We start from the raw sequence: 136,720 nt of genomic DNA on the forward strand, positions 1-136,720 counted from the left end.
CACACTACAGTATTCACAACTCCTGTACCAGATGCACCCCAACACACACAGCACAGACACACCCCCTCCCACATGTCACACCTCCTACATTGCCTCCAATCATGACACTTGTTGACCTAAATAAAGGTCAGTTATTGTAGAGAATTCCCTGGCAGTCCAGTGGTTAGGACTCCTCGCTTTCACTGCCAAGGGCCCGGGTTCAATCCCTGGTTAGAGATCCCTCAAGGGGAGTGGCACAGCCAAAAAGACAAACAAAACCAAAGTCAGTTATTTTTACCAGCAAGAATAGATTTATTCAGGAATAGCAGAGAACAAGGAAGTTACACCAAAAGCCATAGGCAAGGCCAACAAACAGAGAAGGTTACTGTATAGGAAAAAAAGGGAAGGTATTGGGAGGGGTTGTTTTGAAGGAATGTCCACTGGAGAAAAGTAAGAGTTCAGGGTAATGATGGTTTCTCACTGTTCGAGTTGCTAGGGTAATGGTTTTTCTAGGAGATGAAATGTCCATCTTTTCCTCTTGGGACCTGTAACTGATGATTCTTCCCGGTCCATGGTTCTTCCATTAGGGTCTGTAACTGACAGTTCTTCCTGTAATTGATGATGAGTGTCTTCAACTGACAACGGTCCCTGTAATTGATGAAAGCATCCCCTTCAACTGCATTTTGGAGAAAGTGAAGTCGCTTAGTCGTGCCCAACTCTTTGCGACCCCGTGGACTGTAGCCCACCAGGCTCCTCTGTCCATGGGATTCTCCAGGCAAGAATACTGGAGTGGGTTGCCATTTCCTTCTCCAGGGGATCTTTCCGACCCAGGGATCAAACCTGGGTCTCCTGCATTGCAGGCAGACGCTTTACCCTTTGAGCCACGAGGGAAGCATTTTAGTGAGGGTTCCCTTTATTAATTTTCACACCCCTGACACCTCACACTATACATGCCACACCATATTTCACACAGAACGCCCACCCAGCATACAGCCAATACCACCTGTCTCTCACACACATAGGGTTCACGTGGCTTGTGCTTCACACACCCATCCAATACAGCATCTTGACATCCACCCACATCCTATCCCATCCCCCTCTTCTACCACACTGATATCCACTATACATACACCTCAAGTTAGCCCAACATCTGAAGTCCTCCAAATAGACTCAGCCAAAGTCAAGACTGAAGTCACACAGGCCCAGCAGGTGGGGCTGTTTCCCAAGGGACAAAGACTCTGGCTCTGGCAGTGTGGACTCCAAGGACTTCCCACTCCCAGGAAATCATCTTTTTGCAGCAAAGCTGGAAGAATAGAGACTGCACCAAAAGTCTTTCTGCCACCTTGGTCCCTACCTGAGCATGCTCAGCCTCTGTTGTGTCCAACTCTTTGCGACCCCATGGACTGTAGCCTGCCAGGCTCCTCCGTCCATGGGATTTTCCAGGCAAGAATACTGGAGCAAGTTGCCATTTTCTCCTCCAGAGGATCTTCCCAACCCAGGGACTGAACCCACGTCTCTTGTGTCTCCTGCATTGGCAGGCGGATTCTTTATTACTGTGTCACCTGGGAAGCCCCTCCCTACCTGAGAGGCTCCTGCAAACTAGGGGTAACTCTGAGGGCCTGAAATTTCCCTCAAGCCTGTCTCCCTAAATCCTGTTCACGAGATATAAGTGGTCCAGCACCTGCCAAAGAAACAGATGATGGGGTGGGAAGTTGGGAAACTCTGGAGCGTGGCTGTCTTCTGAGCAGGTCCCTACGCTGGAGGAAGTTCTGACCCAAATGTTCTGGGTGGCCTCTGGCTCTTGGGACACAGAGGCCCTTAATAAATGTCAAATAATTATAATAGCTAGGACTTCCCTGGTGATCCAGTCGTTAAGACCCCATGCTCCCTATGCAGGGGGCCGGGTTTCAACCCCTGGTCAGAGAACTAGACCCCCAAGTGCCCCAACTAAGATTCCTCATGGTGCAACAAAGATCAAAGATCCCGTGTGCCACAGCTAGGGCTCAGCACAGCCAAATTAGTAAATACATATTTTAAAAATAATAGTAAAAACAGCCAATATTCGAGTGACTACTATGCCACCGTCACATGCTTCATATTTCACTTAAGGCTCATTAATGTAGCTATCATTACGATGGGTATTTTACAGACCAGGAAGCTGCAGCACAGACAGCTTGAGTCACACAGTCAGAATAGAGTGGATCTGGGATCAAACCCAGGTAGTTTGATTCCAGAGCACTGGGCTGGAGTTGGCACACCTTGGCTCCTCTCTTCCCCCAAGCATTCCCCAGGTAACCGACTCACAAGACTCCTATTTTTGTCCCCCAAATCTCAGGACTTGCCAGAGTCCTTCACTCACTCCTCCTTTCCCACTCATTTCTTCATCTGTGCCATCCTCTGATTGGGTATCAGAGGCACAGAGAAGACCCAGACCTGAATTCACCCTCAAGGAGGAAGGATGTTTTCACCAGGAGTCACAAATTTACATGCTTCAGGCATAGACAGGAAACCTACATGAATGAAGCACGCTGGGTGAGAGGCAATAGAGAATGCTGGGGACTATGGCAATATGGAAAGTTTATATTAGTTGAAGGATAAGGTAGGGACAGGGTGAATCTTGAGCTAGATGTGGGAATTTTATTTTATTTGGACTGTGTCCAAGATGGAAGCCCAAGGAAATGCTGAAGGTTCATTTCCCAACCCCCACACTCCAAATATACACTATGCAAATGTAACAGGAAGTATCACTTTCTTTCTTTTCTTTCTCTTAGTACATACCTGAGCGCAAATGCAGGACAGAATTTTCCCAGTGCTAGAAATCAAGAAGGAAATCAAAGTCACAGCAGTGAAACAGAAGCCCATTGGAATGCTAGGGTCCCTAAGATTGGAGTTTTAATGACCACCTGGGGACAGAGGTCAAGTTTGCAGTTTCAGGAAGAGCAGCGAGCTGAAACTAAGCCCCCTGCACAAAGCTGGGAGCAGAGAAAAGACTGTATGTCGTGGGCACAGAAGACAGAGGGGGAAAAAAACCCATCCACAAACCTTGGGATACAGCTTGGAAAAAGTCATCAGAATTCCCGGAGCCATCGGATTATGGGTTTGGATTCAGACCAAACCTCTAGGGTAAAAGCTTGCTCTGAATAAAATGATAAGAAACCTGTGTAGCCTGTAAAACTGTGGCAGAAGCCAAATCAAGCTGGCCCCAGGAGATGTGAGTGGGGCCCAGGGAACTCAGAGGACTCCTGCAGGAGAAACAAAGAATGCTTCCATGGTGACATCGCCATGTACAGATGACAGTAATCACCTCCTCCCTAATCCTACTTTATAACTGGGAACACTGAGGGTCAGTGATTTTGAGTAAGTTACTTAAAGTCAGTTAGCAATTAAAGTATTTAATTTCTCTGTGCCTCAGTCTTCTCGGCTTTTAGGCAATAACTTTAGTTTACCTTCCTCATAGGATTGTCATAAAGATAAAACGAGATGCTACTTGTAAGGCATTTATTAATATTAGAACTATGCCTGATACATCATCCTATGAGGAAGGTATATTAAAATAGCTAAAATCAAAGTGTTAGTTGCTTAGTAGTGCCCGACATCACGACCGCATGGACTATAGCCTGCCAGGCTCCTCTGTCCATGGAATTCTCTAGGCAAGAATACTGGAGTGCGTTGCTATTTCCTACTCCAGGGGATCTTCCCAACTCAGGGATCAAACTTGGGTCTCCTGCATTGCAGGCAGATTCTTTTTTTTTTTTTTTTTTAAGATACAGTAGCTTTTATTTACAGTAAATTTATACATGTGCTGATTAGTCATGCTTATATTACATAAGAACACATACGAAACCAAAATTTAAAAGAGAGAAAAAGTCAATCCTATCAGCCATCCTGAAAATTCAAAAGAGTTCATAAATAGCAAGCTCTCACAAGGAGGTAGCTCAACACAATTGGTAATTTATATAATTTAACATGCTACAAATGAAGAAAATAAACAAGACATAGGGATGAGGACAGGAAAAGTCCTGTCAAGATTCTCTTCATTTTGATTTTATTGCTTTCTTGCCTTCAGGGGGGAAGATTTTGACTTCAAAAGTCACAAAATACTTGAGAAGGGAATTTACATCTTGCTGTTCTAGATGGTATTCTTCAGCTATTTTCTTAGCAGTCCATGTGTCTGGATAAAGTTTATGATTATTGAGAAGTGTCAATGCCTCTACAATGGAAATTTTGCCTTTGGGAATGTTCTTAACGTTCATCATGTCAAACTGATGGTCTTTCGCCACCCTGAACTCCTTAGGCTTCTGACGTGTTGCGGCATCCTTTCCCTGCAAAGAAGACACGGGATCTTGGGAATCAACATACACGTCTTTTAGTAATGACAGCAGTTTGTCATCTTTCCTATCAATTTCTCTCTTAATTTCTGGATGGCTGCTCATCTGCTCTCGCAGGAGGTTTTTGGTGGAGGGGTGCCTGGGAGCGGGGGAAGGCTTCATTCTGCTGATTTCCTGTTCCGCCCGATTCTCTAGGTTGAAATTCCTGACTGCGCGAGCCACCGCAGCCCCCATGTCTTCACAACATGATGCCCTAAGTTACACCACACGTGGTTAAACACCCGCGCGAGCGACCTCCGGGACACACCAGAGCATGCCTGCAGGCAGATTCTTAATGTCTGAGCCACAAAGTTTCAGAGACAAGAAAGAACAGTCTCAACAATAAATATAGGACATTATGAAGAACTGGAGTATTAATAAAAGGAATTCTAGGACTTCCCTTGTGGTTAAGGTGGTTGAGAATCCCCCTGAAAATGCAGGGGACATGGATTCGATCCCTGGTCCAGAAAGATTCCACATGCCACAGAGCAACTAAGCCCATGCACCCTAGAGCTCTGTGCTCTGCAACAAAAGAAGCCACTGCAATGAGAAGCCTACACACCCGCATGAAGAGTAGCCCCACTCACCGCTACTAGAGAAAGCCTGCTTGCAGCAACGAAGACCCAGTGCAACAAAAAATTAAAAAAAAAAAAAAGATGTATGGCTGAGTCCCTTTGCTGTCTACCTGAAACGATTACAACATTGTTAATCAGTTATACTCCAATACAAAACAAAAAGTTTAATTGAAAAAGAAAAGGAACTCTAGAAATAAAAATGTGGGTATTGAAAAAGTCTAGGCAGCCTTACAGAGAGCATGAGAGGGACTAGGATTCAGATACCAATTTTCAGAAGAGCACTGGAGCTGGGGCAGCCAGGCAGAAGATACCAAAACTGTCAATGACCGAGTCCATCTTTGCCTGAGACAGGAATCTGGGTGTGGTGGAGCTTGCTACATCGTAGTTTCAGAGCCTGGAGACTTTTAGCTCTGAAGTCTTTGTGTCTGTGGTTTACATCACAGGCAGTTTACCAGGTAATAGAACAGGAGCCAGGTTTCTGGATTCAGCTCTGTGACATGCTAGTCATGTGACCTGGCCTCTCTGACTCTCAGTTTGCCATCTACAGAACTGCACTTAGGAAGGGAGGGTGTCAAGAATGATATAGGTTCTGGAATTAGACTGCCAGAGTTCAAATCCTGACCCCAATCTTTATTAACTAGGCAAGCCTTGAGCACGTAATTTAGTGTCTCTGCCTCAGTTTCCTCATCTATGAAATAAGGTTGTTTGTGAAGGCAAAATGAGTTAATATACAGAAACATACATACACATGTAATAAATATAAAATACTTTAATACAGTCTTGGCACATAAGAGCTCAATAATCTTGTGAGGTGATTGGAAAGATTAAATGCATTCATTGATGTCAGACTATAGCAGACACTCAGTAACTAACAGTGATGGGACTTCCCTATGGCTAAGACTCTGTGCTCCCAAAGCAGGGGACCAGAGTTCGAGCCCTGGTCAGTGAACTAAGATCCTACATGCCATGGACAACTAAGCCCACATGCCACAACTAAAGAGAGCCATGTGCTGCAAAGACTGAACCCTTTAGAGCCCATGCTCTGCAACAGGAGAAGCCCATGCTCCACAGTGAAGAGCCTACATAGCAGAGGGGGAAAATGCCGAAGCTAAAGAGCCCACATGCCGCATCCAAGGTTGCAGATCCGGAGTGCTACAACTAAGACCTACCACAGCCAAATACATAAAATAATAAATGGTAGTGATGACTGCCAATTCCTGGATTGCTTCCTCTTCAGTTGGCGCCCCTCGTACAACTGTTGAATGAACCATGATTGAATGCCTGAATGGCGGGAACGGCAGGCAAGTAAAGGAGATGAGTGCAGGTCAAGTCATGGGGGGAAAGGCCCTGTGGTCCCCAAGACACAGTTCTCGCTGGATTCCAGAGGGGCTGGGAGCACAAGCGTTCGCATCTTCTCTTCCCCTCCCCCACAAGGGCACTATGTCCCAGGACTGGAAGAGCTCACTGAGTTTGGGCTTCCCAGGTGGCTCAGTGATAAAGAATCTGCCTGCCAATGCAGGAGACACAGGAGACATGGGTTTGATCCCTGGGTCGGGAAGATCCCCTGGAGGAGAAAAATGGCCACCCACTTCAATATTCTTGCCTGGGATATCCCATGAAAAGAGGAGCCTGGTGGGCTACAGTCCATGGGGTTGAAAAGAGTCAGGCATGACTGAGCACACAAACACACACAGTTTATTTGGGGAGTGCAAAGGGGGCTGAAGTTTCACTTGTACACACACACACACACACACACAGTTATGTGCATCCAAAGGTTGACATAACTTCGCTCCAGAGCTGACACTGTCTTCTTGGGGTCCCAGATTTCAAAGTAGGGTGAGGACCTCAGGGCCCTGAAGAGGCCCAGGCTATGCAGAAGAAAGGGTGATGGAAAATGGGTCCAGCAGAGAGCACCCCACTTCCATCCCTTTTCATCTCCCTCCTTTCGCATCCTTGGAGGGCAGTTCCCAGCTCACCTGAAGGGAGTCACCTTGTGCTCCACCCTATTCGAGCCCCTCCTCCCCATGCCGGTTCTGGTCCATCGGGATTATCCATGTTCTCATAAGAGTCTGCATCTGGTCAGAACCAGGAAGGAGTAAGATGGAAGTAGAGCCTGAAGTCAGCCAAGAGGGAGGAAGTCTCGGAGGACCACAGGAGGTGGCAGAAGATGCACCTACCTTCCTCATGATTGGCACCAGGCTGGGCTCGAACGAAGCGGAGCTGGGGAGCTGCATATAAGATCCCTCTCATATCCTCATAGGATTGGGACCCTGTGTGGGCAGGGCACAGAGAGTTGGAGGCCTAGGAGCCATCCTGGGAACTTGAGGAAGGAAAGTGCAGCCTAAGATATGGAGAGGGCTCTTAGAGACTTGAGCAATATTGTGCTAGGAAGGGTTAGCACCAGGTTCTGGGCCCTTGTTCACTGTAAGTTTTGGTCACATGTGGGTTAGATTACATTCATGGTCAGAGAAAAAGTCAAGAACAGAACTGGAAGGAGTCAGAGTCAGAGTTGTCAGGAGGTTGTAGAGAGAGTTTGGGTCAAAGCTGAGGTCTGCACTGGGGCTGGGGTGAGCTGGAGGTCAAAATCCAGGCTGGAAGTGCATTGAGACTGGGGCTGCTGTTGATAGGGATGGGGGTGGATACTGAGGGTCAGGATAGGCCATGGGGTCAATGCTGAAGTTAGGGTTAGGAGTCCAGTCTAAGGTCAGGATTGGGCCTGGGTTGGGGGTCAGTGCCAAGGTCAAGGTGGGGCCTGATTTCAGAGCCAGGGCCACATCAACCCAATCTGGGCAAGACAGGCAGGTCCCAAGCACTTCTCACCGAGGGAGGTTGCCTCCCTGCTGGGGTCCCAGGCTGATCCATGGGGGCTCAGCAAGTCTGGAGAAGGAAGAGGGAAGTCATTTCTGGCTTTTGGGTCACACACACATCCACCCACCCCACAGGAACGTGACCATCCTCACACACACCTGTTGTCCTGGTGACAGTCGGGGCCAGTTCTTCATCTTCATTCTCATAAGAATCAGCTCCTGCAGGAAAAAGAGAACTCCAGGGACCACTCCTTCCTGCAGGGGAATCCCAGCCCCGTGGGTTCTCCCGAGTCTCCGAGGCCCCACGACGTCTCCAGATTACCGTTAGAGAAGGAGTCTTCATCCTGAGGAGCCAAACTCCCGTCCTCAGGGTTCTCATAGCCGCTGCCATCTGGTGGGAAAGGAGAGGCATCCAACGACGGCCCACAGCCCACGGCCCCGAGGAGGTGAGGATGGGGGAGGGCAGTCTTACCTTGGGAGAGTTGGTCCTGCCCAAGGTTGGAGTCGTTCTCGTAAAACTCGGAGCCCTCTTCACTGTCCGGCTCCTCGTAGGCCTCCCCTTCCTCTTCTTCCGGGCCTGGGGTTCGGGGATGGAGGTGGGAACCGGGTCACGGGGCCCCCTCCTCTAGGCCCCAGTCTACTGTTCCTACCCCAGACCGTTCCGACACCTCTCATGTGAGTAATCACCACCCCCATCAATCACCAGTTCCTGGCGGGCTCCGGGACCCCGCGGCTCTGGCCTCCTGGACGTCGCTGCGCGGGTTTCCATAGGACGGCGCGGCGGCTCCGAGGCCCGCAGCCCACCGCAGGGCGCGTCCTGGCGGGTGAGAAGAGATGGAGGCGGTCAGGGCTACGGGCGGAGGATGCTTTCGGGCCCTGCTGAAGGACTCCGCGTCTTGGTACCCAGCCTTGAGCGAGGGCAGAGGCGGGACCTAAATATAGACGCGAGGTTCTGCTCTCGCAACCAGACTTAGGGTCTCGAGTCCTAGGGGCGGGGATATGAGTTCTGAGGGCGGGCCTTAGTCCTGGGGGCGGGCCTCAGGTGTGGGTGGTCTCAGCGTCGCGGGGGCGGGCTCTTCACTGAGGGCGACGCTCCGGGTTCGGGAAGACTTGGAGCTCAGGAGATTGGAGGAAAATGGGTGGGATGCCGCTCTGGGTCAGGTACCTACCCGTGCCAGAGTGGGGCATGGAGAGGGAAAGCATGTTTCCGTACTGGCTGTTGGCCCCGTTTCCCGGGGGAGGCGTCACTTTGAAGAACCTGGGGGAGGAAAAGGGAGTTGCACTTGAGGCCAGGCCTCAAGATTCAGGCTAGGCTTCCCTGGTGGCTCAGTGGTAAAGAATAAGCCTGCCAATGCAGGAGACACGGGTTTGATCCCTGATCCTGGAAGATCCCACGTGCCGCAACTGAGCCTGTGCGCCACAACTATGGAGTCTGTGCTCTAGAGCCCCCAAACCGCAACTACTGAGTCTTCGCGCTGCAACTGCTGAAGCTTGCTCACCCTAGAGCCAGTGCTCCACAACGAGAAGCCACCGCAATGAGAAGCCCGGGCACCACAGCTAGAGAGTAGCGCCCACTCTCCGCAGCTAGAGAAAAGCCCGCAGAGCAATGAAGACCCAGCACAGCCAAAAATAAATAAATATAACTATTTAAAAAAAAGATTCAGGCTAAACCCTTAGAGGTTAAAACGTGGTCACTTGTTGAAACTTCCCTGGTGGTCTGGTGGCTAAGACGTGCTCCCAGCGCAGGGGGGCAGGTTCCATCCCTGATTGGGGAACTAGATTCCACATGTTGTAACCAAGAGTATGCATGCCACAACTAAAGATTCCGCATGCAGCAGGGAAGATCAAGGATCCTGCATGCCTAAACTAAGACCCAGTGAAGCAAAAAAAATAAAATAAAATAAAGTGTGATCACTTGTTATTAGTTAGCACCTCTCTTCTGACATAGTGAAGCCACTTAGCAGCAGCAGCTTCTGACATAGCCTACAGAGGGATCTGTGATCATCCAAGGAGGACTTCACAGAGGAGGTAGATTTGGTGCTGGTCTTTGAAGGCTGGGCAGCATTTCAACCATAGAGATGGAGGAAAGACACCACGAGCAGAGGAAACTGAGAGCATAGCGCAAAGTGAAAGTGTAGGAGTGAGAGCCTGGAGGGCGCTGGAATAATTACCTTCTAGTGGGATCTGTCATTCGCTTTCTTTTCCTCCTCAGGATCAGGGCTGATGGGAGTTAAGGGCAATGATCAGAGGAGAAACTCAAGAGTGAAGATTTGGGAGATGCTGGGGAGATAACTTGGAGGAGAAAGGAGTTTAAATTTCAAAGGGCTCGGGTAGTTTGGGGAGGATAGGAAAGGATAGGATAGGATAGGAAAGCAGGACTCTGAGGTCTGTTGGGGAGGTGTGGGAGGGAAAATGGTTGTCAGAGTGGCCAGAGTGGGCTCTCCTGAGGAAGGAGGGGTAAGGCTTGGGAAGACAAACATGACTCACCTCTTCGAAGATAAAGAAAACCCACCAGGGAAGTCAGGCAGAAGATCAGATAAATTAAAGTCACAACAGGGACTTTCCAGGCACCAGTCTCCAGCAGCCAATGCCATACTGGTAGGGGGAAGGAGCTATGAGATGAAGACCCCAGGCTGGCATCTTGCTTTTCAGCCTCAGTTCCTCAAAGCGCCATAGGTCTGAGAAATCCTGGCCAGATATAGATCCTCAACACCCCAAGCTACACGGAGGGCTCTCCTCCCTCCCTCTGAGGACCTGGAACCTCGCACAGGGCCTGGAGCGGCATCTGTTAAGCAAACCATTGACAAACTATGACTATCGTCAGATGCTATGTTAGGATTTAGAGGAGCAAGATGATCAGCTTCCTGCTGCAGCTAAGAACAGCTATGGTCAGTGTGAAGGGCAGAGTGGGGTTCACAAGGTTAGAGGTGGGATGTGCCATGTGCTGAGGTTAAGTTAGCAGGGAAAATTCAGGTTGAGTGTGAGAGTTGTGGTTGCAGTAGCACAGTAGGATTGAATGAAGGCAGACAGAATGGGCAGAACATTATGACCAATTTGATGGATGGTTAAGAAAAAAGGAAGGATGCCCAGGTTCCTGGCTTGGGCCTGTGGGCAGGTGTCTTTCACTTACACAGGGTCACCCAGAAGACTATCGAGTTTGATTTTGTAAAAGTTGAGCTTGCACTGTCCATGGGATATCAAATGGCAATTCCAGGTGTTGGCTGGGTGTGGGGTGTGATGGAGCCTGAAACTGAGTCACAAGGCATGGTGGCCTAAAGAGGCATGGGAGTAAAGGAAGTCAAATAGGATGTGGGAGTGTAGACAGACATAAGAAGGGGGCTCAGGGCTTCAACAGTGAGGCGTGAGGGAGGGAGGAAAACTCCCCCAAAGTTTATGGGAAGAAATAACCAGTGGTAGGAGAAGACAGGGAAAAGTGGGTGTCTCGGAAGCAAGGGAGGAAAAGAGTTGGGGTCGGTGTTCAGTGTAGAGGTTGGAGTTTGGGATGATGAGGCTGGTACTAGGTCTCAGGTCAAGGGGCCAAGGTTGCCTAGCATCCATTTCTTCCCTCTCCTCAGCCAGCCCTCCCTGCCCCAGCCACTCAGATGAGCCACAGTTGGAAGAAACTCTACCTGACTGGGCAGTGACCTTCAGCTGCATCTGGGTGGTCTTGTTGCCGTGGTTACAACGATAGATGTCAGCATCTCGAGCTGTAGCTTCAGGCAGTAACAGAACCACCTTTCCCCCAAGGGTGCCCATGACCCACATCTCTCTGAGCTGGGCATATTCGCTCACATATAGGCTCAGCAATTTGACCTCAGGCTTCATGGGATGCTTGTGGATCCAGGAGACGGAGCCTCTGACCAGGGAGGTACGGGAGGCCCCACAGGATAGCAAGAGCGTGGAGCCCGGGGCCACAGTGAGGTCTGGGGCAGGGAGAGCCACGGCTAGGAAGGTGTAATCCTTGGGGTGGGGGGTCCTCCTCCCCTGCAGATCATCCAGTTCCCAGTCACCTTCCCCCCTCTTCCTGGCACCCCCATCACCTTACCACGGTTGTCACTCTGGTTCAATGTGCTGTTAGGTGGAGCACAGGCCCGGTCTGTGTGTGAGATCTCCTTAAAGTGGTCCTTGCCCCACACATGCAGCTGGGACTTTGTGGGGTGACCAGAAGTGGGCCTGGGGCCCTTCCCCAGGTCACAGCTCGGGTCATTGAGGTCTGAAGCATTCCACCGGAACAGTTTCCCTGGGAAGATACCCAGAACCAGAATACAGAGACATCCAGGAGAGGAGGAGAGAGACGGAGACCCAGAAAGGTAGACGCAAAGACCCAGAGAGAGACAGAGAAAGAGCGACTCAGAGAAAAGAGTGAAAAACACAGAGCCACACGGCGCTGACGTCATAAAGCCACAGGGGGTTTTAGAAGCCACCTAAAACTAGCTCCCAGCTTGTCTCTCGGCCCCTCTGGCCCCTCCCTCCGGATTCATTTCAGCTGCTGGACCTCCTCCATCTCTGGTGGGCCTCCCTCTTCTCACTCAGCCCTCCCTGCCCCAGCCCGGACCTCACCGCTGCCCTGCACGCTGACCGTCCAGCCGGGCTGCCAGCCCTGCTCAGAAGGCGGGTCTGGCTGGCACAGGTAGAAGCCCCCCATATGTTTGGAGACATTGAAGAGGAACAGCATGGTTCCCTGGGGCTCCTTCAGGGTGCCCAGAGGCCCCACATGGATGCCCAGGCCTGGTAACCCTAGGGTCAACACTAAGAAGGGTGTTGTTGATTGGGAGCCCCGAAACCAGGCCAGTTGTTCAGGGGGACCAGCCGAGGAAGCTTCGAGGCATGGCAGCACAGCGTTGCCTCCCTCTGTGGAGAGAGAGAGACAGGGTGGGGTGGCAGGGTGGAAGCGGGGAGAAAGGAACCCCCAGCCCCCTTCACTCCTCACTCTGGGTGAGGAGCCCCTAATCCCCACAGCAGGGAGTGGGTGAGTCCTCAGAGTCTTTCCAATCCTCCCCTGGATTTTACAGATAACAAAATGGAGGCCCAGAGAGGGTAAGTGACTCGGCCAAGGGCACCCAGCCGGAACCCAGATTTCCAACACTTCCATCCACCTCTGCCCTCCGGACATACCTTTAGCCTCCACTAGGCGTGGATCCTCGGGTCTGACTCCCACAGGGGCAAGGAAGAGGAGGAGGAAGAGGAGAGGAGGTGGCATGGTGGCCAGACTCCCTGGGGCGCCCGGCTTCGCCGCGCGGGGGATGCTGGGGCAGGCGGGGACCCGGTGGGCACTGAACCATGGGCGTCTGTGGGGGCGGGCGGGCAGTCCCCCCAGAGAGGAAGGGGTGGTCACGCCTCAGGCCCAGTCTCCATGCACCCCTCCAGAACCACAAAACTCGCCTCCTCCCTGCTACCCCGTTTTATTTTCATCTCAGCACTTACCACCATGTGAATGACCTTGTCTGTGTGTTTCCTTATTTGATCGCTTTCTGTCCCCCACCCCCCTCGAATGTAAGCCTCTTGTGACAAAGATTGTCCGGTTCAGACTGTACACATGGTGCCCCAGAACAGGGCTTGGCATGCTGTAGTTGCCCAAGGAATATTTGTTGAATGAGTGGGTTCAGACTCCTTTCTTCTCCCCCTCCTCCCTCATTCAACCTCAGGCTCTGAATTCATTTCCTTTCACACACACATACCAACCCCCTTCATTCATTCAACCAACATCTCTTGGGTCTTCTTGCACCTCCATACAATCAGCCTATCACAAATAAGGTGGGATCCGGCAGACCTGAGTGAATCCTCTGCCTCTGCCGCTTGGCTAAATGTCCTCATCTTTCCAAGCCTGAGCTTCATTCTCTTTATCAACTGGGGATAATAATAGTACTATCCAAATATTATTTGTGGAGATTAAACCGGATGACATACATACAGCAGTAGCCCAGCACAGCACATAGCAAGCCCTCTTTGTCCATGAGAGATGGGGTCCATTAAGAGCTAAGGGTTCAAGTCATTTTGCCACTGGGGCTCCTTTGCCGCAGTCCTGAGAAATGACTGATAGTTAATGCCCCTTTGTCTCCAGATCTCCCCCCATGAAGCCTTTTGCTTCAGTTATGGAAGGAACCCATTCAGAAATGGGAAGACTGAGGCCCCCCCAAAGGGCAGGGTGTGTCTAAGAGCACAAATTCCGCTGGTGGTATAATTAGACACCAGAAGGCAGGAGTCTTGACTCTTAAATCTTTTCTCTGTCTCACACAAACCCCCGTCTCTTCCCACCCTGCTTTTCGTCTCTCTCTCTCACCTCGCCCCACCCCTGCATGTGAAGCTCTGTGTCTATCACTGCTGCAGTCACGCAGGGAAAAGGGCCAGGGACCCAGGAGACCGGCTCTCTCAGTTGCTGGTTCCCAGGCCCGTCTCACTGGGCTGTGGCTTCCTGTTTGCCTGAGTTGAACCTCAGGGGACCCTCAAGATGCCAGGCCCCCTACTTCCCTTTGGTAGGGTTGGGGTAGCTGCAGGGGAAAGACTGGGGCATTGGGAGAATGGAGGGGGTGAGGGAGCAGGAGTCCGTGTGCCTTTCATTCAACAGAATCTCTCTAATCCCTTCACTGGCTACTCAGCTGCCTCACACGCCGAGTCTTCTTGCTAAAGCTTGTCAGCCCCCTGCTTAGAACATTCCAACGACGGTCATCTGCCTAAAGTCAACATTCCAAACCACGGCCTCCAAAGGTCTGAGTGAGGCTACCCATGACTACATTTGCTGTCTCAGCCCTCTGACAGTCTGCCCCCATTCAGGGCCTCTGCACTTGCTGCTCTTCTTCCTGGAACGACACTCGGCTCTGCGCTCCACTGGCTCCTTTCCATCACTCAAGTCTCTGTTCAAACCTTACTTCCTCCCAGAGACCTTCCCTGACACCCCAGGTACTTTTTTAAAAAATTATTTATTTGGCTGAGCTGGGTCTTAGATGCTGCTTGTGGGATCTTTTGTTTAGGCATGCCAACTCTTAGTTGCAGCATGTGGGATCTATTAATAGTTCCCTGTCCACGGATCAAACCCAAGGCCCCTGCATTGGGAGCATGGAATCTTAGCCATTGGACCACCAGGGAAGTCCCACCCCCGGGACTTTTAATTTCACACCTCTTTTATTTCCTTCCCAGCATTTATTTGCCCCAGTCCCAAAGTCTGCTTGTTTATTTTTCAAGTCTTCTCATTGGCCTCCTGCCCTAGATTATTCGCTCTGCTACAACAAGGGTCTTTACTTCACTGACATCCAGAAGGTGCTCATTAAGTGTTGGTTATATAAAGGAAGGAAGTTAGTTATGGTCACCAAAGGGGAAAGGGAGGGGGGGTTATACACTAGGAGTATGGGATTAACAGATACAGACTGCTATACAAAAAATAGATAAGAAATAAGGATTTACTGTATAACTCAGGAAACTCTATTCAAAATCTTGTAATAACCTATATTGGAAAATAATCTGAAAAAAATATGTGTATATAATTGAATCACTTTGCCATACACCTGAAACTAACACAATATTGTAAATCAATTATAAAAAATTTAAAAATGAAAAGGAAAGGAAGTTGGGAAGAGTGACAGAAAACTTTTCTCTTTCCCCCATGTACAAAGTCACCAAAGTTAGTCTATTTCTGATCCTTAATAACTCTAGTGTCAGTTTTCCCCTATTTTGGACTCTTCTCAACCAGAATAATTTCAACAGCTTCGTTTATTTGGCTGCATCAGGTCTTAATTGGAGCACACGGGATTTAGTCCCCTGACCAGGACTTGAATCCCAGCTCCCCACAAAAGGAGCTCAGAGTCTTAGCCATTGGACCACCAGGAAAGTCCCTCAACAGCTTCTCCTTTGGGCTCTCTATCCTCTACCTTTTAATTCCCATCCATATTGCTCACAGAGAGATATTCCTTGGGATCAGCCGTGTGCTTCCCCTGCTCAACAGCCTTCAATGACTCCCAGGGTTTCAGGTTAAAATCCAAACCTGATAGTTGACTTACTTACAGGCATCATTTCATGCCCTCATTTCATGCCTTTCACAAGAAACCCTGCCGCATATACAGGGAATCTGGACTTTATTCTGAGGGCAAGAGGCTCTTGGGGATTTGTAAGCTAGGAGTTGACCTGGTCATTTTCTAAAACTCTCCTTGCCGCAGTGGCAGAAGAGGGGGTTGGAGGGAGTCCAGAGAGATCAGAAAGGGACATGTTCATTCATTCATTCACCAAATATTTACTACTTTAACAGTCAGTGTTACGGTTTATTTATTATTACTATTTTGGCTGTGCTGACTTTCTCTAGTTGTGGATATCGGACTTCTCATTGTGGTCGCTTCTCTTGTTGTGGAGTATGGACCCTAGGGCGAGCAGGCTTCAGTAGTTGCACCACCTGGGCTTCAGCAATCGTGGCACGCGGGCTTAGCTGTGCCACAGCATGTGGAATCTTCCCAGACTAGGGATGGAATCCATGTCCCCTGAAAGGCAAGGCGGCTTCTTAACCACTAGACCGCCAGGGAAGTCCTGTTTACTACTGTTTATTTACCAGACACTGTGCTGCTGCTGCTGCTGCTAAGTCGCTTCAGTCGTGTCCGACTCTGTGTGACCCCAGAGACGGCAGCCCACCAGGCTCCCCCAGCCCTGGGATTCTCCAGGCAAGAACACTGGAGTGGGTTACCATTTCCTTTTCCAATGCATGAAAGTGAAAAGTGAAAGTGAAGTCGCTCAGTCGTGTCCTACTCTTAGCGACCCCATGGACTGTAGCCTACCACTACCAGGCTCCTCCATCCATGTGATTTCCCAGGCAAGAGTACTGGAGTGGGCTGCCATTGCCTTCTCCGAGACACTGTGCTAGGTGCTGGGAAATAACAGGGGACAAGAAAGACAAGATTCTTAATTTCATGGAGCTCTGATTCAAGTCCTGGGGCCACAGAAGGCTAAAGGGGGCCAGGTAATAAAGTGAATCAATAAACAACTGGTTTATTATTAACCAATAAACAAATGGTGAGACGTCTCTAACGTGATTTAATAGTGGACAGATTATTGAGCTGGTGACTTAAGACAGCGTGATCAGGGACGGCTTCACTGAAGAGGTGACTTTTAAAAACATTATTTATTCTTCCTTTTGATTGTATCGAGTCTTCGTTGCCATGTGGAGGCTTTCTCTAGTTGCAGTGTGTGGGCTTCTCATTAAGGTTGTGGAGCACAGGTTCTAGGCTGTTGGGCTTCAGCAGCTGCAGCATCTGGGCTCAGTAGTTGTGGCTCATGGGCATAGTTGCTCTGCTCTGTGGTATCCTCCAGGACCAGGAATCAAACCTGTGTCCCCTGCATTGGCAGGCGGACTCTTATCCACTGCACCACCGGGAGGTCTGAGGAGGTAACTTCTGAGCCAGGACCTGGGGTGGAGAAAGCTTGGTGTGTTCAAGCAAGGTCATGTTTAGTCTCTAAAAAAACTGTCATACCCTTCCAGAAAGTGGCTATATCATTTTACATTCCCATCAGGAATACTTGAGAAGCTGTTTCTCCATCTATTCACCAGCATTTGATATTACTACTCTTTTTAAATTTTAGCCATCCTGGTAGGTGTGCAAATAGGAAATTTGAACTTCTCTAACGATGGACGCGAGTCTGAGTGAACTCTGAGAGTTGGTGATGGACAGGAAGGCCTGGCATGCTGCAATTCATGGGGTCACAAAGAGTCAGACACGACTGAGCCACTGAACTGAACTGAACTGAATGGTTAATGAGGTTGGGTATCCTTTTTCATGCTCAACTTGCCACCTACATTAGTGAAACTCGTGTCCTTTGCCCATTTTCAAATTGGATTGAACTAGATTTTAAGCGGGGATGAGACATGATCTGTTTTACAAAGATCACTCTAACTGCTTTGAGAATTAACTAAGGGGCCCAAACGGTGACACAGGCGGAGCAGGAGGCAGTGTGGAAGTTCAGGAGACAGATGATGGGGACTGGGGCTGGGTGTCAGCGCTGAAGATGCAGAAATAGGGACCCATTCTGGAATATTCAGTCGTTTGGAGGTAGAGCTTGCAAGACTTGCAGGCTCCTGGAATATTACTTTACAGAAGGAGAAGCGTGTTTGGGAGAAGGGGAATCACGACTCTAGACTTAAGTCTGAGTTGCCTGTCACTGACTAGGGGAGATCTCAGGTCGGCTGTTGGAGCGAGAGGTCACAGATAATGAGGGCTTGACCTAGGGCAGTGGCCCACAGAGGAAAGGAGGGATTTGAGCGGCACTGGGAGGGGAAGATTAGCAGGAAGCGGTAACTGGCTGAATAGCAAACTGGGGTTGGGACATGGAAGTTTCTGACTTCCACGACTGACGACGCGGGGGCCCAGGCGCCCAGAAAAGTGAAGTCGACCCAGCAGCCCTGCTCCGAAGGACGCTCCACGAAAGCGGAGGTGCAGGGAGGCTCGACCACAATTCGCTGTAACCTGAGCCAAGCTCCGGCGGAAGGGCGGCCAGGGACCGATCAAAAGGGTCAGCTCCGGGGACTGGGCGAGACCGCGAGAACTTTGTCCTCCTTAGGCTGAAGCCGGCGGGAGTCCCGGAGGACGTGTAATTTGAGCAGAGCTTCCAAGGTCACGCGGAGACGCGCGAGGCCTTTGATGAAAGAGCTACTTCAGGGTTTGAAGGGTAGGCGTCCAACAGCGGAACTCAAGAAAGAACGCGGGGAGCGGCGGGACCCGGGGCCGCGGCGGGACCCGGGGCAGCGGCAGGGCGTCCACTCGGCAATCTTCGGCTGAGGTTCGGCCACCCCCGCCCCCCTAACTTCGGCCTCAGCCTCGAGCTCAGGGCCGATCCGGAAACAGCCGAGCGGATCCGGAAACAGCCGAGAAGACCCGGAAGCGGTGAGCGCCGTCACCAGGGAGTGCGGGAACCCGCCGTTTGCGCGGAGGCAATGGCGGCAGCTGCGCCGGCGGCCGCGGGCGAGGATGGCCGGCGGCGGCTGCCAGGGGCCGGTACGTGAGGGCTCGTCCGTGCACGCGAGGGGCGGTGAGGCCGGAGGCGGGGCCGAGTTCGGCGTCGCTGGATGGGGGGGGGGAGTGGGGGGAGCCTGGAGAAAGGGGCGGGACCACGCCGCCAGGAAAAAAAGGTGGAGGGGGCGTGGTCTAGCGATGCAAGGTGGAGGGCCAGTGGCAGGTTAGAGGTGGGGCCCAGTGTGGGAGGGGCGGGGCGGGGCCAGGTGGACAAGGGGCGGGGCCACTGAAAGGGAGGGGGCGTGTCAGAAAAGAGGGGATTGGGTGAACCGAGGGAGAAAGAGGCGGGGCTCTAGACAATACGAGGCAGAGCTAGGTGAGGAGGAGGCGGGGAAGGGGCGGGGCCAGGTAAGCAGGGCGGGGTTAGGTAAAGGTGCAGGGACCTTGGCTGTAGTTCTAAATTGCAGCATTTGAGGATTTGATACCTTGGGAATATTGGGAATCAGAGTGATGAGAAAAGAGGCTGATCCCTGTCCTCCACAGCGCTGGACATCCAGCCCCAGGAGGGGGCAAAAGTTGAGGCTGAGTCTGGGGAGCTCGAGCGGCTTCGGGCTGAGCTAGCAGGCGCCCTGGCAGAAATGGAAACCATGAAGGCTGTGGCCGAGGTGAGCGAGAGCACGAAGGCCGAGGCTGTGGCGGCGGTGCAGCGGCAATGCCAAGAGGAGGTGGCCTCGCTGCAAGCCATCCTGAAAGGTGAGGCAGGTGGTCCTCCCAGACCCCCTCGGCCCCATAAGGGGGAGTGCATGACAAGAAAGGGGTCATGACCTACACCCATGGGGTAGTTTAGCAGGACTGCCTAGCACAGGCAGGCTGGGGACTCAAGAGGAAGAAACAGAAGAAGCGTGCTTTTTTAATTTGCATAGAACCCCAGGCTGGGCTCCAGCAGCAGCTCTGTCAGTTCCAGCTAAGTTTAGCTCAGAAGGCTACCTCTTCCCTGGCCTCATGTCGTTTCTTGTCCCTCACTAATGACTGATCAACCCTGAAAGTGAGCAGTTTCTCAGTTCCCTGAGAACTCGTTTGAGTCTTTGGCCTTCAGACTCAGCCCTGGGCCTCATCTCTGTAAATCTCATTATCTGATTTCCTTGCTTCCCCAAGCACCCCTACATCCTCGCACAACCTCCGCCTCCCCCAACACGCACCAACTTCCGTCTTCCCTCACGGCCTCTGTACTTGGGATACATCAACTCCCCTCGTCCCAGATCACCCAGCATCTTTTCCTCTTTTCCTGCTCTCCCCTAGTCAGAGGCCAGATTCTCTGAAATAGCTTCCAGTCACGTCCCACCCCTGCTTCCATGGCTACTGCTGTAGCGGAGCTCTCTGTCTGATCCTGCATAATGTAGCCTCAGCCTTCTTAAAAGTCTCCCTCCATAGTCTGGCCTTGACCTTGGCTTCCAGATTAAACTTCTTACAGTTCCCATCCCACCATGTCATTCCCCTTTCTAACGACCACTCCTGGCTCCAGACTTCTCTGGGCCCATATTTCGTACATTTTAGGCATCCGTGTCCCATCTGTGCAATGTGGTTGTCTCCTTATATGACTTACCTTGTAATCTGCTTGATGCTTGTTCTTCAAATAGATCCACTTTTTAAAAACTTACACACATCTATTTTAAAGGGAACTTCCTATCCATCTAAGAAACTGTGTCCTAAATAATAACGATGACCAACATTTATTGAGTGCCAGTCTTCACTGGTGGCTCAGATGGTCGAGAGTCTGCCTGCAATGTGGGAGACCTGGGTTTGATTCCTGGGTTGGAAAGATCCCCTGGAGAATGGGATAGCAGTCCACTCCAGTATTCTTGGCTAGAGAATTCCATGGACAGAGAAGCCTGGTGGGGTAGAGTCTGTGGGTTCGCATAGTCGGCCACAACAGAGCGACTGACACTTTCACTGAACTAAATACTTGATGAGTATTTAATCTTCATCAGAATTTCTATGAGGTAGGAACTGTTATCCGTCTCCATTTTACAGAGGAAGCTCTGAGGCTCAGAGAGGTTAGATAACTTGCCTAAGGTTATATAGCTGGAAAGGAGAAGATTTGAACCCTGGCAGTCTGACGACAGAACCTTTACTTCTGATGTTAGTACATGTTAAAATAAGTAACTATGCAAATGAAAAATGACCATGTTCCACTCAACGTCACCTTTAACTCTCACTGACCTGATAAGATGAATTCTAAATCCCGGCATGGCATTCTGCATCTTCACTGCTGTTCTTCCAGTGTGTCCACTATGCCCCAGCCACACCATCCACTTTCCCACCCGTGAGCCTTTGCACCCATTACTTAATGTGTCCTTTCTTTCTTTCACCACTTGGTAGTGTCTCTCCTGGCCAGGCAGGCAGGGTCTGCCTTCTGGACCCGCTTCAGAGCGAGGGTCTCCTTCTTCTGGGACCCCCAAGGCCAGGAGCGGTCCTCTCACAAGATCTTCTCAGACTGCTTTGTAACTTTCCACGGCTATCTTTCTCATTGGACTGTGGGCTCCTGGTGTCAGGGTTTGTGTTTGATTAATTTCTCTATTTCCAGAGCCCAGTTCAGAGTCTGGTCCAGAATGAATATTTATGACTATTATTAGATATTGCTTGTTATTCTTATGTATTAATAGCAACAGATAGCCTATCTTTAGCATTTATTATGCACCAGGAAGAGGGTTAAAGCCCTTCCCGATATCATGTCATTGGATCGTATAACAAGCCAGCAGGGTTTTCATTAGCTGAGGACATTATGCAGAGAGGCAAATTGCCCAGGAGCTTGCTGTGCTGTGTTCAGTTGCTCAGTCATATCCAACTCTTTGTGACCCCATGGACTGTAGTCCGCCAGGCTCCTCTGTCCATGGGGATTTTTCAGGCATGAATACTGGAGTAGGTTGCCATCTCCTCAGTCCAACCGCAAAGCCTACTGTCATCACCGCTATGGTAAATTGCCTTGCAGAGAGCAGCAGTGATGGAGAGCTCCCTGTTCGCCCCCAGGTAGGGCTGACGCACTGACCCTCCCTCTCCTCTGCCCTTCCTGCCCTGCCAGACTCCATCAGCAGCTATGAAGCCCAGATCACGTCTCTGAAGCAGGAGCGGCAGCAGCAGCAGCAGGACTGTGAGGAGAAGGAGCGGGAGCTGGGGCGCCTGAAGCAGCTGCTGTCTCGGGCTCACCCCCTGGACTCCTTGGAGAAGCAGATGGAAAAGGTTGGGGTTGGGATAGTCTACCTGCCCCCTCCCCGGGGATTTGAGAAGATATTGAGGCAGCCAAAGGTGACCTTGGGGCACAGGGTTTGTTGATGTCCCACTGCCACGTCACTGGGAGCAGGGCACCCAGCGATAATTCTAGGTACTAACCCTGTACTCAGCACGGGAAAATTGGGATTTCTCTGGTGGTCCACTGGTTAAGACTCCTTGCTTTCACCTCAGGGGCCACAGATTCATTCCCTGCTTGGGAAACTAAGATCCAGCATGCTGTGTGGCATGACTCAGAAAAATTAAGAAAAGTTGTGTGGGGGCCCCTAACATTTAAGGATACCGCTTACATACTAGGTATTGTGGACAGACTCAATCTCTGCAGTCTTTCCCGTAAAAGACAGGTCCATTAGATCCATGTAACAGATGAGTAAGGTGAGGCTCAAAGAAGTTTAGTCATTCTTGCCAGGTTATGCGCATAAAAAGGAGCAGATCTGGGACTTTCCTGGTGGTCCAGAGGTTAAGAATCCTCCTCCTGCCAATGCAGGGGACACAGGTTTGATCCCTGGTCCCGGAAGATTCCATATGCTGAGGAGCAGCTAAGCGCATGTGCTACAGTTACTGAAACCCAAGAGCCCTAGAGCCCATGCTCCACAATGAGAGAACCCACCACAATGAGAAGCTCTTGCTTCTCACAACTAGAGAGTAGCCCCTGCTCGCTGCAACTGGAGAAAGCCCATGCTCAGCAAGGAAGACCCAGCACAGTAAAAAAAAAAAAAAAGGAGCAGATCTGGGATTTTAAAATCTAGGCAGCCTAGTTCTAAAGCTTTGTTCTTAATCTCTATGGTGCACCATCACTTTTATTCCTGCTGTCATAAACAATCATAGGAAACACATATTACCAAACTCTTCACCTTTCAGGGCTAGGTCACATCTTCCCTCATTTGAGCCTCAGAGCTGCCCTGTGAGGTGGGTACTTACTCACATTATACATGAGGAATGTGAGGCTCACCTTAATATGTGAAGCTCAGGGAGATGGAGTAAATCTGGTGAGAAGGACAAAGATCTAAACAGGAGCACAAGAAAGGAAGGCCTCCCACCCACAATTTGCCTGCAGGGACTGCCACTATACTTGCATTCTAAGTGTTCCTCAGGGAGTGGTTATGCAGGGTGGTGAAGGAGAAAGGCTCTGCTAAATTAAATCTGCCAGGTACGGTGGAAAGAAGCACAGACCCAGAGTCAGGAAGTTCCGGTCCTGGCCCTGCATCCAGCCGTCATTCATCCACTGTGTGGGCATCTGCAGAGCATGTACTTCAGGGCTTCAGATGGGATCAGAGGTGTTTTGTTTGGGCCATACAGGCTAACCCTACCTGTTGGCAGTGTTCACATAAGACATTTGGAGGTTTACACTGAACTTGTCTGAGATGGGTTTTTGAATTACCCAAGAGGCAGAACTTGTATGAATTGGAAGAGGATGGATGACTGGCCAATTTCTGCCTTGGACAGCTGAGTGGATAGCAGGGTCATTGTTGTTGACCTGGTGCTAACGAGAGGAGAAATGGCAGTGTGAGTTGGTTTAGACTGGCTGTACAAGGACAGAAGAGCCTGTCCAACCCGCAAGTTGAGGTGTCCAGAGGCTGTTGACTGTACAAGTTCAACAGAATCCCAAACCTGAAAAGAGAGCAAAAGAGAAGCAGCCAGCAATATGGCAGCGATGGGAGTGTGGGAAGACATAACAGGTAGGACAAAGTTTGAAAACCCAGATCAACAGGGGCTTAAATAAGGTAGAAATGTATTTTTCTTGGGTTTTCCTGATAGCTCAGTTGGTAAAGAATCCACCTGCAATACAGAGACCCTGGTTCGATTCCTATGCCTGGAAGATCTGCTGGAGAAGGGATAGGCTACCCACTCCAGTATTCTCGCCTAGAGAATTCCATGAACTATATAGTCCGTGGGGTTGCAAAGAGTCAGACACAACTTTCACTTTTATTTTTATTAGAGTTCAGAAGTAGACATTCTAGGACTGATGTGGCAGCTCAACAAGTCGTCAGGAACTCAGGCTCCTCCTATGTTGCTGGTATGCCATAGGTAGCGTACTGCCTCATGGTCCAGGATGACTGCTTGAGCACCAGCCATCACGTCTGCATTCTAGCCAGCCAGAAGGAGGAGGAGAAGGAGGAGTAAATACAGCCTTTCCCCCTGAGGCGTTGACCTGGAAGTTACACCCAGCACGTCTGCCTACATCTCATTAGCTGAAACTTAGTCATATGACCATGCTTAGTTACAGGGAAGCTGAGAAATGTAGATGGTATTCTAGGATTCAGGTCACAAGCCCAGCTGAAAATGTGAGACTCTATGATTTAAAAAAGGGACACATGATATTGGGGGAGAAAAGTATGTCACTCTACAAGTGGGCAACAGGAAGGCGGTTGTGACTTTAGCCACCTACCATGTGACCTGGGGTAAGCCTTGTAAGCGCTCCGAGCCTCTGTGTTTCCCTCTCTAAAATGGGGGTGATAGCACGTGCCTGGGAGGATTAGAACAACTGATGTGCTTGAAGGTAAAACTCTGACAGGCCTGAGGCTCCTGCAGTCGGGAGGACTGCCTGTCACTGCCCAATGCCCCTTCCCCTTCTCCAGGCCCATGAGGACTCGGAGAAGCTGCGGGAGATCGTGCTGCCCATGGAGCAGGAGATCGAGGAGCTGAAGGCGAAACTGCTGAGGGCGGAGGAGCTGATCCAAGAGATCCAGGTGAGGGGGTGGCCAGGGGGCGCTGAGGGAGGCAGGGGTGCTGCGGGACCCCAGCCCCTCAGCCTGTTCCCTGCCCCATCTCCCTAGAGACGGCCCCGGCATCCCCCTTCCCTGCACGGCTCCACGGAGTTGCTCCTGTCCCGGGACCCATCTCCCCCTCTGGAGCCTCTTGAGGAGCTGAGTGAGGACGGGGGCCCAGCGGCTGAGGCCTTCGCCCACAACTGTGATGACAGCGCCTCCATCTCTTCCTTCTCCCTTGGCGGGGGGCCCAGCGGCAGCGCCTCCCTGCCCCGCAGCCGCCAGGGCTTGAGCCCCGAGCAGGAGGAGACAGCCTCTCTGGTGTCCACGGGCACCCTGGTCCCTGAAGGCATCTACCTACCCCCTCCTGGTTACCAGCTGGTCCCAGACAACCAGTGGGAGCAGCTGCAGTTGGAGGTGAGTGGAGAGGGCAGGGCGGGCTGCCAACATGCACGCATCCATCCATCCATCCATCCATCCATCCATCCATCTATCTCTCCCTTCAAGTCCTTACTGAGCTAGAGCCGGGCATCCTGGAGTGAAGAAGAAAACTACCCTCTTGGAGCTTCCTCTAGTGAGGAAGCCAGGCCCAGACATGCACATGGGCCCATGAGGAAGACAGCATCACAGGGGGAGACTCCCACCACAAAACTCAACAGGGTTGTGGAGGGACCTCCATGGCTGTCCAGTGGTTAAGATATCACCTTCCAATGTAGGGGCCACAGGTTCGATCCCTGGTCAAGGAGCTAAGATTCCGTATGCCTTGCGGCTAAAAACCCAGAACACGGAAACCACAGAAGTAACACTACAAATTCAATAAGGACTTTTAAAAATGATCAACATACCAAAAAAAATCTTTTTAAAAATTAGGATTATGAGGTAGAGACTGGCAGGGCAGGAGATCTTCCTACCTAACAAGAGAGGTGCTTTCTGAAGATCAGAGACCAAAGGATCTGCAGGTTCCAAGGCCCAGAGGATAGACATACTGTGGTGTGTCTGAGGAGCTGGAAGGCTGCCAAGGAGGGGAAGAGCGATGAGGTCAGAAAGGCAGGCAGGGGCCACAGGAGGTCGGCCTCAGCTTCGGGGCCAGCCATGAAGTTTGCGTTTCACACCAGGAGCTGTGGGAAGCCTCTGTGGAGTTTAAGGCAGGGAGAGGCCTGCTCTGCTTTGAGCTCATCATGGGTCACTGGTCTCTCTAGGTGAGGATGGATTATAATCTGGGGAAGTGGTAACAGGAGAAGCAAGGTGGCTGGTTGGAAGGGTGACGCTTGATGTAGTTTAGAGGAAAGTGGTGACTGGGACCAGGAGGTGGCGGCCAAGATGGAGACAAGTGAGTGGATTTGGAATTCATTCTGGAGGCTGCCGGGCAGGGCCTGCTGGTGGTCCGGACCCGGGTAGTGGAGGACAAAGAAGAGTCAACGTCCGTTCCCGAGCTTTCAGCTGGAACGACTGGGCGGATGCTGGCGCTTCCCAAGGAGATGCAGGAGGCAAGGCGTGAGAGGCCTGGAGAGGAGGGAGGCCTCCCCTTGGCCGTTGAGGCTGAGGCCGGGATCTATGGCAGGGGCGGCAGCTGCAGAAGGACCTGGAGAGCGTCAGCCGGGAGCGCGACGAGCTGCAGGAGGGCCTGAGACGGAGCAATGAGGACTGCGCCAAGCAGGTGGGTTCAGCCTCAGCTCCAGCCCCACAGGGCCTCTACTCCCGGCTTCCTTCTGGCCCCGCCTCACCCTCGCCCCACCTCCACCCACAGATGCAAGTCCTCCTGGCTCAGGTCCAGAACTCAGAGCAGCTGCTGCGGACCCTGCAGGGAACCGTGAGCCAGGCACAGGAGCGTGTTCAGCTGCAGATGGTGAGGGCAGGGGGGCCAGGGGGGCCAGGAGAGGAGTGGGAGGGGACTTGGTTGAGGCCCACGTGGAAAGTCGAGACACCTGTCCTACGGCCTTCCCCCACCCCGATCTGCTCTGGCTTCACCCTGGAGTTGGTAAGGCTTCCTGATAAGAGGGCTTCCAGGGCACCCAGTACCGCATTTAGACAGAGCCCACCACACACTCAACTCAGTGATCTTTAAGCTAATCCCACAAGCCCAGAGCCGCAGCCTTGATGTGGTGAAATTGCAATAATGGGTCCTAGCTTGCAGAGTCATGAGGATGAAAAGCAGAGATTGCAAAATCGGATGCTTCTCGAGACAAGAGAGGCAAATGATTGAACAAGGTCTGGTGTATGGCCAGAAGGAGCAGCAGGCAAACAGAGACCCTGTAAAGGGGGCTTCATGCCCCTCGACTCTGCTGACCGCGGCACATGGGAATTCAGGCTTCATGCTGCCTGGTTTTCTCATTTGTCAAGAGAAGCCAGATCCAGATATTTGTTTGTAGTCTCCCAGGTTTTAAAGTTGTTGTTTAGACGTTCAGTCATGTCTGACTCTTTGCGACCCCATGGACTGCAGCATGCCAGGCTTCCCTGTCCTTCTTTGTCTCCTGGAGTTTGCTCAAACTCACATCCATCGAGTCGGTGATGCCATCCAACCATTTTGTCCTCTGTCATCCCCTTCTCCTCCTGCCTTCAATCTTTCCTAGCATCAGGGTCTTTTCTAATGAGTCAGCTCTTTGCATCAGGTGGCCAAAGTATTGAAGCTTCAGCTTCATCATCAGTCCTTGAATGAATATCCAGGGACCACATAAAACAACCGATGTGGCCTGTGGCTGCCACTGTGTGACCTCAAAATCATCGAGGAGGCTGTAGAAAGAGCTTGACATGCTTGGGCAACTAAGATCCCTCAAGCAAACAAGGGAAAAAAAATAAATAATGAGCTTGGGAGCCAAAGATGCTTACTGAAGGGTGTTTCTTCCTTTCTCAGCTGAGAAGGAGGGCGTGGGCTTCCTGGTTCTCCTTCCAGTGTCTGGGAGGAGGGCTCAGGGTCTGGCCTCACAGGAGACGCCAATCCCCTCATCGCCTCATCCTAAACTCTCCACCCCCAGGCAGAGCTGGCCAACTCCCACAAGTGCCTGAGCCACGAGGTAAAGCGCCTGACGGAGGAGAACCAAGGGCTCCGCGCTGAGCAGCCACCATCCTCAGCCCCCCGGGTCCTGGAGCAGGATGAGGGCTGGGAGGAGTCGCTGCCCAGCTCGCTGCCGGTAAGGGGGGTGTGCGCCCTTCCTCTCCACGTGCAGCGAAGCACTGGCCTGGGGCCACAGGACTCAGGGACAGGCCCAGGCTGCTGATTCAGCTGCATCACCGTGGTCAACTCATGCAGCTTTGCTAAGACTCAGTTTCCTCCTCTGCAAAATGGGGCCACAACCCTTCCCAGCATTGGCACGGAGAGAAAATGAGTTAACAGAGCGCTTGACATGAAGAGGGGCTTCTGTGGTGGCTCAGAAGGTAAAGAATCTGCCCATAATGCAGGCAGGCTACAGTCCATGGCGTCACAAAGGGTAGGACACGACTGAGTGACTAACACTTTCACTTTGACACAAAGGAAGCAGTCATTTGGCTTGTTATTTTTACTTTATCAATTCTTTTGGCCGCATAGAGCAAGCCTGTGTGCTGTCACTTCAGTCACGTCCAGCTCTTTAGGACCCTATGGGCTGTAACCCAGTAGGCCCCTCTGTCCACGGGATTCTGCAGGCAAGAATACTGGAATGGGTTGCCATGCTCTCCTCCAAGGGATCTTCATGTCTCAGGGATCAAACTGATGTCTCTTAGGTCTCCTGCACTGGCAGGAGAGTTCTTTACCACTAGTGCCACCTGGGAAGCCCAGCGCACAGCGTGCAGGATCTTAATTCCCCACCCAGAGATTGAACCTGCACCTCCTGCAGTGGAAGCACCACTTCTGAAGCCTTGGACCACCAGGGAAGTCCCTGACTTATTTTTAAGTGACAGGAGGTCCACCAAATTGAATTCATCAGAATCTTTGGTTTGTTGAAAGCTATCATCATTGATCCGTGCATGGCCTCCATCCGTCAATTGACTTTATTAAGAATATGAACATCACCTGGAACCCTTCCCACCCTGAGAACCATGACTGACATCTTACGTGCGACCCTGCCCTACATTCCTTGGCTCTGCTTCTGCCGTCCCCAGCTTTATCATTCCTTTGCCCTTCTTTGGTGTCATTTTTATTATTGGGTTGGCCTAAAGAGTCGTTCCGGTTTTTCCATAACAGCACCCAGAAAAACCCGAATGAATGTTTCGGCCAACCCAACACATACACACGTCTGCCTAAACTGTGGAGTGCTCATAACTTTAGTTTTTGAGCATTACAAGAGCTCCAAATCTTGCTCTGAGTAATCTGGGACTTGCACTCAACTTGCACTTGGGAGTGGTCCTGAGGGTCCTCCTCCCTGGGCTTGTGCTGCAGGAAGCAGCCATCCAAGGGTGTGTGTGTCCACCCTCCTCACCATCCCCCTTGAGTCCCTGGCCCCCAGGGCCTCTGCCCCTCCTCCCCTCCCCCCCACACACCACCCTGAAACCAGCCGGTGACTTGCTTCCTCCCAGGAGCTGCAGCAGCTGGTGCGCCGCACGAAGCAGGAGGCGCGGGCCCGCCAGCAGGCCCAGGAGCATGAGGCTGAGAGGCTGCGGATCGAGATCGTGACTCTGCGGGAGGCGCTGGACGAGGAGACAGCGGCGAGGGCCAGCCTGGAGGGGCAGCTGAGGGTGCAGCGGGAGGAGACAGGTGAGAGAGAGGGTGCCAGCCACCCCCACTCCCTCCCCAGGAGGCCAGCTCCCATGAGGACCCCCCCCCCGCAGCCCTGGGCTTTGGGAGGGGTGAGAGGGTGCAGGGCAAGAAGGATGAGCCTTGACCTGTCTTTCTTTCCTTCCCGCACAGAGGTGTTAGAGGGTGAGTATGGGCGGGAGCCTGTCCCCGCTGCCAGGCTGGGAGGGGAAGGAGCAAGGGTCTGGGCCTGACGTCTTGGCCCTGCCTGACTCCCCAGCCTCCCTGTGCAGCTTGAGGATGGAGATGGAGCGCGTCCAGGAGGAACAGAGCAAGGTGAGGCAGGACCTGGGCCAGGCCAGGGTGACGGGGGAGGCTGGCAGCGTGGACAAGACCCTCACCAGTCCTTGCTGCCCTTTCTGTCTCCCTCAGGCCAAGCGGCAGGAGGTCCTCAGGCCGTCACAGGGCTCGGGCCGCACAGAAGAGGTCAGGATCGGGGTTGTACTAAAGGGGTAACCCTGTCCAGACATCCCATGCAGGACCCGAGCTCTATGTCCTGTGCCCCCAGGCCCAGCTCACAGACCTGCTCTCGGAGCAGCGGGCAAAGATGCTGCGGCTGCAGGCGGAGCTGGAGACCAGTGAGCAGGTGCAGCGGGATTTTGTACGACTGTCCCAGGCCCTGCAGGTACGGCGTGTCCCTTCCCCACCCGGCTGGCATGACTCCCGGCGACTTGTCCTAGGTCTTGCAAGGACAGGCCCCCGGCAAGAGGAGTCTTCTTCATCCCCCTGGGGCTGGCATGGTCTTTTCCTCTGAGCTGTTGCTCAAAAAACACTGACGATCTCGTGTGTCCGTGTTTCTTAGTCACTCGAAGCCCATCGCCCAGGGCCTGGCTTGTGGGCATGCCGCATGCTCATCTCGTCAGTCCCGCCTGCCCCTGCCCGCCCCTCCTTGGCCTGCTGTCTGAGGACCTACTTCTTCCCTTGAAGCCAGTTTCACTGTGGGTTGGGGGAGGAGGAGTTCTGAGCCCTTGCTTCTTGTGGCTGGGGAACGGCTGGCCGGCGGGGTGGAGGCTGCATTTTCCCACCAAGGGCCCTCTGCCTCCCTTGCCGGCCCCCACAGGTGCGCCTGGAACGGATCCGCCAGGCAGGGAGCCTGGAGCAGGTGCGCAGCATCATAGACGAGGCGCCCCTTCGGGATGTCAGGGACATCAAGGACACCTGAGGGGCCGGCGCCCACCCACCCTGGAGGAGACCTCCCTTCACTCCTGAACTGTGAGGCCGAGGCTTGAGGCGGGTGGTCTCAGGATGGAGTCGTCACCCTCTCCAAGGCCGGGGTTGAGGTGATGGGGCCACTGCTGCCCTGTCCCCTGCAGCGCTCCTCCTAAGGGCGGCTGGGCCTTCTGCTTCCAAAGATGACACCCGTGCGAGGGTCCCAAGCCCCTCCGTGAGCCAGCTCGGCCCTGTGGCTTTCTGGCTGCCATGATGCCTCCTGGGTTCCAACCCTCCTGCGCTCGCTGCCACCCAGACTAACAGCCACACCTGTCACCTCACGTCCCCTTCCCCCAGGGACAGCTGCGAGTGGTGGCCGGGAGCCTTGGGGTGCGTCCCCAGGCCCCTCCACACCCGCGTCCTGGGCAGGTGGCTGCTTCCCAGACTGCGTTGACACTAAGATGCTTGTCCCCAGGGGCCCGAGCCAGGCCCCAAGATGTGTGCATGGAGACAAGGCCAGATTTTTCTGTCATTTATTTTCAATAAATAAGCAGCTCAGCTCAATCAGTCGCCTTGTCCCTGCGAGCCCCACAGGGTTGGGGAGGGGAAGTTTCACAAGGCAAAAGGGGGACAGGTTGCTGAGGGGGAAGGAGAAATGAAGGGGACATTGTGTTTATAAACAAGAATGTCGGGGCGGGAGGAATAGGGAACATTGTGGGGGGTGGGAGGCCTGTGCCACAGCTCTGGCCGAAGATGCGTCACTATGGGGTGGGGAGGGAGGGCAAAAGGCCTGGTTGCTTCCTTCTTTCATCTTCTGGATCTGGAAGGGGAAAGGGAAGGATGAGACTTTCTCATCTTAGTGGGGGTGGGGGTGGAGCAGGACCCGAGAACAGTCCCTCCCAGCTCCCTGCACACTCACCTGGAGGGCCCCCCCCACCGCAACCTCCCCAACTCACCTGTGTCCCCAGCCCCCCTCCTCCCAACCACTGCAGCCCCAGCGGCAGACAGCTCAGCGCCCAGCCAGCGCAACGCAGCGCAGCCCAGCAGACAGTGGTGCCAGACACCCGGCCCCACTAGGAAGCGCGGCGGTGGCGGTGGCGGCAGTGGCTCCAGGTGGAGCTGCGAGGATAAGTGACCTCGGCGCCACCTGAAGGGAGAGGGGCGGGCAAGGGGCACAGCAGCTGGGGCGAGGGCAGGAAGAGGGGTGATACCTGTGACACGGTTCAAAGAGATGGAGGAGGGGGAAACGGGTTATCCTATGGCCAGAGAGGACAGAGAGACACCGTTATCCAGGGAGGGAGGCAGGCACAGGGGCCAAGAGGGCTGGGGAGGTTGTGAGGGTGCCTAGGAGACCATGTCTGCATGGGGCTCAGAGGGGCGAGCCGCGGGAAAGGAGGGAAGGGGCCGGGTGGGCCGCTTGACGAAGGGCACGGGCTGGCGGACCCCGGGAACTCACCCACCTGAAAAGGAAGGAGAGGGGGGCAGGCGCCCTTGCAGCGCGGAGGGAGGGGGCTGTGCCGGGGCTTGGGGTGGGCAGATGGGGCTCTGAGGCGGGGAGCCTCTTACCCTCCAGGTAGTTCCGAGCAACGAACTTGAGGATTTCGTCGATCCCAATGACTGGTAACGAGATCTTGAGGACCATGAGCCAATGGTACAGGTCCAGGGCTTGGAGCTTGAAGATCATCTTGGGGGGAGGCGGGAAAGGCAGTGAGAAGGAGCCCGCAGAGCTGCCACTGCCCCAGCCTGACTATCCCTCCCTCTGCATCCCTGAAGAGGCCCCCGTGGGTGAGGGGGCAGGTGGCCCCTGGCCAGAAGAAGGCTCACCGGCAGAGGGTCCACGTAGAGGATGAGGAAGTGGAGGGACATGGAGAGGCAGATGGAGCCCACCAGCCAGATGTTCACCCAGGGTGGCATCCGCATGAGGGACTGATTCTCAGACAGGCTGCAAGCGGGCGGCGGGCAGAACCAGGGTGGGGGGCGCACGGGGGAGAGAAGTGATGAGCAGGAGGGCCGGAGGACAAAGGCGGTGGCCTCCAGACAGGCAGGGGGAGGGGGTGGGGGCCCACCTGTTGAGAGCGTTGCACATCTCGATGGTGACCAGCACAGACAAGGCCATTGTCATGGGCTCGGGGGCCTCGAAGACCTCACAGTCCACACCCTCGAAGTCAGGGTTGTGCTCCGAGCACTTCATGAAGTGAGTCTGCCGAGGGCGAGGGGAGAAGCTGGGATCCCCCAGAAGCCTCCACACCACCCTCCTTCACTGCCCCTCCTCCCGCCTCAGTCCTGCCCTACCAGCTGGCTGTAGGTGACGTGAGGCCCATCCTCAGCATACAGGAACCACCAGGCTGCTGCTCCCACGGTGGCTGCACCCACATAGCCTGTGGTGGAGAGATGGGAGTTGGGGGGTGGGGCGTCAGGGCTGGGAAGATAGGAGGGCTTGAGAGGGCCTGGTGGCCATGAACAGTGGTGCAGGCAGAGGGCCCACCAGCCAGGGTGGCTGCCGTGGGGAAGCTGAGGGTGGGCAAGAAGCTCGACATTCCGTCTTGCTCACCCCCAATTGCCATGTAGCGGAAGAAGAGCCAGCCACTGATGAGGGGCTCCTTGGGGGTCCGGGGGGGTCGGTCCATGATGTCCAGGTCTGGGGGGTTGAAGCCCAGGGCTGTGGCTGGGAGCCCATCAGTCACCAGGTTCACCCACAGCAGCTGCACAGGGATCAGGGCCTCAGGAAGCCCCAGGGCGGCTGTCAGGAAGATGCTGCCAGAAGCAGGCGGTCACAGGTCTGTCCTGCCTCCCAGGCCTGTGGTCGCCCCGTCTCCCACACCAGCCACAGGTTCCCTGCTGATAGCCCTTCCCGCTGCTCACCAGACCACCTCGCCCACGTTGGAGGAGATGAGGTAGCGGATAAACTGCTTCATGTTGTTGTAGATGGCGCGGCCCTCCTCCACGGCAGCCACAATGGTGGAGAAGTTGTCGTCGGCCAGCACCATCTCAGAGGCCGTCTTGGCCACAGCAGTGCCGGATCCCATGGCAATGCCGATCTCTGCCTTCTTCAGCGCAGGGGCGTCATTGACGCCATCACCTGTCTGCAGGGAGAGAGAGAAGGTGGGAGCCGGCCCCTTCCTTGTACTCTCCTGACACTTCCATCTGGGTCCGAATTCCTCCTCTCTGCACATCTCAGCAGGGGGCCCACTCAGCCATGTCCTCCCTGGGCCCCCAGCTTCCCAAGACCGACATCTCAACAGACACTGAGCAGACCCCACGTGCCCTGGTCCCCGCACCATCGCCGTGATCTCATCGTAGGACTGCAGATACTCCACGATCTTTGACTTGTGGGAGGGCTCCACACGAGCGAAGCAGCAGGCGCGTCGGCAGGCCTCCCGCTGCTCGGCCAGGGGCAGGTCATCGAACTCCCGGCCAGTGTAGGCCCGGTCGGCCACATCGTCGTTCTCCCCGAAGATGCCAATCCGTCGGCAGATGGCAATAGCCGTGCCCTTGTTGTCCCCAGTGATCATGATTACTCGGATTCCGGCGTCTCGGCATAGTTGGATGGAGCCCATGACCTCCTTGCGGGGTGGGTCCAGCATGCCCACTACGCCAACGAATGTCAAGTCCGTCTAGTGGGACAGAGCAGAGTGACGGGCTCAGGGGACGAGGCTTGGCGGGGGTGGGAGGGAGAGCTGTGTCTGCGCCTGGTGCTCAAACTTCAGCCAGGCCTCTAAGCTCAGGGGCAGGAAACATTCCTTGTTCCCATGAGGGGCTGTGGGCCTGGTGATGCCAGGCCCATCATAGGTGGCAGATCCTGTCTTTCATAGAACTCGACCTGGAAGTGAGGGAACTGCTTTCTGCTTTCAGCTGGGCCACTTGCTTGGTCTCCAGCTTTGAGTGTTACCTGCCAGGCCACACTGTTCTCTCTGTAAAATGGAGTGGACTTCTGTGCTACTCAGAGAAGGTCCACTACGAGATAAAGAGCCGGTGCCAGGATACAGGTCGATGCACCTCTTAAGGAAACCTCACTGTGGGACTTCCCTGGCACTCCAGTGGCTAAGACTTTGCCTTCCAATGCAAGGGGTGCGGGACCGAAAGCTCCCCTGGTCAGGGAGCTAAATCCCACATGCCTCGGGGCCCAAAAAATCCCAAAACATAAAACAGAAGTAATATCACAACAAATTCAATAAAGACCCAAAAAAAACCCCCACAAAACCTCACTGTGGAAACACGTCAGCTGAACCCAAGTGTGCTCAGTGACCCAGCTGGCTTCTGTTCTGGAACAAGTGCCTCATCCTCATATCAGATGAGTCCATGGACCACAGGCCAAGTGGCCTGGACTGGAAGACTCCTTTCAAACTCTGACGTCCTGTGACTCCAGGCCCCGTGACGAGGTAGGACATGACGGGTGGCAGAGGGTGAGGCAGGTGACTCACCTCGTACTCCATGAACTTGGTAGAGTCATCCAGGACCATCTCCTCTCGCTTGGGGGGGGTGTCCCGGGTGGCCAGGGCCAGGCAGCGCAGGGTGTCCCGGCCAGTACCCCACTCCTTGATCACCGACAAAATCTTCTCCTTCACCGGCCCTGTCATGGGCACCCGGGTGGTGCCAACTCGCACGTAGTTACAGCGATCGATGACCCCCTCGGGGGCACCCTAGTGGAGCAGAACAACACTCAGAGATGGCTGTTCTTTCCAGCACATGGTGAGTGGCACGGGCAAAGAGAAGAGCTCAGGATTAGGAAGAAGGGGGGCCAAGGCACACTCAGAAATTCCTGACCTTGACAAACATCTTATTGCCCACAGCAGCCCGGGATTTCGCTGGAGAGCAATAGACAGACATGGACTTTCGGTCCCGGGAGAACTCCAGGGTGAATTCCTTCTTCATTAGCTGGCGGATTACCTGGGAGAGAGGAGACAGGGAGGGAGAGGCCAGGCTTGAGACGGATGGGGAAAGAGCGATGATGCTGTGCTAGAAGGGTCCCAGACCCCTAAAAGCATAGCCAGAAAAGATCTGGAGGTCAGAGCAGACCGCAAGCTGAGTCTGAGATAAAGCTGAGTCTGCTACCTACAGCAGAAATGGAGAGAATTCCAAGGCTAGTGGTGCTACAGTCTTATTGTCCAACTGAAAGCACAATAGAAACAAGATGATGTAGTGCAGCACTGTCCGTAGAGCCTTCCAGAATGATGGGTATGTTTAATAATCGAGGTGGTTGAATGCAGCGCAACTGAACAGTGGCTACTGAGTCCAGGATATGTGGTTAGTGCAACTGAAGAACTGAGTTTTTACTTTATTTAATATTTTAAATGTAAGCAACCACATGTGTGGGTCTGTGTGTTGTTAGACAGTGGTGAGCTGGTGCCTGGCATGCAGTACTAAGCACCTCATAAAATGAATGTGCCAAATGCAGTCTGAAAGTTTCTCCACAAAACAATAATAGCAACAGTAAATAAGATTAAAAATATGTTGATGTTCATATTATCATTTGTAAATTTTTTTAATGATTGAAGCCACTTAGGTGGCTTTCAATATTTTTGTTATATTAAAACACCAATAAGCATCTTGCCTTTACCAAAAACAAAAAAAAAGAATGGGCAGTGTGGGAAATATAAGACAACCCTGAGGAAATCAATATAGACATTCAGTAAATATTAACAGTGGGAACTTAGAGTAATAATCTCAGATTTTGACTTGTGTATCAGGGAAGCAGAACATATGAGGTGGTCATATTTCTCAAATCCTAAGTCAGGTCTTGAACGTGTTAGTCACTCAGTTGTGTCTGACTCTTTGCGGCCCCATGGACTGTAGCCCGCCCCCATGACTGTAGCCCACCAGGCTCCTCTGTTCATGGAATTCTCCAGGGCAGAATACTGGAGTGGGTAGCCATTCCCTTCTCCAGGGGATCTTTATGACCCAGGAATTGAACCCGGGGTCTCCCACACTGCAGGCAGATTCTTTACCATCTGAGCCACAAGGAAGCTGCAAATCAAGTCTTGAGATCTGATTTAAAAAATGAGTGTGTTCCTAGAGGCAGTGGGTAGCAGTTGACATTGGGCTGTCCCAGGATGGGTCACTCATGGTTTCTGGGACCAGCTCAGTCCCTTTCCACTAGGAACATGATGGAGAAGGTGACTGTCAGTGCATCCAGGGATGTTCCAACTGGGCACCAGAAGAGCGGTGTAAGTGAGGGTCAGGAGGCCCCACCCCAAGTCAGCCTCGCCAAGGAAAGCTGCGGTCAGGCCGGCTGCTTGTTTGAGCCGGCTCCCAGCACAAGGCCCTGCGGGGCCCCATCTCCTGAGGTTCCTTCGGTCCTGGCCTGTACAGGGTGGAGACAACTGGGAGGGAGCGCCCAGACTCACCGAGTTGCAGGCGTTGGCCCTCTCTACCTTCGAGAGGTTTCTCACTTCAGTGTTGAATACATTCATCTTCTCCACCAGGGTGGTGAGGGCTGTCTCGGTGGCCTCTCCCACCTTCTCATAAACACCTTTGGCCTGAGAGGGCAGAGAAGGAAGAGGAAGTAGGTGCCCTGGGCTCCTGGTCCCTTGCTCCCACCTTCCACCTAGAACAGGAAGGGAGCAAACTACTCTCTTCCCCTTGCACCCAGGAGAGGCTTGGTACGAGGGACCCCGTCCCCCAGACCCCTTCTTTGCGGCCTGTCGGGGAGGCCTGGACGCAGCCAGCTCGAGGGGGAAGGAGGGGCCGCTTCAGGAGAGGAGAGGTTACCTCATTGAAGTCCAAGGAGGAGTCATTGCAGAGGGCACAGATGGTGGCCAGCTCCACCAGCCCGTCATACTGCCCTGAGCGGACTGGCTTATCATTCTTCAGGCTGGCGGCGGGGCAGGGAGGAAGGAAGGGGAAGAGACAGGTAGAGAAGACGGGGAATGAGATGCAGAGAGAGCATGGGGAAAGCAGTGAGGGACGGGGGAGGTGGCACCAACGTGGTGATGCGCGGTGGTGGGAGAGAGAACGAGGCCAGGGAAGAACAGGAGAGAAACAGGAAGACAAAACTAGAGGGAAGGCCCTGGGGGAGAGAGGAGGTGTGTGTGTGTCTGTGTGTTTGTGTGTGTGGTGGGGAAGGGGCACAGGGAAACAGAAGACGACCTTTGGGGGGACTTACACCTCTCCTTCAGGAGCGTAAGTGGAGCCAGTGATAGAGAACTCGTTCAGCAGGCAGAGGTCCCCATCTACCCTGTCGATGATGAACATCTGCAGAGAAGCGGGTGCGCACACATGGCTAACTCTCCTTGTGTCCAAAGGCAGTCTGCACTGAGGCGAGGGCCGGGCCACGAGCATCCCTGTCCGGCCAGCTGCACACACTTACCCAACTTCCCCTCACCATCCCCCCACTCATTCTTCCTTTTTCCTTCCTGCATCCTCCCCTTTCCCACCACTCCCTTGCAAATCATTTTTCTTATTCTGTGTCCATGGCCTTATAAGTTACGGGACTTCCCTGGTGGTCCAGTGGTTAGGACTCCACACTCGCAATGCAGGGGCCTGGACTGGCTCCCTGGTCAGGGAACTAGATCCCACGTGCTGCCACTGACAGCCCACATGCTGCAGTGAAGATCAAAGGTCCCAGGTGCCATGACTAAGACCCCACACAGACAAATAAATAAAAATGAATATATATATATATTTTAAATTATTGCACGGCTTTCCTGGTGGCTCAGTGGTAAAGAAGCCGCCTGCTAATGCAGGAGACACAGGTTCGATCCCTGATCCAGGAAGATCCCACATGCTACGGAGCAACCAAGCCCGTGTGCCACTACTGTCGAGCTGTGTTCTAGAGCCTGGGAGCCACAGCTGCTGAGCCCACATGCCATGGAGCCCAAGCTCAGCAACAAGAGAAGCCACCACAAGGAGAAGCCTGCACACTGCAACGAGTGAGTAGACCCTGCTCACCACAACAAGGGAAAAGTTCGCACAACTAGAGACCCAGCACAGCCAATAAATAAATAAAATTATTATTTTTTTAAGGTTATTGCCGGTCACACTGAAGGTCCCTCCAGATCAATTGGTAAAATAAGAGGTGCATCACAAGATGTTCTGGGGACTGCAGCCACCGGTCCACGTGTCAGCACGTGACCCATCTACAGCTCCAGCCTCTTGCAGCGAGATCTTCCAGTTTTGCAGGAAGAACTAGAAACTCAGGTTATTTTTCTATGAAATCTCTTAACTTTTCAAATGGGGGCAATGAGTTCATTTTTATGAAACATGACAGGAGCCCAGTGGCCTGGCTTTGATGCCTGTGCTTTGGAGGGAATGTAGGTCACGCAGCACAGAGGCGAGAAGCCCACCCTGAACCAGAGCAAGTGTGGAAGGGATGGGGCTTAAGACACGTTCCAAGATAAAGTGGTTCTGCGGCCAGCAAAGTCTGGGAAAATCTGGGTTAAATAGAGGGAAATCCACCCTCTCTATGGTCAGCCTTCTCCGAGGCTTTCAAATGCCAGCAGGCCTATAGTACAGCCTTTCTGTGCCTGGTCTGAGAGGCCTTGATTCTTAGGACAGTAATTTCTATTTCACAGACATGCTAGTCTAGAGAATTGTGTTTAGGTCAGGGGTTTTTTGCCTCGGGTCCATGGATGACCCCACAGACCAAGGGATCTGTGAACTTTGATGGCAAAACAAAACTAACATCTTTTCCAGATATACCTATGGCTGATTCATGTTAATATTTGGCAGAAACCAACACAATACTGTTAAAGCAATTATCCTTCAATTAAAAATGAATAAAAAAATTAAAATTACGTTCCATTTTTTCTCTGATATTTAGCATTTCCGTCCAGTTATGAATGTGGGCAATGCACCACGTTAGCATTAGCAAAACCTGTGACTTGGCCACCAATAAAATCATAAACACTCTCCTATCACGTTGCATTGTTTCAGGGCTCTCAAAATAGCATTTATACTCATCCCTGCCTCAGCGTTACGGCGCTTATGAGAACTACTGCTGGACTTGCTACTTAATACATTATTAAAGAAGCATATGTGTTATCAAATCACGATTTAAAATATTTTGATTGCTGTGTTTCAATCAGTGGTTTCCTCTGTAATCCAGTGCATTTTATTTCTGTTTTTGCCTGCGCTGCCTGGCTTGACAGGATCTTAGCTGCCCGACCAGGGATGGAAGCTGGGCCATGGCAGCGAAAGCATCAAGCCCTGACCATCGGACCGGCAGGAGTTCCCAATCCAGTGTATTTTAAAAACAGGATCTTGTGTGTTTTATTTTATACACTGAAAATATTAAATGTAGAGGTCCAGATGGCTAAAGGGTCCAAGGCCCAAGATCAAGGGCCCTGGTTTAGGAAATGCCATTTGGGATTCATGTGACCAGGTTCCTTCTGCCCCATCACACAGGACCACTCTGGAGGGTAGTCTGGTGCACAGGCAGGTACTCCAGGGCCAGATAGACTTGGGTCTGAAACTCAGTTCTGCTCCTTATTAACTGTGCATGGAATTTCCCAGAGCCTCAGTTTCCTCCTCTGGAAAACTAGGTAACAAAACCCTCCCCTGCTGGGGCAGCTGTGGGGGATTAGAGATAACACACGGCAGTGTCTGGCACATGGATGGGGGCCAAGAGAGCTGTCTGCCCAGGACACATGGGCTTCTCCGCTCCCTCTCATAGCTGGCAGGATGGCGCCCTGTGCCCTCTGAGCATTTCTTTCTCAGGCCCGTGATGAAGGAGTCACCACACCATTTCACCTCCCATCTGAGTGGAAGTTGCCACCCTGCCCTGACCTTGCAGACAGACATCTGGTTGGTGGTGAGGGTGCCCGTCTTGTCGGAACAGATGACAGAGGTGCAGCCCAGAGTCTCCACGGAGGGCAGGCTCCTCACGATCGCGTTCTTCTTTGCCATCCTGCGGGTGCCCAAGGCCAGGCAGGTGGTGATGACTGCAGGAAGGCCTGTGGGGTAAAAGAGGGGGTGAGGGAACTAAACTGGGGGACAGAGGGAGACCCGTGCATGTGTGTGTGCGTGTGTGCATGCGTGCGCATGTGTGTGTGCATGCACGCGTGCTCAGTCGTATACAACTCTTTGGGACCCTGTGGACTGTGAAGCCCACCAGGCCTCTGTCCATGCAATTTCCCAGGCAAGAATATTGGAGCAGGTTGCCATTTCTTTCTCCAGGGGGATCTTCCTGACCCAGAGATTGAACCCACGTCTCATCACGTCTCCTCCACTGGCAGAGAGATTCTTTTAACAGCTGTGCCACCTGGCTGAAGAGCAGCCCCCAAAGATATCGGGTCCTAATCCTTGGGACTGGTAAATGTTATCTTATTCGGATGAAAGGTCTTTGCAGATGAGAGGAGCAAACGGGAGGAGACAGAGATGTCGCCCTACCCTCGGGGATGGCAGCTACAGCCAGGGCCACGGCGATCTTAAAGTAGTAGATGGCACCACGGATCCAGGAGCCCCCATGTACGGGGTCGTTGAAGTGGCCGATGTTGATGAGCCAGACGGCCACGCAGATGAGGGAGATGACCTTGGAGAGCTGCTCCCCAAACTCATCCAGCTTTTGCTGCAGAGGGGTCTTGTCCTGCTCTGTGGCAGCCATTTGGTCACGGATCTTCCCAATCTCGGTGTTGACACCTGTGGTGGCCACAATGCCGATGGCCTTGCCGGCTGCGATGTTGGTGCCCTGGGAAGGGAAAGAAGAGGCAGGGAGTCGGACAACGCCCCTCGTGCTGCAGCTCACCCCCTCAGCTGTGGGCCTCATCTCTTCCCTTGCCGTCACATCTCTCCCAGACCAGGGCCCCCTGGCTAGAGCACAGGACAGCTGGCCCTGAAGGGCTCACCGAGAAAAGCATGTTCTTCTTATCCTGGTTGACAGCTCGGGGGTCGGGAACAGGTTCTGTGTGCTTGATGACAGAGACAGACTCGCCTGCGGAGAAGGGCCGGAGGGGTTTTCAGATGACGTCATGTCCTCTCAGACTTCCCGCCCCTAACTCTCTCTCTTCTCAGCCTAGGAAGGACCAAGCAACAATCCTGGAGGAAGTCTGGACTCTGAAAAGAAGCCCCTGGAGGCAGATGGGAAACTCATTGCCCTTAGAGAAAAAAGGCCTTGACCCCAATCCCTGCCTGACTACTCACAAGCTGCATGGCTTTGGATGACTTAACCTCGGTTTGCTCTTCTGTGAAACAGGGACAATGACGTGTACATTTCAGAACACAGTCTTGGTGAAAATCTAATAAGCGGATGTACGTGGAAGTGCGCTCTCAATTGGAGAGCGCTTTCGTGGAAGGGAGAGGCCCCCACCTTGGGGACCTTTTCTCCCTCACCGGAAGGGCAGGAGCTCAGGCAATCACCCTGAGCCAGCCCAGCTGGCCTCCTTGAACCACAGAGCAAGCTCACTGGCTCTCTCCCCTCTCTCCCAGGGGAGAAACGGAAGCAGCTGAGGTTTTAAGTGGGTCTGAACCCTGTATCTGATCCTAGAACCTATGCTTCCTCACTTGGGGGCTTTTGAAAAGGCAGGATGGTTTTCTGGGTGACCGTGCCCACATAATCTGTGTGGAAGGGGTGAGTTATCGGCCATCTGGAGATGGGCACAAACATCCCACTGTCTCCTGTGACCCCATGTTCCAGGCTCAGGCTGTGAGCAGAGCTGACCAGGGCAAACATTGCTGCCACGATGGGGCCAGGACAGGGGCCCTATGGCCAGGGGTCCCTTTTCTCTGTCCTCTCAGTTCCTCCCGCATCAAATCCTCCTGTGATGCAAACCACCCCCGCCCCCCGCCAGCCCCCTGGCCAGTAGACCTGTCAGGATGGACTGGTCGACCCGGAGGGTGGTGGACTTGATGGTGAGGATGCGGATATCTGCCGGGACCTTGTCCCCCACTGTGGAGAGAGAAGAGGGGCATGAAGTCAGCAGAGAAGGGAGAAAACCCCATCTTTGTCTGAAGACCTCACCTCCTCCTTCAGGTCTCAGGGGGTCACCTGGGCTATGCTCCTGTCATCCTAGCAAGGCTATCCCTCTAACCCTCACTCCCACTGTCTCCCTGCCAAATGTTCCTCTCCCTATTAGGCGACCACACGGACTGTAGCCCACCAGGCTCTGCTGTCCATGGGGATTCTCTAGGCAAGAATACTAGAGTGGATTGCCATGCCCTCCTCCAGAGAGTCTTCCCGACTCGGGGATCAAAGCCACGACTCTTGAGTCTCCTGCATTGGCAGGCAGGTCCTTTACCACTGAGTCACCAGGGAAGCTCTAAAAGTGAGGATGGGAGACAGCAGAACAGAGAGGGAAACGAGAGGGAGAAAGGTGAGGAGGGACAGGCATGAGAAGAACTAGAGTAAACAGGATGAGTCAGGGACTTCCCTGGCAGCTCATGGTTAAGACTCCATGCTTCCGAGGCAGGGGTTGCGGGCTCAATCCCTGGTTGGGAAACTAAGACCCCACATGCCACAAGAGGCAGCCCCGACCCCCCAAAACTAGGGTAAGTCCGATAGACATGTATCCATGGACGAGAACAAAGTGGAACAGCTGGAGAAGGTAGCAAGAAACAGGAAAAAAAAAAATTGGGAATTGAGAAAATCAGTGTCAACCCAGACAAAAGGAGGAGTAAGAAGACAGGAGAGGGAAGTGTGAGAAGCGAAGATACAGGAGGACAGGGGGCAGCGGTGGAAGCAGAGGGTGCAGGCCCGCCAGGCCCACATAGAGGGGATGGATGCACATCAGAAGCCTGTTGGGCCATGGTCTGAGCATCAAGGGAAGGCAGGAAGCCAGTGTGAGTGAGCTGGGGAGATGGGCTGGGGAGAAGGGGCATCTGCAGGGAACAAGGCAGTGGTGGTGGCTTCAGCAGGGTGGGGGGGCAGGGGGGAGCCATAGACAGCAGATAGCTGAGAAAAGTCGGGGGAGGCCAAGGGATGGGCACAGAAAGAGGGGGTCAGCCTAAGAAACCACCTGAGAGACATGGCGGATGCCCCACCAGACTTGGAGACCTCTCCAAGGAAGAGAACCGCCCCCTAGCCTCATCCTGCCTGGTCCCAAGGCTTGTCCTGGGGATGGGGTTTGACTGCTCTCCTTTCCCTGCTCCCAAGGTTCCTCCTCCCGTGCCAGAGGAAGCTGACGGAGAAGGGAGGAGGTCAGCAATGGAGTTGGGCGGGACACCCTGTCACCCAAGCCAAAGGGATATTTATAGACATTCATGGCGCTGACTCCAAAGTGTCACGGTGGCAGATGGGCCCTGGGATGCAGCACTGGGGTCTTCAGCCCGCCCGCCCTCCCTTTCGCCAAGCTTCCCAGGGTAGCGACTTGGGTGTCTGGTGGAGGGAAGCAGGCCCTAGAAAGACACGGCTCCCTATGCCAGGGGCCTGGAGACGTGGGAAGGCTGGTGTGGGGCAAATATAAAAACCGCTGAAGGGGGCAGAATCCCAGTAATCTTAGCCTCCCGGCCCCCACCCCTCCCTGGTCAGGCATTAAGTGTCCCTCACCGGAGAGGCGGGGCCCTCCTTGAGCTCCCCTCCTCCAGGTCCCGTGCTCTCTGCTGGGGCCTGAGTTTCCCTTACATGGTCGGGGGCTCGAGCCTCTGGCCCCCCCTTCCCTTCTACTGTCGCTCCTTCCCCTTTGAGAGGCCTCAAGGGCACTGAGAGGTCAAGATTTAAAGCTGACCAAGCTTGCGGGTGGGTGGAAGGAGAGGGAAGCCAGGCCTCAGGAGGGGGTGGAGACGGGGCCCTTGGCAGGGACTGGGTTCCACCTGTCGCTCGCAAGGGCTGGCTGAGAGGAGGGGGAACAAGGGGTCTGCCTGCAGCTTCGGGGACAGGACTGGCTGTTCCTGCTCAGACTCTGGTGGAGAGGATGTGCCGTGGCCACAGTGCCCTGGAGTGACCCCTGAGGAGTCTGAGAAGGAGAAGCCAAGACTACCAGACACCATCCTGGCTACCTCTTAGACACGGGATCGGGGCTGAGCAGCCCCCACCCCCACCCTACCCCCAACATCTTCTTGGCCTCAAAACCCATCCTGGACCACTCGTTCCCATCACTCACCAGCCACCTCCACGATGTCTCCGGGAACAATGTCGCGAGCCTTGATCCTCTGTACTGACTTGCGGTCAGCCCGGTAGACCTTCCCCATCTCGGGTTCATATTCCTTCAGAGCCTCGATGGCATTCTCTGCATTCCTCTCCTGGGGGGAATAGGGTTGAGGAGAGGAGGGTCAGCAGAGAAAAGAAGGTGGTGGAGTGAGAAGGGACTGGTCAAGGAGGATGGGGTGGGGTAGAGATGGAGGAGCAGGGGCCAGAGTCGTGGGGGAAGTTGGGGCATCACAGAGAAGGAGGCAGGTTATGTGGTCCTGGCTCCTGGCCTACGGGAGCAGACAAACTTCACATGATGAGTGAGGATACCATCACTCATAGCTGAGAATAGGTAAGGGGGTTTAGGGGCTTTCCTGGTGGCTCAGACAGTAAAGAATCTGCCTGCAATGTGGATTTGATCCCTGGTTGGGAAGATCCCCTGGAGAAGGGAATGGCTACCCACTCTGGTATTCTTGCCTGGAGAATTCCATGGACAGAGGAGCCTGGCAGGCTACAGTCCATAGGGTCGCAAAGAGTTGGACAACTCTTTGCAACTCTAAGCAACTAACACTGCTACTACTACTACAGGGGTTTTGGGAAGAGAAAGAAGGAGAATCAAAGAAAATCAGGAAGCAGGGGATAGGAAAAGCAGAGGGTGGTAGAAAGCAAGAGGAAGAAGGATATCAAATGAGCATTTACTGAAATCCTCCTACATGCCAGACACAGGGCTGGGTACTTTCACACTCATCATCCTGTTAAATTTCACCACAACTCAAGGGACAGGATTATGAGTCCCATTTTATGTATGAGGAAACTGAGACTCAGAGAGATGAAGGCACCTGCCCAGGGTTGAACAACCAGCAAGTGAAAGTGGGAATACCAAGTCTCCTGGACTGGGCAAAAGGACCAGATACTAGGCAAGCCCAGGGTAAGTGATGGAGGAGGAGACAGGGAGGGAGGCTGGCCTCAGGTCCAGTGTCAGGATGTGAAAGAATGGGGTGGGGTGGGGTCAAAGCTAACCTGCCAAACCCCCACGATGGCATTGGCAATGAGGATCAAGAGGATGACAAAGGGTTCAACAAAGGCGGTGACAGTCTCTTCGCCTTCCTCAAACCAGGCCAGCACCTGGGGAGCAAGGGAAGGAGATCAACAGATAATAAAGCCCCTCAGGTGGTTAAAGGGAGCAGACAGAGATGAGAACACGTGCAGGAGCAAAGTGGGCGGGGCATCACGGAGGCACTGCAGCCCCACATCCCTTTAAGTGCCTACACGGTCCACTCCTTTAACTCACACAAGTGCAGCCACTGCTGTTACTCAGCGAGAACAGGCGGGCACAGACATGCACAGCTCGGGGATTAGCTGGGAATGCTTTCAGGTTTCCCTGACCAAGTTGCTGGCTTGTAAACGAAGCTCAGGGGACACCCAGGCCAACTACCCTCAAGCCACATCCATCCCACGGGAGCCAAAACCCGATAGAAAAAACCCTGTGGTCCTCGCAGGCGCCCTGCCCACCCACAGCCCTCCCCCACAGCCTGAGGCAGGGAAGCTCCAATTTCATGAGGGAGCAGGAGGAGGGGATAGTGTTACGGGGCCTCCTGTACACACCCCACCCCAGCTGTTGCCACTGCCAGGCAACAGCCACAGGCAAATGTCAAGGAGCAAATCTGAGAAGGGAGAAGTGGGGTTCTGCCAGCTAGCACTCAGGGGCCCGCGGGGCCTCTACTACAGAGACCAGGGGACAAGGAGACGCTTTTGCCTCCAGAGTCCTGTCTTCCAGGAGGACTACGATGTTAAGAAAGGAAGTCCAAAATGCAGGCGGGACTGCTAGGCTGGTAGGTGCGCAGGGGAGCTCCAGGGCAGGAGCCGAGGCAGGCCCTTGGGAGGCGGGTGGGGGTAGCCCTGAGGTTGAGGAGGAAGGGGAGGGTCAGGTCAAGTGGACGAGGAAGGGGGTCCCGGGAGTTCCAGCCCTGATAGGGGTAGCTGGGAAGTGAGGCCCAGGGACAGGTGAGGGGTCTGGGCCTTTGAGCGCCTTTGGAGTTCCCCTCGCACCAGCAGCTCTTTCCCGCCTCTAGGAGGGAGTTTCTGTGTCGACCAATCAGCGTCAGGGGGGAGGGGCAGGAGCTCCGGGACGCTCGGGGATTGGCGGAGCCGTGTGTGAGCCCCGGGGCATGCTGGGAGCCGTGGTGGCCTGGGAACAGCAGTAGCATCTGAGCCCCGGAGCCCGGCGCTGGGGGGGTAACCCGAGCCCTCGGAGCCCTTGAAGCTCCGGGGGCGGCTTAGCTTCAGTGTTTTGGCTGAGAACATCCTTAAAGCTTAAAATAAAACCTGCCTGCGGGGTGTGGGGGAGGACAGAGGAGTATGCAAGTCAGCGTCATCCCTCTCCCTCAGTTCTAGTCTGTAGGACAGGATGCTGAGGGCTTGGACCAAAGGAGCCGCTGATTTGGGGCTGCCCACGAGCAGATTCTCCAGATCCCCCCAATCCACAGCTCAGGCCAGCCCCTAGATACACCCCCTTACCCCCCCCGCCCCACCTGCCCCGCCGCACCACCGCGCAACACACTTACAAAGGAAATGCAGGCGGCCAGGAGAAGGATCCGCACCAGGAGGTCTTCAAACTGCTCTAACACCAGCTCCCACAGGGACTTCCCTGAGGGCAGAGGCAAGGGGAGGGGAGGGAGGTGGGGGGGCGGGGGGAGCGGTGTTAAGGTCTAACGGATGAATGCAGGGACTCCAGGTGCAGGCTGGAGTCCAGCCTGGAGCAGGAAAGGTCTAGGGTGATGGGCAGGCCATTTGGTACTGAGAAAAGGGCTGAGGGAGCTGGCCCGAAGTCCAGAAACAGGCTCCTCAAAGTGGTGGGCAGTTGTTCAAGGATTGGATGCCTCAAGGAGAACGTGCCTGGAAACTTCTGCCCCCAGCCAGACTCTAACCTTTGGGGAGGAACATTTGCCCCAGGAATTGGAAGGAGAGGACAGGGAGAAGGGAGTGGGGCCCAGAGGGAAGGAGGTGTCATTTGTGAGAGCTCAGGGCTTCCAGTAACTTACCCTCCTCGGCAGGGAGCTCTGCCCGGGGAAAAAGAAGAAAAGGATATTATTCATTTGGCATTCAGTCTAATGCCACCCACAACCAGGACTTTGTGACTAAGGTAAGAGAATCAGGCCACCAAAAAGCTGAGGTTCACCGAGGTTGTCCCAAAAAACTTGCCAAAACTCAGGGACTCAGGGATCCTGCTTTCTCAGTATCCTCCCCTCCCTTGCCCTCAAGTGACCAGGCCTTGCCTCTTCGCTAAGATACCCTGGAGGGAGAGGCTTTAGTGTGTGTGTGTCAGTGTGTGTAAGTGAGTCTCTGTGTGTGTGTGTCTGTGTGTGTATGTTGTAGGGATGTAGGAGGGTGTTACCAGCCTTTTCCTCCAGGGAACACTTACCATTATGGCCATATTTCTCCAGATGCCGCTTAACTTGGTCCGGGGTGAGGCCTGTAGTTTCGCTCACCCCAAAATAGGCCAAACATTCTTCTGTGGTCTTGGAGTGCGCAGCCTCCATGGTGCTCCCTTCCTGGGGGCCAGGGGGCGGTGTCTTCCTTCTGGGGGGGTTCTCACACGTCGGGGGCCTTCCTCAGTGTATCCACCTGCCTGTTTGTCTGGGTGTCTTCCTTTTTCTTTCCTTCCCCCCCCCCAAGTTATTCTTCCCTTCACGAAGCTCTGACCCCCGTTCCACTTACAGCAGCCGGCCACCCCCCCAGCCCCCAGCTGGTCCTTATGAGGGAGTGGGGGGGCCAGGCTCCCCCCTCCCTCAGACCAGGGATTGGCTGGCCGGGACTCTAGCAGGAGGGGTCAGAAGAGAGAGATATTTCTGCTGACGAGGGGGAACAGTGGGGCTGCAGCCTGAGATGTCACTCATGAGGGAAGCTAAGGTGGCCCCAGCCCCAGGGAAGGGGGCAGGGAGAGACCTCAATTTCTGTCTTCTGCTGCTGAGCCCTTCCCCAATTGCCCCGACTTCTTGAGCTGCACTGAATTTCTTACAGAGTCACTCCTTCCAGTTCTTCCCTTCAGCCCACTTCTCTCTATTCCCTTTTCTCGAACCCCCTTCCCATCTCATCCCCTCTGAACCTACTTCTACTGCTGCAGACTCAGCCTTCCTTACTGAGTTTGTTGAAATGGCAGCAGAGATACCCAGCCCTCAAGGGGCTGAAAAGGGGGAGGACATCCTTTGGGGGCAAGAGGAAGTGGCTCTAAAGGGACAAGGGGAATCAGGGAGGGGAGAGGGTCAAGGGGACAAGGCAGAAGATGGTAACCCTACCCTAGGGAGGGGTTGCTGCAGCCATCAACAAGGGATTTAGTGTCCAGGCCCTGGTGAGCAGAGCCAGGACTGCTTGTCTGTCCCCTAAACCACCCCCCCACCATGGCTCTAACTCAACCTCTGGGAACAGAGCCTTCAGGGCCCCCCCATCCTTGAGAGGGAATCCCCCCCCAAGAAAATGGGATACCCAGGCAGCCGGGAAACCCAAGAGCGTACAGAATGTGCTGATGGCAGACAGAGAGGGATCAAAGTTTCAGAATGGGGGCAGGGGTCACCCCAAGTCACGGAATGAGGGTCCCCTTGTCCCACGCTGTGCTCTCTTCAATCCACAGGGTTTACATGGCAGACCCTGGATGGCATGTGGTCTGCACTCCACCCTGGCCCCGAAGGAGCTGTGCTCAAGGGAAGTAAAGATGGAACTGTGCTCAGGCGCTGGGCATACCCCGTGGGCAGAGGTGCGACGGAAGGGGCATCAAAGGCAGGGGCCGGGGAAGCAGAGGCTCCAGAGGCAGGGAATGGACGCGGGCAGATTGATGGGGACAGGTCTAGGGGAAATAAGGACAGACAGACCTGGGGGACTAGAGACAAGGCTGCCAGGGTCAGAGGGAAGTCTGAGGAGCAGTGGGGAAAACGGACAGCAGGGAGCTGGCAGGCGGCAGCCAGGTGGGTGGGGGCCCAGAGCTGGGTGCAAAGCCACAAGTTGTTGCTGAGCGGCTGGCCTCGGTGTCAGCTTCCTTGGAGAAGCAGCTGCTCCGAACCCCCCACCCCCACCCCGGCTCTGGGATAGGGGCGTCTGTTGGTCACTACTACGGCAGCAGGAGGAGCAGACAGAGGGTGGCGTGGGGCGTGGGCAGGGGAGGAAACGGGGGCAGAGAGGAGGAAGGTTCCATGAGAGAATGGTGCGAGGTCAGTGAGGTGAAGCAGCAGCCTCGTGGAAGCAGCCCTGGCCTCAAGTCCTTCTGTCTGGGGCTCAGTTTCCTAAGTCCACAGTGAGGCACATGGACCGCTGCAAGGGTGCTCACGGTTGCTTCCCTGTCTGGCACCCACGTTCCCAAGCAGACAGTGGTACAGCAGACGGTGGGGCAAAGGGAGAGGGGAGCCCCACGTTGGGGGGTGGGTAGGCCAGCAGGGGTGGTTGGCACTGCAGGATCTAGCTGCCCCCACCAGCTCATCCTTTCTTCTGCCTGCACTTGGAGGGGAGGGTGGCTTCTCAGGTGACTTAAGGACATGGTGCTCCTTGCCTCCCCCATTTCATAGGTCCAATAAATCCCTCCCTGAAGCAGAATCCTGCGGTGACCTGGGGGAGTTTGGGGGGCTCAGACAAGGAGGCATGTGTGTTGGGGGTCACACTGCCAGGCACCTCCACCTGGCCGAGCACCTACCTTCTTAGGCCAGTATCAAGCCTTTTGGTGCTGGCTGGCCTGTCCCCGCCACCCCCTGGAGGAGTGACAGGGGCACTGTCTTAAAGGAGCAGGAATGCCCAAACATGGAGAAGGGGGAGAAGACGACAGACCGTGGCTTCAAGGGACTCAGACCATGAGGCTGAGGGAAGGACACAGGCTTTACAGGGCACCGCTGCCAACGAGGCCCTTTAAGGTTATTCATTTCTGCCTCCCTCAACTTCCCAAAGGGGAAATGGCAGCCAGGAAGGGATAGCCACCAGCCAAGAGCTGCAAAAGGATCACCGTCAGGGAGGCTGGGTGTGAACTGGGATGGAGGCGCATGCTCTTTTGGAGCACCGCCCCAACACACACACCATTACGCCAGGGTCTCCAGGCCCAGATTTGGAAGGTGTTCATCCCATCCTGAGGGCTGGAGCTGAGAACGGGAGCGGTGGACTTCTAAGGGACCACTGAGGCACGGCCTGGCCATTCCCCATCAGTTCGGAACTTTGGCCGAAACATCAGTAGACAGGCTTAGAGGGAAACAGTATCTTAGGCTCCTCCAGCCAAGATATGCACATCTTGGGGGGGTGGGGGAGGGGGAATGAGGGGGTCCTGGTACCCTTTGCCCACCCACCTTCAGAAGGCGAAGCCCTGAAGGCTGGCAGGGTTTGGAGGGGGGCGGGGAGGGGGAGCCTCACAGCAGCAGTTGCTGCTAGATTAGGAGACGATGAGCTCCTGCTTACCCTGGGGCGCCACAGCTTTCTCTCGCCACCTCACTCTGAGAACACAGCATCCAGATCCCCAATCCATCTCCCTCCCTCTGCAAGGCCAATTCTATCCCCAGGCTCCCTAGGCCCAGGTTTGGGGGAGCCCCAAGGATGAGACGAAACCAGGAGAGCTTCCCCCGGCAAGCCCCCAGGCTGGGTGGCCCATGAGCCCAGCTGTCTCCTGTCCATCTCCCAACAGGACGCAAGGCCCAGAATAGCAAGGTCATGAGCATGGGTAGGGCCTCCTGGAGGTGGGGGCAGAGGCTGAGGGGCATGAGCGTGGAGCCTCCACACTGCCTGGGAAGGGAAGTGGGAGGCAGAATGGGAAGGGGCCCAGCCAGATGGAAGTGGGGGAGGGAGAGGGCCAACAGAACAGGTGGGATTCTTCAGAACCCAGCTCCTCCTTGTTGGCACCTGCAGAGCTGGGAAGCCCAGGGGTGCCCTCAGTTGGAGGAAGGCACAGCCGCAATTCAGTCCAGAGAGCAGAGCCTGGGTGCTGTGGGGGAGGGGTACAGGGAGGAGAGGGAGACGTCGCAAATTCAAACACTCACAGGCCCAGCTAGGAGCCTCCTTGAGTAAAGTGGGCCAGTGGGCATGGAGCAGATGTGGAAGGCGGGTACCACGTGAGGCTGGATCTTCTGACTTTTGGGAAGAACCAGTGATCTGAACTTTTACGTGAAATTCCAATGGAGGGGAGCGCGCGCTGGGCCCGCCTCGGCCGCCGCCGCCGCCGCTGCCGGGGAATAATCTGGGCGGCAGCGGGCGGCCCCGGCCAGCAGCCACGAGCCACTTCTGCGGCTGCCGAGCAGAGCGAAGGTCGCCGGTCTCGTGTCGTCGCCCTCTCCGCCCCCCTGGAGGGGCGAGAGGGAGCCGAGGCTGATGTCAGAAATACATTTTCGGGAAATGGCCTCTAAATCTTGGCTGAATATTTTAACCTTCCTTTGTGGATCAGCAGTCGGATTTGTTTTATGCTCTCAGCTACTTAGTATTTTGTTGGAAGAACAGAAGGACATCCAGCCTAGTATTCTTCATAATGATCCTCACGCTAGGCATTCAGATGACAATGAACAGAATCATCTAGAAGGACAGATGAACTTCGATGCAGATGCCAGCCAACATAAAGATGAGAACACTGACATCGCTGAAAAGCTCTATCAGAAGGTTAAAATTCTTTGCTGGGTAATGACAGGGCCTCAGAATCTAGAGAAAAAGGCTAAACATGTCAAAGCTACCTGGGCCCAGCGTTGTAATAAAGTGTTGTTTATGAGTTCAGAAGAAAACAAGGACTTCCCTGCTGTGGGATTAAAAACCAGAGAAGGCAGAGACCAGCTGTACTGGAAAACAATTAAAGCCTTTCAGTATGTCCATGATCATTATTTAGAAGATGCTGATTGGTTTATGAAAGCAGATGATGATACTTACGTTATACTAGATAACTTGAGATGGCTTCTCTCAAAATACAACCCTGAAGAACCCATTTACTTTGGGAGAAGATTTAAGCCCTATGTAAAGCAGGGCTACATGAGTGGAGGAGCAGGATATGTACTGAGTAAAGAAGCTTTGAAGAGATTTGTTGAGGCATTTAAAACAGACAAATGTACGCACAGCTCCTCAATCGAAGATTTAGCACTGGGGAGATGCATGGAAATTATAAATGTAGAAGCAGGAGATTCCAGAGATACCACCGGAAAAGAAACTTTTCATCCTTTTGTACCAGAGCACCACTTAATCAAGGGTTATCTGCCGAGAACCTTTTGGTACTGGAATTATAACTATTATCCTCCTGTAGAGGGTCCTGGTTGCTGTTCTGATCTTGCAGTTTCTTTTCACTATGTTGATCCTACAGCTATGTATGAGTTAGAATACCTCGTTTATCATCTTCGTCCGTATGGTTATTTATACAGATATCAACCTGCCTTACCTGAGAAGATACTAAAGGAAGTAAGTCAGATATACAAAAATGAAGATACAAAAGTAAATCAGGAGCCCTTGAAAGAAAAACATAAATGAACAGAGGTAAAATGCCTAGCATTGCACTGAAGAAGAACTTCTCCATTCCTGATAGAGAACACTGGAACCCCAGTGAGGAATTCTTTCCAAGTGAACGTTCCATGTTAGAAACCTTTCGTATGAACGACTGTAAACTGAAGCTTTAAGTGTGCTGTGAAGTCTGTTAAAATGTGTTTTGATACAGTAATATATATATATGTATAAGAAAAACTTGTGTTTTTAAAATGGTGGCCAGGCAGAGGGACTAGAAAAGAGATATCGTTGCCTATTCCTGACCATATGTATTACTTTCACTGGGAAATTAAAAGTTAAATTTGCTAAAACTACACTGCACCATGTTAGTAACTCACACACAATGCTAAACAGATCTGCCTTAAAGAAAATTTAGAAGGAAATATTGTTGCTCAGTGTTGTCTGTAGACTCAGAACATGAGTTTATATTTGCAGTCTGATATAAATGAACCAACTGCCCCCTGACACACACACGGACAGTTTATGTCTAATGAAAATTTGCTGTGACTATTTATAATTGGTAGTATTTCTTCCAGAAGAAGGTAGAATAAGAATGGCACTTGTCCTTAAAGTGCATTAATAAAACCACATTTTGAAATTATCAAAAAAAAAAAAAAAAAAAAAAAAAAAAAAAAAAAAGAAAGAAATTCCAATGGAAACATCATCCAGGCCAAGTAAATCATGTCAGTGGCTTCAACCTAGATGAACCTTCCCATTTTACCGATGAGGCTACTGAGGCCTGGAGAGGCTACACCTTGCCCAGGACACACCGCAAATGAGAAGCAAAGCCAAGAGTGGAAGCCAGCACTCTTTATCATCCAGCCTTCAGCTTTCCAGCTTGGCTCTGAGAAGAGGGGCGGGTCAGCCTGCCCCTGGGGCTCTCTGCAGCTAGGCTGTGGTGGCCACATTCAATCGCCCAACACAGCCACCGTGCCCCTAGCCCAGCCCCTCACAATCTCTCCTGGCCTGTTTTCTCTCCAGGGTAAGAAGCCTTAACTGAAGAATCCAGAGCAGGAAGGTCTGTACTGATTGGTGATCATCGATCCTGCTGTTCATGGTCCTGTCCCACTAAGCGAACTTAGCTGGAGACCCTGAGAAGCACCATTTGGCTCCGCACTTAACCCTCAAGAAACAGGACAGTCCCCCCGGGAGCAATGGGCCAAAAGCTCAGGTCTGGGAGCAACAGGGACTCAAGATGACCCAGACCTCTGGCCTCTCAGCTCTGAAGTTGGCAACACTGAGTGGGCTACCTTCCTGACCCGCCAGTCCCAGCCCCCCACTGCAAACACTGGCCACAGCCATCACAATGGAACTGAGATAAACCCTTTTATTTATTTATGCTTCTCCATTTTGTTTAAAACAACAAGAACAACCACCTTAATATAACTGACAGCCCTTCCCCCTCACCCTTCCTTGGGCTGAGGGGTGGTTAATGGGGAAATGGCCCCCAGGGATGGGGCTGACCGTAAGAGCCCCTAGGGAGGTAATGGAGCCTGAATCCCCTGCCCAGGGGATGGGGCACCTGTAGTGTATGAACTGGGGAGTTAGGGCTTTTGAACCTTTTTGTACCAACATACATGCCCTTGGCCGTCAAGGGTCAGGAAGCATGTGGTGAGGGGATTCTCACTGCTCCTCTGTGTCTCAGCCCAGCCCCAATCTCACCAACTGAGGGCTGGGGAGCAAGAAGAGAGAGGGTGGGGTAGGGTGTCTCACACAAAGGAGTACTGGTTATTTATGGCTCTGGGATGGCCCCCTTCTTCTCCGTCGCCCCCTAGTGGTAACTGCTGGAGCTGCACCATCAGGGTCACCCCGGGGGCCCCAGCAGATCCAGCGCCTCCCTGGGCCTCCGTGCCTGGGGCTACGGCCTCTTCCAATTCAACCACGGGGACCAGCTCAACCACGGGGACCAGCTCTTCCTGGATCCCTCCACTGCCCGCTTTCTCTTTCTCTTGCCTCTCTTTGGCTGCTGCGGCTGCTGCTGCCGCCACTTCTGGCGCCCCCGACGCCTCTTCTGCCCCAGGATGTGGGGGATCTGTCCATGAAGGGGGTTCAGGGGGCTGGGGTGGGTCATGGGAGGTGCTCGGTTCTGGATAGGAACGGTAAGCAGACAGACTGATGGTGGAGGGAGGCAAGCTCTTGGAGCAGCCTCCCCTTCGCTCATCCCCTCCCCGGAGCCATGTGCTATCTCCCCCAGATCCCGTCTCCTGAGCAATCCCCCCATCCATGGAAGATGGATCATGGGCGGCGGTGAGAGGAGGACCACACTTACACACAGTCACTCGCTCCGAAGGGCATGAGGGTGGAGGAGGCATCGGGGTAGCATCGATCTCCCTCGCACACCCCTGCATGGCTCCCGGCCTGCTCCCGGCCTGGGGGGTAGGGGAGGGGCAACGTGGGGACAGATGGGACATTGGGGGTGGGGAAAAGGGAGAGATCAGACAGGGACATCAGACACCAAGGGAGGAGGGAAGGGGATCAGACCGAGCACCCCCAAGAAGGGCAGGCCCAAGGTGAGGCTGTGATGGAGGGCAAAGACAAGGCCAGGGAGGACGCGTCTAGGAGACAGACAGACGATGGAACAGACGGGCCGATGGAATGGGAATGCGCGAAACCCAGCTCTCCACTTCCTCCCAGCTCCAGCATGGAGCCTGCTGCCTTCCTACGTCCCCATGGGCTCCTTTTCCCGGAGAGACCCAACACACAGGCATCTCCTCTGCCCCCGCTCTCCTCCTTGGGCCCCCCACCCCGGCTTGCTGGCACACACACCTCCTCACTTCTTGGGTGCACGGGCACCTCCTCCCCTGCAGACCTGCTCTGCTCACCCTGCTGTCGCTGGGAGGACACGACATAGCTGACAAGGACAACGTCACTGGAGCCTCCAGACTCCAGGGGAATGGGGTGCATCCGGAAATGCTCGAGCATATCAAAGATGGACTGGAACCACAGGTGCTGGACCCGGCACTGACCTTCCTCATTCAGCGACAGACGCAGGTGCTGAGGGTGGGACGAGTGGGATAAAACAGGAGCCTGAGCCCTACCAGTCACAGAACCCTCCTCCTCCGATGGCAGCATTCCCCCACTCGACCCGCAGGCCCGCTGCCTGCAATGGAGCCTCCTCCTCAGGCACTCACCTTGGCCTTACCCTGGAAGTTGAAAGTGAGGACATATTCACCCCGTCTTGTCTCACTCTGACGTACCAGGAAAACCCCGTGGGAGCCAGTGCCTCCAGCCAGCACTAGCTGGGCGGCCTTGAGTCGAGAGAGCATCCCGTGGAACCAAGGATACCCTGAGAGGGGCTGGTCCCCCTCGCCTCCCTCTGGCTCTCCTTGGAACAGTAAGGACCCTTCAGTAAAGACAGAGGGAAGGAAACCAGGTGTCAGGGAAGCCACCCTGATCCCAAGGAGAAGAGAAGCCTTGCTCTTCCCTCATGGGTTACTCCCGAGCCCCCCAGGTCGGACCCCTGAGGATCCCAAGACAAGAGTTTTAGGTAGGTGGGCACCAGGCCTGGAAGCAGACACACACTCACACCTCTGGTACCTGTGGCTGTTTCCGGAGTGTCCAGGGGTGGGTAAGGGGCTGCGAGGGGATGAACGGTCCCTGCTGGGGGTCCCTCTTCAATGGGGATCCGTGGGGGCAACTCTGGGGGAAGCAGTTCCATTGAGTCAAAATGGGAGGCGGCGATGGAGGCGGAACTGGGGGAGATGGATGCCGAGGGGCGGTCTGACAGGCCCCCGTAGGCCCCTAGAAGAAAAAGGGGAGAGTAAAACTGAGAACTTGAAGCTTCTTTTTGGGAGGACTGGTCTGCCGGACCCACTTCCCCAGCGGCCAGGCTACCCGGTGGGCACTGGCGTCAGCCGGCCGAAATGCTGGCTCCTTCTTCAGGCACTGAGCCTGATGGTTCTCATCGGTGGCTCCTAACTTATACTTCACACACTGCTGAAAGGGCTGCAGTGACATCAACAAGGTCTTAGAATCCAAATGTGTCCACATCTCTTCTGAACCAACAGTTGAAATTACTGCAACTCTATAGTTGCAGAATTGGGGGGGTAGAACCCCTCAAGTATTTTCACATTAAAAATAGGTACTTTCTTTGTCTACAGGACAAAGCCCTCAACTCTCAGTGGCATCAAAGATTCTACTTCTGTGAATTCCGTCAACCTAACCCGCCTGATCTTCAGGTTACCCTGTATTCCCGTGTCCTCTGATTTAGCCCAATTATCCCGCCTAACTTTCTCAGATGTCCAGGGCTCTTCCCACCTCAGGTCTCTGCTCACACGTCTCCTTTCTCCAAGCCACGTTCTTTTCTCCTCCCCTGTGCAGAACTCCTCATCTAGCCCACCTTCCCTGATTCTCTTCCTCCAAAGTTCCCAAGGCCTCCTGTTCAGGCTCACCAGGTGGGAGCCCTGTATTTTAGGAGTGATGTCAACTCAGCTAGACCGTGAGCCCACAGGGCAGCTCTGAGCTCCTCATCCTGCCCAGAGCCTAGCCTAGGTCGAGGAGGTACTAGGAGTTCCTGAGTGTCTGCTGAGCAGCAGGCAGGAGCCTACAGGTGCGTCCTACATATTAGTGCTGAGGACAGGAATATGCGGGGTGCAGGGCACTGTGGCTCAGGATCAAGTTGGCATAGCCTTTGTCTTTGTCAGTGATCCTTGGATGACCTCAGAAAAGCCATTTCTCCTCTCTGCTCTTAGCTGCCTGAGAAATGAGGAGATCAGAACTGAAGACCTGGTAAGGTCCATTCTGGCCTCTAGATTCTTTAATACATTTGTTTACACAGGCTGTGTGCAAGGTACAGTGAAACTGAAGCTCAGAATGGAGGATTGGAAGAGTGTAGTCGAGTCTAGAAAGGTGAGCTGGGGCCAGGTAGACACATCTTTTTGTGTTTATGTGTGCGGACAGCGTATGTGTGTGTTTAAAAGTTGGGACTCAAAAGAAATCCCAGTACCACCAACATATGCATGGAGATGCAGAGCAAGAAGACAACAAAGATGTGCACAGCGTTCTGCGAGCTTGGAGAAGAGAACCATTATCTCTGGCCAGAGTGGTGAAGGAGAAGGTGACGGGGCGGGGACAGAACGCTGGAGAAGGGTGGGCTTGGGGCTTGGGTCGGGGCAGTGATGATGACGGTTCTAACTGGTAAACTGTGGCTGGGCCTGTTCAGGGACAAAAGTCAAATGTTGGTGGGTGGCAGCTGAGCGGAGCCTGGAGAGAGGGCCAGGGCCCGGGCCTGCCGGCCAGGGGGCTTACATAACAGGTCCCAGGGTCCTCAGCTCTGAGGCCCCACCCTTACCCTGCGAAAGGCGGTCGCTGCTCTCACTGGGTCCCAGCAGCAGGCCCTGGCTGGGCAGACTCTCCGAGTGGTTCAGGCAGGGCGGCTCCAGGCTGTCTGTATTCTCCCTTGTCAGGAAGGAGGTCCCAGGGGCCAGAGGGAGGGTCATGGGGCGGGGACTGGTAGCAGGGTAGGGTCTGCAGAGACAGGGAAAACGGTGCTGGGAGGACAAGTCACCGCGGAGAGGCAGACAGCTGCTCCCCAAGCCCACCCCTGGGCCCCTCAGTGACAGAAGTCGGGCTCCTCACCCTGGGCTCAGGCATTCTTGGATGTCAGACACCCAGGCCTTCACATGTAGCGCATCGGCTGTCTCCAGGATGTACTCCGAGGGGCCTTCCACCTATGGGGACAAGAGGAGGCCCACAGGCCACTTCCAGGTCTCGAGGCCCTAATGCACCCCTAACAGGAGCAAGGACATCCTCCTGCTCACCCCCCTCCCAGAAAAGCCGCCGCCCTGGGGACACATTCTCAGGGCACCTTCCTTGTACGTGTATCCCTTGCTTCAATGTCCGAAAAGAGCTTTCTCTCTAACGTGAGTGCTCCAAGAGGGCAGGGAGCCCAGGCCTCCTACCTTAACTACAAAGGTGTTCTCCCGGTCAGGCATCTCCAGGGCTGTGGTCGTCCGCACATCGGTGATGGTGGAGCAGGGAATGCTCAGTCGAGGCCGAGACGCCTAGGTCGCGAGAGAGAACAAGACCCAGACTGTTGGTGTGGAGAGACAATCGTTCCCCTCCCTCCAGAGATTCGGCCTTCCTTCCACACCCAAAGGGCATTAGACAAGTAACACTGCTTTCTCTGTCGTGCCCACAGCGACTAACCCAGAGTCAGGAGCTAGCTTTAAAAAACCCAGGCCCTCCTGGGTGGCTCATTGGTAAAGAATCTGCCTGCCAGTGCAGGGGAGACAGGTTTGATCACTAGTCCGGGAAGATCCCACATGCTGCGGGACACCTAAGTCTGTGCGCCACAACTACTGAGTCTGTGCTCTATAGAGCCTGCGAGCCGACACTACGGAAGCCGGAGCGCTCGAGAGCCACGGGCTCCACAACGAGAAAAGCCACTGAGGTGAGAAGCCTGCAAACCATGAGAGTCGCCCCCCTTTGCCACAACTAGAGAAAGTCCACGCAGCAACGAAGACCCAGAACAGCCAAATAAACAAATACAAATTTTTTTTAAAAACAAACAACAAATAAGCATAGCTCGGTATGTGGGCCAAGCCACCACCCTGGTTGCTCAACCCCTTGCTCCCAGCCACCCCACCTCCGCTGGGCCTCACCTTGGGGGGTACGAAGAACTCCAGCCGACTTCCTCCTCCTTCTCCTTCACTTCGAAGCAGCAAGCGACACTTCTGCCACTGAGGCTGCCCCCCTCCCCCTGAGGTAGGCCCCGCTGCCCCTCCTCCCCGGCCCACTCCAGCGGGGTCAGGGGCAGCCTCTTCAGCCCCCATGAAACTCAGCAGCTCTTCCCGCTGCACCATGCCTGCACCATCCTTCAAGGACCCCCCACCGCGACTGAGTCTCAGCCTCTCGAAACGGTGAGTCCATCTGTCCCCGGGGGACGTCCCGTCGCTGACCAGCCCCCTGCTGACAGTCCCAGCCCCGCCAGAGGAGTTGGAGTTGCTGTTCCCACCTAACGCCGGGGGCCCCGAAGCTGTCTCTAGGGGCCCTGCTGGAGAGGGCGGGTCAACGGTCCCCCGCCACTGCAGGATGCCGCGGACCGAACCGCGGACCGAGCGACCCACTGAGCGGAGAGAGAAGCGCTTCTTGAGCTTCGGCTTCGAGGAGGTCGTAGAAGAGGAAGAGACCGAGGAAGGGAGGGGGCCGGCCAGGTCCTCAGATGATCGAGAAGGGCCCAGCACAGCCAGGGGCCCGCCCGCCCTGCAGCTCTCAAGGGACAGGTCGTGTGGCGGGACCTCCACACCAGGACTCAGAGGAGCCAGGAGGGGTGGCGACAGGGAGCCGGAGGCCCGGGCCACCTCCGCTTCAAAGTGCTGCAGGAAGAGCTCGGCAAAACGGCGGGAGAAGGCGGCCTCGGCCCCTGGCCCTGCGTACTGGGGGTGAGAGGCCAGGTAGAGGCGAAAACGGCGGGCAAAATCCAGGGCGGCCGCCCGGGCGTGGGACTCGCAGAACTCCCGCCAACTCGGGGGAGGCGGCGGGGGTAACGGGGGAGGGGAGGGCGAGGCCCCATCCTCTGGGGAAGGGGCACCATTCATGATGGCCCCCAGGAGGCGGAGAGGGGGAGCTTGTGGGGAGGGGCGGCAAAGAGAGAAGCGGCCAGAAGACACGGGGTGAGCGGCAGCAGCTGCAGAAGGAAGAGGCACATATATGGAGTCACTGCTGAGGTGGGACGGGGCCAGACCCCCTCCTCTGAGCGCAACTGGAACACACACCACACTGCCTCCCTGCCCTTCCCCAGGTCCTTGCGCCCCACAGGCCCCAGCCAATCAACCACCCACCCCCACCCGCCCCCGACTCCAATGTCTAGCCTGCACCCCTCCTCCTGCTGCCTCCCTGATCCACATTCCCTGGCTTCAGCTCCAGGTGTGATGGACGGCTGGACAGCGCCTTCCTCTAAACAGGAATCTGTTTCACGTTCCCTCCCTTCTCTAAAATGATCCTTCGATATTTATCACCTGCTTCCCAGTTGCCGTTCTTACCTTTCCCTGCGAGAGGTTTTAACAGCCTCTTTAACAGAAGAGGAACCCGGAGCTCAGAGAGTTTCAGAACTCCAAGTCTCCTGTCTTTCCCACGGCACAGCCCTCGTCCCCAGGCACTGACCGTGCCCGTCTCACGTCACTGCCCCTCACTGCCCCAGCTTGCAGGGGAGCCAGGCCTGTGGAGCTTAAGAGACCCTGCCTCCCATGGTCCATCACTGAGGACGGAGGTTGCTCATCGAGGACAGACCAATGAAAGCCAACCCCAGGGCCCAGTACCCAAGCACTGTACTTGGAAAGCTTGGAAGGCTTGGAAGGGCCAGAGCCCACTTCTTGGGTGGCCCTCCAGTCTGGGCCCCAGAGGCAACAGCAGTGTGGGCTGGGTCTGGGCGAGTCTTTGCTGGCCGCAAGGTAAAACAGAGAGCTGGGGCCTTGGGTTTCTCACCTTCCTCTTCTCTCATAGAGGAGTGTGCCCTAAAGGCTGGTTGCTTGGTGGTTAAGGCCATAGGTTCTGGAGTTAGACTTAGGATGAAATTCCATCACTGCCACTTATTAGCTGGGTGATCTTGAACAAATTACATGTCCTCTCTGAGCTTTGGTTTTCGTATTTATAAAACAGGACTAATGATCCCTAACCCCTAGAACTGTTGGGAGAATTAAACAGGACGTGTCCCGGCTTGACACAAAGTAAGTGCACAACAAATGACAGTCGTTATTACTATCTTTATGGGGTTCTGATTTTCTCAAAGAGAAATCAGCAAAAGGAAGAGCCTTCCCAAGGTCTTAAAACTAGCAAGTGGCAAAGCTGGGCAGGGAATTTACAAGCCCATGGCTCCTCTGTTAGTGTTCCTCCCCCATGTTATACTTGAAGATGACTGGCACCAAGGGGGTGAAGGCAGTTCAGGCAAGTCTCCCCAAACCCCAGACTCCTCTTCAGACCCAGGTCAGCGCCCCCTCCCCTTTCTCTTTGGCTTGGACCCTACACACTCAGATGGCTCCAACCACAGGGGCAATTCCAAACCAACGAGAAGACGCCAGGAGATGAAAGAGTCATGGAGCACGGGGGAACCGAGCCAAGAGGTGTACACACAGCAGAGGAGAGCCCAATCTCCAGGCAGAGGCCACCTCAGCTCACACCGGCCCACCCAACCCTCTGCACCACAGGCAGACACAGCCCCCCTTCAGGCCCGCTGACCCTGCGGGCCCTAAGCTGGTGAGTCAGTTTCTCTTTCGTCAAGCGGGACTCAGATACATTTTTCCCACTGCACCTGCCTCTTGGCTCAGTTCTGTTATTTCCCGAAGGGCGGGTGGTGGAGGGTGCAGGCTCCGCTCCTGGCTCGGACCCTCCGGACCCGGTGGTCAATCCACTCCGACCCGACCCTCCTCCCCGGACACCCTCTACCCGCCCATTCCCCGGGGCCGCAGCCCCCAAGGAAGCAGCCCTGTCCGCTGCACTCTCCGGGGCCGGGCGCCCCTCCTGCCTCTAGCCCCCCCACGCCCGCCCCCACCCAAGGGTCCTCGCAAGCGCCGGGGCCGGGTCGCGGAGAGGGAAGAGGGACTTGAAGAGGGGGGTTCCGGTTCCGGTCCCACCTGCATCTCGGTCCCCGCGGTTAGCTCCGGCGGCGGCGGCAGCTCCCGCTCCTGCCCCACCCCCTCTCCGCGACTAGCTCCCAGCCCGGTTCTGCGCAGGCGCCGGGACCCCCTTTTTCCCGTCACCGTAGGAAGCGACCATAGAGAAGAGCGGGGAGAAGGAAGGGCACCTTCATACTCACTTCCGCCATCCTCCCACTGCGTGCAGCCCTTCCAGAGCTGAAAGTATGTGAGTCTCGGAGGGCTCAGTGACTTCTCCAGTTGCACCTACCAGGGTCGGCAGGAACAGCCATAAGAAGGGGTTGGGTCCTACCAGAACATCCTCCTGGAGGAAAGTCGGGACAAAGGAGAGCTGTCAACCATAGAGAAGGGACTTTAGTGGAGTAGAGTCTCGAGGGCCTGACGGAGGCTAGAGGAGCCAGGTACCGGAAACCAGCGAGTTGAGAAGGGTTTTTGAAGGGCCCGCCGCAGCCTAGAGCGCCGTCCTGGGCCGCTGAGGGGTTCGAGGGCACCGCCCCCAAGGAGCTGGGGGAGGGAAGATGCGGGTGACCTTGGTGAGGCCCTGAGAGGAGGCGGAGCCTGAACTTACGACCTTGGTGGTTTCTTTGACAAAGTACTGGATGTTCCAGGAGATTCCATCTCTCAGCTTGGGAAATGGAAGTGAGGGCGGTAGGAATAATGAGGTCAGTTTTGGACGTGTTTGTGGGACGTCAGGAGACAGTTGGATATACAGTCTGGAGCTCAGGAGAGACATCAAGGCCAGATGTAGAAATTGAGACGGTATTAAGGTGTAGTAGAGGGCAGTTGAAATCATGAGCACGATGAGATCCTAGTCACTCAGATCTCTCATTGACCCAGCTCCACTGGCCTAAGCAATAAGGGACTCTTTGGACTCAAGCCATTGAAAAGAATGGATCAAGTTTCTTCAGGAACAGCTGAATAAAAGGGCCAAAAGATATCAGGAACCTGTGGTTCACCTCTAGACTGAGCTCTCCCCGTGCCTCTCTTAGTGGCAAAATAGGTTTCTATAGCTCCAAACTTAAGTCCTAATAGCCTAGCAACTCTTGTAGGGGTATGTTTTTCCTCTGAGATTTGCAGTAAAATTTCCAGAACTGACTTTAGCTGATTGGCTTGTATCACTTGCTATTCCTGAAACACAAAGTCTTGGCCTAGCCAGTCTTAGTCCCCATCTCTCCCCCAGCTCTAACCGTATTAGCATCAGCTCACCAGATGGCCTTTGTTAAGGTCTTCGTCACCATCTTCGTCCATCCATCTTTCCAATTCAGAAGATGTCAGTGGAAAGGACTCTAGTTCTGTGATCACCCCCCCTCCTCCCTGACAGGTTCACACACCCTTTCTCTGTAGTTGGCCCATTGTTGTCCAGAAGAGAGACCAGGTGAGGAATACAGAAAGGGGCTAGTGATGATGAATTAGGTTTGGAAATATTGTCTAAACTGTCCAATAAACTGTGCAATGACTGAAATGTTCTCTATCAGGACTGCCTAGTGTGGTAGCCACTAGCCACATGTGGGTTTTGAGCACTTATAATGTGGCTAGTGTGACTAAGGAACTGAAGGGTTTTTTTAGTTAATTAAAATAGTCACATGTGCCTGATGACTTACTGTATTGGTGTAAGAGATGTCTGAGGACAACTAGGTGGAGCTGTCCAGCAGACAGATCTACAGTCTCAGCAGTGTGATCCGTGATCAGATACAAGTAGTGTTTAAAGCCATGGACATGAATTAGATTGTCCTGGTAATACCTGTAGAGAGAAGAGGGCCTAGAACTTAATTTAGGGAAACCACATTTAATGGGCAGGCCAAAAAAAAAAAAAAAGTAAAAGTGCCGGGATGTCTTGGATCAGGTTTTCCAGAAGCACACCCAGAGATGAGAATTTGTGTGCAAATGATGTTTTTTTTTAAAGTGCTACCAGGAGAAACTAGTAAAAGAGTGGGAGGGGCAGGAGAGGAAACTGAGAGAACGTGTGATCTCAGAGAATGTGTGAGAGCAGTTCAGCTTGATTCCTCAGGGAAGTTCTGGATGTAAGTTGTGACTCAGATTTATCCAGAAACAAGGGAGCTGGCCCTTTCCCGTACCAACATTCTTCAGCTGTTAACTAGGGCTTCCCCTGGGAGATGTCAATTCTCAGGCACTTCATCAAGGCAAAGCTTCCAGTAGCCTGAGGACAGGACAGTTCTCAAGAAAAAGAAAAAACATCTAGAAGGTCTAATTGTATGAAAAAACACCACACGCCAAAGACCAGGGGGTGTGGTAATAAGAGCCTGTGCATGTGAGCATGCGTGTAAATTGGGTGGCGTGGGGTGGTTTGAGCAAACACTTTATACACAAATGACAAGGGATCCATAGGACTGGGCCTTGCTGTTGTCTCCTATAGAAAACATTGACTTAGATTGCTTAGTGACTTTGTTGAGAGTCATTTTTAGGGAAGTGAAGGAAGCAGAAGGCAATGGCAGCAGACTGAGGGATGAATGGAAGGTGAACAAGTGGGGGTAGGAATGTGAAGTTATCCTACACAGTTTGGCCAAAAAGGGAAGGAGATATGGAGGATTGTAGAGGATGGAAAGGTTTGCTTGTTTGTTTATATCCTGAGGGAAGCTGGATTTTCTGTCTGAAGTTTTAGGAGAGAGGATCCAGTAGAAGTAATTGAAGGAGTGAAGTTTCAATTACCACCCCCAGGGGAAGGATGGGTCCAGAGCCCAGTTAAGCAAGCTGTTAATGTGAAAAGCAAAACACTTCTTCCTCCTTAGGAACAGGGGATGTAATATTCAGGATGCTTTCTGCTACAAGTAATCGGACCACCGCCTCCCCTACTCCATTTAAGGTCCTAAAAGAGGGGGAGTTTGTTGGTTCACAGAATTAAAAAGTAAGAGGTATGGGCTTCCCTGGCAGTCCAGCGGTTAAGACTCCGTGCTTCCACTGCAGGGGGCACGGTTCCATCCTTGGTCTAGGAAGACCCCATGTGGCATGGCAAAAAAAAAAAAAAAAAAAAATCAGAGATAGAATGACGTGAGGCATGGCAGGAGCCAGAGACTCAAACAGGGTCCATGTGAACTTGCTCTGTCTCTTAGCTCTGCCTTCCTCTGGGTTATCTTCCTTCTCAAGCAGATTGCCCTCTCCCAGGGAGCAAGATGGCCACCAGAGTCCCAAGTTTACATTCTACTAGCTTCATGGTCCCAGCAGAGACAGATCATAGCTTTTCCAATAATTCTAGCTCAAGTGCAGTAGGGCTGCACCTCATCAGCTCAGCTTGGGTCACCCAGTGCCCATCTTTTGTATAATAAGGAATTTGTCTGGTCTTTGTTGCAGGTTCCTAACACAGAGCTTTTAAAATTCTTGGAATTTCCTGAGTAACAGAAGTGTCTGTTACTTGTGAGCCCCCTCGATCACACGTGAGTTTTTGCTGATGAAATCACTAATAGCAAGCCTCTACATAGCTTCAAGATGGGGACTGGTCAGCAGAAGCCCCAACTTTATGATTAGAGGGTTGGGATTTTGAGCCAGTTTGATCTCCAGGGAGGGAAGGGGACTTGAAGATTGAGCTCAGTCACACGGCAGTGATTTACTCCATTGTGCCTAAGTAGTGAAACCCCTAGTAAACACTTTGGACACTGAAGCTCAGTGGGGCTTCTTGTTGGTGAAGACACTGATGTGTGGGGAGAGTGATATGCCCCAAGTCTACGTGGACCCTCCAGGATTTCTCCCTATGTAGCTCCTCATTTAGCTCTTCCTGACGTATCCTTAATTATAAAATACAATCGTAACTGTACTAAAATGTAAGTATAGTGCTTTCCTGTACCCTGTGAATTGTTCTAGCAAATTATCAAGCCTCAGGGGGCTCATGGACACTCCCAGATCTGTAGGTGCTTGCCAAGGATAGATGGCCAGGGGACCCCACTTGCAGCTGGCATCTGAAGTGGGGGCAGTCTTGTGGAGTGAGCCCTTACCTTGCGGGGTCTCTGCTAACTCTGGGCAGTAAGTGCCAGAACTGAACTTCAGGTCACCAGTGGGGGTTGAAACACAATACTAACCCTGAATGGACAGTTGTGACCGTGAAGGATAGATTAGGTTGATTGGTAAACACTGGATCATGGACCGATCAATCACCTGAGGTTGGGATAGGCTGAGCACAGCAGAGGGTGGTTCTTCAAAGGAAAACCAGAGTCTCTCACTGAGGGGGAATTGGTTGCTTACCAGCTTCTTCTGGAGGTCATCTGGACCCTCCCCCGCCCCAAGAGATGGATATGTCAAATTCAGCCGTAAGTGTTTTGGCCAGAACTTCCTGTCCTTCCAAGCAAATCATGCTTTGCACAATCAGAACACTCTGACAGCTAACATACTCCACCTTCACTTAGGTTTGTCTCTGGTATTACACACGCCATTTCCCCCACTTCTGCCAGTCTTCCTTCTCTGGTTTCAGGCGCCAAAGTGTAGCCTCCTCTAAGAAGCCATGCAAGGCCAATGCACCGAGGCGGCCTCTCAAGTGCCTTTTATTTAGCAGCTTTTGTGTGAGCTTCACAGAGTGTTTCCAACTGGAATGTCTCCAGTCACATCTGAGTGACATGAGTGTGATTGGAGTTCTGTGTTTGGAAGGATATTCAGGGCCAGTATGGGAGCGTTGAGACTGGATATAGAGAGGAGATGGGTGCAGTGGTCCAAGAGGGGGATGATGCTGACCCAGCCAAGGCAGTGCAGTGGGGTTAATTCCAAGGTGAATGTCCAGAGGGATTTCTGAGGAGACACTGCCAGGCTGGCTGGAATATCCTGAGTGACAGAAGTGTCTGTAACTTGTGAGCCCCTAAAAAGAGTGAAAGATGCCCCTGAGTTTCCAATAAGTCTGTTGAGTGGTACCAAGGACAAGGCTCTAAGTCCTAGTCCCCAATTTGCCACTAAGTTATAGGTCAGCCCAGAACCCATGTCAATTACAGCAGACCCCACCTCCTTTTAGAAGCTACAGCTACAAAAAAAAAAAAACCCTTACAGATCATAGTTTTACCTCTTCACTCCCCCCATTTTATAAAGCAGAGGCCTCAGAAGTTCTAGTGATTCGCTTGTATTTTTTAAATGAATGTGAATACAAAATTTGCTTTCCACTGAAAACACAGAAACTTAAGCCCAACACAATGCTTCACTGAATGATCAACTGAAATGATTCAACAAATTCTTCCTTCAACAAATGTTTCTTGACCTAAGTGTTAGACACTATTCCTAAAATAAAAAATAAAAGTTCTTAGTATCATGAGCTGGTGAGAGAGAAAAAAGTAACAAAAAACAAAACCCAACAAACAAGCAAACTACTAAGATAATTTTGGATATTTAGGTGCTATCAAGAAAATAAGAGGACCATTGGTAAGAGGGTGTCAAAAGAGGTGACATGTGAGGTTGGAAGACGAGAAGGAACAAGCTGTGGGGAAAGCTCCAGGGAAGAACATTCCAGGAAGACGGAAGCACATTTGCAAAGACCCTGAGGTAAAAGCAATCCTGGGGTGTTGGTGGAACAGAAGGATGCCCAGTGTGGCTGGAGAGAGTGAGAGGAAAGTACCAAATGGGGATCAGAGAGGTGGACAGGGGCTAGATCATGGCCATGCCAGACCACAGGCCCCAGGGAGGATGTCGGACTTTTTTTTCTTAATGTTTACTGACAAAAATATGTATGTTACTGAAATATAATTTACCTGCCATACAATTCACCCATTTAAATAAGTAGGAGTTTGGATTTTATTCCACGTGTACTAAGGGAGGATTCATTTCTGATTCACATTTTAAAGACTGATCTGGTTGTGTGGAAGATGGATTTGACAGATATTGAGAGTAAGGACAGAAGCTGGAGGACCCACTGGAGAGATCATGAGGTAACTTAGGCAAGAGATGATCCCAGTTTGAAGCCCAGTGTTGACAGGGGAGAGAGAGAAACGGTTACACTGAGATTTATTTTGGAGAGAGAACCAGTGGGACTGGGTAATGGACAGATATAGGTTTGGGGGAAAAGGACAAAGGTGGTGCCATTTATTCAGATATGTAAAGAGAGTATGGGAGAAACATAGTGTCCTGTTTGGAGTATGTTAGGTTCATAGCATCACAGTGGTAGCACCCTTCGATTTGGAAGGCTCATGAACAGTTCAAGTGCAAGTATGCACAGAGACCTGCTATGGCCAGGCACACAGTATATGGAGATAAAGGAAGCCCAGTCCTCACCCCACTCAAGTCACTTAGTCTCAGACAAGTGACACCAAGAAATACGTCCAAGTGCTGTAAGGCAGACTTATCTGTTAGGGTGTATTTGGCTTTAAGTAACAGACAACTCTTAACACCATCTGCCTTAAACAATAAAGACACTTGTCATCTCACACGATGTAGAGTCCAGGCTTCTAAGATCCTCTTTGCCCACTTCTGGATTTTTGGCTTCACCATGGATGGGAGCATGATGGGCATGGTAATTCCAGGCTTCCCATCCTGATCCAACAACTCCCAGAGTCAGAAGGTGGTCTGTCTCCTCGGTGTCTCCTCCTTCTTTTTAAAATATTTATTCATTTATGGCTGTGTTGGGTCTGAGTTGTGGCACGTGGGATCCTTGTTGTGGCACGTGGGATCCTTGTTGTGGCTTACAGATCCAGAGCACTCCACCGGCTCAGTAGTTGTGGCACATAGGCCCAGTTGCCCTGCAGCATGTAGGATCTTAGTTCCCCATCTGGACTTGAACTCAAGTCCTCTGCACTGGAAGTCAGATTCTTAACCACTGGACCACCAGGAAGTCCCAAAGGTCACTTTTTTGATGTAGAAGCGGTTTCAGGACCATGAGCAGCAGCTGTTGCAGACAAGTCTAAGTCCTGGCATTTAGTGTCTGGTGGCAGTGTCAGGAGAAGCAGTTTTCTTACCAGGTCAGGTCAGACCTGTGGCTTAGGATCCATTTCTTCAGCCCGTTCCACAATTCTGTAGGCTGCCTACCACCTTGACACAGTTTTCCAACCAGCCCATGTAAATTCTATTATCTGCAAATCCAGACTCCTGTGACATAGGGTGCAACAGGCAAAAGCTCTACAAAAATTCTGTCCCTCTGGACTCTTTCCTGAGCACTGTGTTTTGCAAATTTCAGTCATTCACATACACCTCTCCCCAGATTTGCCATATATTCATATCACCCATTTTATCTACCAAGTGTTGTTTTTTTTAATTGATTCAACATTTTTTTAAATACAACATTTACAATGCCAGCCTTTCTTTCAAACTAATACACATTAAAATGAATATAGCACCACTAAAAAAGAAAGCATTAATTTAAGTACCAGCCCCCAATATTTCATATCCTGGTTAGTGGCTGATAGTGTCTTAGGATAAATTTCTAGAAGTGGAATGACTGAGGTTCAGGTTGGGGACAAGGAGAACCCTTTCATATTGTACAAGCCCTTTCTCATCAAAGCTGATGGGTTTAGAGGGCCAGGAAGACAGAAGTCTTAGCAAGTTTCTCATTGTAAAATGACAGTTAAATTATAGTTCGGTGAAGTGGCTAAGTGCACACTTTTTTGGAGTTTAGCTGTGTTGGGTTCCTTAATTACCATGATGCTCAGTTTTCTCACTAGTAAAATGGGGTCCTATCACACAGTATAACATTGAATGTGATACTGAATGAGAAGCAACATGAAGCACAACGCCTGAACCATGAAAAGCTCTAATTCTGAGTCCCCCAAACTCCTATGAGTTTAAGAAGAGTATTAAAAATAAATATAGTTTTCTTGTCTGTACCCAGATACTACTGAATCATAATCTCCAAGGGAGGAATTAAGGAATCTATTTGAAACAGACACCATCAGCTGAGTCTTAGGAGCTGATGAATTTTGGAAACATTAATCAAGGTTAAGCAGCTGCTATTATCATCCCACGGTGATGAGATGATGGATGTGAAAGTTAAAGGTCACTTACTATCCTTGCACTCATTCATTCAGTCAACAGACATTAATTGAGCACTCACTGAGTGCCCCGCCCTGTGGTAGGTGCCAGGGACACAGCGGGAACAAGACAGACTCAGGCTGCCCTTAAAGGCACAAGAAGTTGGTCTCTCACCTGGTCATCTGTAAAACCGGGTGGGTTGACCGACGATCCAGAGAATTACTCTGGCCTGCTGAGGGGCGACAGGGGTGGACAGGAAACTGTCCCCCCTGGCTCACAGGGCATTTGAGCCAGGGGAGGGTCTCAAAGACTGTAGGACCCGGAGGCTTTTGGACCCCTTTTCTGCCTCTTGCCCAGCTCATTTCCTCTCAGAGCTAGATGTCAGGATCTTCCTGTAAAGTAGATACTATTCCCACTTCACAGATAAGAAAACAAAGGCTTAAAAGAGAGGTGGGTCACACTAGAGACCCACCCCCAACAGGTTCTCGGGAGTCTTCCCTCAGCCTGGCCGCAGCGGCTGGTCCTACCTCCAGCTGCGACACAAGGCCGCCAGATCTGTCGTCAGACCCGCGCGGCGGGTCGGACTGGACTCCAAGTGGTTCGGGGCCAAGACGTTCCGGAGTCATCCACGCCGGGGCCGCTGCCTCTGCTTCAAGAAGGCCTGGACCGTCCCTCCGGACCTGGCCTCGCCCTCCCACGATACGTGCCAGTACAGCTCACGGCCCTGGGAACTACAACGCCCATGAGCCTCCGGGGCGTAGGCGCGCTATGAGATGCTCCACATCGCCTCCCGGCGCCACCAGAGAGAACTGCGTGGCTCCTGAGCCCGCGAGGTTGGAGGGCGCCGTGGAAAGCTTCCCCACCTTACCACCATCAGCACTTTCCTGCACGCGTTCTGTCGCGCGCCCGGAAGTTCACAGGGCCATAGAGATTGGAGGCTAGAGGGGCCCAGACGTGCCCTCTCGGTCCTAACTTCCGCCGGAAGCGACTTCCATCCGCAATTGCCCTTTCCCCGCTGCACGCGCCGGCCCCCGTGCCCGGTACTCTCTACGGCGCCAGTACGACCACAATGGCGGCCGCTACCCTGCTGCGCGCGACGCCCCTTTTCAGCGGTGAGGGGGCGGGGAGGGCCACGGCGCCCCGGGTTCACGTGGGGGTCGTCGGGAGCGGCCGGGCTCAGACCTGCGCCGTGACTCCAGGCATCTGCCCCGGCAGGTCTCGGCGCCGGCCCAGCACCACTATTGCAGGGTCTTTTGCGGCAGCTGAAGGCCCCGGCATTGCCCGTCTTGTGCCGTGGCCTGGCTGTGGAGGCCAAGAAGACCTATGTACGTGACAAGCCCCATGTGAACGTGGGTACCATCGGCCATGTAGACCATGGCAAGACCACCCTCACCGCGGCCATCACGAAAAGTAAGTGGGGTTGGGTTGGGGGGCTTCCAGCAACGCCTGCTCTGCAGGTGGGACTTGGAGCCAAGGGGGCGGGGCCCGCGGAGGAACTGCCTAGGTGTTTGGTGCTGCCCCAAAGGCGCCAGGTGGCTTCCCAGGTGGCGCTAGTGGTAAAAACCCCGCTCGCCAATGCAGGTTAGGCGTAAGAGAGGTCGGTTCGATCCCTGGGGTCGGGGAGATCCCCTGGAGAAAGGAATGGCAATCTACTCCAGTATTCTTGCCTGGAGAATCTCATGGACAGAAGAGCCTGTCCATAGACTGTCCTTTTCTAAAGTGGAAAGGGCCTTGCTGAAAAGTGTGTTCCCTTTCTTCCCTTAGTTTTAGCAGGCTACAGTCCATAGGGTCGCACAGAGTCGGACACGACTGAAGTGACTTACCAGGGCACAAGGCGCCAGAAATTGGGCGGACAGTACACTGCAGGATGCAGAAGACAGATTTCCCGTGAACACGAAGTTTTTGATGCATAAGTTGGGGGACCCCCCCAGTGGCCTCCCTCCAGCCCTGGGAAGGTGCCCTGTAAGCAGAATTGTTGGCCTAGAGAAGTCACAGGGCTAGCCCTTGAGGCTCTATTTTCTTTCTGATCTGGAGTTACTAGTCCCAGGAGTTGAAGGAGGGTATCTTGGAAGGTTGCTTTTCCTAGACTGTCCTTTTCTAAAGTGGAAAGGGCCTTGCTGAAAAGTGTGTTCCCTTCCTTCCCTTAGTTTTAGCGGAGGGAGGTGGGGCCAAGTTTAAGAAGTACGAAGAGATTGACAACGCCCCAGAGGAGCGAGCCCGAGGTATCACAATCAATGCGGCTCATGTGGAGTATAGCACAGCCGCCCGCCACTATGCCCACACTGACTGCCCCGGTCATGCAGATTACGTTAAGGTGAGAGAGCCGCTGGGGACAGGGCTTGGGAACTGCCCCCCTCAGGAAAAACGTTAGGATTGTGGGGAGGAGGTTAAGATATTTGAGATGTATGGGTTGGAGATCCTGGATCTGTGGGCCTGGCCAGTCACAGCAGGTGGTAAAGAAGTGTCTGTGCTTAGCTAGGTGGCTGGGGAGTGGAGGAGGTCATGGAATTGCACTACTTCCTCTCCTCTTTCTCCCCAGAATATGATCACAGGGACTGCCCCCCTCGATGGCTGCATCCTGGTGGTGGCAGCCAATGATGGCCCCATGCCCCAGACCCGAGAACACTTACTGCTAGCCAGACAGGTACTCAAGAGCCTGGGAAGGGGTGGAAGGGGGAGCGGGCGGGTGTTGGGCCATTCAGGACACCGTCTGTGTGTCTTTCTCACCTGCAGATTGGTGTCGAGCATGTGGTGGTGTATGTGAATAAGGCGGACGCTGTGCAGGACTCTGAGATGGTGGAGCTGGTGGAGCTGGAGATCAGGGAACTGCTGACTGAGTTTGGCTACAAAGGGGAGGAGACTCCAATCATTGTCGGTTCTGCCCTCTGTGCCCTTGAGGTGAAGGCGGGGTCAGGCTGGGGAGGGGGCTGGATGGGCACCCAGAGCTCTGCTCTGAGTCCAGGGCCTAGCTCTGGGCAAGTAAGAAGAGCAGAATGGAAGTTTCAGAGTCCTGTCACTTCCCGCTCATAGCAACGTGACCCCGAGCTAGGCCTGAAGTCCGTGCAGAAGCTACTGGATGCTGTGGACACATACATCCCAGTGCCCACCCGGGACCTGGAGAAGCCTTTCCTGCTGCCCGTGGAGTCAGTGTACTCGATCCCCGGTGAGGACCTGGCTCACTGCATTCCCTTCCCCTCTCTGCCGCTTCATCCGGTGTCCCTGATGCCCTGTCCTGTTCCCTCCCAGGCCGGGGCACAGTGGTGACAGGCACGCTCGAACGTGGCATTTTGAAGAAAGGAGACGAGTGTGAATTCCTGGGACACAGCAAGAATATTCGCACTGTGGTGACAGGTACAGGAGGCAGCCTTGGGACCCAGGCTAGGGTGACATCTCCCCCCCACAGACCCCCCCCATGCCTTCCCTCTGCCCCCACACCCTTCTCCTGCGTGTCTCCCCTCTCTTAGGCATTGAGATGTTCCACAAGAGCCTGGATAGGGCAGAGGCGGGCGACAACCTTGGGGCCCTGGTCCGAGGCTTGAAGCGGGAGGACCTGAGACGTGGCCTGGTCATGGCCAAGCCAGGTTCCATCCAGCCCCACCAGAAGGTGGAGGCACAGGTGAGGGCTCTAGGTGATGGGCAGGCACTGTGGAAGGTCGGTGCTTCCAGCCAGGCCCGGCTTCACCCATGTTCTCGCTCCCTCTCACAGGTGTACATCCTCAGCAAGGAAGAGGGTGGCCGCCACAAGCCTTTTGTATCCCACTTCATGCCTGTCATGTTCTCCCTGACTTGGGACATGGCCTGTCGGATCATCTTACCTCCAGGGAAGGTATGATGTGTATGGCAGTGGGGGTGACTTTTCCTTGGTGAAGAAAGCCTGGCTGATGGTGCAAGAGGAGAGCTGGTGATGGAAGGGTCAGATCAGTGGGTTCAGGCGGAACGAATCCTCTTCCAGGGTTCCTTAGCTGTGTTAGCATTGACCCACACAGATTCCCCAGCAGAGTTCCTGTAGTAGAGAGTTCCACTGTATTTTACGTAAAGGCTCAAGAGAAGTCTTGAGCCCAAGACCTGCGTAACCCCAAATTTTATAAACAATTTTTTTCCTCAAGAAAAGCTTTAGAGACGCTAATGGCTAGTCCTTTTTAATTTTTATCTTTATAGCTTGTTTATTGGCCTCCCTGGTCTTCGTTGCACTGCACAGGCTTTGCTGTTGGGAGAGTGGGGGCTCCTCTCCAGTTGCAGTGCACGGGCTTCTCATTTCGGTGGCTTCTCCTGTTGCAGAGCCCAGGCTCTAGGGCATGTGGGCTTTAGTAGTTGTGGCACAGGGGCTTAGTTGCCCCACGGCACGTGGGATCTTGTTTCCCAGATCAGGGATCGAATCCATGTCCCCTACATTGACAGGCAGATTCCTAACCATTGGACCACCAAGGAAGTCCCATGAGTCCTTTTCTGCCTTTGCATATGCCTAACAGCTAGGACAGAAGTTTCCCCAGAATCACCCTGCTGCATTTTCCCATAACCTTTAACCTTGGTAACCAATAGGAAGTGAAGGTGCCCTGAAACATGGTCTGTGTCTGCCTTTCAGGAGCTTGCCATGCCTGGGGAGGACCTGAAGCTCACGCTCATCTTGCGGCAGCCAATGATCTTGGAGAAAGGCCAGCGTTTCACCCTGCGGGACGGCAACCGGACCATCGGCACTGGCCTCGTCACTGACACGCCGGCCATGACCGAGGAGGACAAGAACATCAAGTGGAGTTGAGTCTGGACCTCTGCTGCTGGGGCTCTCTTGTGTTCAGGGCTGCACTGGCCAGCGTTCTCTCCTGCCTCTGTGGCCCTCTTTGCAGGGCAGAGGCTGTGGCCCAGCTGAATTGCAGCTAGATACTTCCCCTGGTCCAAGGGCCATGTGGCTGGCCAGGTGAGGTAGGTCAATAAACTGTTCTGTGAATAGAAAGATAGCCTGTGTGTCCTGTGTCATTTGTACTCTGGGAGGGTGGGGGATATAGAAATGGAGCTGAAGCCCAGGATACATGAGCTTGGGAGTGATCCCTGAGCCATTTGAACTGAGAGTACTTCTCTAGCCTCACGAGTTCATCTCTGGTACACGGTGGAAGAGCTCTTGTCTTAAAGCAGTGCTGTGGCAACATGAGGAAGGTAGAGAAACTAAAGGACTGAAAGCTATCCTAGTGAGCTTTCTATGATTGCTTCAGTTCAGTTCAGTTGCTCAGTGGTATCTGATTGCGACCCCATGGACTGCATGCAGTACACCTGTCCATCACCAGCTCCCGGAATTTGCTCAAACTCACGTCCATCGAGTTGGTGATGCCATCCAACCTTCTCATCCTGTCTTCCCATCAGATGGCCAAAATATTGGAGCTTCAGCATCAGTCCTTCCAATAAATATTCAGGACTGATTTCCTTGAGGATTGACTGGTTTGATCTTGCTGTCCAAGGGACTCAATCTTCATCAACCCCACAGTTCAAAAGCATCAATTCTTTGGTGCTTAGCTTGCTTTGTGGTCCAACTCTCACATCCATATATGACTACTAGAAAAACCACAGCTCGGACTATATGGACCTGTAAAGTCAAGTCTGCTTTTCAATATGCTGTCTAGGTTTGTCATAGCTTTTCTTCCAAGGAGCATCTCTTAATTTCGATTGCTTAGCAAAATGCTACATAAAACAGGCTAAATGTTAGCTATTCCTAGAGATACTGGTCAAACGGTTATAGCTTGGGCCCAGTTCAGGTGCCTGGTCTCTTTGAGTTGTCACCAGCCTGTTCATGTCTAGCTACCCTTATTTAAACTTGATACTGGGTACTGGGTGTTCTATCTTGACTCTAGACCCAGCACACAGAATATTATCCTTAGGAAATAATTTGTAGGCTTGATGGGTTATCCCCACCATATCACCAAGTCCAAACTGGAGTGAGAAACTGTAGAATGAAAGTTTCATTTTTAATGTTAATTACTGAGATTTAAAATTAACAAGGTCTGTTTATCAAATCACAGAGATTTTGGGATGACCCCCAGTAACACAGGTGGCATTCAGCAGGGGTTAATGGCACCTTTTCAAACTTGTATCCTGACAAATGAATATACTCAGGACAGACAACCTACTCACAAATAGCACAAGAGAATGGAGGCTCTTAGGCCCAGAACAAGGCAAACAGAAGCAAACTTCACATAAAGCAATCTCATGAAAAGTACTCTCCAACAGTAAAGCATAATTACTTGTTTTACCTTCAGTGTGCAATGAGAGGCTGATGAAAGTTTTCAGGCACATTCAGTCAGGGTGGAGGCTAAAGTTACTTCTAGCTCCTAAGATTTCTGCTCTTAGGAATAAATTAAGAGGGCTACCCAGGAACACCTGCAATTACGTACGTCTCCAGCACTATAGAAACTAGGTCTCCATCTGCACTGCAGACATCTGGAGCCCACCTGAAGGCTTTCCTGCTGCTATTTCCATTAAGGCCTCCCAACCCCAGTTGGAGAGCTCTGTCACTTGGGACCGCACATCTGCATTTTTAAAAAACATTTGGCTGCACCAGGTCTTAGTTGCAGCATGTGGGATCTAGTCCCCTGACCAGGGATCAAACCTGGGGCCTCCTGCATTAGGAACACAGTCTTAGCCACTGGACCAACAGGGAAGTCCCCAACCTGCCCCTTCTTAACAACCAATTAGAGGCTACAGATCAGTCCCATTCTCTATCCTCTACCTGTAAGAAACAGGTAAGAAACGAATACCAGTTCTTATTAGTAAAAAATTCCAAACTCCTCCTGGAGCCTATTGTTTCTCCATCCCATACCTGGCCCCCATCTTTCTAATCCAGCCCCTGCTTCCCTCAGCCTGGCTCAACCCAGCCCTCCTGCCACTTTCACTAGCAGCTTCATCCTATGTAGCTTTCACCCACAACCAAGACCGCTCAGCTGTGCACCACTCCGGCCCTTATCTCAGGTGGCCCAAAACACAAGTGTACTTTTTAGGACAAAGAGTTAGACATCATTCACAAAGCACTTTCCTTAGAAATGAAAACGTCAAGTCACACCTCACAATGAGGCCAGTTCTGAGCTGAGAAAACAGCCTTTGAGACAATGGCAGGCCTGCATGGCAGTTACAGAGCCATAAAGGCATCTCTGGATACTCTGAGTGGGCAACTACAGTGCCCCACCTTGGAAACCTCATAAAACTAACCACTCCCATCTTACTATTCAAAGAGAAAACTACAGGCTGGTTAAGTTAGTTTAAAATTTTATTTTTTTTTAATTTTTTTAAATATTTTTATGTAATAAAAAGTAAAAGTCCTTGTCCAACCATCCTTGCGGGGCATGTCTGTTTCTCTTACGCAGGTGACTCAAGTTAATGGGAAGAAAGAACAGGGGGCCCAAGGTTATAAATAATAGAAAATAAAAGATCTTCCGTCTCCAGCGGGGAGGGGGGGGATAGATGAGAGGATGGGAGGGCAAGATGGGGTGGGGATGGGCAGGGGCAGAGCAGGAACCCCCCCACCCCCGCTGGACCCTGGCCCTGCCCACTTTGAGGCCCTTCCCATTCAAGGTGCTTGGCAGGAATTCCCCAGCTCCCCCGGGGCGGGGAAAGGGGGTGGGGGGCTGGGACTGGTCCGAGCTGCTGGGGGAAGAGACATAGATCACTCTTCCCTCCACTCATGGAGGTCTCAGGTCGCGGCCAGGACAATCTTCAGTTCCCCGGGGGGTGGAAGGGGAGCTGCTGGGAGGGATGAGATTGAACTGGTTGGAGGGGAAAGAGAAGAGAGCAGGAGCATTAGAACCCAAGCAGCTGTCCCTTCATCCAATGCCGTCCAGTGTGGGGTGTGGGGGGAGTGTTGGTAGGAGCGGCCGCCTCGAGGTGTCTCATGGGGCTGTCAGAAGCACAGATCAATCGCCGTTTCCCCGTGAGCCAGAGCCCTTCCTCACGTGCCCAGCTCAGCCCCCCACACCCCAGCCTGGCCCTGTCTACTGCGCTGACCTTACCTCGGCTAAGTCAGGAGACAGTCGGGGTCACTGAGAGCTGGGGAGGCAGTGGGGAGGGGGGCTGCTGGATCACAACTGAGCGAGGACGGAGGGAAGCAAAGGACAGAGCCAGGAGCAAGCCCCTGGCGGCGGCGACTGTGGCTTCTGCCCACCCTACATACTTCACAGACAGGTGCAGGTCGGCAGGCGCCCTGTGGGACAGCCCTGCCTCCAAGACCCCTCACTCCCCACCCAGAACCCGTGCATCCTGCCCCACCTGCAGCCCATCAGCTCTTCCATGCCAAATACCCCCAGCTAACGAGAACTCACGAATCCTGTCATCGGCTCCTCCTGGAAATCCAGGCGCCTGGCCAGGCTGCTCACCTTGGGGGTGTCCGATGTAGGGGTAGGGTGAGGGTGTGGAAGCTGAGAGTGCAGGCACCCCACTCTGGGGCACCGCGCCTTGGGGGGGGCCCCCATGGCTCTGGGGTGGGTGCAGCAGCATCACCTGGGGCGGGTGGGGAGCCCCAGGGTGAGGGGGCGGGGCTGCTGTGATTCCAGTTTGGACATGGGCCTGTGGAGAACAGAAAAGGAGCTGTGAGCACCACAGGAGCGCCACAGGGTCGGAGAGCCCCAGGCAGTGGCAGAGGGAAAGGCGCACCGATGACCCCTGGAGGGGCGCCCCACGGCTCAGGGCAGGTGGCGTGGGCTCTTACCTGGGTAACATGGGCCATGTTGGTGAAGCCGTGGGGCAGCTGCTGGTGGGCATGGATGGCATATACAGCGGCTGGTTGGGGGAAGCTGCTCTGAGGGGACTGGGCAGAAGGTCCCGGTGGCAGAGAAGGCGGCGTGCCTGTCAGGGCCCCTGGGTGGTACAGGTTCTGCTGCGGCTGTCCACTGCCCAGGTGTGGGGCCTGCCCCGCCTGGTGCTGTCATCAGGGCAAGGCGAATGGTGAGTGCCACTTCCAGTACCACCTCTGACCCTAAGGTTCTCCCCACTAGGGAATGACCCTGAGTCCTAGTCCTCTCTTTCAGCCACCCATCCCTGCCCCACCCACGTGGATGCCCCACAGCAGGCACCTGGACAGGACTGGGGGCCGCATGCTGGGACGGCGGCTGGCTCCCAGTAGGTGTGGTGGCCGGCTGCGGCTGGTGGGCATGGAGCTGCGTGGCATGGTGTGGATAGGACTGGTGAACAGTGGCTACAGCAGGAAAGGGGAGACAATCAGTGACAGGCACCCTGGAGGGGCTGAGCAGCACGGCCCGGGTCAGGGGACAGGACAGAACTCACCATAAAGGGCCTGGGGGGTGGGCTGCTCTGCAGAAGGGTACTGAGGGGTGGAGGATGACACGATGGCCTGGGGATGGCTCCCCGACGTCAGCATGCGTGGGTTGCTTTGAAGCATGGGGGCAAACACCGGCTGGAGGAGGAGGAGAGAAGCGGTTGGCCCGGCAGAGGGCTCAAGAGAGTACCCTGCTGCCAAACAACCGGGTTGAGTACTACTCTGCTCTCATCATGATGACCACCTTACTTTACTTTCACAATACCCTTATCAAGTAGATGCTACACTTTACAGAAGAAAAAAACAAAGGCCCCAGAATCCACTGCCTCCCCAGGATCCTCCTATAGCCAAGACTGAAGCCCAAGTTGGACCCCACCACCCAGAACTCTTGCTGGCTTCTCCTGCCAGCTCCTGAGTGTGGGAGGTGGAGGAGGCTTGCCAAGATGCCAGGACTCTGTACCCCACCTTCTTCCATGCCTCAGTCACCTGCGAGGGGTAGTGGGCCATGGGCTGCATCATGGCGGGCTGGCCTGGGAACTGCTGTGGGTTGTAGGGGATGTAGGAAGAGTAAGGGGTGGCGGCCACCAGAGGTGGACCGGCGGCGGCGGCGGCAGCCTGCATCATGGGAGGGGCGGAGGCTGGCTGGTGTTGGTCCGAGCGCTGCGGGGGCAGGGAGCCTGCAGGTGGGGGGAAGACGGTGCAGAGCTCAAGCTCCATCTGCCAGCAGGCAGCGGGTGGCACCTTGCATGGCCCCTCCTGACCCTGCTCACCTTTGGCACCCCGGTACTTGCCCTGCTGTCCAGGCACTGAGTTGGACACAGGATACGGATACATCTGCGGTGCCTGGGGACCAGAACAGAGGTGAGGCTGAACGACTCGCTCGTGAATGCTCACGACAGGTGGGCCTTGGTCCCTCAGGCAGCCCCGTCACGTCTCTTACCCTGGGCCCGCCCAGTCTCTTCTCACCTGAACAGCTGGTCCCATGTGGATCTGAGGTATGTAGGAGATGTACTGGGGGCTATAGAGCCCACTCTGGCCTGCTGTCAGCACCGGGATGGAGGGAGTTGAGTGAGTTCGGGGCCCAGGAGAAGTTGGAGTACTGGTGGATTTATTCTGTAAGAGACAAAGGAGGACATGCAGAAGATATCTTAATGACGTCTATACCACCCTCCTCTCCCAGTCAAGGGCATCCAGAGTGCTGTGCACCAAACATATCCTACACTTTATCCTGGTTAAACCTCACATCAACCTCCAGATGAGTGATCTTGAATTACAGGCAAGGAAACTGAGACAGAGAGGTTAAGTGGTTCATCCAAGATCACAGAGCTTGCAAGAGGTTCAAGCGCAATCAGCGGGCCCAAATGAAGCCCATGCTCCTAAATGCACGACTGTGACTCCCCCTGAACCAAATGCCAAGTCCCAGTGAGGAACCTGTAAGTGTCTGTCAGATACGCCACGATCCCCGGCCAGCCACTGCTAAGACCTGCCTCCACGACTGCCGTGGTCCTGACGTACTTGCATGACTGTTCCTCACTCCCCCCAACACCCAGCTCCCAACTCTCCTCATGGAAACCCCAGCCTACATTCCCCTGTCCCATCTCACCACAGAGAGCAGGGGCTTAGTGGGGTTGAACTCCTTGGCATTGGGGTTCAATGTTGACTTCTTCACTTGTCTATGATAGAAAAATGGAGTAAATTCTCACGGCCTGCCTCTCGTCACCAGACACCCGCCCAGCTCCCCATTCCACTCACTCGGCAACTGGGCCCTCATCCTTGTCATCTCCCTTGATGAGGCCCACTGGGGGGCTGCCAGTTTGGCTTGGGCAAGGTTGGGGAGGTTGCTCCGGCCCCTCGGCAGCCCCTGCTGGTGGCAGGGGTGGTTTGTCCTCCTTGTCTGATACTGATTCAGCCTTTGAGGAAACAGGAGACCCCAGGGGCTCTGAAGCCAAAAGACCATCCACCTCCTTCTCCTTCCCTTTGGCTTCCTCTTTCAGGATCCGTGGAGGAAAAGGATCCAAGCTGGTCTCAGGGGAGCTACTGGGCTGAAGCTAGAAAGACAGAAACCAGAACATAGAGAGTACTCTCCTATCTCAACCCCAGACTCACCTTCCTTCGTTATCTTTGCGTGCTCTCATCTCTCAACGCCACCCAGTGCCTATTCCGTAAACCTCTCCCCAGACCCCTCAACCTTCATCTCTTTCCTGTTAACATCCTAGTCACTCCCACACTTCACTCACCTTAAACTGGGCCCCAAACTTTCTCAGTTCTTCCAGTTGAAAACGCTTCTGTTCGTTCTGAAGGCCAGGGACTATGAGAAAGAGCAAAAAAGGAGAAAATACACATTTCTTTTCTTGAAGGTGGCTACACAGCAACCCAAAGAACAAAGAAACCAAGGGAAAAAAGCTGAGCTTATTAGAACCCTTTAAGTTAGGATCAAAAGGCTGACCCAATGTCATCTGTTTCTGAATTGGAACACTTTCCTAAGTGAAATGCTCCCCTAATCAAAGGGGCATGAGACCCTGGCAGGAAAAACAACAATCCTCACCTTTCCCTGCAATCCGGGACAACTCCTGGGACTCCAGGGTCCTTCCAGGTTCCTTGGCTGGGAGTTCTTTTACTGAGCAAGAAAGAAGAGACACATGAAGCCCCTTCTGTCCAGAAGCACACTTCCCACTGTCCGCAGTCCCCCACCAGGTGGCTCTTACCATCTGTGGGGGCCAGTGAGATCTTTGGAGAAGCTGGGGAAATGGAGCCTACTCCAGGTTCCCCAACTGCTGATGTTACTGGGATGGAAGCTGAAGAGGTTGGTACTGCTGAGCCCATGGGAGGCTCAGGACAGGAAGCTGAGATTGGGGCAGGGGCAGCTGACTTGGGAGAGCGCGGCGGGTACATCCGGCCCACTGGAAGAAAAGGGAGAGGGATTTGTGTTGGTCACTGCTAGACACTGAGCAGTGAGTACTAGGGACCCACCAGAAACACCAAGGAAAGTTTATCTACAAGGTCACAAACCTAAATGTTTAGAAGGCCAAGGCAAGTAAAGTAAGCACGTAAAATGGCCTCATGGGTACCACGAAAGACTGGAATGCTCCAAGGGGCAGTCATGACTCAGTTCCAGCCAACCAGAGCTTTACAGAAAGACAGGTTCTGTGTTTGCAGAACTTTCTGTATTTCAAAAGATATTAAGACATTTTCTATGATTTCTCCTCCCTTAAAATTAGTTGCCAACTAATTTAAATAAAAGGCACCTGCCAGCCAGACACAATGCATGGATTGCCATGCTGGAATTTCTCCCTGAGGGAAACTGAAAAATTCTTTCCTAAAAAGCATAAATAAATACTAGCCTCCAAAAACACCTTCATCTTGGAACTCTCCCAGCCCAGCATTCTAACAACTATTTATACCCCTATCCATTTGTTCACGTAACGCTGCTGGAATCTTACCTGCAGGAGGAGGTGGAACAGAGGCTTCTCCAGAAGGCCTGCTGCTGGGGGAAGACAGAGTCTTGGCACCTCTCAGAGGTCGCTGGGCCTTAGGGGACATGCGGGAAGGGCCTATTTTTTTTTTTTTTTTAAGATGGGAAAAAAAGAGGCAGAGTTCCTGCTATTACATGACCATCAATGCAACTTCCATCCAACCCACGTAAATCATTTTCCTTGCCACCTACCACCATCCCCTCCCCTGCCATCAACAAATCGGCTTCCTAACTCACCTCCATTGATACCACGTGCCTCAGAACCTGGGCCAGGGCTGCTATTGTCAAGATGGTGAGGGCCACGGGGCGGCAAAGAGCTAAGGCCAGGCCGGCCGCCCCGAGAACTACTGCAGCGAACGCCTCCCCGGGGACCTTCCCGAACTCGCTGGGGTAGAGGGATATACTTTCCCTCCCTGGGGGAGAGAGTTCAAATAACATCAAGTAGCCACAAAACACACAATTTCCAAGAATAAAGCCCTCCTTATAAAGTCCACCTCCTGCCTCAATGCACACACACAAATATGCCTGACTTCAGCTTTCTGTACTATTTCCCTTGAGAAACTATCCTGCGGTTCCAGGATTATGACCCTACATTGCAGCTACGCCTGACCAGACCACAGCAGCCAGTGCTCCATTAATCCTTAGCCCCTCCTGACCTACAAGACAGGTAGTATAACATTGTGGATTAAGGTACGATACACTTCAGTTTCATTTTCATAAAAGGAGAAGTTAAGACATACATAGGAATGAAATGCAGAATAAAAAAAGAATATGAGGAATTCCCTAGGGGTAGGACTCTGAGCTTTCAATGCTGAGGGCCTAGGTTCCTGGTTGGAGAACTAAAATCCTACAAGTTGCAGAGTGCAGCAAAAAGCAAAAAAAGGAAAAGAAAAAAAAAAAGGTATCAAAAATCGGTGGGGGAAAGAAAACCTGTCTTAATCCCTAATCTTTAGCCTTCTTACTTCAGACAAATTAATAGTTCTAGGCCTCAGCGTGCTAAACCCCCAAATTCGGAATAACTATGTATTAACCTATATGACTGTGAGGCTTCAACGAGAGTATAGAACAAGCTCTCAGCCCTAACCTAAATCAAAAAATTGGGAGTAAATACATATTAACCTATGTGGTTGTGAGGCTTCAACGCAAGTATACACCAAACTCCTGGCGCAAACACTGAGCCCCACCCGGACCAGCCTCCCCCAGCAATCACCTGGCTGCCAAGCTGGGGCTCTCACGCCCTGAGCCCTGTCGCTGAACCGCACTGTGCTTCTCCTCCTCCGTGCGCCCGTCATCATTCTCCATGGCGATCCGCAGGCGGTACTGGGGGCTCGATTCAATCTCTCGGGCCAACTGGGCAGCACGCAGCTCCCGCTGACGGAATTCTTCTGAATTGTCCTTTTCTAAGGGCACCCTGTGAGGACCGTAGCCACCCCAGGGCCATGGGACAAGAGGGAGGAAAAAGGAAGACATTTCTATCAGTCCCATCACCAGATCAGACATGGGTATTTAAACCCTCAACAACTCAGCATACACTGATCTGGCATATAGCAGGGTCCTAGGCAGAGCTGCAAGGCATCTCTCTGAATCTGAGGGACACTGAGACACACATATAAATTTGTTAAGATTTTACAGGAAAAGTATGGACCAAAAAAGCAGTTAATTCTACCCACGGAATCAAGGTTATGAGAAAGAGAAAAACCTTTTCACAAGGAGTTCACTAGGCAGGTCAGGAGTGGGGAGACGGCAACCCAGACACCCAGAAAGACATGTACAAAAGCTATGTTCCACCTAGAGACCTCCCTTCTGTTGATGTCCCCATACCTCAAACTGCACCATGTGCGAACTACCGAAAGACACTCACGTGTAAGAAGAGAGACTGCTGTCATAGGTAGTCTTTACACCATAGTTCTCCTCATTGAACTTGAACATTTCGTTGGGGTCCCATCCATTAGACTAGAGGAAGAGGGAGAATGTTTCAAAGCTCAGCAAGGAAAGCAATAATAAACAATTTTTCTCTCCCTCAGGTTGAAAGATTAAAAATCTGACCAAACCAAGAGTGGGGAAAAAAAGGAACAGGGCCGATGGGAAGGTCATCTACTGACTGCAGCACAAATTGGCAGTTTCCAAGACACAGAAGTCTTTGGGACCTAACATCCATTTCCAGATTTATATCCCAGAGAAATTCTGACCTAAGTGCATGAGGATACACATTCTAAAAATCCAGTAAGGTACTATTTTTAATACCAAAATAATGGCCCAGAAACACCAATAAAAAAGCAACAGATACAATATATTGTATATACACACAAGTATACACATACAAATAGCACAACACATGTAGTTAAAAGCAATGACTAGGATCTATACACCAAAGTGAAACATCCAAAAACAGGTAGGAAAAGCAAATTTTAAACAAACTAATAAAGTGAGGTAACAATTCACTGACAAATTTTAAATCAAGGTGGTTGTTTGGAGGAAGGGAAACGGGCCTATACAATACGCAATCTCATCTGTATCTTTTTTCTCCCAGGCTGGGAAAAAACTGATTTGAAGCAAATTTTAACAGGTATCAATTACTGATGGTAGAAAAATGAGTATTTCTGTTTGAGTATGTCCTATACCTTTCTATTGGACTCTGACTGCCAGGCAATAGTAAAAGATTTCTCCCCGCCCACCCCAGCAATTCTCGGGTCCAAGAGTGATGTCACGGTCAACACCCCACTTGGGCAGCAGAGCCCCCCAGCTCTAGGGCTCCCCAGAAGGGACTGTACCATGTCAGACTCCAGGTCGTAGTCATCACTGTTGCTGTCTCCCCCCTCCCAGCGCTGAAGCACCTTCTCCTTGTGCTCCCCGTTCACCTTCGAGTTCATGGCAATGGCCGAGTCAGTGAACTTATCTGTGAGGGTGGATTGAGATCAGCAGTCAGGTGGTACTTCATAGCCGTCTTTCCGACACCCTTCCCACCACAGAAGCAAAGGGGGTGCAGGGCAGCATAAAAACACTTGTTCCAAGAGTTCAAAAGAAGCAAGGAGGTGAAAACAAAGCAGGAAAAGTATGAACCACAACATAGGCTGGAATTCACCCCACTGCATCTTAGACATTAACACATGTTCTCAAGAAAAAACTTCCAGGCCTCCTCCTCAGAAATAAGGTGACAAAGAATGGAAAGGAAGAGAATCAGATCATCACATTCTCTGCCTTCTACTGGGTCTGACACAACAGCCTGCACCCATAAATACCTTTAGTAGCATAATTGAAGTCGACATTTCGGAAGTGGACAAGCATGACATCACTTGGCTTAAACACCATGGTGTCCACTATGTCTTCCCGACGAGGGCCACCCGCTGGCTCTGATACCTTCCGGTGCACAGCGTCCACTGCCAGTTCAAACTATAAAAGTTCCATTTCCCAGCAACCAAGGGTCAGTATTAAGAAACGTGAAGACAAAAATATGACTACTTTTAATTTCACCCTTTCTAAACTTTCCCCAACACATTCTCACGTGCACTGTCTTGACAACATCACCCATGGGATTTAGTCAAAGCCCCAAACTTTAAACTTCTCATCAAAATACCCAGCCCTCACATTTCAAACCCACGTCTTTAATTCCATGCAGCTCTATTCCGACAAAGGCCTACAAAAACGAGGCTAGCCATCATGTTGTCCAAAACCACTCATCTTTGTATCTTCAAGGAACCTATTTCATTCTCTTCTTTCTCCCATGAAACTCCAAAAAGCAAGCTAATTTGAGTAGACTGACCTTTGAGCTCAGCGTCTTGAAGATACCCTCGTAGGTGGTACCGTTCTTCACCTTTACATCACAAGTGGAACCCTGAAAGAGCAGAGGGAAGAAAACGGAAGAGTGCCTCTAGCAAACCAATGCGTTACACCCCTCAAGCTAGCAGCAAGGGGCCCACTTACCACAACAGCGGTAAGGAAATGCAGCATTCTGGAATTGTTGTAGACACCCTCAAACACCTGTCAGTAACACAGGAGAGAGACAAAAATAAAGGAACAGCCAGTCAACACCTTACCCTCCTTCACAATGTCCACACTCCACTCATAACCACCTCGAACATATGGGATACTTGCCCTTCGGAACACATCTATTTCTGCACCTAGTCTGCCCTCTATTCCCATATATATATCTTTTAAGTATCTGTGTCTTAGACAGGGGAGAAAAGGCACTCACCGGTGACTGTGGAGGTCCCTTTCCTGTGCTTTGTCCCCTATAAGAGAAGGAAACAAGAAGCTAGTTATTTAAGTACAATCAAGCCCTTTTATTCAACTGCTTTCAAAGGACTGTATGCCAAGACCACATACTATGTGAGGATGACGACTTAGGCTACACATCATTAACCAACAGATTTTCAAATTCTCACTTCACAGAGGAAGAAAAGCACTAAAAGCCATTTCCTCCAAATACCAGTAAAATAGGCTCAATCATCAACGTCTGTCAACTGCTTTAAAAGCCAATTCAACACAACGTTTCTGCAAGAGGGCCAGGGCTGCATGCTTCCAAATGACAAACGTTACGATATTCGACAATAACCCCCGCCAGATGTAACAGTGGAAGCTCAGAGAACTCAAATTTTGAACTATCTAGGTTCAGGTAAATTACCTCCCAAACAGGAAAGGCCATCATTTCCCGCAGCCTTACGCCCCAAACTAGGAGTGAAGGTACTCCCTCTACAATCTACCCTTCTGGACCTCTTTACTCATTCAGCCTGTTACCCACTCTGGGAGGGGTCACCTATCACCCAGTAACCCTGCTTCTTGCTGGCTGATGTAACCAGCGGTTGAAGAGGGCGATCAGGGGGCCGTTGGCAGGGCTGGGGGACAGCGCAGCCGCAAAAGCTATCCACCCGGAGGCCTCGCCCGGTCTGCGCTTGCGCACTAAAGCCTACGGGCCTCTTCAAAATCGACCCCCCCCCCCGCCCCGCGATCAGAACCCACTGCGCCTGCGTATACCTCCACTCTCAATTCCATAAACCCACAAACAGAAGAAACCGAGTCGGGTGTCCACCACTCATCCAAGAACACCAGGCGAACCCGTCCACGAACACTCCCAGCCGCTGCCCTATATGTTACCCGAGGCTGGAGAATGGCCGGGTCATAAGACACAGCATCCGCGCGCACGTACGTGAAGAACGCGCGCGCTGGAGGTTCCCAGCCCGCAGTCCTCCCAGTCCCTCCTTCCGTCCCCCCGCCCACCCTGCTCCCCTCCTACTGGCCAGACTGGGACCGGGAGGTAGCAACTCGCTCCCAAGTCCCTCCCTCCCCATTGGCCAAACTGTGAGCCGCGCGCCCCCCTCCATTGGCTACGGGCAGGGACCCCTTCCCGCAGCTGACTCCCCATTGGCTGAAGACTGGAACCGCGAGACCCTTCGTGGTAATGGAGCCGGGGACCCCGATCACCTCTTCACCCCCCCAACTCCTCGTTCCGACGCTGCCGGCGGGATGCGCCCTGCCTGCCCTTAAGGCCCAGCTCCCGAGCCCTGACTACGCTAGCAGAACTGAGCACTGCCCCTGAATACCCCGGTGGCCACCAGGGACCCTCTTCCTCCGACCTGTTAGGACCTGAGGGCCCACCCCCGCTTCACCGGGCTTTCCCACTCCCCCTGGCGACCCTCAAAGGTGGCAAAGCTAGAAGTCCACCTGGCGCGGTGTACAGGTCTCGGCCACATCGGCTCTAGCGCCTGGAAACCCACCATCCTCACCTGGCGCTGCCGATGGCCGCTGCCCCTGGCCTCTCCTGATGTTGCTGCTGCGGTGGCGGCGGTTGAGGCGCCAAGATGCCCTCGGCTCCCCGGCGGAGCCCGCTCCCGGCAGCGGCTGCAGGCCCCAGGCAGGGGGAGGCGGCCGCAGGAGGTCCTGGGGGAGCCGAGGTGGAGGCCAGGGGCCCCGGGAGACCGCCGTTGGGCGGGCTGGTGCCCCCGGGAGGGCGACGGGCCACGGCCTGTTGCGTGGGGGGCGGCTGGGGCTGGGAGGTCTGTTGTGGCGGCTGAGGCTTCAACATGATGGCAGCGTCCGGAAGGGGAATTAGGGGGAAGGGAGGGAAAGAGGAGGCCGGGGCTGGGCCCCCGCCGGAGAGCGCGGGAAGCGAAGGGGACTGGGAAGCTGGGGACCCGCCGTTGGCGGGCGGGGGCAAGCCCCGCGGTGTCGGGGGTGGATAGAGAAGACCGCGGCGCGAGGAAGCACCGCGAGGCGGAAGGGGAGGGGGTCTCGCGGGCCGGAGGAAAGCGAGAGGGCGCGAGCCGGCTTGGCGCGCGTGCGCGTCGCCGGGGAAAGGGGAGGGGGAGGAGCGCGCGGGCGGGAGCTCCCGAAGGGGGAGGGGCGGGGAGGAGGGAGCGGCGGCTCGAGATGTCCGCGCGCACCGGGGCGGTTAGCTCCGGGCGGGGGAAGAAAATAAAGGTGAATCTCGCGCCCCTCGCCTTTGGAGTGGGGAAGGAGCAGCGCGGGGCGCTTGCGTGCCCCAGGGACTTAGGGTCTCTAGGTCTCAAGCAGCCTTGAAGACTGCCTGCCGCTGTCGCTTCACAATGAGCGTGTGAAACGCTGGGGGTGGAGCCGAAGAAGCAGAGAGGAAGGAAGAGCCGGCCGCCCCGCCTACGCCGGCGGCGTAGCGTCGGGATACCTCCGCAGTAGTGTGAGAAGTCACGACGTAGCGTGCAGTTCTTCCGCCATTTGAGGGCCCATGGGCGGAGTCTTGAGTACAAAAAAAGTCCCGGCACGAGAACTGGTACTTATTTAAGGCTTGTGGTAGGTTTCATGGGGACTTTATCTGCTTTCCATAAAAGACTGATAGGCATTAATGTTATCATTTTGAGCATGCTGATCTTTGGAGATAACTCTATACCTAATTCTAAATTATTTTAATGATTTTCAAACTAATGGTTTCTCCATGCCCTAGAATGAACCCTTAAAGTGGAAGTGGCAAGTGAAAGTGTAGTCGCTCAGTTGTGTTCGACTCTTTGCGACCCCATGGACTGACTGTAGCCCACCAGGCTCCTCTGTCCATGGAATTCTCCTGGCCATAATATTGGAGTGGGTACCCTGTCCCTTCTCCAGGGGGTCTCTCCCACATTGCAGGCAGATTCTTTACCATCTGAGCCACCAGGGAAGCCCAGAATGAATCTTAAACTAGTAACAGGCTGAAAACCAAAGTTCCTAGGGTCTAGTTCAAAATCTTCCACCCAGCTCTACAATGAAAACAGCTTTCAGTCATTCAAATTAGTTGGGCATTTAGGACATGGGACTTGCCTAGTGGCTCAGACAATAAAGAATCTCAACAATTCAGGAGACCCGGGTTTGATCCCTGGGTCAGGAAGATCTGCTGGAGAAGGGAATGGCAACCCACTCCAGTATTCTTGCCTGGAGAATTCCATGGACAGAGGAGCCGGAGAGGCTGCAGTCCATGGGGTCACAAAAAATCAGACACAGCTGAGCGACTACACCTTCTTTAGGACATTAGACTAGGTGCCTTGGATATAACTGTTAATAATTAAACCACTTCCTACCCTCAAGGAGTTTAAACTAGCAGTGTATTCAGACAGATGCAATCTATTAGGCTGAAGCACGGGCCCCTAAGAATAGATAAGAGTGACACACCTACTTCAATGTTGGGTGGTGGATTTCTAGGCAGGGGGAATAGGACATGACAAGGTAAAAAAACTTAAGCATGTCTGTAGTATAAAATAACAGGAAGGAGGTTTTAAAAATAGAAACTGAAAAGACAGGTAACCTGAGACCAGTGGGGAGCCCTTTTCAGAAAATGAAGGGGACAGATTTGCCTTTTTAAAGGATTTACTTATTGCAAGGTGGAGAATGGAGTGCAGGAGTGATAGGTCTTAGTCCAGGTGAAACTTTCAATATCTCAGTCTCTCTTCCCTCCAGGTGTTAGCATTGGAACTCTTCCAGCTCTCAACTCTCCCCTGAACATGCACATACTTAGCTAAAAGTCTGTCTTACTCTTTGAGAAGTATTCCTTAGCCCAGCCTCACTCCTAGCTTTGAGAGTTTTGGGTTCCCAAAACTGCTGTTTGGCCAGCAGTTTCCCCCCACTTTATTCTGTGAGCTCCTTCTATTCTGTTTTACTGCTGGTGTGTGTGCTTAGTTGCTCAGTCATGTTTGACTCTTTATGACCCCATGGACTGTAGCCAGGGTCCTCTCCCCTGGGGATTCTCCAGGCAAGAATACTGGAGTGGGTTGCCATGCCCTCCTCCAGGGGACCTTCCCAATCCAGGGATCAAACCCAGGTCTCCCGCGTTGCAGGTGGATTCTTTACTGTCTGAGCCACCAGGGAAGCTGATATCTGCTCCCTAATGGGTGGGATCTTACTCTTACTCACTGCTCCTTCTGTGTTACCTGGCATAATGCAGGCAGTCCGTTAAATACCTGTGAAGTGAATGGATTCAAGTGTTATTTTGAGGACCATGTCTCCTGGGTGTCTGAATAACTGTCCAGCTTTTTCCTGGCATTAACTGTACCACATGGTGCCAGGCTACCTCTTCAGCAGCATTATGGGCGCTCCCATCTCCCCATTCACATACTGTTCCCACACTCTTAGGTTTCAGCCCATTAAACTCTTAATTTCCGCAACCTGCCTTGCCCTGGTCCAGCTCTGCCTTTGAAAGTGCTGTTTATTCACCTAGTTCTCATTATTCAAACTCAGGTGTTAGTCCTTTTGGACAACTTGTTATTGACTCCCTCCTCTCAGTTCCCAGAGCACTGTGATGGTTGTTGCTGTTGTTGTTTGTTTGCATGTATGATTTCCCTTTCTATTGGAGCCTGAGATCATTAAGGTCAGGGGTGATATTTTACTCACTTCTCTCTCCTTCCTGTCTAGCTCAGTGGCTGGCACAGTGATTCAACAAGTTGATAAATGAATGAAATATTGTCATCTTACATACAATTTAGAAATGATAGGGACTTCCGTGGTTCAGTGGCTAAGACTCTGGGCTCCCAATGCAGGGGTCCCAGGTTCGATCCTTGGTCAGGGAACTAGATCTCACATGCCACAACTAAATGTCTCAAGTGCCTCAGCTAAGACCTGGTACAGCCAAATGAGTAAGTACTTTTTTAAAAGAAACATGGTATCACTGTGATTTGCTCTGGAGTGATTTCCAGGATTTAAGTGAAGAAAGTGTAAAGAATGCTTCCTTGTGTGCAAGGAAGAAGGGGAAATAAAACAGAAACATATCCACAAATTCTTGCAAGGAAGAACAAGAAGAGTAAACCAAAAACTAATAAAATCAGGCACCCTTGAGGGGTAAGGAAAAATAAAGGTTCCTTGGTTGTTGGGTTACGTCCCTCTTGTTGAGGGGAAACAACAGAACCCTGAATGGGGAGAGGGTGACACTTCTTTGAGCCTTTTCATATAGTTTTGGCTTTTCAAGTAATGTTAATGGTCAACATACTCAATTAAATCAACAAAAACAGAGTACCTAAAATCTGAATACAGATGTAAATAAATGAACCCAACTCTATTGTAAATGAGTAAAAACACCCTGAAGGGCAAAACAGAAAAAAAATGGAACTAATTCGAGTCACTTTCAAGCACCTGCTGAAGAAAAAAAAAAATCTCTACACCTTGAATTCTTAGGTCGGTTTGTTCTAGTAAGGGCATGGCAATTCTGAAGCTATGTGGAGTGTATTGTAGGATTGAGCACAAGCGTAAATGTGCAGGCAGGTTGGGTCCTAGGGTTCTTGCTGAGGAAGTATGGAGCAGCAAATGTGGGATGAGAGAAATTAACACAAATGAGGGACTGGAATGGAAAGCAACAGTATAAAATTTATAGGAGGGATTTGTGGTCCAGGGGCTAAGACACCATGCTCCCCCAATGCAGGGGACCCAGGTTTGAACCCTGGTAAGGGAACTTGATTCCACATGCTTCAACTAAAGATCCCACATGCCACAACTAAGACATAATGCAGCCAAATAAGATATACATAATTTTTAAGTAAAATAAAATTTATGGGAAAAAATTAGATAGATAGATACACTGATATTTACAGCAGTTCCCAGATCTTGTTTTCTAAATATCCCACAGAAACAAACCAGGGCTCCTTGAAGAAAGTAAGTACTAAAAACATTTACTGGGACATCCCCGATGGCTCAGTGGTAAAGAATCCTTCTGCCAATGCAGGAGAATAGTTCAGTCCCTGGTCTGGGAAGATCCCACACACTATGGAGCAACTAAGCTTGTGCACAACTACTGAGCCCACGTGCAGCAGCTACTCACCTCCTAAAGCCCATGCTATTTAGAGCCCCTTCTCAGCAACGATAGGCCACTGCAATGGGAAGCCCTCACACCACAACTAGAGAGTAGACCCTGCTTGCCACAACTAGAGAAAGTCCACGTGTAGTAACAAGACCCAGCACAGCCAAAAATAAAAAAGACAATAAAGTTTAAAAACATTTATAAGGGCATCAAAGAGCCATAGCCGCCATCTTGAAGAGGACAAATCTGGCACAAGTGGAGCACTGAAACAAATAAAAATAGTGATTATAGCTCATTGGTGGCTTTCCAGGTGACGCTAGTGGTTAAAAAAAAAAAAAAGCCTGCCAATGCAGAAGACGTGAGAAGTGGGTTCAGTTCTCGGGTCGGGAAGATCCCCTGGGGAAGGGAATGGCAACCCACTCCAGTATTCTTGCCCGGAAAACCCCATGGACAGAGGAGCCTGGCGGGCTGCAGTCCATGGGGTTTCAAAAAGAATTCCATGGGGTGTGATTCCGTCCTGCGAGGCTGCTGGTTCAAATAGTAGTCGTTTAATTCCGTCCTGCTTCTCTCCCACATAAGTGTGTGCCGCCAACCCATGGAGGATTCAATGGACATGGACATGAGCCCCTTGAGGCCCCAGAACTATCTTTTCAGTTGTGAACTAAAGGCTGACAGCGATTATCACTTCAAGGTGGATAATGATGAAAATGAGCACCAGTTATCTTTAAGAACGGTCAGTTTAGGGGCCGGAGCAAAGGATGAGTTACACATTGTTGAAGCAGAGGCGATGAATTATGAAGGCAGTCCAATTAAAGTAACACTGGCAACTTTGAAGATGTCTGTACAGCCAACGGTTTCTCTTGGGGGCTTTTGAAATTACACCACCTGTGGTCTTACGGTTGAAGTGTGGTTCAGGGCCTGTGCATATCAGTGGACAGCACTTAGTAGCTCTGGAGGAAGATGCAGTCAGAAGAAGAGGAGGAGGAGGAGGTGAAACTCCTATCTGGAAAGCGTTCTGTCCCTGGAAGTGGTAGCAAGGTTCCCCAGAAAAAAGTAAAGCTTGCTGCTGATGAAGATGATGATGACGATGATGATGATGATGATGACGATTTTGATGAAGAAGCTGAAGAAAAAGCTCCAGTAAAGAAATCTGTACGAGATACTCCAGCCAAAAATGCACAAAAATCAAACCAAAATGGAAAAGACTCAAAACCGTCAACACCAAGATCAAAAGGTCAAGAATCCTTCAAGAAGCAGGAAAAAACACCAAAAGGACCTAGCTCTGTAGAAGACATTAAAGCAAAAATGCAAGCAAGTATAGAAAAAGGTGGTTCCCTTCCCAAAGTGGAAGCCAAGTTTATCAATTACGTGAAGAACTGTTTCCGGATGACTGACCAGGAGGCTATTCAAGATCTCTGGCAGTGGAGGAAGTCTCTTTAAGAAAACAGTTTAAACAGTTTGTTAAAAATTTTCCGTCTTATTTCATTTCTGTAACAGTTGATATCTGGCTGTCCTTTTTATAATGCAGAGTGAGAACTTTCCCTACCGTGTCTGATAAACGTTGTCCACGTTCCATTGCCAAGAATGTGTTGTCCAAAATGCCTGTTTAGTTTTTAAAGATGGAACTCCACCCTTTGCTTGGTTTTAAGTATGTATGGAATGTTATGATAGGAATAGTAGTAGTGGTAGTCAGACAGATGGGAATGGTGGGGAGACAAATATACATGTGAAATAAACTCAGTATTTAAAAAAAAATAAATTCCATGAACCAAGGAGCCTAACAGGCTACATTCCATAGAGTCGAAAAGAGTTGGACACGATTGAGGGACTCAGCACACATGCATAGCTCACTGAATAAAAGAATCCATGAATCTGTACTGTTAACATATAAATGTACATGCATACAAAGCTGAAAAAAAAGGAAACCCAGAAATGACTGTATTTGTCAAAACTGTCCATGATATGAAACACAAAGGCTGAGGAACTGTTTCAGATTAGAGGCGGCTAAAGTGACTAAACCTAGATAGCATATTCAAAAGCAGAGACATTACTTTGCCAACAAAGGTCTGTCTAGTCAAGGCTATGGTTTTTCCGGTGGTCATGTATGGATGTGGGAGTTGGACTGTGAAGAAGGCTGAGCGCCGAAGAATTGATGCTTTTGAACTGTGGTGTTGGAGAAGACTCTTGAGAGTCCCTTAGACTGCAAGGAGATCCAACCAGTCCATTCTAAAGGAGATCAGTCCCGGGTGTTTTTTGGAAGGAATGATGCTAAGGCTGAAACTCCAACACTTTGGCCACCTCATGCAAAGAGCTGACTCATTGGAAGACTGATGCTGGGAGGGATTGGAGGCAGGAAGAGAAGGGGATAACAGAGGATGAGATGGCTAGATGGCATCACTGACTCAACGGACATGAGTTTGGGCGAACTCCGGGAGTTGGTGATGGACAGGGAGGCCTGGCGTGCTGCAATTCATGGGGTCGCAAAGAGCAGGACACAACTGAGCGACTGAACTGAACTGAACTGAAAGTGACTAAAAACTAGATGAATTACTTGATCCGGGCGTAAATCCTGAACAAAACTGCTATAAAAAAACATTGTGGGGAAATTGATTAATTTGGAATATAGACTATGAAGTGTTACATGCAGATAAATTTCCTAAATGTGCTAACTCTGTAGATGTGTTAAAGTGTATTATAGGCAAAGGAACATGACTTATGCAACCTACTATTAAATAGTTCAAGTTATGGGACTTCCCTGGTGATCCAGTGATTAGCATTCTGTGCTTCCAAGGCAGGGGGTGCAGGTTTGATCCCTGATCGAAAAACTAAGATCCCCTGTGCTGTGTGGTGCAGCCAAAAAACAAATAATTCAAGTTCTAGATATTCTTTATACACACGCAGAGAAAATGATGAGGCAAATTCGCAAAATGTTAGTTTGTGAATCTGGGTAAACATTATGGTTCTTTGAAGTAGCCGTTTAATGTCTCTGTAAGTTTGAAATTATTTTAAAAATAAACTTACATCTAATTAAGTAAATTTATTTGATACCCCTAAAGTCAGGGAAAGGAGTGAGAATAAACCGTCTAATTATATACTAAACACTCATAAACTCATTGATAAATTAGGTGAGGAGTCTGTAGCTCATGAGAGTCCTTAGGCAGTGCCCCAGTGCTCACTGCATTTTATTCAAGTATATCTGGGAAGTTAAGGTTACAAGGTAAAGACTCTGCCTGCCAAGCAGCAGATGTGGGTTCCATCCCTGGGTCGGCAACATCTGGAGAAGGAAATGGCAACCCACTCCAGTATTCTTGCCTGGGAAATCCCATGGACAGAGGAGCCTGGTGGGCCACAGTCCATGGAGTTGCAAAGAGTCGGACATGACTGAGTGACTAAACAATGACAACACCTGGGAAGCAATTCCAGTTTGAGATTCAAGGGTTACCCAACTCCATTGATACCAAAGAGGCCATATTCTCACTTAAGACTTGTCAAGAGAGTGGCTGGGGCAGCAAGAGACATTCATTAAGTCCAAACTCAACTACATCTCCCTGACAAATCTTACGGAGGAAGTTTTCCTTCACAAAGGCCTGAACGTTTCCCAAAAAGAGGCAGCATCTGGCAGCAGAAGAAATAAAGGGTCCCCAGAGATAAGAGTTCTGGCTCTGCCTTTGTCTCGTTAGCACTAATAAAGGGCAGGTGATTGGACTTCTGGGACCCCCATCCCAATCTGTAAAAGGAAAGGCTAGATTAGAAGGATCCCAAACTCAAATTCTGCATGAGATGGGTGATACAACAGAGTGAAGCAAAGAAGCACCATGAAACTGGAAAGCACGTTCCCTATCTAAAAGGGATGTCCACTTCTCAGCTTCAACCAACTTTTGCCAGTCAGGGATGTATCCTACTGTTCCCAGAGATCTCACTTAAAATGTGAAAAAAAGGACCTCCCTGGTGGTCCAGTGGTTAGAATTCTGCCAACTTAAGGGACACAGGTGTGATCCCTGGTCAGGGAACTGGATCCCACATGCTCCAACTGAAAGATGGTGTGTGCCACAACCAAGATCCAGTGCAGTCAAATAAATAAATTAATTTTTTTAAAAAAGCATTCCTTCACTATTCACTTCTAGGATCTGGCTCTCTTTGTCTCCCTTGACCAGTCTCTCCTGTTTATCTCTGTCCTTCTGAACATAGCCTCAAAGATTGAGCTCATTTACTCCCACAAATTAAAGCTCACTCCTTGCATCTCCTTCCAGGAACCTCTCCATTCTTCAAAACCCATCTCTCTCTCCCATCGCAGTGTCTGGCCCCCAATCCCTTCGCACTTTCCTGGGCTTTGCACTTCAGTATTTACCTATCATGTTTTCATCTCTCCCCACCTTCCACTAATCCAGAGAACTTCAGGGTCGAGCACTCCCGTCTCCTGGGAGCTCCAGCCAATATGATCACAGGGACTCTGCTTCCAAGTCCACTGCAAGGACAGGAACTCAATTCTCTGTGGCATCTCTTCCTTGCCCTCTCCATCTGCTGCTTTTCAGATCTTGGAGACTGGGATATGTAAGGATGCTAGATACTAGTTTCTCCTTCAAAAGAAACAATTTCCTGGGATTTCCTTGGTGGCTAGGTGGGTAGGAATCCGCCTGCCAATGTAGGGACACGGGTTCAATCCGGTCCAGGAGGATTCCACATGCTATGGAATGTGCCACAACTACTGAGCCTGTGCTCTAGGACCCGAGAGCTACAACTACTGGGCCCATGTGCCGCAACTACTGAAGCCCGCGCACCTAGAGCCCATGCTCCACAAGAGAAACCGCTGCTATGAGAAGCCTGAACACTGCACCTAGAGAGTAGCCCCTGCACACTGCAGCTGGAGAAAGCCCAGGTGCTGCAATGAAGACCCAGGGCAGCCAAAAATAAAATAAATCTTAAAAATTGTTAAATAAACAATTGCCTAATTTTCTCCTCTCCCTGTCTAGAATCCCAGGATTTCCACAAGAAAGGCAGCAAGATTCCAATCCTTTCCAAGCGGCCCTGAACCTCCCAGTCCATGTCACCATGGTGGTAGTGTTTATTTCTTGTCTCATTCTGGGCTCTTCACCTTGCTCCTTCTCTACCCCAGATACCTCCGTGCTTCTTTAGATGTAGAAAATCACACATCCAGGGCAGTGATGCTCAGCAAAATAGTCCTGATAATATCCCTCTGGTTCATCATCACCCTGAAAACCCTGTCGCCAGTCTCCCGACCATGGAGGATGGAAAAAAGGGAGTCAGTTTCCTGAAACCTCTGGAGCAGACTCTTCTCCCCGGAAACTTACTCACTTGTTCCAAGGAAAAAGCCCTTCCCCTAGCTAAGTATTCAAATCTTTTATAAATGACCCCTCTCTTGAGTATCCCCCAAATCTCTGACTGTCCAGCTTCTTCTAGATGTTGGCTGAGTGAATCCACATTCAGGAACATTCCTTGTCCAGTCCTGAAGCCCAGACTTTTCTCCATGAACACTCTCTTCTGCCTCTCAGACCTGAGTTCATTCCTGTAGTCGCCTCCTGTCTCTCAAGCCTAAAAGACCACAGCCTGTCTGAGAGTTAGTTTTTCATTCACTTCCCCAGGTGACTTCTCTTTTCTCTGTCTACTTCCTCTTTTCTGGTTCTCTGCCAACTTCTACCTTCTCTCCTCCTTCAACCTTTCCAATTCTCTTTTAGTTGGACTCACTTCATACCCATGTCCCTATCTCCTCACTTCTGTTTTCCAAAACTGTTTCTTTCCAGCGATAACCGTCTAGTCCATCCCATTTCTCATGCATTCATTCACTTATGCATCAGCATTAATAAAGTGTCTATTACATGCCCACAAACAGAGCAAGGAAGGGTAGATTTGAAACTGAGAGGCAAAAAATTGATAACCATCAAAGTAGCCACCTTTTTGGCTACTCAGCTTTTGTATGCTCTCCTCCTTTAAAAACAAAAAAAATTAGGGCACCCATACCATTGTTTCACAATATAAAATACAGCTAGCCTTCATACAAGTGAAGTTCTTTCCTGTTGCCTAAAAGGAGGGAAACATCATTGTATAACTTGCTGGTTATATGAATTACTCCTCAAAGTCGGTCACAATCCTCCAGAATATTCTACTACCTAAACACTAATTATAAAGTTAACCCCCAACAACTTGTATAAAAATAAAAATGAAGACAGAAAAAGAAGCTGGCTAGCATATACAAATAAACATGTGGATATATTAAAGGAAGAGAAAATATGCCGAGCTTCTACAATTGTCATTTCTGTAGCTGGTCATGAGGCTGTAATTGATAGGGATTCCCAGGTGGCTCAGTAGTAAAGAATCCACCTGCCAATGCAGACTTGAGTTTGGTGCCTGGGGCGTGAAGATCCCCTGGAGAACGATATGGCAACCCTCTCCAGTATTCTTGCCTGGGAAATCACACGGACAGAGGAGCATGGCGGGCTATAGTCCATGGGGTCGTAAAAGTGTCGGACATGATTGAGCAACTAAAGAACAACAACATTCCAAGTTCAGGATCCACTTCTTCCCCAAGCAGTGCCCAGAATCACATGTAAGAAATTTGTGAAACTGAATTTAACTATCATTGTAATTCATCAACTCAAATAATTCATTTTTAAACCAGCGTAACTGAGGTATAATTAAAATACAATAAACTGTACAAAGTGAAAAATTTGGTATGTTTTGACATACGTATACAACCATGAAACCATTACCACAATCATAGTAATGAACATAACCATTACCTCAAAAGTTTGTGATCCTCTGTCATCTCTCCCATCTGCCCCTCTCCAAGCTCTCCCATCCCCCAAAAACCACTGATCTGCTTCATGTCACTATAAATTGTTTGCTTCTGTACCCTCCCCCCAACCAGTGCCATTCGGCATCTTATTAATAGTTCCTTGACCAGGGATTAAACCCATTTCCCCTGCAGTGGAAGCACACAGTCTTAACCACTGGGCCATCAGGGAAGTCCTTATTGGCATTTTCTAGAGCAGGAGTTCGGAGAAGGCACTGGCGAACCACTCCAGTCCTCTTGCCTGGAAAATCCCATGGACAGAGGAGCCTAGAAGGTTGCAGTCCATGGGGTCGCTAAGAGTTGGACACGACTGAACGACTTCACTTTCACTTTTCACTTTCATGCATTGGAGAAGGAAAAGGCAATCCACTCCAGTGTTCTTGCCTGGAGAATCCCAGAGACGGGGGAGCCTGGTGGGCTGCCGTCTATGGGGTCGCACAGAGTCAGACACGACCGAAGCGACTTAGCAGCAGCAGCAGAGCAGGAGTTGACAAACGTTTTCTGTAAAGAACTAAATTGTACATATTTTAGGCATTGGTGGGACAACAGGCAAAAATGAGGATATTATAGGTTACTTGTGTAACAAGAGAGAAAAACTACTTTTTACTTGTCAGATTAAAAATATAGTAACAATAGTTGAGTACACTTTTTATAAGTCTACTAATGGAATTTTTTGTGTAACATTTTTGTTTAGTTGGAGTTCAAAGTGAGTGTTCTCTATCAAAATCTTTCACAAATATTTATGCTAATTCAGATTTATAAAGACATAAAAATATTTATCCATTTGGACTTGCTGGGTCTTAGCTGTAGCACTCGGGATCTTCGATCTTTGTTGCTGCATGCTAGATCGTTAGCTGCAGCATGTGTGATCTAGTTCCCTGAACAGGGATTGAACCCAGGCCCCTGTGTTGGGAGCGTAGAGTCTTTGCCACTGAACCATCAGGGAAGTCCTTGTAATAGTATTTTTAATCTGTGTATTTCACACAGATAGGTACTGCCAAATACAGATATCAGTACATAAGCATAATATTTTATTTGAGCATATTCATCATTTGGAAGGCACAAATTGTATAGAAGAATTCTGTTAAGAGTTTTCTCTTGATATTTGCTTTTTAAAAAAAAAAAATTTCTTGTTATTTGCTTTGTAGCATGTCACAACACTACAGATTGATCACTTCCAATGGAAGGTTACGTGAAATTCCCTGAATCACACAGTTCAATGGATTTTGAGATATGGAAATTTCCTTTGTACTGCCCATATTAAAGTCCTAAAAAATGCTGCTGAAACTATAGTTTGAGCTTGCAAAATAACTGCTCTTACAAATTGGTGTGAGAATGGAGATCTTGCTGCTGCTTATTTTAATTTTTGACATCGTCTGCAGAATGCAGTTTGACATGTGATTCCAACAATGTTGTCATTGAAATTACTTTACAATGTTATAATGTATGTATATAAATGCTATTCTGCTTTGTAATTTTAGGTTTAGTTCATTAATAAACACTGTCAATTCTGCAACAAAAGCTAGTTACTAAAGCCATTCAGTGTAGGGTAGCAGTGTTTGAGTGTGATTCTTTCCATTCAGGAAAAATTTCAATCTAAATCCCGAGTTCAAAAAACCACAATGAAGTTTTTGCACTGCTAAGACATCAAATTGCTATGTGGTAGGTTAAGACAGGATATTTAACTTCCATTTCTAGCAAAAATTCATAATGGTTAAGTCCACAGGAGTAAATGAAGTTCATAATAGACAGTACTAGTTTCATACCATGTAACAGATTCAAATAACTTCTGAAAAGTACCTGTTGATGAATAATACAGTTAATAGTTACAGGCTTTAAATACCTCACATTTTCACGTGCCTTGTGAATTTATCCAACTAAGGCTTTTTCTACTCCATAAATATTTTTACCAGTATCATTTATAACACATCTTAGCAGATTCCCCGTCAGTTTGTGTTGAATTAATGTTTCCTCAATTTCTTTAAAAATAGTCTGGGATGTGTGGTTTAGTCACTCAGTCGTGTCCAACTCTTTGTGACCCCATGGACTGCAGCCCGCCAGCTTCTCTGCCCATGGAATTCTCCAGGCAAGAATACTGGAGTGAGCAGCCATTCCCTTCTTCAGGGGATCTTCCCAACCCAGGGATTGAACCTGGGTTTCCTGAATTGCAGGCAAATTCTTTACCATCTGAGCCACCAGGGAAGCCCCTCCCCCAAACATTCTTACCTATAGTATTTCACACAGACTATTCATAGAGACTAATTTTGAGTTACTGCAAACTCATTGATTCCTCAAATTAACATGAACTAAACAGTATTGGCAACATCGGTTAAATCATCAAGAGGTAAGAAAAATCACTTGAAATCAATCACCTTGTTTTTATTATTTATTTATTTATTTCTTTGGCCAAGCCACACGGCTTGTGGGATCTTAGTTCCCCAACCAGGGATTGAACCCTGGGCCCTCAGCAGTAAAAGCATGGCATTCTAACTACCGGGCCATCAGGGAATTCCCTCTAGTTTCTTAAGGTAGAAATTTAGCTTGTTGATTTAAGATCTTTCTTTAATATAGATATTTATAGCTATAAATTTCCCTCTAAGTACTGACTTTGATGATTTCTCTAAGTTTTGGTATACTTTATTTTTGCTTTCATTTAAAATACTTTCAAATTTCCTTTGTAATTACTTCAATTCATCAATCATTTTAGAAGTGTGGTCTTAAATTTCCATGTACTAAAAAACAAAAAACAAAAAAAAAAGAAAAAAAAAATTTCCACGTACTTGTGAATTTCCCAAATTTCCTTCCGTTTTTGACCTCTAATTCTTTTATGGGTGGTTAAGATATTTTGTGTAATTTCAGTCTTTTTAAATGTACTGAAGTTTGTCTCCTGGCCTAATATATGCTCCAAATAAACTTGAAAAGAATATTTATTCTGCTGTTGTTGGCTAGAGTGTTCTATAGATGCCCGTTAGGCCTAGTTGCCTATGTGTTCAAGTTTTCTATTAATCTTCTGCCTAGTTATTTATAATTACTGAAGTGAGGTTTCCAAGTTGTCAACTATTATTGCTGAACTGTCTATATCTGTCTTCAATGCTGTCAGTTTTTGCTTGATAAGGCTCTAATGTTGTTTGGTCGCTAAGTCATGTCTGACTCTTTCGTGACCCCATGTAGCCTGCCAGGCTCCTCTGTCCATGGGATTTCCTAGGCAAGAATACTGGAGTGGGTTGCCATTTCCTTCTCCAGGGGATCTTCCCAATCCAGGCATCAAACCTGAGTCTCCTGCACTGGCAGATGGGTTCTTTACCACTGAGCCACTGGGAACCCCGACCAAAGAGTGAGGCTCTAATATTAGGTGCTTATATGTTTTTAACTGTTATATCTCCATAATGGTATCCTTCTATGTTATAAAATAACATCTTTGTCTCTAAAACCATTTTTGTTGTTGTTGTTCTTGAAGTTCATCTTGCCTCAGTTTACTATAAGCACTTCAGCTTTCTTTTCCATAGCATCCTCTGTAATATACAAAGTGGGTCTTGGGCTGTGTTTGTTAAGGAATGCTACCCGCTGGGGAAACAAAAGTGGTACAGAAGATGAAGACAGACACTAGGTCAAGAAAGGAAGTCAGTTCAGAGTGAGGATTGAAAGGCAGCAAAACTGACTCTTCTGCACTCGGACTTGAGGAATCTGGGACCTGGTGGCTGGGTCTGAGGGGACCCTGGGTCTTGAAGAGGGGACCAAAGGCTTGCTTTGTTTTCTTGGCTACGGTCTTTGTTGTGGTGCACAGGCTCTAGAGCACAAGGGCTCAGTAGCTGCCAGATGTGGGCTTGCAGTTGTGGTGAGCGAGCTCTCTGTTGCCGCCCGGGGGCATGTGGGATCTTAATTCCCTGACAAGGGATCAAACCTGAGTCCCCTGCATTGGGAGGCGGAGTCTTAACCACTGGACTACCAGGGAAGTCCCCTAAGGCCTGCTTGTGACAACTGTCTGGACCATCCTGACCATCTTTCTCATCTCTTCTAACTACAGATCTGTTCTCGAGAGTCCAGGATGGCTCTTCCTTTCCCTGGTCTCTGGAGAGTAAGACCTTCTTCGTATGTATCCACAGGGCCTGGATCAGGGGCTTGCAGAGAGAAGGTGCACCAAAAATGACTGTTTAAATGAATGACATTTACTGAATCTAGCCCCAGTGCCTTCCACAAAGCCATGAGTGAAAGCCTCAATAAATTGTGGTTGAATGCTTAACTAATTCTTACTAACTGCACAATGAGCGCAGAATTCAACAGAGAGCCGTGGGGCTGAACCTAATCAAAATTTCTGCTTCCCCTGAAAAATCACCTTTGGCAACACTAGGCCTGTACTCTGAAGGCCTGCCTCCTGACACAGGGCAAAGCTCTCCAGTTTGTCACCTTTCCACCATTCCCTATTGTCTTTCTCATTATCTTCACTGCATATTTACTCATCACTGGTCCCTGTAGGCATTGTCTTATGATCCCTAGACTAGAATGAAGGGGTGTCTCACTCCTGACCCCTGGTAAGACACTGGGAAGTGAAACATCATTCCCAGAAGTGGTTACCCAGGTCTCAGGGAACAAATTTTCCTGTTAAAAGGACTGTGACTCAGGGACTCCCTTGGTAGCCCAGTGGATAAGACTCCGAGCTTCTAGACTTCCCTGGTGGTACAGTGGATAAGAATCTACCTGCCAATGCAGGGGACACAGGTTCAATTCCTGGTCTGGGAAGACTCCACATCCCAAGGGTGCCAATGCTGGCACTCTAGAGCCCTTGAGCTCTAGCCTGTGCTCCGGCACAACAAGAGAAGCCAACAAAGAGTAGCTCCCGCTCACCACAATTAGAGCCCGCGTGCAACAATGAAGACCCAGCGCAATGAAAAATATATTTAAAAAAATTCAAGCTTCCAATGCACAGGGGTGTGAGTTTGATCCCTGGTCAGGAACTAGGTTCCCACGTTTCAAACCAAAAAAAAGAAAAAAGCAAACATGATTCAGAGCAGAAATCCTAGAAGCCAGGTCAGAAATTCCCCCGGAAAGATCTAGTCGCTGTTATCCAGAGGCCAAGAAAACACACCCACGCGTGTACCAAGCCCCTCCTGCTGCTCCACCCCACTCACTGGAGAGTTATATAGGATGATCCCAATCAGTAGAAAATTAATGCAGACATGACAGAAAAAAGGGGCACTAAAATGTTAAAGTTTTTATTTCCTCTAGGTAGTGGGAGGTATTTATTTTTAAAATATAGGTGATTTTATTGTTTTTATACTTTCTCCTGTATTCCAAGTTTCCTACAATAAACAAGAGTGACTTTTATAGTCAAAGTGTTTCCTTTGAAGTATCACTTGGATTGCATGTTTATTGGTGGGTCTGCCACACCTATAGACTACATGCTTCTTCCTACCACATTCCATACCTCCCACAGTCCCAGAGCCTGGACGGAACCCAAGTGGTGGCTTGACATTAGTTAGCAAGGCCCTTAGCTTTTAATTGGCCATAGTCTTTCTCTCTACCTGACCGAGACACACCTTGGGCTTCAGATCAAATGTTTGGGCTGTGTAGCCACTTTCTACCGTAAACAAGGCTGCTGCTTGTTTTCAGGCTCCAGAATTTGTTTCTTAGGTTGAGAAGTGTCAAGACAAGGGTGAGGAAATCTGCTTGTTTTCTGAGGGATGCCAGCCCAGGAACTGTGGCAGAGATTCCAGGAGAGGCATCCATAACTTGTGTGTCTCTATGCGTGCTCAGTCATATCCAACTCTCTGTGACCCCATCCATGGACTGTAGCCCGCCAGGCTCCTCTGTCCAAGGGATTTCCCAGGCAAGAATACTGGAGTGGATTCCCATTTCCTTCCCCAGGGGATCTTCCCGACCCAGGGACTGAATCCAGGTCTCTTATGTCTCCTGCACTGGCAGACGGATTCTTTACTATTGAGCCACGTGGGAAGCCTCACATCCCTATGTGACGCCCACCAATGCTCACGCCATGATTCTCTCCCCCTTTAGTATGGGAGAAACTCAACCTCAAGTTATCATCTTCCTGCTACAAGTTATGGGCTTCCCAGGTGGCGCAGTGGTAAAGAATCTGCCTGCCAATGCAGAAGATGCAAGAGACGTGGATCCGATTCCTGGGTCCGGAAGATCCCCTGGGGAAGGAAATGGCAACCCACTCGCCTGGAGAACCCCTTGAACAGAGGAGCCTGGAGGGATATAGTCCAAGGGATCGCAAAGAGTTGGATGTGACTGAGCACACACAAAAGGATGCAAAAGACCTTGGGAAAATAGCTCTCATTGTATTTTAACTTACTCATCTGGCAAACGTCAGAATTGACTACAACACCTGAAAATCCCTTCAAGTTCTAGCATTATACTTTTTTTTTTTTGCATTTCTTTTTAATGTTATTATTTTTTAAAATTAGTTCCTAGCTTTTTTTAAAAAAATTAATCAATTTTTATTTTTGGTTGTGTTGGGTCTTTGTTGCTGCACACAAGCTTTCTCTAGATGCTGAGAGCAAGGGCTGCTCTTTGTTGCAGAGCTCGAGCTTCTCATCGCAGTGGCTTGTTGCTGAGCACGGGCTTTAGGCGCACAGGCTCAGTAGTTGTGGCACACTGGCTTAGTTGCCTCGAGGCATGTGGAATCTTCCTGGACCAGGGATCAAACCCGTGCCCCCTGCTTTGCCAGGCGGGTTCCTATCCACTGTACCACTAGAGAAGTCTCATTTCTTTTAAATTTAAAAGCTGTATGACCTCAAGCAAGTAATGAAAACTCCCTGATATTCATAATAGCATATTTCATGCTTAAATAGCCTTTTTAAAACCATACTATCACATATCTTGTTAAACCTTAGTGTGTCAGTGACAGAGCCATGGAAAAACTGAGGCTCAATGAGGTTGAGAGAAATCTACCCCAGATCACAACTACACAGAAGCGGTGGCAGAGGAACCAAAGCCAGGTTCTGGCCCTGCTCTCCCACATCTCTCTGTCCTTCCTATCCACAGGGTTTTCACCAGCCCAGGGAAGGCAAACAAACCATGTAGAGTATTATAAATGGGTGTCCTCAAAGCTCTAAACTTCTTGAGATCTCTATCTGTATGGTGGCTCTTCTCTTTTTAAGATAAAGTGCATGAGTGGGAGCAAGGGGTATATTGGAAATTTACCAATATAAATTGGTCCAGAGTGGTTATGCCATTTTACATTTCCATCAACAGTGTATGAGAGTTCCAGCTCCTCCACATCCCCCCAACACTAATTACTGTCCGTGTAATTTTGGACATTCTCATAGGTACATTGTGGTTATCTCATGGTAATAACTAATGACGTTAAGCCTCCTTCTAATGTGCTTATTGGCCATCGATATAGCTTCTTTGGTGAAGTATCTCTTTAAATCTTTTACTCATTTTTAGATTGGGTAATTTCCTTAAGAGTTTTAAGAGTTCCTTATATATTCAGGATACAAGTCCTTTGTCAGATAAATGATTTGCAAATTTCACCCAGTCTGAAGCTTGTCTTTTCATTCTCTTTATCAGCGACTTTTGAAGAACAGTTCTCAGTTTTGATGGTCCAATTTATCGTTTTTTTCTTTGAAGTATGCTTTTGGTATTATATCTAATACCTCTTTGCTTAACTCATGGTCACAAAGATTTCTGACTAATGTTTTCTTCTAACAATTTTATAGTTTTACATTTAGGCCCTTGATTCATTTTTTATTGTCGTAAAATATACATAAGATGAAGTTTACTGTATAAAAATAGACAATATTTTTAGGAGGTTTTCTGTTTTTTTGTGTGTGTTTTTTTTTTGGCTATGCCGAACAGCTTGTGGGATCCTAGGTTCCCAGACCAGGAACTGAACCTGGGCCCTCAGCAGCAGAGCGGAGAGTTCCAACCAATGGGCCACCAGGGAATTCCCATTAAGAGCAACTTTAGGTTCATAGCCAAATTGTGCAGAAGGTACAGAAATTTCCAATATACCCCTTGCTCCCACTCATGTACAGCCTATCAGCGTCCCCTCACCCCTGTACATTTATTAAAATTGATGAACCTACAGTGATACATCATTATCACCCAATGCACATCATTTACATCAGGGTTCATTCTTGATGTTACATGTTCTGTGGGTTTGGAGGAATGTTTAATGACATGTATTCATCATTATAGTATCACACAGAATAGTTTCACTGCCCTAAAAATTCTTTGTGCACCATCTATTCATTCTTCCGTCTCTCCCAATCCCTGGAAACCACTGATCTTTTTAGTTAGCATAACTGTGCCTTTTACAGAATGTCACATACTTGCAATCATAGAATATGTAAAAACTTTCCTTCTTAGGAATGTATTTCGTTTCCTCCACATCTTCTCATGGCTTGAAAGTTCATTTCTTTTAGTGCTGAAAAAAACTCTTGTGTGGATATACCACCGTTTATTTATACATTCACTTGCTGAAGGACATTTTGGTGCTTCCAAGTTTTGGCAATTATGAATAAAACTGCTATAAATACCCGGGGCCGGTTTTTGTGTAGAGGCAAGTTTTCAGCTCCTTTGGTAAATACCAAGGAGCACGATTGGTGGATGGTATGGTAAGAACATGTTTTGTTTTGTACATAATTGCCAAAATTATCTTCCAAAGTGGCTGTGCTATTTTGCTTTCCCGCCAGCAATGAATCCAATTTCCTGTTGCTCTACATCTTTGCCAGCATCTGATGTTGTCAGTGCTCTGTAATTTGGCTGTTTCAATAGGTGTACAAAAGATGGTACTTTTTAACCATTATTAAGTACACAATTCAGTGGCATTAAATACACTGACAATGTTATGTAACCACCACTACAATCTATTTCCAAAACCTTTTCTTTCATCACCCAAAACAGAAACTCTTTAGCCATTAGCAGTAACTCCGTTTCCCCTGCCTCAGCCTCTCTAAACCTCTATTTTCGGCCCCTATGAAGTTGTCCATTCTTGATTCCTCATGTAAGAGGACTAATAGAATTATTTGTCCTTTGTGTCTGGCTTTTCCCTTGGCATATTTTCAAGGTTCATCCATATACGTTTTGTTTATCCTTATCTTTTAGCTACTGTGAACAATGCTGAATCAACATTGGTGTGCAGGTGTCACTGAGTTCGGTATTTCCAATTCTTTGGGGGTATATACCTAGGAGTGGAACTGCTAGGTCACACGGCAACCATTTAGCTTTTGGAGGAACCACCAAACCGTCTTTCACAGTTGCCTATTTTACATTCCAACTATTACAGCAATATAGAAGAGTTCCAATTTCCTCACACCCTCACCAACACTCATCTTCTATGAGATAGCAACCATCCTAATGGGTGTGAAGGCGTATCTTCATGTGGTTTTGATTTGCATTTCCCTAAAGTTTTAATAATGTTGAGCATCTTGTCATGTGCTTATTGGCCATTTGTTTAACTTCTTTGGAGAAGTATCTTCAAGTCCTCACTTAGAAATCTTTTTGTTGTTAAGAGTTTTTTATGTATTCTAAACAGTATCTCATCAGATATATAATTTGCAGGTAATTTCCATTCTGTGCATGGCCTTTTCACTGCAGATAGTGTCCTTTAATGCACATACAACTGACTTTTGCATTAACTGTGTACTCTGTGATTCTGCTGAATTCATCTGGTTAAGTAATTTTCTTGTGGATTCTTTGGAATTTTTTCTATATAGGATCACCTCATCGGTGAATATTTCACTTTTTCCTTTCCAATTTGGATGTCTCTCTTTCCTGTCTAGTTGGTTTGGCTCAACCTTCTAGTACAATGTTCAATAGCAATGGTGATAGTAGGTGTCCTTGTCTTGTTCCTGATCTTAGGGGAAAAACTTTCAGTCTTTAACCAGAGGATATTGGCTGTCGGTTCCTCATAAATACCCTTTGTCAGGTAAAGGACATTCTCTTCTATTCCTAGGTTTCTAGCGTTTTATCACAAAAGGGCATTGCTTTGTCAAATGCCTTTTCTGCATCAGTTGAACTGCTCATATGAGTTTTTCTTTGTCCTATTAATGTGGTACATTGTCTGATTTTCTTATGCTGAATCATGCTTGCATTTCTGCAATAAGCCCTTTTGATCATCGCATATAATCCTTCTAACATGCTGTTGGATTTAGTTTGCTTGTATTTTGTTGCTAAAAAATGTCTATCCATCCACTTATAGTGTGTTTATATTCATTTCATGCAGTACTAATAGCTGGCATCTGTCAATGGACTTTTCCCTTGAGAACTGGTTACATGGTAATTCTGGATGGTCTCCTGGACGTTTTGATTATGTGTGACTCTAGATTCTGATTAAATCCCAAGAATATTTTTGTTTTAGCAGGCAATTTAATCTGTCAGAAAGAGAGGGTTCCTTAGACCTTTTAGCTGCCTATGCCACCGAAATAGGTCTAGCTCTACAATGGGGCCATACTTGGGCCTGAACAGGAGAAACAGAATGGTGATTCCCCTTCTTCGGTCTAGTGTCCCCCTTTCCTGGTTCCTCTGCCCAGAGGGTAACAGTTTTAGCTGTCAGAGCTAAACTGCTGCAGCCTTGCAACTTTGCCTGCTCTTACGGATGAGGAAAGGAAAAAAGAAGTGGGATTTTCTATTATGTTCTCCAGCTCACAGGGTCCCCTTTTCTGGTCCTCTGGTCAAAGTTAAGCTGGGTTCTTTTAGGGGTTTTGCAGCCATCTGTCAGAGATGAAAGTCATGAAAAGGAAATATGCCAGGAACTCAGCCCTGTAGGGATTATGTAAATTTTCACTCCCCCTCCCTAATCTGCTTTTATTTTTCAGAATCCTCAGGTTAACTTTGGGTATTTTTTCCAATTTTTGTTTATAATCAATTGGAGATAGGCTGCAGTGGATTTAAATCTTGACCAGCAGGGACTTCCCTGGTGGTCCAGTGGTTAAGACTCTGTGCTTCCAATGCAAGGGACTCGGGGTAGATCCTTGGTTGGGGAGCTTAAGATCCCACATGCCACAGAACTTTTTTTTGGTGTGCCCCACCCCTCCACCCTGCCAAAAAAAAAAAATCTTGACCAGCACCAGAAGCTGGGAAGCATCTATAGAGAACACATGAGTTTGTTTATATACAATTTCACAAGAGCTCTTATTGTTTTCCATCTAAATTTGCTCAAACCAATGCTACAAAGTTACATTAGAGAACAGTGTGAACTGGAGCTTGCTTTCACAAAACAAAAATGTCTGCCTCAAATTCCTAATAGGGAAATTTATGAATCAGCTTAACTTTGACAAAAACTGCTTCATTCTTATTTCATCCAGATTTGTTTGAATATACTTTTGAGATATTTCTAATTGGAGTTTCTTTTAATAAAAATTGTTTTTTAACCTCTAGGTTTGTTCAAAATACTGCTGGTGTCTTGAAATCTTTTAAATCTGACCTTACTTTTGTAAGACTATTGTTTCAGCTAGATTTTTTCAAGTAACTCATCTTGGGAAATTTGATGAACTCTAGAAAATTTTAAGAAAAACTTGGGAATTTAAGCTTCTCACCAAAACTGAAGGGCATGCACTGGTAGCAGGCATGTTTTGCCTCCCTCCACAAGGTTAAGGCTGAGGCAAAACCACGTGGAACGTATTCTAGGCCTCTGCCAATAATGCCATGTGGTACAATTCCAAGAGGCAACAATCACTTTGTAGGACAGGGATTGGGACAAACCTCATCCATGGACTGTTTTTATACAGTTAGCCAAGAATGGATTTTACACGTTTAAAGAGTTGCTCAAAAGAAAAAAGGTGTATATGACAGATCATATAGGGCCTGCTGCTGCTGCTGCTGCTACTGCTGCTAAGTCGCTTCAGTCATGTCCGACTCTGTGCATCCCCATAGATGGCAGCCCACCAGGCTCCCCCGCCCCTGGGATTCTCCAGGCAAGAACACTGGAGTGGGTTGCCATTTCCTTCTCCAATACATGAACGTGAAAAGTGAAAGTGAAGTCGCTCAATCGTGTCTGACTCTTTGCGACCCCATGGACTGCAGCCCACCAGGCTCCTTCACCCATGGGATTTTCCAGGCTAAGAGTACTGGAGTGGGTTGCCATTGCCTTCTCTGCATATAGGGCCTACAAAGTTTAAAATATCTACCATCTAGCTCCAGACAGAAAAAGCTTTGACAACACTGTTCAATGGTTACTACTTCTAGACTGGAAAACGCAAAGATGCCTCTTGGAAATGGGCAACACAATGGCTCTACCTTCAGCCCAAAGATGCTAAACTGGCCAAATTTAGCACAGGGCAGCCTTGTCTAAAGAGATGTACTCTTCAGCCTTCTCTTACCCTCTTCTCCCTGGTTCTGCTACCTCTGTGGCCACACGTCTCCCTGGCTTCCCTTTCACCTACCACTCCCATCTTGAGAGTTCAGTCATTAGCTCTCTCCTCCTCTATGCTCCCCATCCCAGAAATATAAGTACTACTAAGTACAGTGGTTAAAAACTACGATCACAGAGTCAAGTTGCCTCATTGTGCATCTATCTACCCCATTTCCTTGTTATGTGATCTCCAACAAATCACTTAATGTCAGTATCCGAACTATAAAATAGGGTTATCAATGGACTGTAAACTATTTTCTTTGAATCACTGTTTTGGAGTCCCTTTGTTACAGCAGCCTTAGCCTATAGTCTGATTAATATACACTGCAAACACTTAGATCTCCAACTGCCTTGCTTATGTCCCAAAGGTACTTCAAATTCAACATTTATAAAACCAACCTCATTATAAAGCCCACTCTGCATCCCTACTCTTGTATTTCTGAACACAAAGACTAAATTGATAACAGGCCCATTACATTTATCCTCACACAGATTTAGACTAACTCTTCCATTTCTCTGCCTTGTGACCCACCACCCAACCACCTGAAATGTTCATTACTATTGCCTCCATTATGCTGTCCCTGCCGTTTATGCCCCATTGTGCTGTGCTGTGCTTAGTTGCTCAGTGGTGTCTGACTATTTGTGATCCTAAGAACTGTAGCCTGCCAGGCTCCTCTGTCCATGGGGATTCTCCAGGCAAGAATTATGGATTGGGTCACCATGCCCTCCTCTAGGGGATCTTCCCAACCCAGGGATTGAACCCGGGTCTCCCGCACTGCAGACGGATTCTTTACTGAGCCACCAGGGAAGCCCCGTTATGGCCCATAATCACATCTTATTCCATACTTCCACCACCTTCAAAAAAACAAACTAAACCCTGTTATAACTTACGTTTTTACAATTTTTTGCCAAATGTCAAAGAGTAGCAAGCTCGTGAAGTCAGGAATATGCCCAAGTCTACCCTGAATCCTGAGCCCTGTGCCTGTCACATGATAGAAACTTAGAAACATAATTAGCAAATAAATGCATCTAACACATGTGCCAACCTCTGGCAACATGCAGACAACCAGGAACTGCAGTAACTCTAAACAGACCTTTAATGACAGACCTTTAATGCAGTGTGGTTGGACCTAAAGGGTGAATGGTCTAGGGCACTGGGGACAGAAATCAAGCCATCAGTAGGCCGTCTGAGACTGCTGCTGGCGGTAGCCACCTCGGCGCATGTAGCCCTCATTTTTCCGGTAGCCGTCTTTCTGGTCTGCAGGAGAGAGATGGGGAGGGGAGGTGGTGAGAGCCAATGGAGGGGCAGGAAGGGGGCCAAGATCCTGAGAGCGAATAGGGGGTGGGAGCACTCACCTCGGAAGTAGCCACCATAGGTACCCTGCTTGTGGTCAAACACCCGCTCGTTGTTCTCCACCAGGCTGCCCAGCTTCTCGGCCAGCTGCAGGGCCAGGTTCTGCTGGGCGGTGGGTTCTGTGCGGTGCATCACCACGGTCTGTGTCGGCTGGTCTAGGGAGGCCTGACAGGAGGGAGGCAGAGCAAGGGTCACAGCAGTCTCCTCCATACTGAACTCTCCATGACACCACCTGCCCTGGCGCCACCCCTGGCTCTCACCATCAACTCCTCATTAATGATCATCTTGCTGATGATGGAGTGTACCGTGGGCAGGTCCAGCTCAAACATGTCGGACAGCGTCTCCATGCTGGGGAGAAAGAAGGCCCAGAGCGGGGAGCAATGAGAACCCGTGACCACAACCTGGGGCTCCTCTGTCTGCCCAGGGCCCATCCTACCTGATGGAGTCGTAGACACTGCTATAGGTGAACAGGTAGGTCCGCAGTGACTCCTCCTGGATCTTCCTGTGGGGAGCAGGAAGAAAAGGGGGAGACTGTCAGAGAGAAGACCAACCGGTTTCTTCCCCCCATCAGGATCTCACTCTCGGCTCACCTAACCAGCATGGTTCTGACTTTGTCGGCCTCCGGGAAAAGGTCCCACACTTTGCCATTCATCTTCTCATTGATGATAAAACTGTGGCAGGTCTTCCAGTCGCCCATCTTCATGGCCTTAGAGGCAGCAACAACATGTTCCCTCATGGACTCGGGGGGGCCTGAAAGATTCGGAATGAGGCAGGAACTACGGAAACTTGGGACAAGGGATCCTGTACCCACAAGCACTGTTTAAGGAGGAACCCAGGCCAGGAGAGTCAACAGCCAGACTGAGACTCTCCTGCTCTCGGTTAAGTAGCCATGAGACTGTACAAGTCACTTAGTATCAGAATAAATTTATTTAGACTAAATTAGTCCATGACGTGCCTCAGGGGATTGGTCAGTTCCCTGAAAACGTTGACAAATCGCTGTGTGCACCCTTATGTACCTTTTCCTAGGAAAGGGTCCACAGATTTTGTCAGATTCTTGCAAGATTCACTAACCTAAAAATAAGTCCAACATCTCAATTGTTCTCTACTTTTGGTTTCACTGCAGGTAGTAGTAGAGAGAGGTAGGGAATGAACCAAGAAGCCCTAAGAGATGCTGTACACACGGATTTTCACTGGAAATTTTCCAATTAGGAAAAAAACAAAGCACCACTCCAGAGCGCAAACAAAATCTGCCTCAAGTGCACGTGCACTTAGTATGACCACACACGTATGGGCAGAGGGCAAATGTGTAAGGGGACGTGGCTGTGGGCGGTAAGCCTGGCTCATTCACCAAGTCCTTCCATGCACCAGCCTCACAGGAAGGAGGCAATTCAAATTCTTTTCCCAGTGAAATCGCAAAAACCTCTGGGCTGAGTGACTGGATCTTTCAAAGCAATCAAAGGAGCCAATGCTAGACTCTTAATGCCCTGGATCTAGTTAATTAGCTGAAAAACATGCATGAAAGAAGAAAATGTCAGAGAGACACATATCAGCTGTGTTTACCCTGGGTAAAGTCACTTAACTTTTGTGCCTCAGTTTCTTAATCAGGAAAAAGGGGGTCAAAATAGTATCTACATCACAGGGTTATTACTAATGAAAAAAATTATTATTTATAAAACATCTAGCATCAAGCAGTACCATGTAAATCTACACTAATTTAAAAACATTGTTGGCATCAGGTCACAGAAAGTTTAAACCATCCTGAGGGAAAGTTACTCCCTTTAGCGTCTCTGATCACAAGTAGTGAAGGAACAAACGAGAGCCAGAGCCCCCACTCACCCAGCAAGGGCTGCCGCTCGCCCACCCGCAGCTGGTGATGGAACTGCTTGCTGATCATGCGTCGGCGGGCGTCGCTCTCGTGGGCGGCCATGTAGGGGATCTCTAGGAGCATGGCCGACACCAGGTAAACACACTCCAGCAGCTCCAGGTTTATGTGCAAGTGGAAGGGCACCTGCCGGCGCCGCTCCACCTTCTCCTGCTCCTGGTTGCGCTCCTGCAGGCTGCGCAGCAGCAGGCCCTGGCCCAGAAGCTCCTTGGCCCGGCCGCTTGACTGGATGTCCAGCAGGGCGTTGTGCGCATCCTTGGTCAGGCCTTGGCGGAAGGCACAGATGCCCAGCTGCACCATGGTGCGGTTGTACAGGATCTAGGAGTAAAGGGTGACGCACTCAGAGGTGACGGCCACAAGGCAATCATCACACATACAAGAGACATCAAGGACTGTGCTGTGGGCTAGGACAGACAGCAAAACAGACCAAGTCCTCCCCTTCCATGGAGTTTACACTCTAGAAACAGGGGTGTGGAGGACAAAATAGCCATAATACACAGGTGGTGATTCATGCTAAGGGGAAAAATAAAGCAGAGGCGTTAAGAAGGGAGTTTGTGTGGTGGTAGCAGCGGTGGGAACTCGCAATTTTATGTAGGATAACTAGGCAAGGCCTCATTTTGAAGGTGATGTTAAAAATAAAGACCTAACAGAAAAAGAGCAAGTCATGCAAGTATCTGGGGGAAGAAGAATATTTTAGAAAAAAGGAAAAGTAAATGCAAAGGCCTTGTGGAAGAATTGTGCCAGACATATTCAAGGAACAAGGAGTTCCATATGGCTAGAGCTGGTAAAAGATGTGATCAGAAACTGGGCAAATACAGGACCTTGTAAGCCACGTTGAAGATTTTAAGATGATAAACTACCGGAAAGTTTTGAGCAAATAAAGTGATATAATTTGACTTTATTAACAGGATTACCCTGGCTGCTGTATTAAGAACAGCCTGAGGAGATATAAGGGCAGAAGCAGAAAGAGAGACCAGGAAGCTAACAGTGGCTTAGACCAGAGGGCACGAGTGGAAGTGATAGTAAGTGATCAGATACGGATTTTCAACACAAATGCCTGGGGACTCAAGTGTGGAATATGAGAGAAAAACAAGAATCAAGGATGACTCGCAAGGTTTCTGGCTTAGGCAACTGAAAAGATAGACTTGTCAATAATTAAGATAAGGACTACTGTAGGCAGTATAAGTACAGATTTTGGCAGGGGGGAAAGACCAACAAAAATATAAACATCAATATCAGTCATGAACTTAAATACAAAGAGCCTTAAAAAACACTAACAAGCAGAATCCAGCAATATATAAAATAGATAATACAGCAAGACCGAGTAGGATATATCTCAGGAAAGAAAGGCTGGTATAAAAATCTAAATCATGGTTATTTACCATATAAACAGAATAATGGCGAAATAACTGTGCATTATTTCAACAGATACAGGAAAAGATTTTAACAAAACTCAACACCTATTAAGGACAAACATTCCCAGCCAGCTAGGACCAGAAGAGAATTTCATCAATCTGAGAAAATCTATCTACAAAAATACTACAGCTAACATTATTTTAAATGGTGAGATGTTCACTGCTTCCTTGCTAAGACTGGGAACAAGGCAAGATGGCTGCTCTCACTTCTATTCAGCACTAAGTATTAGATATTTGAATCATAATATGATAAAAGAGAAATTAAAAACAAAGAAATCATAAAGACTAGTGAAGTAATAAAACTGTTCCCATGTGCAGATAACATGATTCAGTAAAACATTCTTAAGTAATCTATAAAATACTAGACCCAATACTGTTGCCCCTCAGTGTCCATGGGGGATGGTTCCTGGATCCCCCCTAGACACCAAAATCTGCAGATGCTCAAGTCTCTTACATGAAATGACAGAGTATCTGTATATTTACAGTGTGTGTGACCTCAGTTGTCTGACTCTTTGCAACTCTATGGACTACAGCCCGCCAGGCTCCTCTGTCCATGGGATTTTTTCCAGGCAAGAATACTGGAGTGGGTTGTCATTTCCTCCTCCAGGGGATTTTCCCTACCGAGGGATCGAACCCGTTGTCTCTTGCATCGGCAAGTGGATTCTTTACTACTGAGCCACCTGGGAAATCCATATATATGGTACATCCTCCGAAATAATTTAAATCATCTCTAGTTTACTTATAACAACTAATACAATTATAAGTGCTTTGTAAATATTACCAGTTAAGGCAAATTCTGTTTTTTTTTTGAACTTTCTGGATTTCCCCCTACAATGTCTTCAACCTGCAGTTACTTGAATCCTTGAATATAGAGGGCTAGACTAAAAGTGGGAGAAGGCAATGGCATGGACAGAGGAGCCTGGTAGGCTGCAGTCCCTGGGATCGTGAAGAGGCAAACATGACTGAGCGACTTCACTTTCACGAATTAGAGAAGGAAGTGGCAACCCACTCCAGTATTCTTGCCTGGAGAATCCCAGGGACAGGGGAGGCTGGTGGGCTGCTGTCTGTGGGGTCGTACAGAGTCGGACACAACTGAAGTGACTTAGTAGCAGCAGCAGCAGACTAAAAGTGAATTTAGCAAAATGGCAGGATCCAAGGCCAAATGTAAAAAAATTAGCTATATTTTTAAATACCTGTAATTAACGAAAAAATGAAATTAAGAGGGGTTTCCTGGTGGTCCAGTGGTTAGGTGCTTGCACTGCCATGGCCCAGATTTAATCCTTGGTTGGGGAACTGAGATCCCACAAGCCAGCCAAAATAAAATTTTAAATTAAAAATTACATTTATAAAAGCATCAAAAATCATACAATTCTCAGGAATAATTTTTTAAAGGATGTGTAGTATCTATGCAGTGAAAACCACAAGACATTGCAGACAAGTTGTAGAAATTAAATGAAGAGATAACACGTCAGATTGAAAGGTTCAAACTTGAACAAAGTCAGAGTCATATGGCTTGACTTCAAAGACTTACTCTAAAAGAACAGCAATCAAGACAGTATGGGACTGGCATAAGGAAAGACAAAAAGATGAAGAAATGGAATAGAATAAAGAGTCCAAAAATACACCTACAAGGTCATGTAGTTTTTCATATGGTTTTCCAAAAGCACCAAAGCAATACAACGGGGAAAGAATACAGTCTGACCCTGACTTCACACCATTTGCAAAAATCATAGATCTAAATGTGAAAGCTAAAACCACACGAATTTCCAAAAAATAAAAAAAGAATATCTTTATGAATTACGTAAGCAAAGGTTTCTTTAGACAGAATTTCCAAAATAATAACCATAAGAGAAAAAACTGATATTTTGACTACATACATTCAAAACACATGGTTAAAAAAGTGAACAGGAAAACTCCAGACTGGAAAAAATATCTGGAAAATATTTATCTGACAAAGGACTGATCTCCAGGATATATAAAGATTTCCTACAACTCAGTAAGAAAAGATGAACAATCCTTTAAAAAAAGGGATGGAGGGGTTGACAAGACATTTTATGAAAGAAACATATAAGGCCAATAAACCTTAAAAAGTAGTCAATTTCAATAGTTATCAGGGAAATACAAACTGATACGAGATGCTATTAGACAACAACTATTATGGCCAAAACTGAAAAGACCAACAACACTAAATATTGACGAAGCTGTTCAGCTGCCAAGTCGTTTCTGACTCTCTGTAACCCCATGGACTGAAACCCTCCAGGCTCCTTTGTCCACTGGATTCTCCAGGCAAAAATACTAGCGTGGGTTGCCATTTCCTTCTTGATGGGATCTTCCCAACCTAAGGATCAAACCCCTTTCTCCTGCACTGGCATGCGGACTCTTTACCACTGGGCCACGTGGGAAGTTGCGTGCAGGAGAACCAAAGAATGCTGCCACCTGGGAAGAACCAAGTGTCTCCCTGTATCTGCATCAGCCAGACAAGAGGCTAATCCGACTGAGCCACCCTGCCTGAACACAGAGAGAGGACAGGGGCCCAGCCTGGTCTTCCCAGGGCCAGAGCGCCTCCTTGCCATCTTACCTGGACTGGTGGGTCTGCATGCTGAATGTTGTCCTGCAAGTGGCTCATGAGCATGAGGTCCCGGGCCTGGTACCAGCGGGAGTGCAGGGCGTGATGGTAGATATGGCAGAGGATGGCGCATGTGCGGATTCGGTCTGTGCGGTCCTTGGCATAGATGTACTTGCACAGTCTCTCCATCAGCACAGCTGAGTCCTCACCCTCATTTTCGGCCTGATCTTGCTCAGACTGGAGGGGTGGGGGTGGGGAGATATTGTTGGAGGAGAAGAGGCAAAGATAATGGTTCTAAATGGCTCTGGCTTCAGCAACCAAAGATGAGACTCCATCCTGCCCATTCTAGTCCCTCAGGGTTTCCGTCTCTGCTCCAGCTGACAGTTCCCAGGGAACAGGATATCGGTCATCAAGTCCCAACAGAGGTGCAGAACCAATGGACACACGCCCTGCCCTCTGACATGGCAGCCGAGCACTCACCTTTGAGGAGCCCTCAGGCGGGGTAAGCTGCCGCTGATGGGCCTTGTAATCAAACTTGTAGTAGGTGTGGAGAATGCGCCTCAGGTAGACGCGGCAGATCTCTTCAGTGGTGCCCTTCTCCTCCAGGTAGCGCTGCACACGCTCAATGATGGCGCATACCTGGGCCTCATCCTTCAGGTGCTCCACGTACTCTGGCAGGGAGAACACCCACCCTCCACTTAGCCAGGCACCCAGGCCTCCCCAACCATACGTCCCTCATCAATCCAATGACCTCTCTGTTTTCTGTACCCATCAGAAAAGTGTGCCCATTGTGCGCGCAAAACACCATTCTCTCCTGGGACATGTTAAGCTCACTTTCCAAGCCTTCTGTCAGGCACTCTCTTCTGCTAACTCCTCCCAATTTAACTCCTCATCCTCCTCATTCGGCTCTCCCCTCAAATGGGCCCTACTTACCTTCTTCAAGCATTATTTCAAGCCGGCCACCACCTGTGTCATCCTCTGTTACAGGTCCTGATCTGAATTTTTACACTATCTATAACTGACTGGTTCATTTAAAAAATTTATTTATTGGGTTGTTCTGGGTCTTAGTTGTGGCATGTGGAATCTAGTTCCCTGATAATTTAAACCCAGAACTCCTATATTGAGAGTGCAGAGTCTTGGCCACTGAACCACCAAGGAAGTCCCTTGTTCATTTTTTTTTTGGTAGAACTGCCTTTCTTTAGCACCGAAATGTAAGCTTCCCAAGCATGAAAGCCATAGGCTTTCTCATTCATAGTTACACAGTTTACTTGGTGGGCATGGGTGGACACTCACATTTTACCGTGTAAACGTCCTATGCTTCTTCATCCTAAAGCCTAAGGCATGCAAGCCAAACAAGTCAAGTGGACAGAGATTTTATCCCAATGGTTCTCAAGGTTGCAGATAGCATTACCACTTAGGAACATGTTAGCAATGCAAAATCTGACACCTCATCCAGACCTACTAAATCACAAGCTGTGGGAGTGGGGTCCGGTATCTTAAACAGGCCCTGTGGTATGAATGCTAGAGTAAGGAAGGGCTGGCTTCCCAAACACTCTAAGTACAATCCTTTGTTTTAATCACTGTACTTTTCCTCCCACTGATGCCTATGCCTCAGGCTCACCTTGGGAGTGAGGATCAGTGTTCTGCATTATTTTGGTAAATTCTTCATCCATTCGTTCCACCAGAGTTAAGATGCAGCCACGGACACGCAGTGGCTGAAGAGAAGGCAAAGGAGGAAATAAATTAGTCCAGATTCCAGTCCTAGCTTTCAACCCTTCTGTCTCTGACGGGCCTTCCCAAAGCAGACAGCACACACCTCCAGTTAGCTGCTAAATCCCCTCTTTACCTGGTCTGCATTATGCAGGTTCTCACTCTCTTCCAGAATGTTCTCTCCGACAAAGATGTTAGGGTTTGCAAACAGGATGTCCATCAGCTCATTGATGCAGTCCAGACACTTCTGCCACATCTCAGGCTGCCAAGAGAAGGCAGCTGAGGTGTGCAGGTGGAACAAGCAGATGCCTCCCACGCACCTTTCCCCAGGAATCCAGGGGCCTTCCTCAGCCACTGAGTCCTGAGACACGAGGCCCCTTCCCACGACCCACCAGCTCCACCCTGGGATGCTCAGTATCACTCTTACCTTCATGTATGTGGCCAGGTTGGGGTTGTAGTCATAAAGAGAGGCGATGATGTTGAACTTGATCTTGACGATGACGCCCTCTCCTAGGTTGTTTTCAGAGGCAATCTGAACCAGCAGCTGCAGCAGCTCAATCTGGGCTGCACTGTAGAGGGGAGAGAATTGGGTGAGGAGGAGGAGACACATTAAAAAGCCTCACCTTGTCCTCTTCAGATAAGCAAGGCAACCTTATTTCCAACACCCACCCCCAGCCTCACCACCTGTACACTTGCTTCTCCTTCATAAATTTCAAACAGAAATAGGAATAATGCAAACTACCATCCTCTTTAGTCACGGAACAACTAAAGAAGGTGAGCATCACCCCCATTTTACAAATGGGGAAATAGCCGCCAAAGGTTAAGTGACTGATTTAAGGTCAAAGGGAACCAAACTAGCAGACAATGGACCAGGAGTATTCCAACTACTTCATTCCTTCTACTAAAGAGCACTATTTCCCCACCAACCTCCACCTCCATTATCTCAAAAGAAAATGAGATTTCATCCTGTAATCACAAAGCCCAGTCCCACGAATCTTACCGATCAGTTCCTTTCTTGCCTCGTGCCTGTAGGATCTCATTCAGTTTCTTGATGACAACAGCGTGGGTGATCTCAGTTCCCTTGGCAAACATTTTTGGCTTCTCCTAGATAACATACATTATCATGAGCAGGCTGCCTTAACTTTTCTCCCGAATCTGACCTGGACAGCACCCATATGCTCTCTCAGACTGGTTCCCCATTCATTTTAGTTCTAAAATCCTCACCTTAACGAGGGGCACGCCACCTCGGACTCTCTCCCACTCGCCACCCTCATTGTCTTCCTCCTCCTCATCCGGGCGCCTGGATTTCCTGTCGTGCTTCTTCTTGGCTTTGTCCTCCCGTTTCTTCTCAGCCGCCTTTTTGTCCTCCTCTGTGGTGGGGGCCCTGCAAAGAGACACAGGAGAAGATGAAAGATCAGCCCCCTCTCCACCTCTGAGGCATTTCCCTGCCACGAACTTCTTTTTCTCCACCTAAACCTGGGTCCAAGTTACACTCTCTAAGAATGACCTACAGTTAACTATAACCATCACCAGAGTAAGGGCTACTAAGCAGCTGCATCTGTCAGGCTACTAGCCAAGGTCTGTTACCATACCACACTAAGAAACTCTTACGAAGGGAAAGGTTTGGCCTGGTTTCAGAACACAGAGATGCTAACTAGGCTGCCACAGACACAGAAACAGCCTGTCACGCTGCTTCACAACCAAGCTTGGAGGTTTCCCAAAAAATCCATAAGCACACAGTTGTTCTCTGGTACTAGCTGCTCTGTCCAGACTAGGTTTTTATAGGCAACCGGCTAATCAGTTTAAAATCAGTGCTTAGGGAAAAAAAGTGCAAAATATTTTTTGCTGTCCCCAGACGGGCTGCTTTCCCCCCACCTTTCTTTCCTCTCTTATGACGAATGATTAATAAAAAATTCTGAATTTTAAAAACAAAACTGCTCAATACAACAAAATGTACCACCACCCCAAAGAGAGAAAGAATACTGGCTACCTCGAAGTAGGTTTAACCCACTTGACGCCTGAAACTATCTCCAGACTTTAATACGTACATTAAGCCAAATACTTATAATAAAGATATTACATTTAATATTTATAATAAGCCAAATGACAGGGACAAAGTATTTCAAACTTTATACATTTAAACATTCACAAATAAATTTTATTTTAAATGCTTAAAAGATTTGACTACATTTTAGTAATAGTTTATAAATTTTCCAGTTGGATTAAAACTTTCCCTTGGCCAAAAAAATTATGCCATACCTTTTTTTTTTTCTGCCATGCTGCACTGCTTGTGTGTGGCATGATGGTTCCCCAACAGGCACTGAACCTGGGCCATGGCAGTCAGAGTGCTAAATCCCAACCATCTGACCACCAGGAACTCCCTGTGCCTGCACTCTAAAAGCTTACCGGTTTTCCTTCTGTACTATTGCAATATTCTCTAATAAAAATTCATTTCATAGGTAAAATCCTTTGCAAATGTGCAAAGCATGTTCATTAAGCTGAAACTGTTTGGTCTGCATCATCCATACCCAAAGCTCTGAGACCAAAAGACCTGCGTGTGTGCCTGAGTGCTGTCACTTCAGTCATATCCAACTCTTTATAACCCTATGGACCACAGCCCACCAGGCTCCTCTGTCCATGGCATTCTCCAGGCAAGAAGACTGGGATGGGCTGCCGCACCCTCCTCCAGGGGATCTTCCAGAGAACCCATGTCTCTTACATCTCCTGCAGTGACGTGGGGATTCTTTACCACAATGGGCCACCTGGGAAGCCCAGAACCTAATGCTATTTAAAAATCAATGCTGTCTATACTTAAAAAGAATTTAATCTTCCTTGGCCTAAAGTTTTACTCTAAACCCTCAAGATACTGTGATTCACACATCAAAAACATGATGAACTCTCACCCCATGAAATTCTAACTGAAAGACCTAAAATTTGACTTGACCTCTCCTCTATGGCAGAGTATACTTTGGTATATTCAAATCTTGTTAGAAATGATCAGAAAACTAACATTTCTGCTCTCAGGTATATATTCAACACATACAAGCTACTTTTCTAGGACATTACCAGATACACCTCTACCTAAATACACAACTAAGAAATTGAGATGGTTAGATAGCAACACCAACTCAATGGACATGAATTTGAGCAAATGCTGGGAGATAATGTAGAATGGGAAGCCTGGTGTGCTGCAGTCCATGGGGCTGCAAAGAGCAGAACATGACTTAGAGAATAAACAACAAAACTACACTGAAAAGGACCATTCCCTACCCTCTTTACCACAACTCTTATCTAGAACCACTAAACATACACATACTAGATTTCCTCAGTTTGTACTTAAGAATTCTACCCCAACTACAAATTCAGAAACACAAACACGTGATTTATAATTTACCTCCAGTATGGTCCAAAATAACAAATAATTTAAAATTTTAGCCCCAAACTAAAAAATTCTTTAAATAAGAATTAACCCTAAATAGGGAATTCCCTGACAATCCAGCGGTTAGGACTCTGAGTTATACTGTTAAGTGCACGGGTTTGATCCCTGGCTGGGGAACTAAGATTCCCCCAAGCCATGTGTCTCAGCTAAAAATTTTTAAAAAAGAAAAAGAATTAATCCAAAACAAAACTGACTTCAAATACTGGTCAGTCAAGGTTAATAAATAAAGATGTGCAATAAGTAACAACTTATTGTACCTGGATAAATATTTTGGGGAAAATCAATTAAGAAAACAGCCACTTGATTAAAAGTTCACTCAACTGATTCTTAATGACATTCTCCTAGACAGACTTAGCCTGATTAGAAAATTAAACAGACTAAAGATCCTAAATGTTTATTATATCTGTGACTGTCCTCATATTTTCTGCCCAAACCCACTACCTAATATCCAGGTGCTTTAATGTTGCTAGACAACCTTATTACCCTTATTACATCAAAGAGACGGAAGCTCTTGAGATTAAACCCGTTTATGTGTTTGTTTTGACCCAAAGATGAAAGCTGAGAAATTTTTATGAGGGAAAGGGTATAGACTGGCTTAACATAGAGATGTTGAAAAAGGATGCTGGCAGACATTATAGGGGACAGCCTGTCATGTTTCTAGATAATCCATTAAGAACTGAAATCAACCCTGGCTGGCGTAGATAGCTAGTGAGTTTACACACACACAAATGTGCAAACAGAATTCAATATTCCCACTGCTGTCTGTGGTTTTTCCCTTCTTTGTTCCTCTTTCTTATACAAATTCTCTTTTGTTCTCGCTTGGAAATCAATCTTAAAAATTGGTCTATCTCATTGTACAAGTAAAACAGTATATCTGAATTATGAATTATCCTTTAACACTACAAAACCAAAAGCTCTTAATGTCAATAAGGCCTCTGAGGATTCGATAGTTAACCGGACCACTAACATTGAAATTTTATATAAATCTAATCTTAAATTTTTTTTCGGGGGGGGGGGTCTGGGGGGAGGTTAGGTATACAAAGTAAACTTTCATAGGTTTAAAAAAAAACGTATCCAGGGTAATCTCTGAAGTGAAAAATTAATAAAGACAGAATTAATCTTAAAAAAAAAAAGGGGGGGGGCCCTTCCCTATAGCTCAGTTGGTAAAGAATCCGCCTGCAAAGCAGGACACCCTGGTTTGATTTCTGGGTCAGGAAGATTCGCTAGAAAAGGGAAAGGCTACCCACTCCAGTATTCTGGTCTGGAAAATGCCATGGACTGTATAGTCCTTGGGGTTGCAACGAGTTGGACATGACTGAGAGGCTTTCACTTCACAATCTTAAAAATAATTATTCTGAAAAATAATTTGGAAAGTCAAACCTCTCTTGGTTTTTGTTGAGGATTTTTAAATTTAAATTTCATGAAAGATACTGGTTTGTAGCTTTCTTTTCTTGTGATATCCTAAGTTTAACTTTAGAGTCCAACTTGCCTCCTGTGTGCCTTTGTGCAGCACACAGGTGAAGTGTACATTGACACACACTGGCCCAAACAGTGGAGACGTCAATATCCAATTACTGAAAGACAAACCCATAAAGGAGATACAAAAGCTATGAACCAATAATAAGGGTGACAGTTTTATAGGATGTCAACAGGCATAAAAGATGAGTTTCACGGTAAAAGTGAACTTAAGAGATGGTTAATAAAACAAAGTTAAGCGGATCGAATTTGCTTAACTGATGCATGGTTGGAAATCCTCTGAGAAAGGAATATGATATTGTGGTATAATAAGAAATATTTATTTGGTCTTTGTCCTCAGTTCCTGGCACAGAGCTCCTAAAACTCTTGGAATTTCCCAAGCAATAGGAGCATCTTTTGTTCTAATGAGGCTTTGGCAGGCTTTGAGAAAGGTTTCAGGATGGAGGCTGGTTGCCAGAAAGACCCAGGCATGAACAGAGGGTTGGAACTTACAAAATGGCTATGTCAAGATCCTTGCAATGTCACAGAACTCACTAATACCTGAAGCAACGTAACTCCAACTTTTGAAAGCAACCCTTAGAGCATCAGTATTCCTGCCAGTTATCACTGAGCTTGATACCTGACTCCTGTAGACTACGCAGGGATAGCTATCACCCTGAATTCAGAGGAAGGAGAAGGATCGAAGAAGGTTAAGTGACTCACCCGAGTTGACAACAACTCAAGTAGAATGGGCTAAGACCAGAATTCAAATCAGACTCCTCTCCCATTCTGTAACAGTACTAGTAAAATTCAGGAAGGCCTGCTGCAGTCTACATGCTATATACTAAGTTCTCAGGAAGAGGGACAAGAGAAGCAACTATCACTGAGGACTCACCAACCCCAGTCCTGGGCTGCGGGGTTGTATCGCTCTCCTGTATTCTTGCAAGCATCCTAAAGACAGGGTCAAGTACCACCCCATTTTACAAATAAGAAAACTGAAGACTGGAAATATAAAATAGTTTATCCAGTATTACAGTTATTAAGGGGCTTCCCTGGTAGTTCAGAGGTAAAGAATCTGCCTGCCAAGCAAGAGACACAAGTTCAATCCCTGGAAAAGATAATGGCAACCCACTCTAGGATTCTTGCCTGGAGAATCCCCATGGACAGAGAAGCCTGGCAGGCTACAGTCTGTACGGCTGCAAAAGAGTTGGATATGACTTAGCAAGTAAACAACAATCATCATCAAAGAAAGATAAAACACTCAGTCCACAGGTAGTGAGTATTGCTACGGCTAAATATCTGGACACTGGAGCCTTCAAATCCATCTGCAAGACACATTAGCTTCATAACCTTAGCCAACTAACATACTTGACTTTGAGATCCCTCTGTTAGCCTCTACAACCTCAAAGGACTTCACAGGGGGAGAGGCAATATAGGGGCAAGGGAATAAGAGGTACAAACTACTTTGTTTTTGTGGCGCAGTCACTATGTCTGACTGTGACCCCAAGGACTGCAGCATGCTAGGCTCCCCTGTCCTCCACTATCTCCTGGAGTTTGCTGACATTCCAGTGAGTTGGTGATGCTCTCTAACCATCTCATCCTCTGCTGCCCAGGTACAAAATAAGCTACAAGGATATACCACATAACACCAGGAACAGAGCAAATATTGTATACTCTATAAAGGGAGTATAACTTTTAAAAATTATGGATCACTGGACTTCCCTCCTGGTCCAGTAGTTAAGAATCTACCTGCCAATGCAGGGACGTGGATTCAATCCCTGGTCTGGGAAGATTCCACAAGCTGCAGGGCAACTAAGCCTGTGCACCACAACTACTGAGCCAGCACATGCCTAGAGCCCATGCTCTGCAGCAAGAGAAGCCATCGCAATCAGAAGCCCACACTGCAACTAGAAAGTAGACCCTGCTCGCCAGAACTAGAGAAAGCAAACGAGCAACGAAGACCCAGTGCAGTCAAAAATTTAAAAAAAAAAAAAAAAAAAAATAAGGTATCATGGTACTGTACACCTGTAACTTATGTACTATATAGCAACTATACTTCAATAAAACATGTTTTACTGTAAAAATAAATAGAAATTAAAACTGAAATGGAAAATAAATAAATGGGACTCCAGAGAAGGAGTAACAAGTTTCAAGATGACTTTAAAGGCTTCCTGTCCTTTCCCCTGTAGCCAGATGTACCACTACTTTTCTTACTTTTTAAGGAATCTTGAGGCCAGCACAGTCTGTTTCCCTTCCTCCTCTTCTGAGTCTGAATCAGAAGATGTGGAACTTGTATCCCAAGCTTCTGAATCTTCTGAATCTTCTGAGTCCTCATCTTCATCCTTAAAAGAAAAAAAGATCAGAAGAAAGACAATGGGAAGACTGACTGGTGTTATCTCAGCTCTCCCTGCTGACCCGTGCTCTAAAGATTCTTAGGAGCAGAATGAGTGGTTGAATCAGGATATTGAGAGCTAGATTGGTCCACCAAGACCCAGAGAGAAGTGGTGACTTGCTCCAGGGACACATAGCTCCCCAGAGGCAGAGCTGGGACCAGACTCTAGTTCTCCTGATTCCAAGTCACTCTGTGCTCTAATCAAAAAGGAAACCTGTTCTGAGACCATACTCGGCTAATCCCCACCCCTCTGAACTCTAGGCCCCTGAGAGTCTATTCTTCTCCCTAGAGACCCAAGCATGGTCCACAGCAAGCAAACCATCCCTTAGTGTAACCCTGGCTCTAACCTCCTTTTTGAGGAACTTTCGACTCTCCCCAGAAGGGACTTCTGATTTCTTCTTTAAAAAAGCTGCAGCAGTGACTCCATCATCATCCTCATCCTCATCTGAAGAGCCTGGGAGGGAAGGGGAGAGAGAAGAAAAACAGAATGGGGAAGAGGTGAATGGCAACCAAGACAATAAGCCAAGGAAACCCCGAATTTTATATCTCCTTGTGCTTTTTGCTCAATTGAATTAGACTTTTGGCGACCCCATGGACTGCAGCCATTTCCCAGGCAAGAAGACTAGAGTTGGTTGCCATTTCCTTCTCCAGCAGATCTTCCCACCTAGGGATTAAACCTGAATCTCCTGCACTGCAGAAAGATTCTTCACTGCTCAGCCACCAGGATAGTCCTTTTGACCTCCTGCTGCTGCTGCTAAGTCGCTTCAGTCATGTCCGACTCTATGTGATCCCATAGACGGGAGCCCACCAGGCTCCCCCATCCCTGGGATTCTCCAGGTAAGAATACTGGAGTGGGTTGCCATTGCCTTCTCCAACGCATCAAAGTGAAAAGTGAAAGTGAAGTCGCTCAGTCATGTCTGACTCTCAGAGACCCCATGGACTGCAGCCTACCAGGCTCCTCCGCCCATGGGATTTTCCAGGCAAGAGTACTGGAGTGGGTTGCCACTGCCTTCTCCATTTGACCTCCTAACCAACTGCAACTAAGGGTTTTCTCACTCACCTTCTGAATCCTCCTCATTCTTCTCAGCATCTTCATCTGCAGACTGCTCAGGGTTCTTGACAGAAGGAAATGAGAAAATTAAGGATGCCTGCCAACTACTACTCCATCCCACCCTCTCCACCCCACAGAGCTGTCATCACGACTCCTTCCCCAGTCACACACTTCAGATGTGCAAATGCTTTTTTTGTGTCAGTCATGGGGGTCACTGTCCCCACAGTTTAAAAAGTCTCCCTTTAGCTCCCCCACCTGTTTGTAATTTGTAATATGAGACTCAAAATCTCGGTTGTATTTTCGGATCTTCTGGCGCAGAGTACTCAGGGCCTTGGCATTATTCTTGTTCATCTTCTTCTTCCCTTCTTTATCTTCCCACAGCTGAAGGAAAGAACAGGGAAGAAAAAGAGAATGAAGATCTGAGATTAAGTAGTCTTCTCTCAACTTCAGGCCTCACACTGTTGAGTCCTGCCATCTACATTCATATGTACTACTTAATAATGGCACATATTAACTTATGTTGCTTAACGACCCTTTATGTACGTACCGCTGTGAAAAGTATAAAACCACAAGTAAAAAAGTAATACAAGAGTAAGTATGATTAAAACTCTTAGCCTAAAAAAGTCCCTCTCCTTGCTTCACCCCCCCCCCCATTTCTTATGTTCTGGGAAACACTGAGTATTTGGCAAACAACTCGAGAGGAGTCATGATCTTTGGATATGGGTTAGGACAAAGTTCCAGGTCCACAGTCTCCTTCTGGATACCCCAGCAACCACAGGAATCACACCTCATTAAGATAGTCCTCCAGGTCAGCTAGGATCCGGATATAGAAGCGGGGGACACCTTCCTTGTCCACAATGCTCTTAGCCTTCCCATATGCTTTTCCCAAGAGCTCAAACTCTTCCAGGCACTTGGTGACATCCCGAATCTTCATGGCATTACGGATGGTCCGGATAAGGTTGGTCAATTCCTCAAACCTGGTTTGAGAGCCCAATACCACATTGGACATGCCCACCATCACCAACCATAAAACCCAACACTGCCCCAGAGACTCCCCGTCACCCAGCCTCCCCATGGCCTCACCTTTTATCCTTGGCGCTTCGGACAACTCTCTTGGTATCTTCTTCATCCTCACTCAGCAACAATGGCCTATTTGAAATGAAAAGACTATTAACTTCTGTTCCTAACTCCACTCTTTCCAAATGATCTCTCTTTTCCTCTTCCAACAGGGCAGGTGGAAGTGAATAACTTAGGCCCACTCCTACCACACCCATCTTGTTTTACTCTTCCTCTTCATGGCCTCATCATATAGAACTCAATCTTCTTAGCTTACTTCAAGTGAGGGTGTTTGTCAAATACTGTAACTCATACAAGGATGAGGATGACTGTCTCCATCCTCAAACATAAACAAACGAAGGTGCTTATTTACTGTGTCAAAAAAATTATGTGAAGACACAGCTCACTAAGAATTACTAAAAGTCAAGAGAAAAGGTACCTTACCTAGAATGAATGGAAAAGGTGGTACCTAAACTAGGTCCTGGAAAGCAATGTTTCCCACAGTGGGAGAGGACAAGGAAAGAGTCTCAATGGCTCTGACACCTCCATTTCTAGTTATTTTTCTTCAATAATTAAAAACCAGACCACAGACAGAATTCAGCTGGTAACAGTATCCCTTTTTTTTTCCCATCGTATTAATTTTTCCAATTATTTCCTATTTTATAACAAGTAATGTGATTTTCCACTTGTGACACAGATATGGAACTATATTCATAGGGATATATATACTTTTTCTTCATCTTTAAAAATGAGTTTTATGCTGAAACAAGACTCTGAAGTGATAATGTATATATATTCTTAAGCACAGGTATATGACAAAAATAACAAAGGTGGCATGTATGACGGAAGTTTGATGAACAACATTTCAATGTATCAAAGGGAGAAAAAAATGTCAGTTTGCAGAGATGGGAGAAGAGTATTTAAGTGGAGGTAAACAACAGGAGGGGGGATTCTCTGGTGGCTCAGAGGAAAAGAATCTGCCAGCAAATGCAGGAGATGCAGGTTCCATCCCTGGGGTGGGAAGATCCCTGGAGAAGGAAATGGCAACCCACGCCAGGATTCTCGCCTGGAGAATCCCATGGACAGGAGGAGCCCAGTGGGCTACAGTCCATGGGGCGGCAAAGAGTCCCGACAGGACTTAGCAGCCAAACAACAACACAACAGGAAAATACTAATAGACGTTTAAGAACCTCAGAGTCACATCAAGGAACTCCCAAACATCAAGCAAGTATTTGGGGTTTCTTACTGGTGCAACAGATTTAGCCAGTGGGAAATCTCTTCTCGTAACTCTATCCTTTGCCTGATGGGAGGATTCCCACGATTCACAGCACCCTAAGCTTTACGATCTTCCCCCCAGCAGTGCTTCAGTCCCTTAAACTCTCAACATCCTTAGAACCCGCTCTCACCGCCTCCACTTCCATTCTCCTTTTCTCTGGCGTATACGAGGCCTTCCACAGCCTGCTGAACCTCCGCCCCCCAACCCTGAGTGATCCCCATGGCCTAGGCCCTCACTCACTGTTTGCCGTAGTTACCCCCGACAGGTTTGGTGACGAGTTCCTCCCCGGACAGGGACGACTCAGACTCACTGTCGGAACCCGTGGTAAAAAACCGCGACATGGCGACGGCGCTGAGCGGCTGCGGCCGGACCTGTGGGAGAGACCGAAAGTCACGGGCTCCGAGAAGGGGACGGGGTCGCCATCTCCAGACCCCTACCTTTACCGTCCCCGCACATACGCTAACCCGGCTCCCCCTTTCCCAAGCACGAGGCCCATAGAGTACGTACCAGCTGAGCTCCCAAGTCACACTGCTTAACCAAAGCAGCGGAAACGCGGCGAGAAGGTGGGACTCACGTCACTTCCGGGAATCGGCGACGAACTGTATTGTGTGACTACAACTCCCAGTGGCCCTCGCGCCACGCAGGCTCTGAAGTAATTTTGGCCAAAGGCGTTCTAGAGATTCCCGGATCCTACAGCGTATCAGTACAGTCGCTCAGTTGTGTCCGACTGTTTGCGACCCCAGGGACTGCGGCATGCCAGGCTTACATGTCCATCACCAACTCCAGGAGCTTGCTCAAACTCATGTCCATCGAGTCGGTGATGCCATCCAGCCATCTCATCCTCTGTCGTCCCCTTCTCCTGCCTTCAGTCTTTCCCAGAATCAGGGTCTTTTCCAGTGAGTCACCTCTTTGCATCAAGTGGCCAAAGTATTGGAGTTTCAGCTTCAGCCATCAGTCCTTCCAATGAATATTCAGGACTGATTTCCTTTAGGATTGACTGGGTGGATCTCCTTGCAGTCCAAGGGACTCTCAAGAGTCTTCTCCAACACCACAGTTCAAAAGCATTAATTCTTCAGCATTCAGCTTTCTTTATGGTCCAACTCTCACATCCATACATAATGACTGGAAAAACCATAGCTTTGACCAGATAGACCTTTGTCAGCAAAGTAATGTCTCTGCTTTTTAATATGCTGTCTAAGTTGGTCATAGCTTTTCTTCCAAGGAGCAAGCATCTTTTAATTTCATGGCTGCAGTCACCATCTGCAGTGATTTTGGAGCCCAGGAAATTAAAGCCTGTCATTGTTGCCGTTGTTTCCCCATCACACGCCTCACCTATGGAATTAGAAGTACAAGGTCAGGAGTTTATTTTTTAAAGCCCCAACATGATGTTGATGACCTGCAAGATTTTTTGCTGTTGTTGTTGTTTTTAACTTCTTTTAAGCTTTATTGAGATATAATCATCAAATAAATAATTCTGTCTTTAAGGTACGCAACTTGATATTTTGATCTACATTGTGAGAGGATTGAGAGGATTACAGTCAAGCTAATTAAGATATCCATTACCTCAATGCTGCAAGGTTTTAGAGCCAGGCTTAGAGCAAACTTCAGATTGGACTTTGTTATTCTAATCCCAGCTTTGTCACTTATTAGTGTGTGAATCTAGGCAGATTTCCTAACCTCTCTGTGGTTCAATCGCCCCAACTAAGAACCATAATAGAACCTACTTCATAGAGTGTTCCCAGGAGTGCATGCACGTGTTAAGTCACTTCAGTCACCTCAGACTATTTGCTACCCTATGGACTGTAACTCATCAGGCTCCTCTGTCCCAGGGGTTCTCAGGGCAAGAATACTGGAGTGGGTTGCCATGCCCTCCTCCAGGGGATCTTCCCAACCCAAGATTTGAACCCGAGTCTCTTATGTCTCCTGCATTGGCAGGAAAGTTCTTTACCACTAGCGCCACCTGGGAAGCCCTAAGAGTAAATGGTAACGCACTCCAGGATCCTTACCTGGAAAATTTTATGGACAGAGGAGCCTGGTGGGCTATATAGTCCATAGGGTTGCAAAGAGTCTGACACGACTGAACACACAGGGTGTTTTGAGAATTAAGTGACAGTATATGTGAAGCATTCAGGACAGTGCCTTGTACAACATAAGCATAAAATAATTATTAGCTAGTATTCTCAGAGAAGGCAATGGCACCCCACTCCAGTACTCTTGCCTGGAAAATCCCATGGACAGAAGAGCCTGGTAGGCTGCAGTCCACAGGGTTTCGAAGAGTCAGACACGACTGAGCGACTTCACTTTCACTTTTCACTTTTATGCGTTGGAGAAGGAAATGGCAACCCACTCCAGTGTTCTTGCCTGGAGAATCCCAGGGACGGGGGAGCCTGGCGGGCTGCTGTCTATGGAGTCGCACAGAGTTGAACACAACTGAAGCGACTTAGCAGCAGCAGCAGCAGCAGCTAATATTCTTTCATTAGTCCATAAATCCTTATGTAACTGTCTTACATTTTTTAAAGGTGAGTTTCATTCATTCAGCATTTGCTGTGGGTCTGGTACTGTTAAGCACTGCAGGGTACAATGTTCCCTTGAAAGAAAAGTGGGATTTAGCAGATCATGGGGAAAGGAGGGATCCAACATTCTCCTGTCAATTGTTATTCGACAAGACTGGGAGCTGACTGTGGCTCATATCATGAACTCCTTACTGCAAAATTCAGACTTAAATTGAAGAAACTAGAGAAAACCACTAGACCATTCAAGTATGACCTAAATCAAATCCCTTAGGATTATACAGTGAAAGTGACAAATAGATTCAAGTGATTAGATCTGATAGGGTGCCTGAAGAACTATGGATGGAGCTTCATGACATTGTGTAGGAGGCAGTGATCAAGACCATCCCCAAGAAAAAGAAATGCAAAAAGGCAAAATGGTTGTCTGAGGAGGCCTTACAAATAGCTGAGAAAAGAAGAAAAGCTAAACATAAAGGAGAAAAGGTAAGATACACCCATCTGAATGCAGAGTTCCAAGGAATAGCAAGGAGAGATAAGAAAGCCTTCCTCAGTGATCAATGCAAAGAAATAGAGGAAAACAATAGAATGGGAAAGACTAGAGATCTCTTAGAGAAAATTATAGCTACCAAGGGAACATTTCATGCAAAGATGGGCACAATAAAGGACAGAAACAATATGGACCTAACAGAAGCAGAAGATGTTAAGAAGAGGTGGCAAGAATACACAGAACTATACAAAAAAGATCTTCATGACCCAGATAACCACGATGGTATGATTACTCACCTAGAGCCAAACATCTTGGAGTGTTGGAATGTGTTGGAGTGTGAAGTCAAGTGGGCCTTAAGAAACATCACTATGAATAAAGCTAGTGGAGATGATGGAATTTCCAAATGAGCTATTTCAAATCATAAAAGATGATGCTGTGAAACTGCTGCACTCAATATGCCAGCAAATTTGGAAAACCCAGCAGTGGCCACAGGACGGGAAAAGGTCAGTTTTCATTCCAATCTCAAGGAAAGGCAATACCAAAGCATGTTCAAACTACCGCACAATTGCACTCATCTCACATGCTAGCAAAGTAATGCTCAAAATTATCCAAGCTAGGCTTCAACAGTATGTGAACCAAGAACTTCCAGACATCAAGCTGGATTTAGAAAGAGCAGAGGAACCAGAGATCAAATTGCCAACGTCCTCTGGATCACTGAAAAAGCAAGAGAGTTCCAGAAAAACATCTATTTCTGCTTTATTGACTATGCCAAAGCCTTTGACTGTGTGGATCACAAAAAATTGTGGAAAATTCTTTAAGAGATGGGAAAACTAGACCACCTTACCTGCCTCCTGAGAAATCTGTATGCACGTCAAGAAGCAACAGTTAGAACTGGACATGGAACAACAGACTGGTTCCAAATTAGGAAAGGAGTACCTCAAGGCTGTATATTGTCACCCTGCTTATTTAACTTCTATGCAGAGTACATCATGCGAAATGCTGGCCTGGATGAAGCATAAGCTGGGATCAAGATTGCCAGGAGAAATATCAATAACCTCAGATACACAGATGACACCAGGCTTATGGCAGAAAGCAAAGAGGAACTAAAGAACCTTTTGATGAAGGTGAAAGAGGAGAGTGAAAAAGTGGCTTAAAACTCAACATTCAAAAAAACAAAGATCATGGCATCTAGTCCCATCACTTCATGGCGAATAGATGGGGAAACAGTGAAAACAGTGACAGACTTTATTTCCTTGGGCTCCAAAATCGCTGCAGATGGTGACTGCAGCTATGAAATTAAAAGATGCTCGCTCCTTGGAAGAAAAGCTATGACAAACCTAGACAGCATATTAAAAAGCAGAGACATTACTTTGCTGACAAAGGTCCATCTAGTCAAAGCTATGGTTTTTCTACTGGTAGTCATATATGGATGTGAGAGTTGGACCATAAAGAAAGCTGAATGCTGAAGAATTGATGCTTCTGAACTGTGGTATTGGAGAAGACTCTTGAGAATCCTTTGGACTACAAGGAGATCCACCCAGTCAGTCATAAGGAAATCAGTCCTGAATATTCATTGGAAGGACTGATGCTAAAGCTGAAGTGCCAATACTTTGGCCACCTGATACGAAGAGC

The 136,720-nt window shown here is 49.9% G+C and overlaps 8 protein-coding genes, 2 long non-coding RNA genes and 2 pseudogenes across 43 annotated transcripts; 6 read left to right on the forward strand and 6 right to left on the reverse strand.

Annotated features, from left to right (window-relative positions):
- Positions 1–267: 267 nt before the first annotated feature.
- On the reverse strand, positions 268–13,108 carry CD19 (CD19 molecule). 12 transcript variants are annotated; one of them, XR_011252868.1, is made up of 17 exons: positions 12,844–12,976; positions 12,289–12,579; positions 11,774–11,968; positions 11,358–11,651; positions 10,216–10,323; positions 9,900–9,948; positions 8,898–8,986; positions 8,432–8,545; positions 8,201–8,305; positions 8,051–8,119; positions 7,888–7,947; positions 7,742–7,798; positions 7,099–7,191; positions 6,898–6,996; positions 2,758–2,791; positions 1,334–1,505; positions 268–627 (listed from the first exon to the last, which is right to left on the reverse strand). XR_011252868.1 is itself a non-coding variant. In XM_069571363.1 (16 exons), the coding sequence occupies exons 1-14, from the start codon at positions 12,926–12,928 to the stop codon at positions 6,908–6,910; spliced, it is 1,698 nt and encodes a 565-aa protein (XP_069427464.1). In that variant the 5' UTR covers positions 12,929–12,976; the 3' UTR covers positions 268–588; positions 2,758–2,791; positions 6,898–6,907. The 12 variants fall into 12 exon arrangements, 11 of the variants coding, with proteins under 11 accessions (XP_069427464.1, XP_069427460.1, XP_069427463.1 ...); XM_069571363.1 differs by lacking the exon at positions 1,334–1,505 and having other exon boundaries at positions 268–588; XM_069571359.1 differs by lacking the exon at positions 1,334–1,505.
- LOC138429631 (NADH dehydrogenase [ubiquinone] 1 alpha subcomplex assembly factor 4-like) lies at positions 3,982–5,293 on the reverse strand. Its single transcript, XM_069571369.1, has one exon. It carries the CDS (start codon positions 4,539–4,541, stop codon positions 4,014–4,016), a length of 528 nt encoding a protein of 175 aa, XP_069427470.1. The 5' UTR covers positions 4,542–5,293; the 3' UTR covers positions 3,982–4,013.
- Positions 13,109–14,508: 1,400 nt separating the features above from the next.
- On the forward strand, positions 14,509–31,061 carry RABEP2 (rabaptin, RAB GTPase binding effector protein 2). Of its 7 annotated transcripts, XM_069569865.1 has the most exons (16): positions 16,743–16,805; positions 17,284–17,460; positions 18,259–18,366; positions 18,514–18,692; positions 19,194–19,403; positions 21,730–21,887; positions 24,515–24,625; positions 24,713–25,060; positions 26,205–26,300; positions 26,391–26,489; positions 27,616–27,771; positions 29,132–29,321; positions 29,569–29,624; positions 29,721–29,774; positions 29,857–29,973; positions 30,409–31,061. In XM_069569865.1, the coding sequence occupies exons 4-16, from the start codon at positions 18,632–18,634 to the stop codon at positions 30,508–30,510; spliced, it is 1,758 nt and encodes a 585-aa protein (XP_069425966.1). In that variant the 5' UTR covers positions 16,743–16,805; positions 17,284–17,460; positions 18,259–18,366; positions 18,514–18,631; the 3' UTR covers positions 30,511–31,061. The 7 variants fall into 7 exon arrangements, 5 of the variants coding, with proteins under 5 accessions (XP_069425967.1, XP_069425965.1, XP_069425966.1 ...); XM_069569866.1 differs by lacking the exons at positions 16,743–16,805; positions 17,284–17,460 and adding an exon at positions 14,509–14,625; XM_069569864.1 differs by lacking the exon at positions 17,284–17,460 and having other exon boundaries at positions 16,740–16,805; positions 18,259–18,692.
- ATP2A1 (ATPase sarcoplasmic/endoplasmic reticulum Ca2+ transporting 1) lies at positions 31,015–48,116 on the reverse strand. 2 transcript variants are annotated; one of them, XM_069569857.1, is made up of 23 exons: positions 47,915–48,116; positions 47,535–47,552; positions 47,058–47,140; positions 45,514–45,618; positions 44,468–44,606; positions 42,238–42,318; positions 41,279–41,364; positions 40,824–41,121; positions 40,221–40,387; positions 37,600–37,688; positions 37,206–37,308; positions 36,842–36,973; positions 35,262–35,384; positions 34,919–35,137; positions 33,776–34,111; positions 33,360–33,580; positions 33,049–33,251; positions 32,790–32,875; positions 32,564–32,697; positions 32,322–32,439; positions 32,064–32,181; positions 31,709–31,753; positions 31,015–31,317 (listed from the first exon to the last, which is right to left on the reverse strand). In XM_069569857.1, exons 1-22 carry the CDS (start codon positions 48,030–48,032, stop codon positions 31,749–31,751), a joined length of 2,982 nt encoding a protein of 993 aa, XP_069425958.1. In that variant the 5' UTR covers positions 48,033–48,116; the 3' UTR covers positions 31,015–31,317; positions 31,709–31,748. The 2 variants fall into 2 exon arrangements, with proteins under 2 accessions (XP_069425958.1, XP_069425957.1); XM_069569856.1 differs by lacking the exon at positions 31,709–31,753.
- Positions 46,662–54,298, forward strand: LOC138428925 (uncharacterized). Its single transcript, XR_011252622.1, has 3 exons — positions 46,662–47,635; positions 49,121–49,243; positions 53,944–54,298. It is a non-coding gene; the product is annotated as an uncharacterized lncRNA (long non-coding RNA).
- Positions 51,200–53,276, forward strand: LOC138428924 (glycoprotein-N-acetylgalactosamine 3-beta-galactosyltransferase 1 pseudogene; annotated as a pseudogene).
- On the reverse strand, positions 54,276–63,050 carry SH2B1 (SH2B adaptor protein 1). Of its 6 annotated transcripts, XM_069569862.1 has the most exons (11): positions 62,958–63,050; positions 62,714–62,856; positions 59,565–60,589; positions 58,863–58,964; positions 58,540–58,631; positions 58,253–58,428; positions 56,500–56,703; positions 56,094–56,305; positions 55,785–55,956; positions 55,232–55,331; positions 54,276–55,048 (listed from the first exon to the last, which is right to left on the reverse strand). In XM_069569862.1, exons 3-11 carry the CDS (start codon positions 60,498–60,500, stop codon positions 55,030–55,032), a joined length of 2,013 nt encoding a protein of 670 aa, XP_069425963.1. In that variant the 5' UTR covers positions 60,501–60,589; positions 62,714–62,856; positions 62,958–63,050; the 3' UTR covers positions 54,276–55,029. The 6 variants fall into 6 exon arrangements, with proteins under 6 accessions (XP_069425963.1, XP_069425960.1, XP_069425962.1 ...); XM_069569859.1 differs by having other exon boundaries at positions 55,729–55,956; positions 62,714–63,023; XM_069569861.1 differs by lacking the exons at positions 62,714–62,856; positions 62,958–63,050 and adding an exon at positions 62,532–62,658.
- LOC138428926 (uncharacterized) lies at positions 62,641–69,593 on the forward strand. The gene is made up of 3 exons (XR_011252623.1): positions 62,641–62,756; positions 65,859–65,941; positions 67,870–69,593. It is a non-coding gene; the product is annotated as an uncharacterized lncRNA (long non-coding RNA).
- A 1,263-nt stretch (positions 69,594–70,856) lies between these two features.
- TUFM (Tu translation elongation factor, mitochondrial) lies at positions 70,857–75,385 on the forward strand. Its single transcript, XM_069569870.1, has 10 exons — positions 70,857–71,545; positions 71,649–71,843; positions 72,581–72,747; positions 72,973–73,077; positions 73,167–73,331; positions 73,464–73,596; positions 73,680–73,784; positions 73,898–74,049; positions 74,140–74,259; positions 75,016–75,385. The coding sequence occupies exons 1-10, from the start codon at positions 71,503–71,505 to the stop codon at positions 75,187–75,189; spliced, it is 1,359 nt and encodes a 452-aa protein (XP_069425971.1). The 5' UTR covers positions 70,857–71,502; the 3' UTR covers positions 75,190–75,385.
- Positions 75,386–77,661: 2,276 nt separating this feature from the next.
- On the reverse strand, positions 77,662–89,697 carry ATXN2L (ataxin 2 like). 11 transcript variants are annotated; one of them, XR_011252632.1, is made up of 23 exons: positions 88,873–89,697; positions 87,345–87,381; positions 87,074–87,130; positions 86,913–86,984; positions 86,392–86,542; positions 85,924–86,048; positions 85,014–85,105; positions 84,363–84,563; positions 83,390–83,565; positions 83,121–83,231; positions 82,386–82,580; positions 82,226–82,297; positions 81,918–81,988; positions 81,433–81,728; positions 81,284–81,353; positions 80,647–80,793; positions 80,451–80,523; positions 80,167–80,357; positions 79,689–79,818; positions 79,478–79,599; positions 79,114–79,326; positions 78,419–78,971; positions 77,662–78,175 (listed from the first exon to the last, which is right to left on the reverse strand). XR_011252632.1 is itself a non-coding variant. In XM_069569927.1 (23 exons), exons 1-23 carry the CDS (start codon positions 89,169–89,171, stop codon positions 78,103–78,105), a joined length of 3,141 nt encoding a protein of 1,046 aa, XP_069426028.1. In that variant the 5' UTR covers positions 89,172–89,697; the 3' UTR covers positions 77,662–78,102. The 11 variants fall into 11 exon arrangements, 10 of the variants coding, with proteins under 10 accessions (XP_069426028.1, XP_069426027.1, XP_069426026.1 ...); XM_069569927.1 differs by having other exon boundaries at positions 77,662–78,152; positions 78,782–78,971; XM_069569926.1 differs by having other exon boundaries at positions 78,782–78,971.
- Positions 89,698–93,109: 3,412 nt separating this feature from the next.
- Positions 93,110–95,143, forward strand: LOC138428957 (nucleophosmin pseudogene; annotated as a pseudogene).
- Positions 95,144–113,574: 18,431 nt separating this feature from the next.
- Positions 113,575–132,687, reverse strand: LOC138428956 (eukaryotic translation initiation factor 3 subunit C). The gene is made up of 21 exons (XM_069569935.1): positions 132,599–132,687; positions 132,332–132,462; positions 130,843–130,908; positions 130,547–130,736; positions 130,015–130,140; positions 129,769–129,823; positions 129,056–129,162; positions 128,531–128,658; positions 122,647–122,806; positions 122,423–122,526; positions 121,850–121,991; positions 121,559–121,684; positions 121,334–121,427; positions 120,193–120,383; positions 119,725–119,949; positions 115,686–116,049; positions 114,440–114,599; positions 114,286–114,351; positions 114,110–114,197; positions 113,852–114,014; positions 113,575–113,753 (listed from the first exon to the last, which is right to left on the reverse strand). The coding sequence occupies exons 2-21, from the start codon at positions 132,430–132,432 to the stop codon at positions 113,671–113,673; spliced, it is 2,739 nt and encodes a 912-aa protein (XP_069426036.1). The 5' UTR covers positions 132,433–132,462; positions 132,599–132,687; the 3' UTR covers positions 113,575–113,670.
- Positions 132,688–136,720: the final 4,033 nt, after the last annotated feature.

The sequence above is a fragment of the Ovis canadensis genome, chromosome 24, assembly GCF_042477335.2.
Source record: "Ovis canadensis isolate MfBH-ARS-UI-01 breed Bighorn chromosome 24, ARS-UI_OviCan_v2, whole genome shotgun sequence".
In the NCBI taxonomy this organism is placed as follows: domain Eukaryota; kingdom Metazoa; phylum Chordata; class Mammalia; order Artiodactyla; family Bovidae; genus Ovis; species Ovis canadensis.

What these genes read in the sequence shown, in the direction of transcription:
- LOC138429631 (XM_069571369.1), bottom strand. Translation starts at nt 4,541, where the DNA reads ATGGGGGCTGCGGTGGCTCGCGCAGTCAGGAATTTCAACCTAGAGAAT.
- CD19 (XM_069571360.1), bottom strand. Translation starts at nt 12,928, where the DNA reads ATGCCACCTCCTCTCCTCTTCCTCCTCCTCTTCCTTGCCCCTGTGGGA. An exon ending in GGTCAGCGTGCAGGGCAGCG is followed by an intron (nt 11,969 to 12,288) that starts GTGAGGTCCGGG and finishes GTATCTTCCCAG; the next exon opens with GGAAACTGTTCCGGTGGAAT. An exon ending in GAACCAGAGTGACAACCGTG is followed by an intron (nt 11,652 to 11,773) that starts GTAAGGTGATGG and finishes TCCCTGCCCCAG; the next exon opens with ACCTCACTGTGGCCCCGGGC.
- RABEP2 (XM_069569866.1), top strand. Translation starts at nt 18,632, where the DNA reads ATGGCGGCAGCTGCGCCGGCGGCCGCGGGCGAGGATGGCCGGCGGCGG. An exon ending in GGGAGCAGCTGCAGTTGGAG is followed by an intron (nt 25,061 to 26,204) that starts GTGAGTGGAGAG and finishes GATCTATGGCAG; the next exon opens with GGGCGGCAGCTGCAGAAGGA. An exon ending in TCCAGGAGGAACAGAGCAAG is followed by an intron (nt 29,625 to 29,720) that starts GTGAGGCAGGAC and finishes TGTCTCCCTCAG; the next exon opens with GCCAAGCGGCAGGAGGTCCT.
- ATP2A1 (XM_069569856.1), bottom strand. Translation starts at nt 48,032, where the DNA reads ATGGAGGCTGCGCACTCCAAGACCACAGAAGAATGTTTGGCCTATTTT. An exon ending in CGACCAGTCCATCCTGACAG is followed by an intron (nt 41,365 to 42,237) that starts GTCTACTGGCCA and finishes CCTTCTCCGCAG; the next exon opens with GCGAGTCTGTCTCTGTCATC. An exon ending in GGGCCAACGCCTGCAACTCG is followed by an intron (nt 35,385 to 36,841) that starts GTGAGTCTGGGC and finishes CCTCTCTCCCAG; the next exon opens with GTAATCCGCCAGCTAATGAA.
- SH2B1 (XM_069569859.1), bottom strand. Translation starts at nt 60,500, where the DNA reads ATGAATGGTGCCCCTTCCCCAGAGGATGGGGCCTCGCCCTCCCCTCCC. An exon ending in CAGCGACCGCCTTTCGCAGG is followed by an intron (nt 56,704 to 58,252) that starts GTAAGGGTGGGG and finishes TTTTTCTTCTAG; the next exon opens with GGGCCTACGGGGGCCTGTCA. An exon ending in TGCACCCAAGAAGTGAGGAG is followed by an intron (nt 55,332 to 55,728) that starts GTGTGTGTGCCA and finishes CCTACCCCCCAG; the next exon opens with GCCGGGAGCAGGCCGGGAGC.
- TUFM (XM_069569870.1), top strand. Translation starts at nt 71,503, where the DNA reads ATGGCGGCCGCTACCCTGCTGCGCGCGACGCCCCTTTTCAGCG. An exon ending in CTGCCCTCTGTGCCCTTGAG is followed by an intron (nt 73,332 to 73,463) that starts GTGAAGGCGGGG and finishes TCCCGCTCATAG; the next exon opens with CAACGTGACCCCGAGCTAGG. An exon ending in GTCAGTGTACTCGATCCCCG is followed by an intron (nt 73,597 to 73,679) that starts GTGAGGACCTGG and finishes GTTCCCTCCCAG; the next exon opens with GCCGGGGCACAGTGGTGACA.
- ATXN2L (XM_069569933.1), bottom strand. Translation starts at nt 89,171, where the DNA reads ATGTTGAAGCCTCAGCCGCCACAACAGACCTCCCAGCCCCAGCCGCCC. An exon ending in TCAAGACGCTGAGCTCAAAG is followed by an intron (nt 86,543 to 86,912) that starts GTCAGTCTACTC and finishes GAACTTTTATAG; the next exon opens with TTTGAACTGGCAGTGGACGC. An exon ending in CTCACTGGCCCCCACAGATG is followed by an intron (nt 82,298 to 82,385) that starts GTAAGAGCCACC and finishes TTTCTTGCTCAG; the next exon opens with TAAAAGAACTCCCAGCCAAG.
- LOC138428956 (XM_069569935.1), bottom strand. Translation starts at nt 132,432, where the DNA reads ATGTCGCGGTTTTTTACCACGGGTTCCGACAGTGAGTCTGAGTCGTCC. An exon ending in GAATGAGGAGGATTCAGAAG is followed by an intron (nt 129,163 to 129,768) that starts GTGAGTGAGAAA and finishes CTTCCCTCCCAG; the next exon opens with GCTCTTCAGATGAGGATGAG. An exon ending in TCATTAATGAGGAGTTGATG is followed by an intron (nt 114,015 to 114,109) that starts GTGAGAGCCAGG and finishes CCCTCCTGTCAG; the next exon opens with GCCTCCCTAGACCAGCCGAC.